At 38.6% G+C, this 144,179-nt stretch overlaps 9 protein-coding genes across 9 annotated transcripts in view; 6 read left to right on the plus strand and 3 right to left on the minus strand.

Annotated features, from left to right (window-relative positions):
* Nucleotides 1-898, plus strand: part of LOC128857103 (antigen 5 like allergen Cul n 1-like) — a 1,007-nt gene extending 109 nt beyond the window's left edge. The window contains exons 1-3 of the mRNA XM_054092680.1: nucleotides 1-107; nucleotides 188-576; nucleotides 638-898. The exon at nucleotides 1-107 is cut by the window's left edge and continues 109 nt beyond it. Of these exons, the coding sequence (XP_053948655.1) occupies nucleotides 1-107; nucleotides 188-576; nucleotides 638-893 (752 nt within the window). The 3' untranslated portion in view covers nucleotides 894-898. The remainder of the gene's footprint in view (nucleotides 108-187; nucleotides 577-637) is intronic.
* Nucleotides 899-11,282: 10,384 nt separating this feature from the next.
* LOC128857105 (antigen 5 like allergen Cul n 1-like) lies at nucleotides 11,283-12,306 on the plus strand. The gene is made up of 3 exons (XM_054092681.1): nucleotides 11,283-11,498; nucleotides 11,579-11,967; nucleotides 12,039-12,306. Exons 1-3 carry the CDS (start codon nucleotides 11,376-11,378, stop codon nucleotides 12,292-12,294), a joined length of 768 nt encoding a protein of 255 aa, XP_053948656.1. The 5' UTR covers nucleotides 11,283-11,375; the 3' UTR covers nucleotides 12,295-12,306.
* Nucleotides 12,307-27,781: 15,475 nt separating this feature from the next.
* Nucleotides 27,782-34,463, plus strand: LOC128857106 (antigen 5 like allergen Cul n 1-like). Its single transcript, XM_054092682.1, has 3 exons — nucleotides 27,782-27,993; nucleotides 33,661-34,049; nucleotides 34,121-34,463. The coding sequence occupies exons 1-3, from the start codon at nucleotides 27,871-27,873 to the stop codon at nucleotides 34,374-34,376; spliced, it is 768 nt and encodes a 255-aa protein (XP_053948657.1). The 5' UTR covers nucleotides 27,782-27,870; the 3' UTR covers nucleotides 34,377-34,463.
* A 13,107-nt stretch (nucleotides 34,464-47,570) lies between these two features.
* Nucleotides 47,571-49,904, plus strand: LOC128857107 (antigen 5 like allergen Cul n 1-like). Its single transcript, XM_054092683.1, has 3 exons — nucleotides 47,571-47,745; nucleotides 49,021-49,406; nucleotides 49,468-49,904. The coding sequence occupies exons 1-3, from the start codon at nucleotides 47,611-47,613 to the stop codon at nucleotides 49,712-49,714; spliced, it is 768 nt and encodes a 255-aa protein (XP_053948658.1). The 5' UTR covers nucleotides 47,571-47,610; the 3' UTR covers nucleotides 49,715-49,904.
* Nucleotides 49,905-64,742: 14,838 nt separating this feature from the next.
* On the plus strand, nucleotides 64,743-72,911 carry LOC128857108 (glycine-rich selenoprotein-like). The gene is made up of 3 exons (XM_054092685.1): nucleotides 64,743-64,924; nucleotides 72,387-72,471; nucleotides 72,540-72,911. The coding sequence occupies exons 1-3, from the start codon at nucleotides 64,906-64,908 to the stop codon at nucleotides 72,781-72,783; spliced, it is 348 nt and encodes a 115-aa protein (XP_053948660.1). The 5' UTR covers nucleotides 64,743-64,905; the 3' UTR covers nucleotides 72,784-72,911.
* Nucleotides 72,912-76,306: 3,395 nt separating this feature from the next.
* LOC128857109 (zinc finger FYVE domain-containing protein 26 homolog) lies at nucleotides 76,307-96,684 on the minus strand. The gene is made up of 8 exons (XM_054092686.1): nucleotides 96,196-96,684; nucleotides 95,315-96,117; nucleotides 93,308-94,373; nucleotides 86,152-89,244; nucleotides 85,830-86,088; nucleotides 79,931-81,096; nucleotides 77,264-77,394; nucleotides 76,307-77,194 (listed from the first exon to the last, which is right to left on the minus strand). The coding sequence occupies exons 1-8, from the start codon at nucleotides 96,286-96,288 to the stop codon at nucleotides 76,771-76,773; spliced, it is 7,035 nt and encodes a 2,344-aa protein (XP_053948661.1). The 5' UTR covers nucleotides 96,289-96,684; the 3' UTR covers nucleotides 76,307-76,770.
* A 5,584-nt stretch (nucleotides 96,685-102,268) lies between these two features.
* LOC128857110 (alpha-(1,3)-fucosyltransferase C-like) lies at nucleotides 102,269-113,132 on the minus strand. The gene is made up of 3 exons (XM_054092687.1): nucleotides 112,152-113,132; nucleotides 105,070-105,551; nucleotides 102,269-105,008 (listed from the first exon to the last, which is right to left on the minus strand). The coding sequence occupies exons 1-2, from the start codon at nucleotides 112,883-112,885 to the stop codon at nucleotides 105,095-105,097; spliced, it is 1,191 nt and encodes a 396-aa protein (XP_053948662.1). The 5' UTR covers nucleotides 112,886-113,132; the 3' UTR covers nucleotides 102,269-105,008; nucleotides 105,070-105,094.
* An 11,405-nt stretch (nucleotides 113,133-124,537) lies between these two features.
* Nucleotides 124,538-125,573, plus strand: LOC128856299 (glycine-rich selenoprotein-like). Its single transcript, XM_054091596.1, has 3 exons — nucleotides 124,538-124,707; nucleotides 124,783-124,867; nucleotides 124,939-125,573. The coding sequence occupies exons 1-3, from the start codon at nucleotides 124,689-124,691 to the stop codon at nucleotides 125,168-125,170; spliced, it is 336 nt and encodes a 111-aa protein (XP_053947571.1). The 5' UTR covers nucleotides 124,538-124,688; the 3' UTR covers nucleotides 125,171-125,573.
* A 3,210-nt stretch (nucleotides 125,574-128,783) lies between these two features.
* Nucleotides 128,784-134,818, minus strand: LOC128857112 (regucalcin-like). The gene is made up of 4 exons (XM_054092690.1): nucleotides 134,536-134,818; nucleotides 129,335-129,920; nucleotides 129,132-129,270; nucleotides 128,784-129,075 (listed from the first exon to the last, which is right to left on the minus strand). Exons 1-4 carry the CDS (start codon nucleotides 134,614-134,616, stop codon nucleotides 128,883-128,885), a joined length of 999 nt encoding a protein of 332 aa, XP_053948665.1. The 5' UTR covers nucleotides 134,617-134,818; the 3' UTR covers nucleotides 128,784-128,882.
* Between the last annotated feature and the right edge of the window lie 9,361 nt (nucleotides 134,819-144,179).

Here is a 144,179-nt window from a genome sequence, read left to right on the forward strand (position 1 = left end):
CGCTCCTCGCTTTTTTGTTGGCGACATTTGAAATCGTTTCCGCCACTAATTATTGCAACAGCTCCTTGTGCCCCTCGGGCACGCATATCGCCTGCGGAAATAATGGGGTAAGGATACGTCGAAATACTTAAAGCCCAAAGTGCGCATATTTAATTTAACTAAAAAATTTCAACTTAAAATTTAACAGGAGTTCGCATCCTCCTGCCAAGATCCCGCCTTGATTACTCTAACACAGGCAAATCGGAATGCGATTGTCAATGCGCACAATGTCAAGCGTAATTTAGTCGCTGGCGGCGAGACCAAATTGGAGCCGGCTTGCCGTATGGCCACTATGCAATGGGACGACGAATTGGCCGCTTTGGCGGAACTGAATGTCAAACAATGCCAACTGCAAATCGATGACTGCCACAATACCGATACTTTCCTATTTTCGGGTCAGAATTTAGCTTTGCTGTTTCCTCCCGTATCAGCGACTATTGAGCAAATCATACAAAGTTTCGTCGATTTGTGGTATGCTGAAATTAAGGACACCACAATGGCTGATATAAATGAATATCCAAATGATAATCAGGGCCGGTGAGTATTTGGGCATTTGAAATTACATTTCATTCATTCGTCTAACAAAAATTATTTTTAGTGCTATTGGAACCTTTACCGTTATGGTGGCGGATCGAAATATTCGGGTAGGATGCGCTGCAGCCACATACACAGTAGCGGATCAGCCAAATCCAGCGGTTCTTGTTGCTTGTAACTATGCCACAACGAATGTGATCGGTTTCCCTATTTACAAAGCATGCCCAACTCCTGGTTCGGATTGTAAGACTGGCAAAAGTACGATCTTCGAAAACCTTTGTTCTAGATCTGAAGTTTATGATGTAAATACATGGTGGTAATAAAGAAAAAATTGATTGAATTTGGCAGTTTCTATTGCTTTCACCTACGATTGCTCTTTATAAGCAAGTAATTTCCCTACTTTTTGTTTGTACTTATACATATATTCTCGGGATTGACGTCACAGTGAATTCATTGAATTTTTACAAAGACGTGATTTTTCCTCCTTTTTTGTTTTGTAATAGGACTATGAATAAGTTCGTGCGGTTTTTTTTCGAAATTTGAAACTTTATTGACGTAAAATGGTTACAAATTTAATATTCAAAATATTGTCCATCGCTTACTACTACTTTTTCCCATCTTTCTGGCAATTCACGGATTCCCTTTGTGAAAAATTCGGTCGGTTTTGCCGCAATCCACGAATCGATCCATTTTTTGACTTCATCGTAATTACGGAAGTGCTGGTCAGCCAGGCCATGTTGCATCGATCGGAAGAGATAGTAATCGGATGGCGCAAGGTCTGGACTATACGGCGGGTGGGGTAGGACATCCCATTTGAGCGTTTCTAAGTATGTTTTGACCACTTGTGCAACATGTGGCCGAGCATTGTCATGTTGCAAAATAACTTTGTCGTGTCTATCGGCGTATTGCGGCCGTTTTTCTCGCAGTGCTCGGCTCAAACGCATCAATTGTCGTCGGTAGACATCCCCCGTAATCGTTTCATTCGGTTTCAGTAGCTCATAATACACAACACCCAGCTGGTCCCACCAGATACACAGCATAACCTTCAGGCCATGAATATTCTGCGCCGACGTCGATGTTGAAGCATGGCCAGGGTATCCATACGTTGCCCGACGTTTTGGATTGTCGTAATGGACCCACTTTTCATCGCCAGTCACAATTCGATGCAAAAAACCCTTTCTTTTGTGCCGTTGAAGCAGTTGTTCGCATGCCATAAAACGGCGTTCAACGTCTCTTGGCTTCAATTCATACGGCACCCAATGGCCTACCTTTCGGATCATTCCCATGGCTTTTAAACGTTTGGAAATGGTTGATTGATCAACTCCCAAAGTTTTTGCAACCTCTTCTTGCGTTTGAGCCGGATCTTGATCGAGCAATTCCTCCAATTCGGTATCCATGAACTTTGGCGGCGCACCCTCGCGTTCTTCGTCTTCCAAGCCAAAATCACCACTTTTAAAGCGTGCAAACCACTTCTGGCACGTTCGCTCAGATAGAGCATGCTCACCATAAACTTCCACCAAGATACGATGACTTTCGGCTGCTTTTTTCTTCATATTAAAATAATGAAGAAGAATTCCCCGCAAAAACACATTATTTGGCACGAAATTCGACATTTTCAAGTGTGGTAAAAATATTGTTGTTTACGCTTCAAATAAAAAACTTATACTGACGTTTGTGCCTTACGACAGTAGCTCTCCAATGAATGTTTGGAAATGTGGATCGATGGAATAATAATCAAGTTACGCCATCTGTTGTAAAACCGCACGAACTTAAAAATAGTCCTATTATAAGTATTAATATGGTGCATGACGTAAGTCTTGGCAAAATCGCGAAAAATAAAGTAATAGCTTTCAGGCTCCCCTTAGGTATTCTATTCGGCTTACTTCCTGCCAACCTTTATGAATTCGCCTTGTTCACAGCTGACGTTGACGTTATTCAGATTGTAGCAATTTTAGTTTTCCTAGCAGTGTTTCCCTTTCTTTTGTTTCGAAAGCTTTTTGGAAGTCTAGCCATACAGCCTTCAATACTTTTCCATTCGTTGATTAGGTAGTCTACTGCAGTTTCGCATGAATATTTCTTTCTGAAACCAGATTGGACCAAGGACTTTATCTACCTAGGTTCCAAAGCCGTCTTTCGATACACAAAAAAATCCTTTCCCAATTACTCATCCCCCCGGTCTTACTAAATGGCGCTGAGTTCTGGACATTGACGAACACCGATGGACGGTTATTAGGAGCTTGCGAGAGAAAAATTCTTCGCAAGATCAATGGCCCGATCTGCGTGAATGACACATATCGAATACGATGGAACCAGGAGCTGTACGAGCTGTACGCCGCCATCGACGCAATAGAGCGCATTAAAATTCAGCAGGTGCGCTGGCTAGGTGGCTAGGTCACGTTGAACCAATGGTCAATAACATTCAAGGAAAGAAGGTGCTCTGTTCAAAATGCAGTGGTGGAATTCGCAAAGAAGGACGTCCTCATCTACTTTGGAAAGACCAAGTCAATGACGACCTGACGGCCCTTGGTCTTTCTAACTGGCGTCAACGCGCGCAATGTAGAGGTGATTGGCGCTACATTTTGGTAGCGGCCCAGATCGACCAGCGGTTGTAGTTGCCAACTAAGTAAGTAAGTCTATTCTTGATGTAGTTATTGTTTGCAATTTTTGTATCTATTCCGCTGTTCTTCAGCTTTTAAAGGTTTTCTTCTACGATACGCCTCCATTTTGGATTTTTTTAAAGGTACAGTTCTTTATTAAACCATGTATTTGGTTCGTTGCTTTCTTGTATAATTTCTTATGTACGCGGTTAGATATGACGATAAGTTGCTTCAGTTAACATCCCTCGTACTTTTGCATACAATCCACTACTCGAAAGCAATACTTGGGTACCTCGCGATCAGAAAAACTGCCACGAATTCTGTAAGAAACACTAAACTAACTGCTTCTAGATACAAAACACTAACGTCAGAAAGACCGTTTTTGGTGCATGCGACTCGACTTTGGAACTCTTTACCTCAAAATTTAGTATCTATAAGTATCATGAGCACATTTAGACGCGAACTTCAGAGATATACAAGCGAAGTCCAAAATAAACAAGACTAGCGTCATAAAAATGTTCTTGATGGCGCCATCTTTTTAATTGAAAGCTCGGTGAAGTTCGGTTCAGTGGAAGCGAAGTTATTGCGCCTAAAGTGTCAATGTGTGGTGTCATCGGTACAAAAATGAGTTTCGAACAAAGAGCTAATATCAAATTGTGTTTTAAAATCGGTAAAACCTTTACCGATACATTTGAATTGATGAAAAAAGTTTATGGCCCTGAGTGTCTATCTCCTGCCAGAGTTCATGAGTGGTTTACACGTTTCAGAGATTGTTGTGAAGACATAAAAGATAATGAACATACGGGCGGCCCAAAATCAGTAACCACCCAAAATACCTTCGAAACTGTTCGTAAATTTATCAAAAATGAAACGAAATCATCGTTGAAATTCATTGAATATCTTCGAAACATCGCTTTATAGCATTTTAATTGATCATTGGGGCTTACGAAAGGTCTGTGCACGTTTCATTCCGCACAAGTTAAGTGAGGACCAAAAATTGCTCAGAATTCAACATTCGAAAGACCTCATTAAAGAGGCGAGAAAAGACGAGAACTTCCTTTACAACATTCGAACTGGTGATGAAACATCGTGTTTCCAACATGAACCTGAAACTAAGCGTCAAACTGCCGAATGGAAGGCCCCAGACGAGGCACCACCCAAAAATTGTGTTTGGAGAAGTCAAAAATCAAATCGATGCTCATTTGGTTTTACGATTCCAAGAGAATTGTCCACAAGGAGCTCATGCGAACGGGCCAAACAGTCAATGTGATTTCCCATCTTGGCATTTGGAAGCGTTTTTTGCATCGCATTCGTCGAATTCGCCCTGAATACCGCGAAGGAGGAAGCTGACGCTTATTGCATGACAATGCACCATCTCATCAATTCACTCGTGTGACTGATTTTTGACTAGCAATCACATTTTAACCATCAATCACTCACCGTATTCGCCTGCTATGGCTCCCTGTGACTTCTACCTATTCGGAAAATTGCATTTCACCATGAAAGGAAAACGTTTTGCGTCCGTAGAGTTCATCAAAAAGGCTTGTACCGACATCCTGAAAGACATTCCGGTCAATTCCCTGAAACACTCTTTCAAAAAGCTTTTACATCGCGCAAAACAGGTTATCGAGGCCGGAGGGACTATTTTGAATAAATAAACTCGAAGTTATCAGAACAAAGCTCCTGTCGTTTCTAATTGAGCTCAGTCTTGTTTAGTTTGGACTTCACCTTGTATGTATTAGCACTAAGGCAAATTATGTTTGCTTGATTTCTGTTCTTTATAACTTAAAATATCTATGTAAATTTTATTAGGAAAATTGTAATCTGTTGTGACTAAAAATAATAATTATTAGGATTGCGTTTGCTGTGTTAGAGTTGAACCACTGAATAAATAAGTAATAAATTAGTAAATGAACAATAAAAAAGTAAACAAATAAATAAATAAAATAAAAGAGTAAGAAAATAATTCATTAAATAAATGAGTAGAGAAATAAACAAATAAATATGTGACGTTCGCCTCTCTTGACGCTAACGGTACAAGACCTACTTGCTCACGTGTGTACGCAAATGTTGAATTTCGTGGGCCGGTGTTGCTTCAAATTCTCATACAATACTTTGAAAATGAAACATATTTATTAGTTTTGAATATTTACTTAGGTGTACACACATTCGTAAATTTCTTTTTCATTTTCATTTTCATTTACTTGAAACCAACATTAGTACGAATATCAGTTTGTGGTGGGTTCTCAGCTAAAAGCCAATGGGGTTCTTATCACCACAAATATTCTAACAATTTTAATAACAACTAATGAGGCATTTGCAACTAATTACTGCAATCCCAACCTATTGCGTGTTTCAACAACGGGGTAAACACTAAATAATTCGGACAAAAATTGATCGCCTTTCGATATTCTCGTTAAGGACTTTGCACAAAACTATGAAAATATTGTCAATTTTGGGAACGCAAAAAAAAAATACATATACGAGTATTTACGTACAGAATTGACGTTGAAAAGCAAACACCTCTATCAACAAACGTTCAAATATGGCAGAATTAAAGAATGCTCACTTCGCTAATTTTAAAATTTGAAGAACATACAGCCATTGCTAGCTAATTGGAGATGATTCCCGGTAATATACACAAGAAGAATATTTTCTGGATTTTTCAAACGATGATGTAAAAATGCATAGGATATGAAGGAGTTTATGAGTTTTAATTCCTATAGAAATAAAAATATGGGCGTTGATTGACCCTGTGTTCGTTGAAGCGCATCATCATCATTGTTTCCTTGATTCCCTAACGGAACATAGGGCACCAGGTTGAAGCGGATACTTGCGCTAAAGGTGCTAGCACAAGACGAGTTCTAGCACTGTTTCGAACCATGAAAGATTCGCATGGTGCATTGTTTTAATAGGGGACTACCCGTGTTTGATGATGTATTTGCATTGATAGGAACGAAAGATATAAGGTGAAATTCCCGAAAGGGGGCTGGCCTTTAGGTTGACGCCCTAATGTCAGTTTAAAAAAAAAACCCGTCCCGACACATCAACAACAGCCTTGAATAAGGAACGAACTTAGATGCCGACCATTGCAAAGTGTGAAGGATTATGATTTGAAAATATGTACTTGGAATGTTTTGACTATGCTACAGCCAGGGAAGATGGCGGAAATTGCAGACGAACTAATGAAATATAGAGCAAATATATGTTCATTGCAAGAGATAAGATGGAAAGAAAGCGGAAAAATCGAAAAAAAACCTATTCAATATTCTACAGCGGCAAGGTTCACGAGGAATTGGTTTCTTTGTGGGCAGCAAAACTAGAAGAAACTTACTGAGTTTCCTCCCGATCAACGACCGATTGTGTTATCTAAAATTAAAGGGCAAATTCCAAAATATATCAATAATAAATGTATATGCACCCACTGAAGACCGTACGGATACTGTTAAAGATCAATTTTACTAAGATCTTGAAAGACTACTTAGAAGAACGCATAAATTTGATGTATTAACTGTGATGGGTGACTTCAATGTCCAAGTTGGAAAAGAAAGCAATATAAGCAATATTATACAAGATGTTGCAGGAAAATTTTCACTTCATGCCAATACGAACGATAATGGTAGCCGTTTATGTGACTTTGCGGCTTCACAAGGACTGTTTATAAGCAGCAAACACAAATGTATAGTAAACATCTACAAGACTTGGAAGATGCCTCGCCATATTAGGGCAAACCAGATCGATCACATTCTTGTTGATAAGAGACACGCCACGTCAATCATAGATGTGTGTGCGCTCATACAGGGGTGCATACCGCGACACCGATCACTACCTAGTGATTTCTAAATTATTAGGTGCGCAACTAAGTTCTCGCTGTTTGTCAATAGATGCCGCCAGCAGTGTGTGCTAGTCGATTCTAACATAACCTAAACGTCACAAACCAAGCTTAGACATATGGAAACAAACTGCTTTGACACATTAGTGACTTTGTTCTAGTATCACATACTTTTGGCTTTGTGAAAATGTCTGGTTTTGTGCCAAATAATCGTCATTTGCGGGAAGTGTTGATTTTACTCTTTCATTCGAAAAAACGGCGGCTGAAGCGTGTCGAGAGCTACAAAAAGTTTATGGAGATGCTACTTTAAGTGAAACAACGTGTTGAGATTGGTTCCGTCGCTTCAAAGTCGGTGATTTTAATGCTGACGACCGTCCGCATGAAGGAAGCAAAAACCTTCGAAGACGCTGACGCTGAATTGGAGGTATTGCTCAATGCGGATCCATGTCAAACGCAAGAAGAGCTTGCTTCAGTATTAAGAGTTACCCGCCAATCCATTTCCAAGCGATGGCATGCTTTGGGAATGATTCAGAAACAGCGGACTTAGGTTCCTTATGAGTTAAAACCAAGGGATGTTGAACGTCTGTGAACAACTGCTCCAGCGACAAAAAGGAAGGGTTTTCTTCATCGCATCGTGGCGGGTGATGAGAAATGGATTCATTACAGTAATCCAAAGAAAAGAAAGTCATGGGGACTGCCCGATCACCCGGTCATGCTTCTACGTCGTCGCTCCCGCCGAATATTCACGCTGCGAAGGTTATGCCATGTATTTGGTGGGGGCAAGTTGGTGTTATTTATTATGAACTGCTAAAACCAAGCGAAACCATTACTGGGGATCGGTATCGACTTCAATTGATGCGATTGAGCCGAGCACTGCGCGAGAAGCGGCCGCAATACGCGGAGTCGCATGAAAAAGTGATTTTACAGCATAACAACGCTCGGCCTTACGTTGCCAAACCCATTAAAACGTACCTGGAAACACTGAAATGGGAAATCCTACCCCACTCGCCATATTCTCCAGATTTTACGCCGTCCGCTTATCACCTGTTCCGATCGATGGCACATGGTCTAGCTGACCAGCAGTTCCATTCATATGAAGACATCAAAAAACGGCGTGATCCGTGGATAGACTCAAGAAATGAACACTTTTACCGCGACGGTGTACGGGATCTACCAGAAAGATGGAAAAAAGTAGTAGCCAGCGATGGGTAATACTCTCAATGATTCACTTGTAACCATTTTTTCAGAGTAAAGTTGTATTTTCATAAAAAAAAACAGCGAGAAATTAGTTGCGCACCTAATACGTCAGCGAATATCTAAAGTAAATGAGAGTAAAGATCATAGAAAGATAAAGTGGAATGCCCTGGAAATGCACAAGAACGAAATTACGAAAAAGTAATACAGAGAATCTTTGGAAACAAATATATGTTAAATACTATTGTTAACAAGCCAAATGAAAGAAGCGAAGTAAGTATCGACTAGAACGAACTAAAAACCCTTATTATTAACACTGTAAAAACACGAACGGTGAAAGGAGATCAGAAACAAATGAATGGTACAATGAGGATTGCCGCAAAGCAAATATTATGAAGCAACAAGCGAGAAAAGCGTACGTGGAAAGATGTTCGAGAGCAAACTTTCTTGAATACCAAAATAAGAGAAAATAAGCCAAAAAGATAATAAGGACAAGGAAAAACTATAAATGAAACAACAGATTGAACAAATTGAGAGAGACTTCGCCAACAAAAATATCATATCCATATACCAAAGTCTAAAAAGACAGACAAAAGCTTTCCAACCAAGAACCAACGTTTGTAAGGACAAAAATGAAAATGTTATGAGTGACAAGCAGCAAGTAATAGAAAGATGAAACAACATTTCACCGAGCTCCTCAACGAAAGTCATAGGAATGATAACGATATTAACAATAAAAGAGAGGAGATCCATACAGCTGAAATATTGATTGACGGACCTAGTAGAATTGAATTAACCACAGCAATAAATAAATTAAAAAATAACAAATCAGGTGGTGAAGACAGAGTCCCGGCAGAGCTCATAAAATATGGAGGGCCTTGCACAAGCAAATACAGAATCTTGTAAAAACCATTTTGGAAAATAATCAAATACCTAATGAATGGCTAACAAGTGTAATAGTGCCAATACATAAGAAGGGCAATAAGACTGAATGTCGAAATTATCGAGGAATATCGCTATTGAACGTTGGTTACAAAGTGTTCACAAATATTGTGTACCAGCGTATCAAAGTTTATGCTGAGGAAATAATAGATGAATACCAGTGTGGTTTTAGAAGCAGTCGATCGGCAATTGATCGATTTTCCTGGTAAGCCAAGTTTTTGAAAAATTTTTCGAGCATAACATTGATATATTTTGCCTATTTATTGGTTTTAAACAAGCGTTTGATAGTCTTGACAGAAAGCAAATCAAACACTGTTTCCAAAAACTTGGCGTTTCGTTGTAACTGATTGAACTGGTTCTTTGCACGTTAAAGAATACTGTAAGCAAGGTGCTAGTACAAGGCGAAATGTCTGAACCCTTCCAGGTCCTGTCTGGTGTTAAACAAGGAGACGCATTGTCGGCCCTGATTTTCAACCTTATGTTGGATACAGTTGTAAAAGAAATTAACTTGTCCGGAACAATATTTGAGAAAGATTTTCAAATATGTGCTTATGCTGAAGACGTTCTCATCATGGCAAAAAACAAAAACAAAATATGTAGTTCGCATATTCAAGCTGCTAGAAACAAAAGCAAAAATTATAGGACCTACTGTCAAGGCCGAAAAAACTAAGTTTATGCTTCGCTCAGCGCGTAATATGGATGCCAACAATCTAGCCATAGATGATTTTGTTTTTGAAAGTGTAAATGAATTCAAATACTTAGGATTCGTTCTATTAGCTAGTAAAGACACATCAATTGCAATAGATGAAAGAATTAAATCTGCGAATCACGAATGCAGAAACTCAAGATGCATAAAACTTTGCTACGTCCGGTTCTTTCTTATGGTGCTGAAATCTGGACACTGAAAGCTAATGATACAAACCAGCTATTGCGAATTGAAAGATCCATAATGTGAAAAACCTACGGTCCTATTCGGCTTGAAAACAGCACGTATCGCATCCGTTATAACAACGAAATTGAAAACCTGAAACTGGTGGTGAAAATGTAATACGTTTTAGTAAAGCGCAGCGAATTAAATGGATTGGCCACATCATAAGAATGCCCAACGAAAGAATCAAAAAAAGGGTGTTTATTTTGCATCCAATTGGAGGAAGACAGAGAGGCCGACCAAGAAAGAGATGGCTTGATGACGTAAAAGTAGACTTAAAAGCGATGGACGTTCGTAATTGGAGAAATCAAAATTAAGGCTGTAAGGTATCTCCTTTGATTTCATATATACGAGGGGGGTTCACTAAGTACCCGTGTTAGAAATCGCGACATCATTTTTTCGAAAAAAAATTGTATTCTTCAACATAGTCCTCTTTTAGAAAGATTCACTTCTCCCAACGCTTCGGCCGCTTTTTAACCGCTCCAAAAACTAAAATTTATCGAACTCTCCAAAATACGCCTCTGTCTCGCCGCTGACTTCTTCGTTTGAACTAAATATTTTTGCCGCGAGCCAATTCTTCATGTTAGGGTACAAGAAAAAGTTGCAGGGAGCCAGATCGAGTGAATAACGGGGGGTGCGGCAGCAATTCATAACGCAATTCATGCAATTTGGCGGCGACAACTCCGGATGAATGTGCGCGTGCGTTATCGTGGTAAAACAGCACCTTCTTTTCCGTCAAATGTGGTCGTGTCTCCTTCAATCAAATTTTGTGGACGAGGTCTAATAACTCACTGTAGTAGTGTCCAGCGATCGTTCTTACTTTTTCTAGAACATCCATGAGAATGACGCCGTACGCATCTCAAAACATCGTAACCATGACATTTCCGACCGATGGGACTGTCTTCGCCTTCTTTTGAGTAAATTCACCGGGAGAAATCAATTGTTTTTTAATTGTAGCTTAGTTTCTGGTGTGTAATGATGAAATACTGACGCACTGCTTTCAAGTTAACAGCCGCATCCGCATCCTCTTTTGATTCACAACATTCTTAATAATATGACCACATCTGTATGACATCCGCACATAGCAGATATATAGTTATACGCTTTTTATGTAAATATCTGCGACTCGCGCACAGTGAAATAATATTTACACTTTGCCTAAAGCCGCTATCTGTTCCAATTGAAAGTGCGAATGAAAACCCCCTTAAAAGCACCATTGCCGCAACATTTTTCACAGTCCCACTTTTGGTGCTCTACCAGTCATACGGAATCGCAAACACACAAAAAAATAATTAGTTAAGAGTTGAAAATGCAGTTGAAGTTCACCTTCCTCGCTTTTTTGTTGGCGACATTTGAAATCATTTCCGCCACGAATTATTGCGACAGCTCCTTGTGCAGCTCCAGCAAGCATATCGCATGCAACAACAATGGGGTAAGGATACTTCGAAATACTTAAAGCCCAAAGTGCGCATATTTAATTTAACTAAACATTTTAAACTCGAAATTTAACAGAACTTCGCGTCCTCCTGCAAAAGTCCCAGCTTGGTTACTCTAACACAGGCAAATCGGAATGCGATTGTCAATGCGCACAATGTCAAGCGTAATTTAGTGGCTGGCGGCGAGACGAATTTGAAGCCGGCTTGCCGTATGGCCACCATGCAATGGGATGACGAATTGGCCGCTTTGGCTGCGCTGAATGTCAAACAATGCCAAATGAAACACGATGCCTGCCACAATACCGATGCTTTCAAATATTCGGGCCAGAATCTAGCTTGGATCACTTTCTATGGTACACCCGACGTTGCGAAATTGGCGCAACACTCGATCGATATGTGGTATAATGAAATTAAGGACACCAAAATGGCTTACATAAATGCATATCCAAATAATTATCAGGGCCTGTGAGTATTTGAGCATTTGAAAATAATTTAAAAACAAATTTGTCTAACAAATATTTCTTAAATATTTTTAGTACTATTGGCCACTTTACCGTCATGGTGGCGGATCGAAATATTCGTGTGGGATGCGCTGCTTCCACCTACGCAGTATCGGGCAAGTCGTACAAGGCGTTCCTTATGGCTTGTAACTATGCAACTACGAATATGATCAATTTCCCAATATACAAAGCCTGTGCGACTGCAGCTTCGAATTGTGAGAAGGGCACCAATGCAGACTTTCAAAATCTTTGTTCTAAATCTGAAGTATTTGCTGTAAATAAATGGTTCTAAGAACAGAGAAAACCATGTATGTATGTATTAAGGGATATATGTGTGTATAAGATGGAGCTGCGCTCATGGCCTTAGACAGCCCTCCCAACCACTTCAAGGGCATTTGAATCCTGTAGATCTAGGCCGAACTATGTCGGTAGACATAACAGTGCGTTACAAAAACGAACTTTTTTCTGCCCTATGAACCAAATATATATTACTTTTTCGGATTTTTATGTATAAAATATAGAGCTCGTAGTTCGCCTGTGTGAAAAACTTTGGATCAATTTTTAATCCTTTTTCCGTTATCCAATCGCGCTGAATTTCTGCAGGCAGACTCGTGGAAATGTTTTTATTATGTAAAATTAAAAAAAAAAATTTTATCATTTCTCAGATTTTCTTGAACTATTTTTTTCCAAAAAAAAATTTTTTTTCTAAATTTCCGGCATAACTTGAAGGGACTCCAAATTTTTAAACAACTTATTAACCTTTAATTTATTGTTTCATACAACACACTCTGTGCCGTTTGTGTGTTTGTTACAGTTCCGGAAGTTCCGATCATCTGACAGTTGCACTACTAGGAGACGTATACTTTGACAATTGTTTTAAGTTCTGTTGCACGAAAACTTTTTTCTGTATATTTCATCTTACGAAAAATGCAGTGCCCGACTCGAAATAACTTTTGTTACGTTTGTGGCTTATTCGCACCAAGTAAAAATTTTAAAAATATTACAAAAACAGTGGTTAATTCGTTTCAGAAAATATTCAAGACTGCTTATGTTCCTTACTTGTGGTATACTCCGGAAGTCGTGTGCGACGATTGCTATAGAAATTTATGCAAGTTTACTGATGGAAGGTCAACAATAAAGTACTGTGTACCAACAATTTGGGTACCACGTACGGAGCACTGCAGTGAATTGTGCTCCTTTTGCGTAACTTTTACTCAAACTAAAGGGTACCAATACTTTCGCCGCAACAAAATTCGCTACGCTAATGTAGAATCGGTTATTCCAGCGGTTCTGTACTCACCAGAAGAACGTATAGCGGCTTCAATGGAGATTTTTGATGATGTTCGAATTAAGGGATGGAGAACCAACAGTAGCACCAACAATGCTATCAACATTTCTTGCATCAAATGCGAGATGCGGGGAACCAGAAGTATCATAATTTGTACCAACACCCAGTGAACTTGGGACTGCAGTGCTGCATTTAGTAACGCAAGCCGACTTCAATGACCTTGTACGAGAAGGAAATTTGTGAAAGAGAACAGCCGAACTCTTTGCATCACGCTTTAAGCAGTGGAATATAGTGGCTGCTGATTTTAAAATAACAGCCGCTCGTGATCGACGTAGCAGTATTCCATATGACGAATTTTTTAAATTGCATGAAGATCGGGAAAAAAACCTGGCTTATTGTTGTGATATTGATTCGATGTTTGAAAAAATTGGTTACCCTCATATTTCAGAGGAGGAGGAGTTTTATATCTCTGTTGTAATGCGGAGTGAAATACCTTTCTCTTGATACCCACATCGACATATCTCATGCAATTTTTTTTTTTAATTTCGAACAGGTGGAAACATTGTCAGTAGCAACACCTAAGTGAAAAGTCTAGAAATGTGATACACTATCTGTGTGCCCAATTTCATTCAAATCCGTTAAGCTAATCCTGAGATCGTGTGGCTATACAGATATGCATACAAGAATTGCTCGTTTAAAGTTATAAAATACAAAAAAAAAAAATTGTGACGTGTACATGAAAATCGCCGTTACTCGTGTATTTTTATTTTTTATCCCCTTTCGGAAAAAGTATATTTGGTTCATAAGACAGAATGTGTGTAACGCGGTGTAATAGGCTGATGCTAACATGGGTCCCAGTACATGTGCGTATCGCGGGTAACGAGACCGCTGACTCTTTAACTAGGATGGGCTCTAAGGGCTCTTCTGGGCACGGCTGTCGCCGATCCTCCGGTCATTAAGCAGAAGGGTCTGTAGGTAGCTGGTTGGACTGATGACGGGCCACTTTCTATGGGCACAAGGAAAATGTAGGCAACTCAGACGGGATAAGACTGCGGACGACTTTCTGCGCGTCTGCCCCGCCTTCGCTTGAATCAGGTTTGACGTCTTTGGTACTGATGAGTTAAAAAGCGACCACCTTGGGTCCTTAGCACCAGATGATCTACTTAGATTTCTTCGGAGGTCGAGTAGATTTATAGAAAACTAAAAAGGGAATCCGAGTGCAGTACAATGGTAGTGTACTTGCTGAGAAAAAAACAAAAAAGTAATAATGCTTGAAGGGATTGAATTTGCTACATCCAGATAATTTATAGAAGAGTAATCACTATAGTTAGTGGCCGAAGTAGCCGAAGTTATATTGGTGACAGAAACAGTAGCCGGTGGAACAGAAGATTTGCTGGATCTGAAATGCTTCTTCATGTTACTTTCGAAGTAGCGCCAATCGTTTAAAAGATCGCTGAAAAAAAGGATTCCACTTTGTTATTTAATTTTTTTAATAATATTTTTTTTTAATAAATGTTTTTTCAATAATTTTTTTGTAGCTAATTTGTTTTTTTGTTCATTTTTTAATAATTTTTTTTAATATATTTTTTTAATTAATTTTTTTATGAAGCAGTATTTCCGCGCAGAGAAAGAAAAACTCGTGTCGATGTAATTCACGTTTTTATTCTAACTGCCGTTTTTACATTTTTTGTCATCGCCTACTATCTAATGTTTAATAAGTACAAAGTTCTTTTGGCATCGCCTACTATCTAACGTATAATTGTACAAGTATAAAGTTCCATGTAAGTGAAGTACAATTGTTCGTATAAGAGACCAGGATTGGTTTGCAGAGTTGTATTTAGAATTCAACAAACGCCCCTTCAAACCAAGCCTGTGCACTTAAAAATTCAAGTTTACATTTCAATATTCATTAAGTTACAATTCTCAATATGCTTCTGCTTCCCCAATGCTTTGGTACGTATGTCGGCTGCATTCTCATTTGTCGGAACATACTCGACCTCAATTTGTCCGCATTCGTGTTTCTCTCGTATATAATGGTATCGAATGTCGATGTGTTTGCTTCGTTTCTGCACCATGGGATTTTTCACCATAAATTGCGCACTCTGGATGTCACACAAAATCAAAGTAGGGCCTCTTGTATATTCCAGGTAACCCAACTCATTCAACAGACCACGAAGAAAAACTATTTCTTTAGTACCTTGGCATAATGCTATGTACTCAGCTTCCATCGAACTTAACGCAACCACAGACTGCTTTCGCGACTCCCAAGCTATTGCTCCACCAGCCATTGTAACAAAATAACCTGTATAGGACTTCCTGTCCAAGCTGTCGCTACCCCAGTCAGCGTCTGTGAAACACACAAAATTCTCAAAATTAGCAGAAAAAGTTAATTTACCATAAGGTGTTTTCTTCAAATATCGAAGAACGTATTTTGCCGCCGGCATGTGCTCTGTATGCGGATGTGAGTTATATTGAGATAACTTTGACACCACATGTGCAATATCCGGACGAGATATGACAGCCAGATACATCAGCCCGCCAATAAGACTTTGGTAGTCCTTCGCCTTCAAGTCACTGCACTGCTTGTCACATTTATGAAGCACCGTTTCTGGAGCCCATGGAGTTGCCGCTGGTTTACAATCTTCTATGCCCCATTGTTGAAGAAGTTGCTCGACATATCGCTTCTGATGTATAGTGATGTCACCTCGATCACCATCCCGTTCAACTTCCATCCCCAAATAAAATGATATCTGCCCGCGATCGACCGCTTCAATGTATTGATTCAACGCTTCTATTATACTCCGCATCTCATGCTTGTTTGAGCATGCCAAGATCATATCGTCTACGTAGAGAGCAATAATGCTAACATTTGCATTACCACGACGAATATAAACCGATGGGTCCGACTTGCACCTTACGAATCCCATCTTCAGCAATATTTGCGTAACTTTCCGGTTCCATTCCCGACCAGCTTGCTTCAGGCCATATAAGGCCTTTTTAAGTCTGCATACCTTATTAGCATTTTTCGAATCTCCAAACATGGGTGGCTGACACATATAAACCGTCTCCTCCAAATCGCCGTTCAAGTATGCAGCAACAATGTCTATGTGGTTAACCAGCAACTTGTGTTTCGCGGCCAATGCCAAAATTAGACGAATTGTTGAATGACGTACCACCGGAGCAAATGTTTCGCAGTAATCCACGTTGTATTTTTGTGCGCACCCCATCGCAACTAGCCTCGCCTTAAACTTCTCAATTGAGCCATCCGGATTACGTTTTATTGCGAAAACCCATTTACAGCCGATAACATTTTTATGAGCTGGTCGATCCACCAAGTCCCATGTTGCGTTCCGCACCAACGATTCATACTCTACTCTCATTGCCTCTTTCCACCTGTCAGCATCTTTAGAGTTTAGCGCCTCACTGACCGTGTTCGGATTTTCAATAACAGAGTTCAGCATCTCCGGACCAGCCTCTGTACAATAGACTTTTCTCGGCCTTCCTACACCTCCTGTACGCACCATTTTTGGCCTTCCTCGCGTCCTCTTGTTATTGTTTACAGCAACAGCCTCCTCGTAATCAGACTCAGTCTCAGCTCTTTCATGTTCTTCACGCTCGCTATATTTCACATAAGGCTTACTATGGATTTTGCATACCGCGCATGTAAAGCATTCAATGTTTTTTGAAATTTTAAAGTTCAAACCATTTACCATATTCATTCTTGAAAGTTTATTTAAATCACTTGTATTTATGTGACCAAACCGCCTATGCCAATCACTCGCGTCATCACTAACCCCATTTACACAGTCCGCACTTTTGTTCACTAAAACGTTAGCAACATATATGCCATTTTCCAATGCACCAGTAAGAATTGTTTTTTTGTTTTTGTTTTGCATTATGGCATTATTTTCTGTAAATGTGATGACATTTCCACTCTCTGCAGCTTTAGCGATTGAAAACAAATTGGAATGTAGATCAGGTACATACCAAACGTCTCTCAAATTAACAGTTGTGTACTTTGTTTTCAGATTAACCGTGCCCTTTCCGCGTGCATAAACGCAAGCACCTGAAGCTAAAACTATTCTATGTTTTACACAAACAAGAGAACTAAACAATTTAGCATCTTTGCACATGTGAGACGTTGCGCCACTGTCGATTATCCAAGTCTCGCTCAAATTCTCCTCTTTCTCTACAAACGACCAAGCTTTATCATCTACGAGTGAATTATTTGATTGAAAACTGCACTGAGAACGTAGATGACCTCTCCGTCCACACTTAAAGCACTTTATGTTGTTGTTGTTGTACCTACTGAAAGTTTTGCTTTCGTTCGCTGTTCCATTTTCCTTTTGTCTTGTTCTGCTACTGCTACCGCCGCCAGCGCCTCTGCCACTACCGACACCAATCTCAGTCCTTACGCCTCTGTCGCCGCTGCTTTTAGTTCGAAAAAATCCAACGCGTTTTTTCGATTCGTTTGCCGAAAAAGCCGTTTCTGCGCTACTGCATTTGTCGTCGTGCCTTTGCTCCTCTTCCAGAATCTTCGCGACGAGATTATCCAATTTCGGCAATGCGTCCCTGCTCTCGATTGCCACCACAAAATTCTCCATTTCGTCTGGTAATGAGCAAAGCATCAAAATTGATAAAAAGTCGTCCTCCATGGATATGCCAACTTCTTTTAAGTCATCTACAATACAGCAGAACTCCTTCAATTGAGCTGAAAACTTCTCGCTGCGTCTGAATTGAAATCGGATCAGTTTTTTAAATAGGTTAACTTTTCTACACGCTGTATCTGCTTTGTAGAGCGCGTTCAACGTGTCCCATGCACTTTTTGCTGTGGTACAGTTTTTAATATGTATCAGCTCACTTGGCTTGACGCTCAATGTTATAGTAGCGAGAGCCTTTCTGTCGCATACTATCCAGATGGTCTTTCCAGGCTCCTCCTCCGGACACTTATCAACGACTGCACTCCACAAATCTAGAGTAATCAGTAAACTCTTTAACTGAATACACCAAGTGGTATAATTTTCCCCACTTAATTTTTCGATGTTGGCTAAAGCGTTAGCCATTTTACCGCGACTATTGCTTTTAACACCGGATAAGCAAATCAACCGAATTATTACAACTTCTATTTATGTATGTTGACCGTGAACTTAGAAACCCAAATCGATACCTGGGCCCATAACCATTTCTCGTAAGGTGTAACTGCACCTAAAACTTTCGTAGGACACCTGTTTCTAATATATACCGCCGTGCTTACCGCTTCAACCCACAATGATTGTGGCATTTTAGAAGAGCTTAATAAGCATCGCGCCATTTCTACCAAAGTTCTGTTGGCTCTTTCAGCCACACCGTTTTGTTGAGGGCTGTACGGCACAGTGGTTTGATGCCGAATGCCTTTTTCTCGTAACCAATTTTTAAACTGAGAGTTGACGAATTCTCTCCCATTGTCACTACGAATGGTTTTTATTTTACGGCCAGTCTGCTTCTCCGCGGTCGCAGCAAAAATTTTAAACATATCAAACGCTTCGGATTTTCTTTTTAGAAAATACACTGCATTATATCGCGAGTAATCATCTATAAATGATATAAAATACGATGCACCGCCAACCGAATTCACACCCATAGGCCCGCACAAGTCCGTATGTACAAGTTCTAATACACTTTTTGTATAAATGCCGTTTTTACATTTTTTGTCATCGCCTACTATCTAATGTTTAATAAGTACAAAGTTCTTTTGGCATCGCCTACTATCTAACGTATAATTGTACAAGTATAAAGTTCCATGTAAGTGAAGTACAATTGTTCGTATAAGAGACCAGGATTGGTTTGCAGAGTTGTATTTAGAATTCAACATTTTATAATAATTTTTGTTTTTAATTTATTTTTTATAAAATTTTTTTTGAAAATTTTTTTTATTTATATATTTTTTTTTAATTTTGTTTTCAATAATATTTTTAATAACTTTTTCTTTAATATTTTTTTTTTAATAATATTTTTTTTTTTGTGTTGTTGAATTACCTCTTATTAAATAATTAGTTTTTTATCATTTTTTATAAATGTTTTTTTTTATAAATTTTTTTTAATAATGTTTTTTTTATTAAATTTTTTATACTTTTTTTTTAATAATCTTTTTTTTTATTTAATTTTGTATGTTTTTTTTTTTAATAATTTTTTTTAATATGTTTTCTAATTCATTTTTTTTCTATTTCTTTTATAATAATTTTTCTTTGTAATTATTGTTTTTTTGATAATTTTTTTTTAATAAATTTTTTTAATAATTTTTTCAAATTAATTTTTTTAATAATATTTTTAATAACTTTTTGTTTTAAAAATTTTTTTAAATATTTTTTCAATAATTTTGTCTTGTTAAATTACCTTTTTTTAATTAATTCGTTTTTTATCATTTTTTACATATGTTTTTTTTCAATAAATGGTTTTCAGTAATTTTTTTTATTAAATTTTTTTTTAATAATCTTTTTTTTATTTAATTTTTTTATTTTTTTTTTTTAATTATTTTTTTTAATATGTTTTCTAATTCATTTTTTCTATTTCTTTTATAATAATTTTTCTTTGTAATTATTGTTTTTTTAGTAATTTTTTTTTTACTTAATTTTTTTAATAATTTTTAATAATATTTTTTTCAAAAATTTTGTTATGTTAAATTACCTTTTTTTTATCATTTTTTACATATGTTTTTGTTTTCTATAAATGATTTCAGTAAATTTTTTTTTCATTAAATTTTTTTATATTTTGTTTTAGTAATATTTTTTTATTAAATTTTTTTTTTAATAATTTTTTTTTTAATAAATTTTTTTTAATGTTTTTTTAATAAATTTTTTTTTAATAAATTCTTTTATAACAATTTTTGTTTTTAACTTTTTTTTTCTAATAAATTTTTTAAATAAATTTTTGTAATAAATTTGGTTTTCATTAATATTTATAACTTTTTTTTTATTATTTTTTTCAATACTTTTGTTTTGTTAAATTGTCTTTCTTTAATTAATTAGTTGTTTATCATTTTTTACATATAAATTTTTTTTTAATAAATTTGTTTTTGAATTAATTCTTTTTATTAATGTTTTTTTTTTTTTAATTTAGTTTTTTAGTTAATTTTTTTTAAGTTTCTTTGTTTAATAATTTTTTGTATTTATATTAATTTTTTTTTTCACAAGAAATCCGTGTTTATATGGAATGATATGAGTTTGGTTTAATATGGTATTTTTCAATAGTTTTCATGTCCATTCTTCATGCTATTTTATCACGAATAAAACCTTGGTATAATAAAAAGCAAGTTTTAAGCAAAAAATTGCGCTGATTTGAAAAAAGGATACCATTTTTTCAATTAATTTTTTTTAATACATTTTTTTTAAATAATTTTTTTTTTATTACTTTTTTTTAATTACTTAGTTTTTTTATATTGTTTTTTTTTACAAAATTTTTCTTTTAAGAATTTTTTTTTTAATATTTTTTTTTATATTATTTTTTCTGTTTTTTTTACATTTTTTTGTTTTAATTTATTTTTTTAAATTTATTTTATTTTTCCCCAAGAAATTCAGAGTATTTTGTTTAACTTTGTACGCTTAATGAAGAACAAAAGAAAAGAAAAGAAAACTAATTTTTTAACCTATTTTATATTCAAATATATTATATAATATTGTACCGTTACCCTAAGCCGGGCTAGTATGATACCTACGTGTCACGTACTCAGGTATCAGTCTTCAGAAAACATACCAGCACGTGCCCCCCACATAATGCATTAATATACTGTCTACAGCCATAGAAGTTATACTATTTTAGGGTAAATATTTGCAAGTTCGTGCGTATTCAATCAACATTTATACCTTGACACTTTAGAATCAACTATTTCAGCAGCATTTTGCACAGTCCAACTTTGGGTGCTCTACCAGACATACGGAAGCGCAAGCATACAAATAAATAATCAGTTAAATAAATAAGTAAAATAATTTAAAATGCAGTTCCAAATCACGTTCTTCGTTTTTTGGTTAACGACATTTGGAATCGTTTCTGCCACGATTTACTGTAACAAAACCTTGTGCAGCTCGGGCACGCATATGCAATTGAGCAAGTCATACAAAGTTTCGTCGATTTGTGGTATGCGGAAATTAAGGATACCACAATGGATGATATAAATAAGTATCCAAATGATAATCAGGGCTCGTGAGTATTTGGGCATTTGAAATTACAATTCATTCATTCGTCTAACGAAAATATTTCTACACTTTTTTTAGTGCTATTGGAATCTTTACCGTTATGGTGGCGGATCGAAATATTCGGGTAGGATGCGCTGCAGCCACATACACAGTAGCGAATCAGAGAAATCCAGCGTGTCTTGTCGCATGCAACTATGCTACAACGAATAGGGTCGGGTTCCCAATTTACAAATCATGCCCGACTCCTGGTTCGGATTGTAAGAATGGAGACCCACGAACTGTGCCAACTACCGTGTGATAAGCCTACGCAAACAAGGTCCTATCAACCGTACTTTGTAAAAAGCTGAAACCCCTCGTCAACAAACTGATTGGGTCTTATCAGTGTGGTTTCAGGAATGGTAAATCTACCACCGACCACATTTTCACAATACGCCAAATCCTGGAGAAGACCCAAGGGAGACGCAGATCGACACCTACCATCTTTTTCTAGATTACAAAGCTGGATGCAACAGCACGAAAAGGGATCACCTGTATGTCGCCATGTCTGAATTTGGCATTCCCACAAAGCTCATCCGGCTTTGCAGGATGAGCCTAACAAACACTACCAGCGCAATGAGAATTGGCAAAGATCTTTCGGCGCCATTTTAAACGAAACGGGGTTTCATGGAATTTTTTCAATTTGATGATTTAGAAAATTATTCGCGCCGATGCAGAAAATTATTTGACATCTCCGGCACTATTTCCTGTAAAAGTGTCTCGCTTACACGACATCGTTCGCATTGGTCAAAAGGCAGTCAATGCAACTTTCTCCAGTTTTGAAAAATAATCCCGTCGACTGGATCTTCCGGTAAACGAGGGCAAGACAAAGTACCTTGTGTCAACAACCAAAAAGTCTGCGCGTACTGGACAGCAGGTTGCGATTGACAATTACAAGTCAAGGACTTATCAATCTAGGTTCCAGCACTAGCACCAACAACAATGTCAGCCAAGAGATCCAGCGAAAAATAACTCAGGTGCTACTTTGTGCTGGGCAATGGATCAGCAAAGCCCTCTTTCGTTACACAAAAAAATAACTCTACCAATTACTCATCCTCCCGGTCTTACTAAATGGCGCTGAGTTCTGGATATTGACGAACACCGATGGACGATATTAGGAGCTGCGAGAGAAAAATTCTTCGGAAGATCAAAGGTCCGATTTGCGTGAATGATGCATATAAAATACGATGGAATCACGAGTTGTACGCCGACATCAACGTAATAAAGCGCATTAAAATTCAACGGCTGCGCTGGTTAGGTCATCCCTAACTGACTTCCAGTAAATTCTTGGTGACATTCGGTTCAATGGAAGCGATGTTATTGCGTCTAAAGTGTCAGTATATTTGTGTCATCGGTACAAAAATAAGTTTCGAACAAAGAGTTAGTATCAAATTTCGTGTTTAAAATCGGTAAAACCTTTGCCAAAACATTTGAGTTGATGAAAAAAGTTGATGGCGATGAGTGTCTATCTCGTGCCAGAGTTCATGAGGGGTTTACATGTTTCAGAGATGGTTGCGGGGATATAAATGACAATGAACAAACGGCCCGCCCAAAATCAGTAATCACCGCAAACTCTATCGAAATTTTTCGTAAATTTATCAAAATGAACCTAAATCACCGTTGAAATTCATGGAGTCGGAGTTGAATATCTTCAAAACATCGATTTATCGCATTTAACTGATCATTTGGGCTTACGAAAAATCTGTGCACGTTTTATTCCGCACAAGTTAACTGCGGACCAAAAATTGCTCAGAATTCAACATTCGAAAGACCTCATTAAAGAGGCGAGAAAAGACGAGCACTTCCTCTACAACATTCGAACTGGTGATGAAACCTGGTGTTTCCAACATGAACCTGGAACTAAGCGCCAAAGTGCCAAATGGAAGGCCCCAGACGAGGCACCACCCAAAAATTGTGTTTGGAGAAGTCAAAAATCAAATCGATGATCGTTTGGTTTTACCATTCCAAGAGAATTGTCCACAAGGGGCTCATGCGAACGGGCCAAACAGTCTTGGCATTTGGAAGCGTTTGTTGCATCGCGTTCGTCGAATTCGTCGAATTCGCCCTGAATACCGCGAAGGAGGAAGCTGGCGCTTATTGCATGACAATGCACCATCTCATCGATCCACTTTGGTGACTGATTTTTTGACTAGAAATCGCATTTTAACCATCAATCACTCACCGCATTCACCTGATATGGCTCCCTGTTGGAAAATTGCATTTGGCCTTGGAAGGAAAACGTTTTGCGCCCATAGAGGCCATGCAAAAGGCTTGTGCCCACATCCTGAAAGACATTCCGGTCATTGACCTGAAACACTCTTTCGAAAAGCTTTTAGATCGCACAAAACAGTGTATCGAGAGCAGAGACTAGTGAATAAATAAACTCGAAGTTATCAGAACGAATTATTGAAATTGAACCACTGAATAAATAAATAAGCAAATAAATAATTAAATAAATAAAATGAAAGAGTAAGAAAATAATTTATTAAATAAATGAGTAGATAAATAAACAAGTAAATATGTGACGTTTACTTTCTTTTGACGCTAACGGTACAATACCTGCTTGCTCACGTGTGTAGGCAAATGTTGAGTTTCGTGGGCCGGTGTTGCTTCAGAATTTCATCCAATACTTTGAAAATGAGACATATTTATTAGTTTTGAATATTTACTTAGGTGTACACACATTCGTAAATTTCTTTTTCATTTACTTGAAACCAACTTTAGTATGAATATCAGTTTGTGGTGGGTTCTAAGCTAAAAGCCAATGGGACTCTTATCACCACAAATATTCTGACAATTTTAATAACAACTAATGAGGCATTTACAGCTAATTACTGCAATCCTGACCTATTGCGTGTTTCAACCACGGAGTAAACACAAAATTCTTCGGGGAAAAAGCAATCCATTATTTTTGCGTAAAATTCAAAACTTTATTGTTTCAAATTGTCCGATTAAATCGGGTCAAATAAGCACCGGTTTCATTGTATATTATAAATTGTCGCAATTTTAAAGGTAGCTTCCTAATGCCTTTCTCTCACAGAAGTGTTGGTGCTTATCAGCGAAAAACTCTAGTAATCGATTTTCACAATCTCTTCTCGATATTAATTTTCTATCACTCAGGAAGATTTGCAAAGAGAGAAAAAGGTGGTAATCGTTTGGTGCAGGGTCCGGCCTATATGGTGGAAGCCTTAGAACTTCCCAACCAGGCTCCCGGAGGTTTTGGTGAGTCACTAAAGTCGTGTGTGACCTTGCGTTGGAACACAACACCTGTTCTGTTGGCCAGTTTTGGCAATTTCTGGTAAATCGCTAGCTTCAAACGGTCCGGTTGTTGGCAGTAGAGCAACTCATAACTAGTAGGTAGGTTTGGCAGCCGCATAGAATATAGGGAATGGGTCTGTTGTGGGCTGGGCTATACTTCCCCTTCCAAATTGAACCATCCTGAGCCTTGGACAAAGTGTAAAAGGTTGTTGATACCTGAAGTGTATAGATTATCTATATTCATTAAGAAATAGGATCTTAAATATCGGTTCCCGCTTCTGACTAGAGCCGGAGATGTGCAAAAAAGGTGTTAAATTGGTTCCAACTCCTTTTCATTCCTACAACTGCGACAGAAATCATGCCTTCACTCACTGCTCGATGTTATTTGGAAAGCATCCTGAGCTGGTAGCTTGGCACTCTGATAGAACGCAGATATCTTTTTATGATCTTCTGTTTTCTCTAACCATCTTAAGATTTCATGAAAAGCGTTTATTTCCGCTTGAAAAACACTAAAGGATTCACTGATAAAATGCTCTTCGCATTGTAACCCTGATCCTACACCGGTATCCATTTTAGATCCGTCCATGTAGATCTAAATAAAGTCCCACATAGTACAAAGTAGCACCTTCCTGGCCGTTAGTCCTGGTTTGGCCACCGTTTGAACTGCTTCATCACGCTTTGACCTCGATCGTTTTCGCACAATATTGTCGTATGTAACCCGTTTCTCATCCTCAGTTTACCACACGTTTAGGTAATGGGTCGATTTCACTTCGTTAGGCCAAAGATTTGCAAATAGAACGTTAACTTTAAATTGTTTAAGCTCGATCATTTCATCCATCTTCCAAGAAAATAATATTTTTTTCTCCAATGTAATTTGTACATAAATTGATCGCATTTCGTTATTCTCGTTAAGGTCTTTGCACCAAACTTTGAAAAAACTACCAATTTTGGGAACGGAAAAAAACCAAAAATTATCTACTTACGTACATAATTGACGTTGAAAAGCGAACAACTTTATCAACAAACGTTAAAATATGGCAGAATTAAAGAATACTCACGTGAGTCTGTTCGCTAAATTTAAAATTTGAAGAACATACAGCCGTTGCTAGCTAATTAGAGATGATTCCCGGTAAATTACACAAGTAGAAGATTTTCCGACTTTTTCAAACGATGATGTAAAAATTCATAGGATATGAAGGAGTTCATAAGTTCTAATTGCTATAGCAATAAAAACACAGGGTCAATGTGTTCGTTGAAGCGGATCATCATCATTGTTTTCTTGATTCCCTAGCGGAACATAGGGCACCAGGTTGAAGCGAATACTTGTGCTGAAGGTGCTAGCACAAGAAGAGTCCTAGCACTGTTTCGAACCATGAAAGATTCGCATAGTGCATTGTTTTTATAAAGTAGGATTGTATATGGAAGGAGGCGTAACAAATAAATACGAGGACAGTTCAATAAGTACCCGTGTTTGATGAAAGAGGGCTTTCTTGAGAGAAGCTGGTGCTGCCATCGTATGGAGCCATTTATCAAACGACAGCAGAACAAATTTGAGACTGACTGAGAGGTTAGTTCGGACTTGGCAGTTATTCGAGTAAAACGTGTTTCGTGATTTTCGCTAAGGTGGAAAAAGTGCAGAATCATTCGATAATTCGCTTTTTGTTTTTAGATGAGAATAAACGCGAGGAGATAAAAGCACAGTTGGATGCTGTCTATGGGGACACTTCGCCATCTATGACCACAGTTAAATATTGGTTCAACGAGTTTAAACGTGGGCGAACAACCGTTTTTGATGAGGAGCGACCAGGACACTCGGCAGACGTGATTACCCAGGAAATCATTCAAAAAGTCCACGACATGATTCTCGCTGATGGACGAACGAAAGTGTGCGAAGTAACAGAGGTCGGAACAGAGAACGATCGGAACGGTAATTAATATTTTACATGATAAGTTGGCGACAAAAAAATTGTCGGCCCAATGGGTGCCGCGATTGCTCACGGTGAACAACAAACGGATGCGACTGTTAACTTCGAAGCAGTGTGCGAAGCAATTTAAGCGAGATCCGATGGAATTTTTGCGTCGAGTTGTCACTGTTGGTGAAACTTGGACACACCACAAACTAAGCAACAATCAAAACAATGGATTTCTCTCGGTGAATCTGCTCCAAAGAAAGCGAAGACAGTTTCATTGTCCGGAAAGGTCATGGTGACGATTTTTTGGGATGCGAACGGCGTCATGCTCACGGATTTTTTAGAGAAAGGAAGAATGATCACTGAACAATACTACAGTGTGTTATTGGATCGTTTTCACAAAATTTGATTAAAAAAAATACGGCCGCATTTGACGAAAAAGAAGATGCTACTTCATCTCAATAATGCACCAGCACATTTAACCGGAGTTGTCACCGCCAAATTACATGAATTGTTGCCGCACCCCCCGTATTCACCTGATCTGGCTCCCTGAAGCTGTTTCTTGTTCCCTAACATGAAGAAATGTCTCGCGAGAAAAATATTTAGTTCAAACGAAGAAGTCAGCGGCGAGACAGATTGGAGAGTTCGACAAATCCAATTTTTTGGAGCGGTTAAAAAGTGGCCAAAGCGTTGAGAGAAGTGTATCTTTCTAAAAGGGGACTATGTTGAAAAATAAAAATAAAAGAATTTCGGAAAAAAGGTGTATCCATTTCTAACACGGATACTTATTGAACCCCCCTCGCATATATGAAATCTAAGAAGACACTTTACAGCTTTAGTTCTGATTTTTAAATAACCAAACTTCCTATTTAGTAAGCAATTTCTGTATTATTTGGAAACCATTTACAGAAAAAATAAAAATTCCTCTTTCGATTCACAACATTCTTAATAATATGACCACATCTGTATGACATCCGCACATAGCAGATATATAGTTATACGCTCTTTGTGTAAATATCTGCGACTCGCGCACAGTGAAATAATACTTACACTTTGCCTAAAGCCGCTATCTGTTCCAATTGAAAGTGCGAATGAAAACCCCCTTAAAAGCACCATTGCCGCAACATTTTTCACAGTCCCACTTTTGGTGCTCTACCAGTCATACGGAATCGCAAACACACAAAAAAATAATTAGTTAAGAGTTGAAAATGCAGTTGAAGTTCACCTTCCTCGCTTTTTTGTTGGGGACATTTGAAATCATTTCCGCCACGAACTATTGCGACAGCTCCTTGTGCAGCTCCAGCAAGCATATCGCATGCAACAACAATGGGGTAAGGATACTTCGAAATACTTAAAGCCCAAAGTGCGCATATTAATAATAATAATAATAATTTATCCTAGTAGGTGGTCCAATGACCGACACTGCGACCTAAAAGATCTTTTGTGTCAAGCTACCTAATTTAATATGGATGATCCTTCTGATCATCCGCGAAAGTTACCCGACCACTACATCAGGTTCTAGTTTGCCTAGTTGTTCTCTGCCTTTGGAAAGGAGTTGGTTGAAAGCCATGTTCTTCCAACAATTTTTCTGCTATACGTATAAACCTTAGTATATCTGTAATAGGAGCTTTCTTTATTTCTTCCGGATCCAGTTGATCACGGTGGAAAATTTGCATTCTGGTTCTAGCCAGTGCAACGCACTCGCACAATAAGTGCTCCGTTGTTTCATCATCCTCAAAACAGAGTCTACACTCAGTGTCCCTGAGAAGTTGAATTCTGTTAAGATGATAGTTTAGATAGTAGTGGCCCGTAAGAAAGCCTACTATTTTCCTGATATCTACTTTCCGTAAGTTAATCAGTTCCTTTTTGTAGGTAAAAGGTCTAACCAACCTCTTGGCTTGACGAAGTTTCAGATTATCTTCCCAGTAAGCTATTCTGAGAGTATGTTCCCACTGGTCTACCCTAGATTTAGCTTCCGCCCAGTTGATACCACAATATGGTTCTGGTCCTATAAGGTCTGATGTCGATCCAGCCCTTGCCAGTTCATCAGCAATTTCGTTACCCTCGATTCCAGAGTGACCTGGAACCCAGCAAAGTACAACCGTATTTTTTGTACTTAATTCTTGAAGATTGTTTACACATTCTTCCACTAGTCTCGACTCCAAAGAATGAGACATTAGTGCTTTCAGTGCCGCTTGGCTGTCCGAATATATAGTTATGTGGGCCCCTTTGATACCCCTTTTTAGATTTGTCAGTGCACAGATCGAAATCGCTTGGATTTCGGCCTGGAAGACACTGGGCCATTTGCCCATGGGTTCTGAAATTTTTGTGTTGGGTCCAAAGATCCCGGCACCAACTCCAGTATTTGTTTTTGAACCATCAGTGAACCATTTCAGACTTTTTGGGTTAACCCAAGGTCCTCCAATTTCCCATTCATCACGGTCTGAGATAATTATCTCATAATTTCTATTGAAGACCCGTTTCGGAATCATGTAGTCTGTTACTGAACAGCTAATATCCCAATCCGGTATTTTTCTTAGAATACTCATATGACCAAAGTCACTGTATTCCTTATTTGACAAGATTTGCATTTTTAGTGCATTTCTAGCTGCACATTTCCATATGAATATATGCAGTGGGGATAATCCTACTATCGCTTCAATTGCAGTTGTAGGACAACTTCGCATGGCACCTGTTATAGACAAACAGGCCTGCCTTTGAAGACTTGCCAGTAATTTCTTGGCTGTTTCTTGTGTGGTTTTGGGCCACCAAACAAGGGACGCATAGGTAATGATTGGTCGAACCATCATTGTATACATCCAATGAATCATTTTGGAGTCAATACCCCATGTTCTCCCCAGGAGACTGCGACATGCCCACATGGCTCTGGTGGCTTTATCTATCACCGATTTAAGGTGAGAGTTCCAATTTAATCTTTTATCCAGAACAACTCCTAAATATTTGACCTCATTGGAATAGTTTATATTTGTTCCTTCGACAGTAATTGAACCAAGGTCCAACTTGTATCTGTTTGTGAAAGGTACAATAATAGTCTTGCTGGGATTTATAGAAAGTCCTTCTGCACGACACCAGTTTAGAATGAAATTTAATGTTTGATTCATAATGCTGGATATTGTTCTGTCGAATTTGCCAGGAATAATCACTGCAATATCGTCAGCATAGCCAATTACCTCCAAGCCTAACTCACTTAGTTTGACTAGGAGGTCGTCAATAACCAAGGACCATAATAAAGGTGACAAAACACCACCTTGGGGGCATCCTTTTAATGCTTTGACTGAGACTGATACATCTCCTAGAGATGAGCTGATTTCTCTGCTTTCCAGCATTGCCTTTACCCACCCTATGGTCGGCTTGTCAATGTTTTTATTTTGTAATGCTCTATCAATCGAGCGATAATCTGTATTATCAAATGCACCCTCGATATCTAAAAATGCGCATAAGGCGATTTCCTTAGAATAATGAGCTTTCTCTATCTTTGATACGAGAAAGTGAAGAGCTCCTTCTGTAGATTTCCCTTTATTATATGCGTACTGCGATTTATGCAAGGGTGTGTTCTTTTCTAGGTTTTCTCTAATGTGAAGATCCACCAATCTTTCCATTGTTTTTAGGAGAAACGAAGTTAAACTAATAGGTCTATATGACTTTGGAAGTTCACTGGACCTCTTGCCCGTTTTTGGAATAAATATCACGTTGACCTTACGCCAAACGTTTGGTATGTATTCCATACTAAAGCTATTCCTAAAAATGGCAACAAGTGGTTTTATTAGTATTTCTATCCCTCGTAAGAGGAGGGCTGGAAAAATACCGTCTACCCCTGGTGCTTTAAATGATTGGAAGGACCCAACGGCCCACCGTACTTTGTTTGGGGTAAAGATACGTCCTGACAGACTCCAGGATTTTTTGTTAGCCACGACCCCTTGGTCTGGTGTTAACTGATCATCCCTCTCTGTCGATGACGTATCTATAGATCCCGGGAAGTGTACTTGAAGCATATATTCCAAAGTATCTTTCCGATTTTTTGTATAAGACCCATCTGGTCTTTTTAAAGTTGTAACACCGTTTGAGTGTTCCTTGCACAAAGCTTTATGGAGCCTGGCGCCCTCTGGCGCCTCGATAATACTTTCACAGTATCTTCTCCATGACTCGCGTTTAGACTTTCTCAATTCTTTGTTGTAATTTGTTAGAGCAACCCTGTAGTCGTCCCATACCTTTGTATGTTTACAACGATTGAAAAGTTGTCTTGTTTCTTTACGCATTTTGGCAAGCTTATCATTCCACCATGGGACCTTTCTAGTCACATTACGTGTTTTGAGTACGTTGCTTTCGTGGTATGCTGAAATTATTGTATCACTTAGTTGAAACGCTGCCTCATCTAGTTCACCAACAGAACTTATGTTGATAGGCAGTGAATCGACCTTTGATTCTAGTAATTCCTGATATCGTTTCCAATTTGTTCTTTTAGGATCGAAGACCTCATTTCTGAGATCACTTCTACCTGGTAGATCAAACCTTATGTGTAGATGGTCTGACAAAGAGGCTTCGTCAGACACATGCCAATTTCTCACAAAGTTAGCAATGTATGGGCTTGTTAGAGTAAGGTCTAGTACCTCCTCTCTAATAGCGTTAATAAACGTAGGTTTAGTACCTTTATTACTAATGTTTACGTTTTTGCTTAACAGATAATTTAAGAGAGACTCACCTCTATTGTTGACATCCGAGCTGCCCCAGATACAGTGATGCGCGTTTGCATCGCATCCGATCACGAACTGTATGTTCCGTGAGTGACAGTGCTCAATAAACGCCTGCACCTCTACAGGAGGTATATCGTTGGAATCGCCCGGGAAGTAGGCAGACGCACAAACAATTTCCTGTGTCCCCTTTTCCGTTGCGATTTCTATTTGGATAGCTGCCAGATCCTGGCTGGCAAACTCTGAAAGTGGAAAGTAGTTAGTGTTATTGTCTACCATTATCGCAGCCCTTGGACGCGGACAGTGATAATAAACCAACTTACATTCCCTGCTAGATAGTCCTTTAACTTGACCACCAAATACCCACGGCTCTTGCAGTAGAGCTATGGATATTTTTTCTTCGGCGAATCTCTTGCACATGGTGGCTGATGCTCCTGTGGCATGGTGCAAGTTCGCCTGTAGCACCTTCAATGTGCTCATTTTTGGCTATTTTCTGCCACAAGGTGCTGGAGCCTTGCGCCCCGAGGTCCCTTGTTTTTGTGGTCCTTATGACCCCCCACCGGCCGTGGTTTTGCTTGCTTTGGCACCTGTGTGTGCCGAACTGCAGCGGTAGCCTTTTTCACGACCCTTATCGCGTTTTGTCGCTCTAACGCCGCTTTGCTTGTTGAGGGTTTCTCCACCTCTTTGGGTGCCGTTTCATCAGTATGCCCAACAGCACTACTTATGGATGTTGCGGCAGGTACTTTGTTGTTTTTGAGGATAAGGCGCACATGGCCGAAGCGATATGCAATTTTGCCTTTCAGCTCTGTTAGCTTACTCAGCGATTCGTCGTCAACCGTCATGACAAGGTGAAGTGAGGCACCTTCGGTCGACCTTTGGATCACTTTCCAGTGTTTGGCTGCCAGATTGTTCTGGACCCCAATGGTCGCAAGAATTTTCTCGTTAGAGAGTTCAATACTCTGTGGGAAGAAACCCCTCACGATGAACGTTTTAGGAAAATCATTTTCCTCCACGAGCATCATTTCTAACCCACATTTCTTCTTAATAAGATCGAAATTGCTTCGCATCCATTTGGCCGTGTCATTATTGGAGCAAAGAAACAGCAACCAACCGTTCCTGTGTATTGCACCCTCAAATACTGGCTTGTTATTGTCGTCGACCTCGATCATTACGTCAATAACCGTTTCTTGAATAAGAACCAATTGTTCTTTGTTAAAAGGTGACTTAGCTAGATCAGAAGGGACAATACCCAGCCGAACAATGCTAGCCACTTGGCTAAAAGTTGGCCTTCCCACGTGCGAAGACGTTTTGGGTTTTTTGCCACCTGGCGTTTCTTTGGCTGACTCTTCCGAGCGCACTCTTTTCGCCGTGGAGGCATTTCTTGCTATTTCCAGAGCCTTCTCTCTAGAGTGACCACTTGCCATCGCTTGCTTGAAACGCCTTTTCTCAGCTGACTTCATTTTGACGAAGCCAGATGTTAGGTTCAGTTTACCAAGGTCTGAACCAATGACCGTGCATCCAGATTTTTCTGAGACAACACTATTGTTGTCTCCACACAGGGTGTCGGTATCAGAGGAGTCCATTGACTCATGACCGGATTCTAAATGTTCCGACGTTGGCCTAGGAGCCAGGAAAGGTCGGTCTTCATTAGACTGTGTGGATGTTGATGCGGGGATTTTCTTATCAGCAGCACCTGCCAAAGTAGATGCTGTTGAAGGTTGACTAGGCGCATGTCCAACAACGCTGCGCGCAGCCGAAAGAGGGTTATTCAGCCCGATGGCTGATTCGGTCGAGTTGACCGACGACGATTGCCCAGCAGCAGATTCGTCGTGTTTGGTTTTTGTTTTTTCTTGTTTTGTGTCCATGTGATTCCCACGAGTGTTAGGGAAGGGAGGTCACCCACGGCAGAGCCCTTGTACCGCGGGAAGGCATTTAATTAAAACCGGAAGTCACCAGGTATCCGGAGTTCGCATATTCACGACTAAGCATCCTCTTAGCCACGCATCCCTCGGCATATGCTGTTCCGCCTTGGATTAGGAGTCTGTCTATCTTAGCCTTCTGCGTATTTATCGATTAAAGTATTTGTTAACAAAATAACAAACTACGTCCACCAACAAATACACAGAAGTTTCCAGCCGTTACCGCGTGGAGGTGATAGCTCAGGCTTCCATCAGAGAGTCAATTACGGCACGCTCCAAAAAAAGCATGTTATTCCCCTTAACTCACTGATGGCTCAACGGCCTGCGCATATTTAATTTAACTAAACATTTTAAACTCGAAATTTAACAGAACTTCGCGTCCTCCTGCAAAAGTCCCAGCTTGGTTACTCTAACACAGGCAAATCGGAATGCGATTGTCAATGCGCACAATGTCAAGCGTAATTTAGTGGCTGGCGGCGGGACGAATTTGAAGCCGGCTTGCCGTATGGCCACCATGCAATGGGACGACGAACTGGCCGCTTTGGCTGCGTTGAATGTCAAACAATGCCAAATGAAGCACGATGCCTGCCACAATACCGATGCTTTCAAATATTCGGGCCAGAATCTAGCTTGGATCACTTTCTATGGTACACCCGACGTTGCGAAATTGGCGCAACACTCGATCGATATGTGGTATAATGAAATTAAGGACACCAAATTGGCTTACATAAATGCATATCCAAATAATTATCAGGGCCTGTGAGTATTTGAGCATTTGAAAATAATTTAAAAACAAATTTGTCTAACAAATATTTCTTAAATATTTTTAGTACTATTGGCCACTTTACCGTCATGGTGGCGGATCGAAATATTCGTGTGGGATGCGCTGCTTCCACCTACGCAGTATCGGGCAAGTCGTACAAGGCGTTCCTTATGGCTTGTAACTATGCAACTACGAATATGATCAACTTCCCAATATACAAAGCGTGTGCGACTGCAGCTTCGAATTGTAAGAAGGGCACCAATGCAGATTTTCCAAATCTTTGTTCTAAATCTGAAGTATTTGCTGTAAATAAATGGTTCTAAGTACAGAGAAAAACTATGTATGTACAGTACCTGGCCATTGAATTATGACCGATGATAAAAATTACAAAAGCAAAAGGTTTTAAAGCATTTAAAAAAGTTTACATATTATATTTGTTTTTATTAAAAGCTTCTTGACATTTTTGCATAAAAAAATATTTATTTTAAACTAATATTTCGTGGCTCCTCCCCTTGCGGTTAAGACAACCGCAATTCGCTGAGGCATCTGGCTACGCACTGTGTTATCTGCGTCTTAAGATTTTGGTCATTATACACCACATCTTCGATGTTTTCCTTAAGCTGTTGTATTGTGGTATTACTCCGCTGATATACTGCCGAATGGGTTGGTGCGTGACTACGATTCGGAATTCACAGAGAAAACGTTGGTTCGAATCTCGGTGAAACACCAAAATTAAGAAAAACATTTTTCTAATTGCGGTCGCCCCTCGGCAGGCAATGGCAAACCTCCGAGTGTATTTCTGCCATGAAAAAGTTCCTCATAAAAATAGCTGCCGTTCGGAGTCGGCTTGAAACTGTAGGTCCTTGATTTGGTTCGTGGTGGAGGAGTTCGGCCAAACGCCCAAAAAGAGTGTATGCGCCAATTATATATATACATATACTGCCGATTTGACGTATGCCCAACAATTTTCGATGGGGTTAAGGTCCGGTGAATTGTCAGGTCATTGCAAAACCATTATTTCCATTGAATTCAGATTGAATTCAATTCATGCTCATCCTGGATGTGTGACATGGAGCTCCATCTTGCATAAAAGTGTATTCGTCTCTCGGATACTTCAGGGTTTCTAAATATGCCAGCAAAATGTTTTGCAGCACGTCCACGTACTGGACAGAACTGGACAGACTCAACAAAATGTAGCGGACCTGGTCCCTCTGGGGACCTCTGGCGGACACTGGGGGCGTTTGACTCCAGGAAGCACACAATCTTCAGAATATCGTTTTCCGGCTCTTCTGCGAACAAAATTTGCGGTTTTTGTGACCGACATCAGAATTCAGAATACTTTTCAAAAAACCCCGCGAAAAGAAGTCCGGGGGGGCTTAAGTCAGGTGATCTGGGGGGCCAGTTGATGTCGCCTCTTTTTGGCACTAGACGTCTCGGGAATTTTCGTTGCAGAAATTCAATTGTTGCATTCGCAGTGTAGCATGGCGCACTGTCTTGTTGAAACCAGCAACCGTTTAAACGTTTCTCACGCATTTGCGGGTAGACATAATGAGCCAACATCCATCGATATCGGTTTCCATCGACCGATTCGTTTTCTCGGTAAAAAACGATGGCCGATGGTTTTGGCACAAATGCCGGCCCAAACAATTACTTTCCGGTCATGCAATGGTGTTTCATGAGTCTCGTGTGGATTCTCAGTTCCCCCAATACGGCAATTTTGTTTATTCACGTTGCCAGAGAGGCTAAAATGTGCCTCGTCAGTCATTAACATTTTTTCCAAAAATTGGGTTCAATGTCAACCATTCGGGCGACTGTTTGGCCGTATTCCAAGCGACGTGAATGGTCGTTGGCAATATTATTTGTGTCAATTGCGCTTTATACGGAAATAAATTTAAATCATCCTTTAAAATGCGCCGCATTGTGGTTTCACTGACGCCGAAATACTGAGCGCGACGACGATACGACACTGTTGACTCCTGGGCAACGCTCACCCTCACTGCCTCAACAAGGTAATTGGAACGTCTTGGTCGTTGATGAACGGCATGTTGACGATCTCCTACTGTCCCGTGCTCAAAAAAATTCGACACCAAACGACGAATAGTATTGTCAGATGGTGCCTGTTTGCCGCGATAGTTTTTGCGATATGCGCGTTATTTCAGCGCGTTGTTTCGGTGTAAAGCCACCGCTAAAAAGTGACAGATGTGTGTCTTTCAGTCCTATTTACCAACATAAGGAAAATATATGGGCCGGTTCCCACGTGCGTGCTTCGTTTAAATTAAACATTCCCGGTACTTTTTGATCATAGGGTATTTCACATTTAAAAAAAAGCATGAATTATTGCCTACTAACGTCCAAAGTATTTACACAGCATTAAAAAGTTATTTGTTTGTGAAAGCAAATGTTACTTCAAGACGTTGTATTAATATTTTTTAAGAATATTCATTAATATTTCATTTCATTACCTTTGGCACCGATTACTGTTTTTAGCCTGGAAGGAATGGAGCCAATCAAGTTGTGTAGAAACGGAATTTTCAACTTATCCCAAATTTTCTTGATTTCTTCGATTGTCTCATGAATTTTCCTTCATCCTTCCTATTCTGATTGACTGTGTGTTGTTGTTTTGTAAAACAACATTTTCAACAATATTTAAATCTGGACATTGAGGTAGCCAAGGTAGTACAGTTTGATTCACTCAAAAATTTTTTAGATAGCCTAACCTTGTGACAGAGTACGTTCTTCTTCTTCTTAATTGGCGCGAAGACAGAGTACGTTATCATGTTGTAAAAATCCAGTCGTTGGTTGGGAACAGTTTGTTGGCTGATGTGAATGCATGATTTTTTAAAAATAGTAATTGGCGCGTACACTTCTGTTAGGTGTTTGGCCGAACTCCTCCTGGGTCTTGATGTTTTTCCACAAAGGAAGGAACGTACAGTTTTAAGCCGGCTCCGAACGACAAATGGTGTTTTATGAGGAGCTTTTTCATGGCAGAATCACACTCGGAGGCCACTATTAGAAAAAAACCTTGGCTATCATTTTGATGTTTCATGCATGGAGATTTTGCTCTTTCATGCACGCATTCCCGAATGGTAGTCACACACCAACACATTCGGCTACGGCGGCGTTATAATAGGCTCACATTTTACATTTTTACTAAAGGCTGGTTAAGTTTCAAGGGCCGGTGTTGATTTTGAATAAAATACAATTTCTTTAAGAAATTATTATCATTTATCTTTATTATGATAATATTGGTATGGCTCAATTACGCATGGAACAAAATATTGGCCAAATAGCCGCCGCGGCATCGGTGACACACCTCCATCCGATGGTCCAAATTTTCGATGACGCTGATACATAATTGAGGTTCTATGCCGTTAATGTGTCGAATTATCTTATCCTTTAGCTCTTGAATTGTTGCTGGCTTATCGACGTACATCTTTTCTTTCAAATAACCCCAAAGAAATAAGTCCAACGGTGTCAAATCACATGATCTTGGCGGCCAATTGACATCGTCGCGACGTGAGATTATTCGGCCATCAAATTTTTCGCGCAAAAGAGCCATTGTTTCGTTAGCTGTGTGACAAGTGGCACCGTCCTGTTGAAACCACATATCGTCCACATCCATATCTTCCAATTTGGGTCATAAAATGTTCGTTATCATCTCACGATAGCGAACACTATTCACAGTACCTGCCAGACCGGCGTCATTTTGGAAAAAATCACTCTTGGATTATCATTCGCCCAAATACGGTGGAAATTTGCCTCATCACTGAAGTAGATTTTATATAAATATAAAATATTTGTAGAACACACAAACAATAGAGCGCCAACAATCGAGCCGAATGGGGAACACCTTTAGTTACGGGTAAATACAATAGTTAGACACATTGTCACCGGCACAAACAGCTTATGAGCGATGACTGAGGTATGATTTTATTAAATGTAATGATGTCGATGAGAAATCAAACAAGCTGCTAAGTTTCAAAGCTAGAAGCGCGTGATTGGCAGTGTCCAAAGCTTTAGAATGATCCAGAAGTGCTAATAAAGTTACGCGATCATTGACAATGTTTAGTCCGATGTCACCCGATACCCTAATTAACGTAGTTATACAGCTTCGGTTGGATCTAAAATCAGATTGGTACTGATTAACAAGCAGATAATTTATCTGAGCATGTCTTATGCGCTCAAGTACTTTGGACAAAAACGTAGTACTGCGATGGGTCTAAACTCCACATTCGATTTCCTAATTGGAATGATTTTAGCCGGAAAAACAGAGGTGGTTAAAATGCTGCACGCTGCATACTAAAACATAAGTGACATAAGGTCAAATTTTAGGCAATAAACATTTAAAAAATTTGGAATGAATGCCACCTAGACCAATCGCATTAGATTTCACACTGAGGACGGACTCGGCAACCACAAAATCATCAATATTAGAAAATGTAAAACCAGGCATTGCTCCATACGTACCCGATACATTTCACGACATATACTCAAATGCACAAATTTTCCGTTCAGCTCATTCACGTTTATAAAGGGTACTTTTTTAAGAGCTACAGGAAAGTTTTTCAAAAAAACACACGTAAAATTCAGAAAAATGCATGAAATTTATATTTAAATCGATAGTACAGTCCATATAATTTAATGGTTGAAGATTATTTCATGCAAATGTTGACCGCGACTACGCTTCAAAGGGTCCATCCGCTTAGTCCAATTTTGGCATACTCTTTCCAATGTTTCGGTCGGTATCTCACATATAAATGCTTTAATATTGTCTTTCAGTGCGTTAATTGAAGCAGGCTTGTCTGAATAGTCAATAACTTTAACATAGCCGCACAAAAAATAATCTAAAGGCAGGTCCTGAACGTGAAATAAAATGTTCACCAAACTCGCCTCTCAACAAATCCATTGTTACGCGTGCTGTGTGGCATGTGGCACCGTCTTGCTGAAACCACAAGCTTTTGCATTTTGGGCAAAAAAAAGTTGGATATCATTTCACAGTAGCGCTCACCATTCACAGTTACGTGACGATTCGCAGCAACTTTGAAGAAGTACGGTCCAATAATAATATACCTCCAGCCCATAAACCGCACCAAACTGTGACCTTTTCTGGATACACTGGTAGCTCTTGCAATTCTTCTGGCTGATCTTCACTCCAAAATCGACAATTCTGCTTATTTATTTACCTATTGATCCAAAAATGATTTTCGTCGCCAACTTTCCAAGAGCCCATTCACCAAAAGTTCTGCGTTGCGGTAGGTCGTTCGGCTTCAAAACTTGCACCAGCTGTATTTTGAAAGGCTTCACACCTAAATTCTTTCGCAAAATTTTCCACGTTATAGAGTAACAGAGGCCCAATTGCTGCGAACGGCGACGAATCGATAATTGATGGTGATCATTAACACTGGCCGATACAGCTGCGATATTTTCTTCAGTTCGCACTCTACGTAAGCGTGTTGGTGGTTTGATGTCCAATAATGTAAATTTGGTTCTAAATTTAGTCACAATAGCTCGAATAGCCGCTTCAGTGGGTCAATTAAACTGACCATAAAATGGAGGAAGCGCGCGATAAACTTTCTTAACAGAACAATAAATATAATAAAATTCAATGATTTGCAAGCGATGTTCGTTTGTAAGACGATTCATGGTTAAATTATGGACCAAACTGAAGATGTTTGACAGTGAAACAAAACACGAAACGTGCGTTAGCTGTTTAAACCAACTGTTTAAAAAGATAATAGCTAAAAAATCATCCGTTATTTTCGGAAACTTGCTCACTTCTGTTGCCAATCTCTATTTCACGAATGTAATTCGATTTTTTTTAGGTCCTATTGCTATGCTAAGCTGATTTTCGTAGAATTTCAGTTTATGCAGCCTTATGACTCTGGTGGCTTCTCTTCTGTGACCCTTGAAGGCATTATAGTTATCAAGTTGTATAATCCAGTCGTTGGTTGGAAAAAGGTTGTTGGTTGATGTGAATGCATAATTACTAAGACTGCCAATATATCCGGCTTCGTTTAGAGTGCCGTCAATGGACACGAGTTCTCTATACCCGTAGAAGGCCACGCACCACCAAAACATAACTGACTCCGAATATGTTAAGGGCTGCGCTGCCCTACTGCGTAGGATTTGTAAAAAATGCGTGAATGTTCTGCCAAATGTACCCTGAAACTGAAATTAGGACTCATCTATCCACAACACATTAGGCTAGAGCTCAATTGGCAAAGGCGAGGCGCTTAAATTTGGTCGCTGGACTTATAAGGTTATATACAGTTAGAAGCCCGAAAAAAAACGAATTTTCCAGGACTTTTTCTGAGAAAACTTTAAAATTTATTGATCTTAAAATTTGGACACATATTATGTTATCTTGTAACTGTATTTTAAGATTTAGTATTAGTAAAAATATTTATTTGGAAAGCAGCTACTGCTGAACTCCGGGAGCTCCTCTCAAAAAAGACGTTTTGCGGTGACCACTGGATCCTCTGAAATTAAAAAGCCAAACAGATTTCGTTAAAGTAATGCTAAATCTAATAATTAATAGAAGGAATAAGCAAAATAAATTTGACAAACTGGCGGTTTCTCAAAAACGAAAATCGAATTTTGACAAATATTTATCGGTGAGAAAAAATCTTCGATTGATTACAAAAAAATATATAATATATATGCGCAACTAAGTTATCGCTGTCTTTTGATGAAAATACAACTTTATTCTGAAAAAATTGTTCCAAGTGAATCATTAAAAGTATTGTCCATCGCTGGCTACTACTACTACTACTTTTTCCCATCTTTCTGGTAGATCTCGTATACCGTCGCGGTAAAACTGTTCATCTTTTGAGGCTATCCACGGATCAAGCAAGTTTTTGATGTCTTCATATGAATGAAACTGCTGGTCAGCTCGTCCATGTACCATCGATCGGAACAGGTGATAATCGGACGGCGCAATATCTGGAGAATATGGCGGGTGGGGTAGGATTTCTCATTTCAGTGTTTCCAGGTAGGTTTAAACGGGTTTGGCAACGTGAAACCGAGCGTTGTAATGCTGTAGAATCACTTTTTCATGCCTCTCCGCGAATTGCGGCCACTTCTCGCGCAGTGCTCGGCTCAATCGCATCAATTGAAGTCGATACCGATCCCCAGTGATTGTTTCGCTTGGTTTTAACAGTTCATAATAAATAACACCAACTTGGTCACACCAAATACATAGCACAGCCTTCGCAGCGTGAATATTAGGCCGAGGCGACGACGTAGCAGCATGACCGGGTAGTCCCAATACGGTCTTCTCTTGGGATTACTGTAATAAATCCATTTTTCATTACCCGTCACGATGCGATGAAGAAAACCCTTCCTTTTTGCTGCTGGAGCAGTTGTTCACAGGCGACAACGACGTTCAACATCCCTTGGTTTTAACTCATAAGGAACCTAAGTCCCCTGTTTCTGAATCATTCCCAAAGCAAGCAATCGCTTGGAAATGGATTGGCGGGTAACTCCTAATACTGAAGCGAGCTCTTCTTGCGTTTGACACGGATCCTCATTGAGCAATGTCGCCGATTCAGAGTCTTCGAAGGTTTTTGGACTTCCTTCACGCGGACGGTCGTCAACATTAAAATCACCGCCTTTGAAGCGACGGAACCAATCTCGGCACGTTGTTTCACTTAAAGCAGCATCTCCGTAAACTTTTTGTAGCTCTCGACACGCTTCAGCCGCCTTTTTTTCGAATGAAAGAGGAAAATCAACACTTCCCGCAAATGACGATTATTCGGCACAAAATCAGACATTTTCACAAAACCAAAGGTATATCCGAGATACCAAAACAAAATCACTAATGTGTCGAAGCAGTGAGTTCATCATAAGTCTAAGCTTGGTTTATGACGTTTAGGTTATGTTAGAATCGACTAGCACACACTGCCGGCGGCATCTATTGACAAACAGCGGGAACTCAGTTGCGCACCTAATATTTAAGAAGCTCGTGCTAAAATTTGAGACTAATCGGTTTAGCCGTTTTCGAGTAATGTTGGTCACTGGTTTTGAAAACACCATTTTGAGAAAAACGAGCTGCCGCTCTTCCCTTGTACTTTCGAGCACTCTGAAACGCCTCTTTCAAATTTGCGTATAACTTCACCGGAACTGTATTAAACTTTCTGTGTGTATTCTTAAATATTCTTATGATATGTACATTAAGACAAAAGGTCTATTTGTCCATCCCCTTTCGTGCACCATAAGTTTAGGTTTTTGTACCTACTTTGTAATCTGCGCCGCACTGTTGTTTCACAAGCCGTTTTTTCAATCAATGCTACGGAGTTTGCTGCGAGGGCAAGAGGACTTAACGAGGGATTCTATTTGTTAGCCTTCATTAGTATTCTCCTCTGCGTACAGTTGGCAATTAGTTTGCGCCCAATCCTTGCTTTATTTGCTAAATTTCCATAGGCTTCCTTCATTTGTATTAATTGGAAATGATATTTCGTGAAATTCGGTAAGATTTGTACTTTTGTAAGTGAATACATAATTAAATTTTAGGTTTTTTTTTTTGATTGCACGACTTTAATTCGATTCGAAACAACTCACCATGCCCATGTTCATGAGTTGTTGAACTAAATATTATCTTTCTTTATTGTTCTTCCTCTCCTATGTACTGCTATAATTGCAGCAGACTTACTTTTGTTCTCTCTCATTGAAAATCTTCACCTTTGTTATCCAGTGAATTGCTGTTATACGTTCAGTCGATTAAAAAGTCTCGCCCACCTGTTTGATTTCATAAATAAATTTTATTTTTATTTTTGTTGGATTGTTTTACGATACGTCTGCTTTTCGGTAATGTCGGAAATGGTAAACTTATGTGTAAATGTTTCTTTATTATTTTCTTTTACCCTATGATCAAGAAGTGCCGGGAATGTTTAATTTAAACGAACCGCGCACCTGAGAACCGGTTCATATTTTTTTCTTATGTTGATAGAACTGTAAGACACACATCTGTCACTTTTTAGCGCCATCATTAGTGTCTGCCTGGCGTTTGTTTACATCAGTCAACTTTTTTCAACTTGTCGCATTTTACAATGGAAAATTTTGTTAAACAAAAAGTTTGTCTGGAATTTTGTGTTGCGAACAAAATTTTGTGTTTCGATGCACTGAAAATGTTGCAAAAAGCATTTGGCGAATCTGCTCTATCAAGAACAAGAGCATACAAATGGTATAAAGACTTTAAAAGTGGTCGTAAAGTGGTGGAAGATTTGCCACGTTCTCATCGACGCCCATCAACGTCGAACACCGATGAAAACGTGAAGAAGGTGAACGAAATCGTGGTTGAAAATCGTCATACCAGCTTAAGAGAGATTTCTAGTGAACTTGGCATTTCATATGGAACGGCACAATACATTGTCGTTGATGTTTTGAGAATGAAATGCGTTACAGCCAGGCTGAATTTCGTGCAAAAACACCACTGAAAAACAGTTGCTGAGGAGATGATTTCTGAAGCCCAAAGTGATCCAATCTTCGTGAAACGGATAATTTCTAGAAATAGACTTGAAGGATAAGTCTGTCATCCTGTGAGTTTTAACTCAATCGGTTGGCTTAGATATACATAAATAAGACCGGGTCGGTCGCTATACAAAAACAAAAAACTTGCAAAAGTCCATCCATTACTGTTTATGTTGAGAGGATTTCTGCACCAGAAAAAAAATGTGTTAATGCTTTTACAATTCACCAAAATGGTTTTTTTTATTATTATGGTTTTTCTTTATCCGATTTAACAAAAAAAAAACAATATATGCCACTATTGAAGTATTGAGCAAGGGCAGCCATTTAACCTAACCTAACCTATAGTCTTGAGAAGTTCTATATTTCGTTCTTACGTTCGTTTGGGCTCCCAAATCATTTATGCCCCCCAAAAATACGTTTTGGGTTGCATCAATAAATTCATTAAAAGTTTGGTTTCACTGTTTTGCTAAATTCATACATATAAATGTTAGAAAATGCAAAAGTTTAAACTAAATGAAAATATTGTTAATATATGGAGGCGCTAAATTATTCACTCCATTGGAGGATTTTTACTTTCTGCAAACGGCATCACTTTCTATATTTGAGTAGTTGCAAAACAATCAAGAAAATCAAGAGCCAAACCTTGAAATGTGTTTGTAGCCATAATTTATTTTTTTTCATAGAACAGACTTTTTTCAAATAAATGTAAGTGAGTGTAAATAAATATTTTTTAACTACCAACATTTGTTTTCTCGAAATGAGTAAGCCGAATCATCGCATCCTCCGCCACTGTAGCTGGCGAAGGGCAGTGCCAATCGACACTTTTATGGCGCATCTACATGTTGGTTGAAGAGTATTGAAAGCGACGCCTAGTATAGGAACTAGTAGAAGAATCAAAATTTAAACATCCCTTTAATATTTCATCTTTCATTTGGATTCCAACAAAAGCCTTATTTCGAATTATTTATTAACTTCTTGCTTACCAGCCATTCGAAGTTGGCATATTTTTTACAACGGAAAGAACCGATTATCGTGGCGCTTTAAAATTCTTTTATTTGGAAATTTTATCAGCAACGGAAATTCATAAAAAAATGGTGAAAGTGTTAAAGAAATGTACTCCTTCATTTCCAGCAGCTCTTTTATTTCCCGTCTGTAGAGATGGGCTTTCGAGTTCAAATACCAGAAATCGTTGCTCAAGTGAGGTTCAAAGCTTGCCTAAGCGCGCAACTGCTGATACTCATAGCATAAGCTGGGGTGTAAGACAGATCGCCTCCGCATGGGGAACCCTGGGTAGTGCTAATTGATCTCTCTCTTTATTAGCTTCACAATCTGTGGTGAACCATAGCTTCATAAACAATCCTCCTCCAATTCAGCCTCTCTCTTGCCTTATTTCTCCAATTACGAACGTTCATCGCTTTTATGTCTGCTTCTACGTCATCAAGCCATCTCTTTCTCTCCATCTTCATCTCCATTTCTCTTTTCTAAATGATCTGCGACCTTTTTTTTGGCAACCTGAACGGTGACGACCCCTTGCTTTCGTCTTTATGGCTTCTGATTTCTTATCTCTAAGCTATTGGTTGCGGTATTCTGCCACCTGAGTATGTTGAGGTAAAACTCAGCAAAAAAGGCTGGTGGCCTTTGCCGTGGCTGCCCCCGTTCTATTAAAACTCTGGCAGACCTCGAAATACGTTCAAAGCCCGCCGTCATTGGTTTGACAGTGTTGGTGCAATTGAGATGCCTTCCGTCTTTGCGTCCGGTCTGGCTCTGAATGCATGTCTCATAACCCAAAATGCCTTTTCAACCAAAAATCAATAATAACCCTAAAACATAAAACTTAATCCAAAAACTATCGGGATGTAGCGGGAGTTCGTATCCACGACCCAATCGCACAATCTTGATCCGGAGGGCAGCCCCGAGGATGGAAGTCTTTAGCGACGGCAAATCGTCGGAATCGACGAGAAATGCAACGACTAAGGGGGATTCTCAGGGTAGATCGGAACCGACTTCCACCATGAATCTGGGCGGAGCAAGCGAGAATCTGCTTCTGATAGGTAGGGGACCGCAGGCGTAACCGAAGGGATCTTCTAAAGTTAACAAAATTTCAACTCTCGAATATCGTGGGCGCCCTTACAGGACACACTCCGCAAGGTATTCATTCTGTGAGACTCTGGATTAAAAAAATAAAATAAATAATTGACCCGTACACTTCTGTTAGGTGTTTTTCCGAGCTCCTCGTCCTATGTGTGGCATGCGAATTGATGTTTTTCCACTCAGGATTACTTCGAGCCTTTATTGCGTCGGCTGTATGGATGTTGAGATGAAATGATTTCAGCACTCTCCCCTTTTCTTTCGCAGGGCTAAGATTAAAGTATCTTGGCTCTCATCTCATTGCTTTGATGAATTTCATCATCGGTCATCGTTCAATTGTCATTAACAAATACACAACCAGCCCTCCTCTTGAATGTGCGGAATAGTATTATAGTATTGGAATTTGTAGTAGCAGTCAAGCTGTCTAAGTGCTCTTGCTAATCCATGCTGCTCTTCGAAATTAGTCGGTGAATGTAAGACAAAACTGAAAGTGTTGCAAAATACAATAAAGTTTCTCTTGTTTGGGTGCCTGGACATTTCGGTATTACAGGAAACGAGGTCTCTGATAAAGTGGCTAACGACAGCTCTGCAAGCATGCCACTAGGCTCTGAACCTTTTCTAGATGTCAGTTGTTCATCGATTCAACTATGGATTGACGACTTCATGAGGTCTATCCATAGAAGACGTTGGTCTGAAATGGGCTCCTGCAGAGTAGCCAAGTGTTTTGTGAAAGAACCAAACAGGAAATTAGCAACTTTTCTCTTAAAACTTAGTAGGAAAAACCTGAGAGTATTGGTGGGTGTAAACACAGGGCACAACAGCTGTGGTCACCGTATGGCTACCATAGGAGTCTTAGGCGACCAAATATACCTATCCTGTTCTGAGAATCTAGAATCATACTTAAGCTTTTGGGGTGCAATGTACTAAACAGTGGAAAAAGTTCATACTCTTCCTCTTCTTTAGGAAATAACCCAAAAGATTCGCGGAAGAGTGACCTCAAACCAATTTTTCACTCTTACCATCCATACTGTATTTATCCTGTCTCACTATACCTTCCACTGTAATCTATCCGGGTTTAGTACAATGATCTTCCTGACTAAGTAATTGGACCTTCCCAATCTCCCACAAATCTAATCCAATCTAAGCCCTCTTCCTTCATTCCTTGCTATTAGTTTGTTTTTCCTTCTTATTTCCTTTGCAATGTCGAATCTAAGTGTGCTCTCTCTGGGCAACTATTAATATCCTTCAAATCCAACGGAAAATTTTTCTTGCCAACAAGTGCTACTTTGGACTAAGTACGCCTATGAGTAGTAAAGTCCTCTCCCGACGAACAAAACTCACACTTTATAAGGCTCTCATCACTCCCGTCCTATTGCATTGCACAGAAGGTTGAACGATGACAACATCCGATAAGGCGTCCCTTGGAATGTTTGAGAGAAAGATTCTGCGGAAAATTTTTCGACCTTTGCACTTTAGCGGCGAGTATCGTAGTCGACGGAACAATGAGCTTTAAGAGCTTCATGACGACATAGACATAGTGCAGCGAATAAAGATTCCGCGGCTACGTTGGCTGGGTCATGTCGTCCGAATGTATACAAACGCTCCGGCTCTGAAAGTATTCGAAGGAAGAGGAAGACCTCCTCTACGTTGGGAAGATCAGGTGGAAAAGGACTTGGCTTCACTTGGATTATAATTGGATTATAATTGGAATACGTGTTTTAAAGTTGAGAAAGACTTAAACGAATAAAAAACTAATTTCGTTTAAAAATTCGCATTTCTTAATTATTGCTTTCTTACTTTTCAACCAACCTGTATAAATACAAAAAAAAATCTTTTTATACTCGGCGCAACTTGTGCATTGAAAAGTTTTTTTTCCAAATAATACAGATTTCGATTAAACAGTGTAATAACTTAAATTGAATTTTTCCCATATAAATAATAGCAGCGAAAGGCCACCTAAATTAAAAGTAAATTAACCAGACGTCAGTAACGACACTGAAAATGTTTGTTTCGCGTATTCATAGCAAAATTTTAGTCCTCGTAGCCACACTGGCTGTTTTTGTGGAAGGGACAGATTATTGTGATCCCTCGCTATGTCACGACGGACAGGCACATATTGGGTGCAATCCCGATGGTGTAAGTGAAAAACTCCTATAGTTACAAAAAAAATAACATTGGCGCTTGACTTTTCGACTCTGTGAAGCTACTGCTCCATCAAAATCGAATATCGTAAATGGAGTGGAGTGCATTTCGGGAAATAGAAAAATTAGCTGAAAAATATCTGCTGAAACACCCATTATAAATACGCTATAGCTAGTAGGTTTAAAAATGGACACCTCCAAGGGGATGAAAAAGTGAACATTTGTGGAAATCCAACTGCAGTCGCACGCATTCTCGATGTCCCAACTCTCATAAAAGTCTCCGGAAATAATGTCAGTGAGCGCATGCTGGAAGAGAGGTTGTGTGCTTTAACTCTGCTTCAAAGTTAGGAGCGGACCATTTGCTTGTCAAACTGAATTTCTTTGAAAATGCTGCTGGAAACGCACGTCGCACAACTTTGAGCGCTACAAAGACAAAATAAATACTTTTTTGCGGCCCCAAATTGAAGACATGGACTTCGACGATCTTTGGTTTCAGCAGAATGGCTAACCATGCCACACAGCTCATACTACAATCGATGTTTTGCGAACCCAATTGCGAACCCTCGGCGCAGAAAGTTGGTAGGTGAGCAGGTGAATTGGTTGAAGTACCAGTCTGGCACTTCCCAAGTAGCACTAAAGTGCCGATTTGATAGCGTTATGAGACCTCCAATAGACAGATGTCTACAGCCAATCAGAGCTGTTGAGGAATAGGGAGAAGATTGATGGGGTGGGATTAAGGTTGGCGCACTGCCCTAGATTGTTGAAGAAAGGAGCACCCAGTTGCCTTAATCGTCTAGCTGCCAGTCCAGGACATTTACAGAGAAAGTGCTCAACAGTCTCCTTCACTGAAATATCCCAACAGCTGCTGCAATGGTGGTTAAATGGTAAACCTAGCTTTTCCGCGTGAGCGCCGATCGTCCAATGACCGGTAAACACAGCTACGCGTTTGAAAATTGAATGGCGTGGAGTCGTTAGAACTTTCTGAGTCCTCCATTTACTGCATTTGAGGCCAAAGGGTTTTCAAAATAGCACATGAATAAATGGAGCTTCATCTCTTCTGCGCTTTCCTGAGAAGTAAGTTGTGCAATTGCCCTTAGACAACAGTCAAGGGGATGCCGATAGCTGCGTAGGAGATCTCTGAGACCAATGCAGTCTTATAAATTTAAACTAGTATTGCCCTTTCTCGAAATTAAGGTCGCAATCTACGTACTCAAACATTTGAATATCTAAGTAGGCTCTAATAACCTATCCTAAATATTTACCTTAACAGAATTTCGCATCGTCCTGTCAGAATCCAGCTATGATTACATTAACACAGGAAAATAAAAATTTCATTGTCAATGCTCATAATACCAAACGCGATTTAGTCGCTGGCGGGCATACACAGTTGGAGATGGCTTGCCGTATGGCCACCATGCAATGGGACGACGAACTGGCCTATTTGGCGGCACTGAATGTCAGACGTTGCGAAATAACACACGATGCCTGTCGTAATACCAAAGCCTTCAAGTATTCGGGACAGAATCTAGCTATGATAGCTTTGTCGGTGCCACCGAGCATCGAGCAATTGCTACAAAATTGTATCGATATGTGGTATGATGAAGTTCAGAACACTGAAATGAGTCATATAAATCGATTTCCGAGTAGTGGCTTTCGGTGAGTATTTGTGCATTCAAAATTGTGTGCATTTAAATCGAATGAATTGCTTTCTTTCTAGCGCCTTTGGTCACTTCACTGTCATGGTGATGGACCGGAACATTCGTGTAGGATGCGCTGCATCCTCCTACGACTGGGCGGGCATGAATGCTACTCTATTCGCTTGCAATTATGCGACTACGAATATGATAGATTACCCGATCTACCAGAGTTGTTCCACTCCAGCTTCGGAATGTGAGAGTGGCAGAAATTCGGAATTCCGTAATCTTTGTTCAACTTCAGAAAATTATGATGTTAACGAATGGTAATGAGGCACTTAGTGCAATCACATAGTGCGATTAGAGATACTCGTTACATTGAAGTCCTCGTGGAATGAAAACAATTCAATTAAATTAATCATAGCAAATTTTAAAAATGTAAAAAAAAATGTAGTGTAGACAAAGTTATTTGTATGTATGTCCAAATTTTACATCAACCAATTAAATTTGTTGATGTGAATATTCATTTTTTCCTGATATTTACTGTGGCTCTGTGAAATTTGTGCGAAAATACTTAGTTTTCGAGGAGTTGAGACCAAACAAATAACCTTCCCGCTGATTTGATCGCAATACACAAGGTGCCAAATTTGGTACGATGGAAAATTCCATATTTTCTTAGTCAAGTTGTTATGGAATGTCTCATCAAAATTGTATGCCTGACCTCTAGAAAACCCTCACTGATCTCTAGATGCCTAAGGATCTCTAAAATCTGTTCGACAGCGTCGAAATCACTGAGCCGGAGGGTGTGCGAAACCCGAGTCTCAGTTCCTACTTGTCAAATCGAATCCAAGCATACAAGCAAACGTCTCGAACGTGCAGGAAACATTTTTTTTATCTGAGCTCTAGGTCATAGTAACATAGAAACCTAGAGGGAAATGAGATTGCCGATGTGCTTGCTGGAAAGGGTCGACAAAAAGTTGATAACCAAGTTGACACAAATTCACAACAAGAAATTCGAAGTGGTCATTAGTAACCGCGCAGCGTGGAGCAACAATGAAATATTCCTAAAACAGAGCGCACAAGTGTGGTTTACTGATGGGTCCAAAATGGAAGACGGTAGTGCCGGGGCTGGAATTGTCGGACCACATTTCAAAAAAGCAGTTGCAATGGGAAAAACCACTTCCATTTTCCAGGCGGAGGTCAACGCCTTAGAGCTGTATGCCAGTGAATGTCTACGGAGAGGCACGCGCGGGGCCAATATTAACATTCTCTCTGATAGTCAAGCAATCTAGAATCGCTGGATAGCTTCTTATTCCAATCCAGGTTGGTCTGGGAATGTTTTAAATCCTCAACACCCTAGCATCAAGAAGCTTTGTTACCTGTTTGTGGGTTCCGGGACATGAGGGGCACGAAGGGAATGAAATTGCGGACACTTTAGCGAAAAAGGGGGCAAACACTCCTTCATAGGTCCTGAACTTTTTCGGCGGGTACACCATTTTTGGGTGTTTGGCCGAGCTTCTCCTCCTATTTGTGGTGTCCGTCTTGATGTTGTTTCACAAATGGAGAGACCAACAGTTTCAAACCGACTCTGCGGGGTAAATAACAGCTTCAAAAGTGTCTTTCTACGTGAGCAGGAGCAACGAGATTACTGGAGAGCCCAAACGGCTCATTGATCCCAAACGGATGAAGGCAAAAGCAATCCTTAACCTAAGCAGAAAGGACATAAAACTTTACACTTAATTACTAACAAGACACTGTGAACTTAATTATCACATGAAGCGATAGAAAGCGATTCTTGTAGGCTCTGCAAAGAGGCACAAGAAACAGCAGAACCCGTTCTATGCGACTGCCCAGCAGTGGCACGACGCAGACTAAATTACCTGGGAAATGGGGCTATAAATCCAAACCTCCTGGTAGAAATTAAGCCTACAGCAGTTTTAGGATTTATTAATAGCTTTTTTTGGTGTTTGGCCGAGCTCCTTCTCCTATTTGTGGTGTGCGTCTTGGTGCCGTTCCACAAATGGAGGGACCTACAGTTTCAAGCCGACTCCGAACGGCAGAAATTTTTTCTTAATTTTGGTCTTTCCCCGAGATTCGTACCTACGTTCTCTCTGAAATCCGAACGGTGGTCACGCACCAACCCAACTCGTACGGCTACGGCGGCCGCGATATAAGGTGTACAAAAATGTTGAGGGCTTTTCCGAGCGCGGCTTAAAGCGAGTAACGACAAAAAAGCGGGATAAAGTGATCGTCTAACTTATCAAGCGGAACCCTTCTTTGTGACTACGCCAAGCAGGACCAGTTCTTGCTAAAAAGGGAATAGATGTGAGGGTCAACACCATCGACTGAAGGAGGCGAACCTATCCTGCCGTCCCACATCATCAAAACCACTGTTCTCAGAAAAACACATTGAGAAACAACAAAACAAGAAAAAGGCATCACAGTATTGGACGGGTCGTCCCAGTCCCTAGATGCCAACCCCATTGAAAATGTGTGGAGAACTATGAAAACGCTTCTTGCCGGAAGGCCAGTCCATGGTTTAAAGCAGCTCGTGCGTCAAGTTTGCAAAAAACTGGTTCAAAGCATGAAGAAGATGCCAGGCTATACTCGGCAACGATGAAGACTACACGGCTTATTGAGTAATTGCGACTCGTTGTTTTGTAAAAAAAATTTAAATATATATCTTTTATACTTCATGAATAATCGCAGTTCCTTTTTTCTGACACAGACTGTATTTGTTAATAAAGTTTATTAGCTCGGCCGCAAAATGACCCTTTCTTCCACAGTACCTGGTAAGCTTTAAAAGAATGTGTAATTATTAACTAAAAACAGGCTCCATCGAGCAACCACTAGGCTTCCAAGCCGTCAATAATAACACTAGTCTACAAGGAAAAGTATCCGAAATAATTTAAACTAATATCTGCTTCTCTGTCCATGCAAAATTCGGATTGATAACTAAAATTAATTTATTAGTTTGAGTTTTCGAGATATCCTAACCTAAAAGTGCAAAAAACCCCATTTTTGCCCATATTTGAGGTTATGTAGCCTTGCAGATGTTTTCTTTCGCCAAAATTAAAGGATGGCATCTTTAAATACAATCCTTCTTTTTTCAAATGGCGTTTTGTTTGCTCAAATATCATTTCTTTTCGCAGAAATATCGCATTTTGAAATTTTCATGTTTCGAAATTTTCCTACACCTGAAAATCGATTAAGATAACATAGACATGATATAGTCGCTTACTAATTTTCTTGGGTTTGAGGGCCTGAAATATATGGATTAATAGTATGTAAATTTGGAGTTTGTGGGAAAGCCTGCTTGCGGTTATGTGGGTTAGCCTGCTCGTGGTGTGATAGGGGTGGTTTCTAGGGGTTAGGGCTGTGTGTGACTCGTACCCAAAGGTTAGATAGTGTAGGGATGTGGTGAGTCAGCACACTTATGGTGTGAGACAAAATTTTAAGAAAAATAAGACTCAATTCAAGAAAATTAGTAATCGAATATATCATGTCTATGTTATCTTAATCGATTTTCAGGTGTAGGAAAATTTCGAAACATGAAAATTTCAAAATGCGATATCTCTGCGAAAAAAAAAGATATTTGAGCAAACAAAACGCCATTTGAAAAAAGAAGGATTGTATTTAAAGATGCCATCCTTTAATTTTGGTGAAAGAAAACATCTGCAAGGCTACATAACCTCAAATATGGGCAAAAATGGGGTTTTTTGCACTTTTAGGTTAGGATATCTCGAAAACCAGAGCTGATAGAGCAATTCTGAGGCCAGATTTGGATTCAGCGCATCATAAACCTTCGGAAATTTATAGTCTGGTTTCTGGGTCTGAATGTTGGTTAAATTTTGTCGGCCTGTGTAATCAAATAAATGATACATTAGCAGCAGTCTGAACTTGCGTGCCATTCAATTCTAGAATACTCGCCGCCTCTTAAAGCAAAAAAAAAATATTTTCTGGAGCCTCAATATATAATCAGGAGCTCATTAGAATCACTTCATACACTCCACTTGATAAACCGAAATATTTACTTCCTTGCCTTACTTTACGACATACATACAAACACGTCTATCTACATAAAAATATACGTAAAAATTTGTATTTACTGTCTTGCTTTTGTATCGCGTGAATTGAATATATTTCTGCGTTGTTATATAATAAATAAATCAAAATAAACCAGCAGCTGCACTCTAAGTAATTTTCTAGAAACAGCTGAATAATTTCAACTACAAATACGACTTCTACGATACCCGATGGGAAAAACTTGCACTAGTAAACACATTTCTGATTCAAAGCCAGTGCGATTTCGCTAATTGTGAACCACTTCGTTTCTAATGACCTGGCAATAAAGTGGCATCGCTATTCACAGTGTGACCGTATAGAAGCTGTAAAGTAAATATGATAGTAGTGTAGTGATCGGATTGGAAATAGTTTTTTCAATAGGCGTTTTTTCACAAATCACGCGTGACTACTGTCAAACTAAACACATAAATTTTTTCAATGTTCATTGACATTTCGTCACGGAAAGACTTACGCCTCAACAACGTTTACAAATCGTAAAATTGTTAAACGAAAATCGATGCTCCGTGAAAAGTGTTCATCGCGCGCTCCGGCCAACTTATGGTGTACAGAACCGTCCGACCGAACGCACAATTCGGTAAACAATCGGCCAAATTGAGAATTACAAGGTGGAGTCCAAAATAAACCAGACTGGCGTCATAAAAATGTTTTTGATAGCGCCATCTTTTTAATGAGTTAGTGCTTTGGAAGTTACATCGCTAGCTGACTTCCAGTGAACATTTGGTGAAATTCGGGTCAGTGGAAGCGAAGTACAAAAATGAGCTTCGAACAAAGAGCTAATATTAAATTTTGTTTTAAATCGGTAAAACGATTACCGAAACATTTGAGTTCATGAAAAAAATGTATGGCGTTTATTGTCTATCTCGTGCTAGAGTTCAAGAGTGGTTTACACGTTTCAGGACATTTGGACGTGAGGACATAAATGACAATGAACATACGGGATGCCAAAATCAGTAATCACCGAAAACTCTATCGAAATTGTTCGTAAATTTATCAAAAATTAACCGAAATCATCGTTGGAATTCATGGAACCGCAGTTGATTATCTCCAAAACATCGATTTATCGCATTTTAACTCATCATTTGGGCTTATGAAACTCTGTGCATGTTTCATTCCTCAGAAGTTAACTGACGACCAAAAATTGCTCAGAGTTCAACATTCGAAAGGCCCCACTAAGGAGGCGAGAAAAGACGAGAACATCCTTTACAACATTCGAACTGGTGATGAGACATGGTGTTTCCAACATGAACCTGAAACAAATCGTCAATGTGCCAAATGGGAGGCCCCAGACGAGCCACCACCCAAAAAACTGAGTTTGGAGAAGTCAAAAATCAAGTGGATGCTCATTTGTTTTTACGATTCCAAGAAAATTGTCCACAAGGAGACAAACAGTCAATGCAGTTTTCTATCTTGGCGTTTTGAAGCGTTTGCTATATCGCATTCGTCGAATTTGTCGATTTCGCCCTGAATACCGCGAAGGAGGAAGCTGGTGCTTATTGCATGAAAATGCACCATCTCATCGATCCACACTTGTGACTGATTTTTGACTAGTAATCGCATTTTAACCATCAATCACTCACCGTATTCGCTTGATGTGGTTCCCTGTGACTTCTACCTATTTGGAAAATTACATTTGGCCATGAAAGGGAAACGTTTTGCGTTCGTAGAGGTCATCTAAAAGGCTTGTACCGACATCCCGAAGGATATTCCAGTCAATGACCTGAAGCACTCTTTCGAAAAGTTTTTAGAACGCGCAAAACAGTATATCGAGGCCAGAGAGGACTAATTTGATTAAATAAACTCGAAGTTATCAGAACAAAGCTGCTGTCGTTTCTATTTTAGCTCAGTCTTGTTTATTTTGGACTTCACTTTTTAGTTTACATTATTGAATGATGGTTAGGTTAGGTTAGGTTATGGTGGCAGTCGGTCTGTACGACCAACTCACTTAGACCTTACAGGTCTGTTGTGATACCACTGTACTGCACGGGAACCTCATTTACTTTCCTTTGTGGAACATTTTGTGGCTCTTATGAAACGCAGGATTGGTATCATCCCCACGCGCAGTAAGCTCTGTAAGATAATTGAAAAAGTATTTACCTAGACAACCTGATTTTAGTTGCTCAACTGTTTCTTCCTCTTGCTCATCTCTACAACTTCTGAAATATTCATGGGGGAAAACTCCTAGTCTCAAGGAATGCCTGCCAAACAGCCAATGACCGGTTATACAAGCCACAACTTTCGAGATATCACCTCTTGAGAGGCTAAGCAATTCCTTTGACTTTTTCGAGTTTATTTGCCGCCAAAGTAGACTAGCCAGCTGTTACGCATGTATCTTCATCTATCCATGACCTATTGGCCTCTTGGATAATATTGTTTTTGATTATTAGTTTACTAGCGGCCAAAGGTGTCCCAATGGTACTTTTATCACCGAGCAGTTGAAGAGCAGTACCTTTTCTGGCTAACTCATCGGTTTTACAATTTCCTTAAATATCTCTGTGGCCCGGAACCTAAAAAAGGCTGACCTTGAATACGACACTAATATAATTTAGGCATGCCTGTGCAACCTTTGATCTTAGTATAGCAGCATTCATTGATTTATTGGCCGCCTGGCTATCCGAGAATATATTTATGGTCGTTTTTGTTACGGCATGCATTGTTAGCTGTGTAGCCACCTCTGCCTGATAGACTCTCCAGGTGTCTGGCAGTCGAACGACCCTAATTCCTTCGAAAATATTCCAGAGCCAACCTTATCGTCTAGTTTGGAACCATCTGTATACAAATTTAATTCACCCCTTTCTCCACGGCCTTGGTGTCTGCCACTCCCTTCTTGACGGTATACTCGTCTTGAAGAGCCGGTTGAAGGTGAGTCTAGGAATAGAGTAGTTATTTGGACCTTACTCATGATTTTAGCGTAACTCGCTTCGGAAGCAGATGACCACTATACAAGTATTCCACATATTAAGATTGGCGTAACTACAGGGGTATAGAGCCCATGTGTAACAAGAGGTAGGTGTTAATCCCCATTTAATACCGACCGCTTTTTTGCAAGTATATAATTCAACGTTGGCCTTCTTTACACTTTCCTCAATATTAGGTTTCCACGCGAGTTTCCTATCTAATATGAGTCCTAAGTACTTGACATTCTATTTCAAAGGAATCTACACACCCTTTAAAATTAGCGAGGAGATTATAGGGAGCCTATATTTCTTTGTAAAGAGAATTATTTAAGTTTTTGCGGCGTTTTATACTGAGTCCCCTGCTCTCAATCCAAGTTCTAAGTGTGGCCATTTTAAAGCGCAAAATATTCATATGGGTGTTAGGATATTTGCCTTTAACGGCAATTGCTAGGTCATCTGCGTAAGCCGTGACGTGGCAATCCCCCTCTTTGCAGGGTCAGCAATAGGGAGTTTACCGCCAAATCCAAAGAAGAGGGAAGAGGACTCCGCTTTGCGGTTTGCCTCTGCCTGTGTGACCTGTCTGCTTATAATAGTGCTGCCTAATTTAGCCGTTACCTTTCTTCTGACGAGTATAGCTTCTATCAGGACAACAACGTGTGGCTCAACTCCAAAATCTTCTAAAGAATCTACTATAGCGTTTGTATTTATGTTGTTGAAGGTGCCTTCTATGTCTACGAAAGCAACCGATGCAAACTCTTTGTCCAATAAACTTTTTTCACCAACCCGACGAGTGAGTGTAAGACGGTTTCTGTGGATTTGTGCTTCGAATATCAGCCGCCGTAACCGAATGCGTTGGTGCCTGACTACCATTCGGAATTCACAGAGAGAACGTAGGTTCGAATCTCGGTGGAACACCAAAATGAAACAAAAGTTTTTTTCTAATAGCGGTCGCCCCTCGACAGGCAATGGCAAACCTCCGAGTGTATTTCTGCCATAAAAACGCTCCTCATAAAAAATATCTGGCGTTCGGAGTCGACTTGAAACTGTAGGTCCCTCCATTTGTGGAACATGCTGACAAGACGCACACCACAAATAGGAGGAGAAGCTCGGCTAAACACCCAGAAAGAGTGTATGCGCCCCAATTATATATACATATATGTATATATATATCGGCATGTTGCGCCGAGAAGAGCCTGTTTAAGGGCACAACGCCCCGTATATATTCATTGGATGATACTCGACCGATTCGACCATGTACAGCTAGAAGTGAAGAGAATATTGCAACTGTAAATGAGAGTTTTACCGAATACCCGAAGAATCGATTTAGCGCCTATCTCAACAACTTGGCCTATCTAATGGCACTACTTAGGCGATTTTACGTAAAGATCTTGGTTTGAAAGCATATAAAATACAGGTAGTCCAAGTTTTGGGGCAGGTCAATCTTTCAAAGCGTCATAATTTCAGTCGTTGGGCTCTCTGGGAAAAACTCGCCGAAGATGCGCATTTTGGGACTCGAATCTTGTTGCTGAAAATGCATTTCACTTAACGTTGAGCGCTACAAAGGCATGATAAACGATTTTTTATGGCCGGAATTTGTAGTCATCTTCGGTTTCGGCAGGTTCACACTCCATGCTATAAGTCAACGCCGTTAGACTTTTCTTTGTGAGGTGCCGTGAAAGACCGATGTTATGCGAATAATCCAGTAACGATTCAGGAGGTTCTTAAGGCAAATATCGAGTAAGTCATTTGTTAGCTGAAGCTAGAAACCGACACCAAGGTTTTGGGAAAACTGTGTCAACAGGGTATGCTACTGCGAAGTCAGCCGAGGCAGCCACAGTGAGAAATATAAAAAATAAATGAAAATCTAAAATAAATAACTGGAATGCTTGCTATTCTTCATAAACCGATAATAACGAACAAATTTTTTTTCGCTCAGGTTTTTAATGAAAAAACAAACTATTCCACCTTTTATATGGAAAAGAGAAAAAAGCGAATTAGTTCTGATTGTAAATTCACAAGAAGTGCACTTCTTCGATACCAAAACAAATATTCCGGCAGGGTAGCTACACGCAAATATTGTTTCCTTACTTAAAAAAATGTTTGTGCACCTTATCGGTAGCGACTTTTTACCTTTAAAAATGTTATTTATGTAAATATTTACAAAACTGGTTCAAAACGTGATTCATTCACGTTTTTAGAAATGATTCTCCATAAAAATTAAACAGATGCATTCCAGGGTAACCGGAACTTTTTAAAAATAAGAGCAACAAATAATTTTCCTTATTCCAAGTTTTCAAATCTGACGAATACGCTGAGTAACTGGCAAAAAAATCGACCGCAAGTGCAGGTCGGTAAGATGAGAATTTAATTTGTTATTATAAATCCTCCGATAAGGTGATTAATTTGCGCCACCCTGTACTTCCATACCTCTGCAAATGAATCCAAACGCGTATGTATGTTAACAGCTCTGTGCAGTGGCTGTTGGCAATTACCGTAAAATCACTCTTTCATAATTATTACTGATAAGAATATTTTTCACACGCGTAAGTAAACAACACCAAAACATTTGTTCAAGTAATGAGAAAATAATTAAGCAATTGTTACAATAAAAAAGTATTATGAATGAATTTCGTTTATCATGCAGTGTATCTTGTAGGGCGGTAGGTGAAATGGTGGAAGTATCAGTCCTAAGTAGTCCCAAAGCGCCGTTTTGTTACCATTCTGAGCCCTCCAACAGGCAGATATCGACAGCTAACCAGAGCTGTTGATGTAATTGAGAAGCGATTTGATGGGATTTAGTTTGTCGCACTGCCCCAGGCTAGCGAAGAAGGAAGCAACCAGCCCAGCGACCTTAATCGTTTAGCTAGCCAGGACATTTACAGGGAAAGTGCCCGATAGTCTCCTTCTCGGAAAGATACCCACAACTGCTGCAATGGGTGTTAAATGGTAAACCTAGCTTTTACGCGCGTGCGCCGATCGTCCAATGGCCGGTAAACACGGCTGCGAGTTTGGAAGTTGAATGGCGTGAAATTCCCAGAACTTTCAGCGCCCTGCGTCTATTGTATTGGGAGCAAAGAGTTTTCAAAATAGCACCCGAAGAAATGTTCTACGCTTTTCTGAGAAATAAGTTCAACTTTAATAACAGCTTTTAGAATACAATGTACTTCAAAAAATCTGTCCTATGATTAAGAAACTTGTTTTAGAGAAAAAAAAACTTACGAAAAAATGGCAACAAAGTCGGTATCCTCCAGATAAAACTAAATTAAGCAGATCAACTAAAAACCTAAAACAAAACTTAAAAACAAATCCGAAAATGACATCTAAACAGCAGCAGAAACTAACTACTCAATCTGAAAAGCAACCAAAAAGCTTCTAAACAAATCAATCTACCAACCGCCTATAAGGAAGGAAAACGGAGACTGGGCAAGAACGAATGAAGAAAAGGCAAGCTCTACAACACCCAATACCTATCCGTTTACATCAGAGCGAACTCATATTCAAGAGTATAAAATAAAAGACAGTCACACGAGAGATCCAAAAAAATAATAAAGTCTTATATAAAACCAAAAAAATCCCCTGGATTTAACCAAATCAAAGGACTTATATTAAAACAACTACCATCTGGCGCAATAATCTACATACGCAACATATTTAACGCTATGTTTAGGCTTAAATATTTTCCAGGCGGGACAGTAACAGAGAAGGTGTCTAACGGACTCTTCCTCCTCTTCATTGTTGTAGCTTCTGTAATAGTTCAAATGAGGTACGTTCAATCTTTGAGCGTGTCGGCCTAGCAAACAGTGGCCTTTGATCAAAGCAACTAACATAGAAATGTTTTTCCTTAACCGATTAAGTAGCGCCTTTGAACGAATTTTGGATCACTCTTAAAGCGCCAGGAAATTTCTTTTCGGGAACCGCAGCTTATGAACGCTTTTAATTATATATAGGAAAGAAAATATCATACTTTCATGAAAATTCAACATATTTTGTATTTTCCCACCAGGTCGTATGAGTAATGCAAAGTTTATTCGATTACGTGATATAAAAAAAAAAAGAGGTTGTCTGTAAAGTCGGTTTACTGACGATAGTTTAACGTGATAACGTCATAAGAAAATACTGATTGAATGGTTGCATTTTTCAAAAGAAAATTTTAATTTTATTTGTTTGATAGATATTTTGTATGGATATAGAGAATGAGTTAACATTAACATAACATGATATACTTTAACATAACATAACATAACATAACATAACATAACATAACATAACACAACATAGCATAACATAACATAACATAACATAACATAACATAACATAACATAACATAACATAACATAACATAACATAACATAATATAGCATAACATAACTTAACATAACATAACATAACATAACATAACATAACATAACATAACATAACATAACATAACATAACATAACATAACATAACATAACATAACATAACATAACATAACATAACATAACATAACATAACATAACATAACATAACATAACATAACATAACATAACATAACATAACATAACATAACATAACATAACATAACATAACATAACATAACATAACATAATATAACATAACATAACATAACATAACATAACATAACATAACATAACATAACATAACATAACATAAAATAACATAACATAACATAACATAACATAACATAACATAACATAACATAACATAACATAACATAACATAACATAACATAACATAACATAACATAACATAACATAACATAACATAACATAACATAACATAACATAACATAACATAACATAACATAACATAACATAACATAACATAACATAACATAACATAACATAACATAACATAACATAACATAACATAACATAACATAACATAACATAACATAACATAACATAACATAACATAACATAACATAACATAACATAACATAACATAACATAACATAACATAACATAACATAACACAACATAACATAAAATAACATAACATAACATAACAAATTACCCCGTATTAAAGCACTTATCAACAGCTTTCATTTGATACCCATATTGTACATACACAACCAAAGGTTACCCGGGTCCACGTTTTGACCTATATCTCGAGACCCCAGTCACGGAGCGGCATGAAAAATACTCTGTACTAAAGCATTCACCAACAGCTTTCATTTGATACCCATATTGTACATACACGTCCGAAGGTTACCCACGTCCACGTTTTGACCTATATCTTGAGACCCTATCTACCAATAGGTATTCAAACTATACGGAAATCATCTTCAATACCTACTTAACAATGTGTGTAAGTTTGGTTTAATTCGGTTCAAAGACACGGCGAGTCCACATTTTGGCATATATTTCCAGACCCTAGTCATCAATAGGTATGAAAATTACCCCGTATTAAATCACTTATCAACAGCTTTCATTTGATACCCATATTGTACATACACAGCCAAAGGTTACCCGGGTCCACGTTTTGACCTATATCTCGAGACCCCAGTCACGGAGCGGCATGAAAAATACTCTGTACTAAAGCATTCACCAACAGCTTCAATTTGATATCCATATTGTACAAACACATTCTAGGGTCCACGTTTTGGTCTCTATCTCGAGACCCTAGTCACGGAGCGGCATGAAAAATACTCTGGACTAAAGCATTCACCAACAGCTTCCATTTGATACCCATATTGTACATACACATCCGAAGGTTACCCGGGTCCACGTTTTGACCTATATCTCGAGCCCTATTTCCAAAATAAAATATAATCCATGTTACTCGTGGAGGATGTAGCTTTCGAATGGTGAAAGAATTTGCAGTTCATTCAATGCAATGAGCAAGGTAACTACATATGAGCAAGGTAACACTAATGAGCAAGGAACACTAATGAGCAAGGTAACACTAAAGAGCAAGGTAACACTAATGAGCAAGGTAACACTAAAGAGCAAGGTAACACTAAAGAGCAAGGTAACACTAATGAGCAAGGTAACTACATATGAGCAAGGTAACACTAAAGAGCAAGGTAACACTAATGAGCAAGGTAACTACATATGAGCAAGGTAACACTAAAGAGCAAGGTAACACTAATGAGCAAGGTAACTACATATGAGCAAGGTAACACTAAAGAGCAAGGTAACACTAATGAGCAAGGTAACTACATATGAGCAAGGTAACACTAAAGAGCAAGGTAACACTAATGAGCAAGGTAACGACACATTTTTTCGTGCGTGCAGCCTGTTAAATCGAATTATAAAACGTTATCACGTCAAAATGTATTTCACTTAAAGGGTTTTTTTTTTTTTCAAGTGTAGGAGTAGAAATATAAATAAAAAATGCTACTATTAGTATTTTCTTAACCAGTTGAAAGTTTCATGACATCAATTACTTATTTATTAAGCCAATGAATATAATAGATTCTTATACGCTAAGTGGAAAGTACAATTAAACTATTTATAATAAATATTAAAAAAATTTATTAAGGTTCTAGAAATAGGAGCATTCTGAGCATAAGTGGGTTTTGAAAGACCAACATAGAACCTACGCAGAGCTCTGGCCGGAATATTAAAGAAAATCCTTTCAGGAAGCACCGGACAGTCAGTCAACAGCACCACGGATTAAGTCAAAAATGAAAGATAAAGATAGGATTATTCTCCTGCTTTGCAACGATTTTAAGTTGATTAATAAGCATCGCGCTTCATATGTAGAGATAGGAACCACCTTCAGTGGACAATACTAGCTTGCCGAAGTCAATAGATTGTTGTATGTACATTTTCTTCACCGTCGGAGGCCGATCTAAATTGGACTTAAAGAACTCACCGAAGGGATTAGCGGCATCGGCTGGAGTATTAGCAGCTTTGCCACAGAAAAACAAAGCAGCGAACGAAGTATTGGAAACGGATTTCTTCAAATCTAAGAACGTAGTTCCTGTGTAAGAATTTATTCAAACAGACGAATTTCTTATCATACTCTTATACAGAGCAAAAAAACTGGAATTTTTACATTTTTTGAATTTACGAAGAAATTTATTTCTCTTATTTCGAAGTTTAATCAACGCAGCATTGTGCCAGGGTACTTAAGATTGTTTTTTTGTTTTTTGTTTTTGTTACCGGAGGAATAACCCTTTCCAAACGTCTACCATCGTAGTTCTAAAAATCTCGGAACACTTTGAAACGTCAAGATATTGAAACAAGGAATCCCAGTGAATGCTCAGCAATTCAGCATTATTCAATTTCAAAAAATCACATAACTTAAAATCAAACGAAAAATTTGAATTCAAATTTCTAGTTTTAACTTAATCATAAAATTCAAGTTTAAAAAGTAGTGGTGCATGATGCATATCTGATTTAATAATGGGTAGAGCACACTCAAGTATGAAAAATTTACACTTTTACTGTTGGGAAAACAATTAACTTGTATGATATCAATACTTAAAAAACTATCTACTAAGGATATTATTCCCCAGCACTACTAAAATCGCAGGCAATGGAGAGTTATTTCGAGCATCTGGGCACCACAAAACAAAAAATATGCAAAGGTGTTAAATTATATGATTTTGGAGGTGAGTGTACAGGTCCATTTCTGGATGTATGACATGTGACAATGTCCTGCTGAAACAACAGAGTTAAGCGCTCACAAATAACAGTTTTATGTTATTTCTGAATGAAATTTCAACTACTTTATGTACTTAAAATCCGCAGGAATATTTTTTAAATTCTAGTTTTACTGAAAAGAGTAAACCTTGCCATCAAAGTTGGAACTCTATTTCACTAAAATTACTTCCACAGCTGGTTTTTTTGAGTACATTTTGCCGCGTTTCAGCGCTTATCTCACCAATACAATGACGATTTCATGTTTCAACTCTGGAATCGTCTCTGAATGGTTGGCGTAACATTTATCCTGAACGGCGTTCTACAAAAAAATAATACAATGGAGTTAAAGCACAGTTTCTAGGTGTCCAATCGATTCAGCATTGCGATGGATTATTTGATTTTCGACGAAAAGCGAATGTTTTCAGTATTTTCCAATTTTGTACCAGCGAAAGGCGATCTATATTGCAAGTTTCTGAATAAAAAAATAATATCCGTGTAAAAGACGCAAAAATTTATAGTTTGAATCCAAAATGCTAGACGGATCATGCTGAATAAATGCGTATATTCTGTATCCATTTCTCAATATTTTTCCTACCCATTCATTGCTGAAGTTTTTATATTATCCATACATACATTTTCTGAATTTAAAATTGTATTCCATAGACTACAAAGTATTGATCTACCCAAGCGAAAGCAGCTTCTAAAAAGCTTAAAAAGCGCCACCTATATGTGAAGTTACAGCAAGCAGTCAATCCATCGTCATTCGAACTCTGCAACAAGTACACGTCAACTCATTTTACGTCAAGTCATTTGTAAACCAGTGAACTCGCAAGATTTTTCTTGTGTATTAAAACTTTGTTTTCACTCATTTTATGAAGTAAATGAAACGATTTCAACTTAAAACCATCGCGTAGAGCTATTGTGGAGTACCGAAAGTCATAGTAAAATGGTTTACATAGATCGAGGTACAAAACCGAAAGACTTGCACCAATAGAGGCTGTGTATAGTAGAGCGCCAGAGAAATGAATTGAAATTATATGAAACATATTTGCTTATATATTTTTAATAATTGAAATCAATTGTGATTAAGCACACGGCTCAGGTTCAATGCTATTTATTAGGCCACTTTATATATCGAGTGATTTGTGAGTGATATCAAAAGTTTTCAGGAGTTTGTGTTTGTGTACCGAAAAAAGTTGCAAAAACAAAAATTGAGAGAGCAAAGTGTCATTTAATTGCGAATTTGTGCTTGAAAAGTGTTTGCTAGCAAAAATATACAAACACAAGAAACAGCTGTTTGCAAATTTTGGCAAATTGCTTTTACAAATTGTAAAGCTAAGAATCATACACCAATAAGAGTACACACGAGTACATTTTTGCGTCAAAATACAGTTTGATCTCATAGGCGGTGGAATACCCTGGCGTTTTGTGGATTTTCAAGAAAAGTTAAAGTTAAATTAAAATTAAAAAAAAAAGAATAATACCCAAAATTCGCAAATTCGCAGACAATAAAAGTTTAGTGAGTTGTAGAAAAATGCAGACGAGGTTTTTTTTTAATTTTGATATATCGGGAAAACAAATTTGATTCAAGTAGATACCGAAATTCAAATTTTGACAAATTACGACTATAGGTCTATTCATGTAAAAATTATCTAGTAACTTGCCAGTAACTTAATTTCCGAGAGTTCTCTCTCAGAGAGAAAAATATCAAGAAAAAGTACATGAACGCAAAACCAGTAACAATTTGCAAGTTTTACGAACATCTGATTAAATTTTTCGCAGGAAAAATCACAAAAATTAACAATAAAGGGGTTACATGGGTTTCGTCGGGTAAAAAAAGGCCTATTTTCAATATTTCCTTTTTTTTTCTATGCAAAAAATTATTTATTTAATTCAAACTTTTGTCTGTCTTATAGATACATATTTAAAGAATAACTTCTGAAATTTTCAAAAAAAAAAAATAAAACTCTTCCATTGTGACGCCATTTCCGGTGACCCCTCGTAAAAAAGGTGCGTCCGCGTTGTCAGTATAACTCCTGACAGGATCATCTAAAATGAAAAACACAAAATAATTGTTTTAGTTAAGACCATAAACTCGTGCTTGAACGAAGGAAAGAAAAGAAAGTGAAAATTGGAATTTTGGCAGACATTTTTCCAAAAAAATGAAAATTTCGGTCAAATTTGCTTGACATTTTTTTTTTTTTTTAAATAGTTGTAATTGAAAAAAAAATCCTTCATCCAGGCACGAGTAAATTGTATCTCAAACACCTGTGTAAAATTTCATCAAGATCGGTTGAGCAGTTTTCGAGAACATTTGACAACCGACTTTGAAAACACGGTTCCGAGAAAAACGCGTTTAAAGCTTTGAGTAACAATAAAAGTGGCTTGGAGCGCACACCTTCCAAAGGCTGTATCTCCGAAACTATTAATCGGATCGACTTGAAAATTTAGGATAATATTCCTGAGATGTTGTAAAAATTAATAAGCCAAAAAAAATCGAATTTTTTTAACCCACGAAACCCATGTAACCCCTTAAATTAAAAAAAATAAAGCAAATAAAATGCAAAATAACGAGCTTAGCATCACATGATTTCGTTTTGTCCACAATAATTTTTGCATTTCATCATCGCTGTCAGGTGTAGAACATTTCATTAGTAATTGCAATTTGCAAATTTTAATTCGTGTTTTTTTTTTACTTTGCGATCAGCTGCCAACTTGAAAATTCCTACAAGTAAAAATGTATCCAGTAAAAACTTGCAACTTCCCCTCAAAATGAAATGTCATTTTGCTCTCTCACTTTTCCCTACGTACTGCTTAAGTCAGGATATCATAGAGCATATTTTTGGGACAATGCGAGTGAAAGATAGACATTTTGACAATCTGAGTCCGATGCCAATATCAAATATAGGTTGCGGAAGTACTTACCAGGTTGCTCTAAAAATGCTTGACATGACCTGTCGCAGGGCGGCTGTTATAACAAACAACATTTTCTATAATTTCGTGTTTCGTGACCCGGACTTCGAACTCGTACACTTTCGAATGATATTCGCGCATTAACCCATTCGGCTACGGCGACCGCCGTCAATGTAATAATAATTAATTTAAATAAGTAAAGGTAGCTTGTCAAGTAGTTTCAAATGTAAGAATAATCGGGGCTTGGGGATCAAAACTGCAAACTTACGTAGGCAAAACATAGTAAAGTAAGGTGTGAGTCATATGGGTTCCAGGACACTCCGGTGTTCAAGGGAACGAAATTGCCGATGAAATGGCCACCCGTGGATCAGCGGTTCCCCCACAAGGGTCTGAGCCAATAATCGGAATCAGTTCCTCAGGAATCATGAATTGGATCAGCGATTATGTAGGCAATCTACATAAAAAGCTATGGTCCGGTCTAGAACGCTGCAGAACTGCAAAGTGATTTGTGACAAGTCCGAACAGAAAACTGTCAAACCTTTTACTAAAACTTGGAAGGAAAGACGGTCGGTATTATTACAAACCACAATCCATGGGGTCAGCATATGACCACCATTGGAGTCATTGAGCACCCAATGTGCCTGCCGTGCTTGGAGGAGGCGGATAGCACTGAGACTTTTCTTTGTGTCTGTGTCCTGCCTTTGCTATAGAGCTAGGCTACGAGTTTTGGGGTCCTATATCGTGAGAATGAGTAATATTCGTTCCCTAAAACTGGAGGATACTTACAGATTTGCCAAAAAATCTGGAAAATTCTCACAGGACTAACTACCTCTTGTTCTGATACTTTTCTTCTTCCCTCCTTGATTATCAACCCCTTTGCAGAGTTTTAAATACAATGGGCTTTTTAGCCTGAGTGTTTTAGGAGCCACCAAATCTCCTGGTGCTCCTTGGATCGACCTTCTCAAATTTCAATTTTTTCAAGGCGTGAGTCTGTTTAAAGTTGGTTTTTAGTCAACTAAACTTATGATGAATCTGTTTCTTCTATGAGCGAATTCATCAGGGTAATAATGCTTAGTAACATAATAGCGTCATATAGGCGCAACTTCGCGGAAGTTTTGAATTTAAAAATTAATTCACAAAATATAATTCTGGCAATTCCGTTTATTCCATTCGTAATTTTTTCAAGCCGTTCCAAAGTTATTAACAAAAAACCATTTCGTAAAAGTAGCAGTTTGTAGCACTAAATACTCGTTCACTGACGCACCGAATCACATCAATTCAACACTAATTACACTATATCTATATATATAAAAAGAAGTTACATTTCCTTGGTAATCTTATAACTCAAGAACGGGCTCACCTATCCAAACCAAATTTTTGGGCTTTGTTTGGACTATTCAGTAGATGGTTTGTGTTTTAAAATTTTAAGAATCGGATACCAGGGTCTCGAGAAATAGGCCAAAACGTGAACCCGGGTAACCCTAGGATGTGTTTGTACAATATGGGTAGCAAATGGGAGCTGTTGATGATTTCTATAGTATAGAGTATTTTTCATACCGTTCCGTGACTAGGGTCTCGAGATATAATCCAAAACGTGGACCCGGGTAACCCTAGGATGTGTTTGTACAATATGGGTAGCAAATGGAAGCTGCTGATGATTCTATAGTATAGAGTATTTTTGATGCCGCTCCGTGACTAGGGTCTAGAGATATCGCCCAAAATGTGGACCCGGGTAACCCTAGGATGTGTTTGTACAATATGGGTAGCAAATGGAAGCTGCTGATGATTCTATAGTATAGAGTATTTTTAATGGCCCTCCGTAACTAGGGTCTCGAGATATCGCCCAAAATGTGGACCCCGATAACTTAAGGATGTGTTCGTACAATATGGGTAGCAAATGGGAGCTGTTGATGATTTCTATAGTATAGAGTATTTTTCATACCGTTCCGTGACTAGGGTCTCGAGATATAATCCAAAACGTGGACCCGGGTAACCCTAGGATGTGTTTGTACAATATGGGTAGCAAATGGAAGCTGCTGATGGCTCTATAGTATAGAGTATTTTTGATGCCGCTCCGTGGCTAGGGTCTCGAGATATCGCCCAAAATGAGGACCCCGATAACTTAAGGATGTGTTCGTACAATATGGGTAGCAAATGGAAGCTGTTGATGATTTCTATAGTATAGAGTATTTTTCATACCGTTCCGTGACTAGGGTCTCGAGATAGAGACCAAAACGTGGACCCTAGAATGTGTTTGTACAATATGGGTAGCAAATGGAAGCTGCTGATGATTCTATAGTATAGAGTATTTTTAATGCCCCTCCGTAACTAGGGTCTCGAGATATAGACCAAAACGTGGACCTGGATAACCCTAGGATGTGTTTGAACCACATGAGTATCCATTTCAGCAAAAATGTAAAGCACTTATGGATTTAATTGTGAAATTATATGTATTTGTGGAGGTGCGTTGCCATATGTACTCCATCGAATGGCAGAAAAGGGGATTGCCGCACGCACATATACTAATTTGGCTGGTACATAAAATAACTCCGAATCAAATCGATAGCCTTATATCAGCTGAAATTCCTAACCACACTGCTGATCCTGGGTTATTTCAAGTTGTCGTTATATATTACATTTCCTTGGTAATCTTATAACTCAAGAACCGCCAAACCGATTGACACAAAAATTTTAGAGTTCTTTTCTATCTTTGAGGAGGTGGTTTGTGTGAAGTTTGATTGAAATCGGTGCAGCCGTTCCTGAGTTATGATATTTTATGTGAGTAATGGTTTCCTCTCATACGAAATGCCTGTATAGGAAAAACAATAACAAATACACAGCCGCTTATGAGCGTTTCTTTTGGGCGAAAATATAATAAAAACTGGAGCATTCAAGGAACTGGAAAAACTTTTTTAACTTTATTTATTTTAGCATAATTTATTTAGCGTAAAAAATTGAAATGGAAATTAAAGAATCAAAGTTTAATTACAAGTTTTTATCGGCTCTTTCACCTTACCTGTATTTAGGTGACCACCACAATCAAATTTTAAAAAAGTACAGAAAAGGCTATTGTGACATCTTTAGAAAGTATGTTGAATGAAAAAAATTAACTAATTCAACTGTTTAAACATTTTACGAGTTCTATAAAGAAAACTTAATATGAAAAATTTCTTGCGATATAAAAAAAACATTTTATGTATGGTGGTGCGAAGCCCACTGGGTGATGCTAGTTCTTTATATTTTCACCAAAAAATTTTGCTAAATACTATTAATTATTTCACTGTTATTTCAAAATTTATCAAAAATGGTCAATATACGAAAATAAATAGCGCCTGGGCAATTTTAGGCAAATGCTTTATTTAATGAAACTTGTTGGAGATGTTAGGGAGTGATTCCTGAACAACCTGTTGGCCTTTGAAGTGCCCTTCGGCAACTTTACTATAGTTTGGCACATTATATGTAATATATTTTCTTCATTTTCTTGTAAACTTCACTTCGATTCATAAAATATACCCGTCACACGCCTGTTGTTACTTGTTCTGCATGCAAGGCGAATTTATTACAGGTGACAGCAAACACATATAAGTAAAACCCTACATGTATTTGTTGTTGCGTTTGGTGCAAGCATCATGTCAAAATCAGCAAGCAAATGTAAACATACGAATGTAAACATACCAATACATACAAACAAAGCATATCATTTTGACGTAAGCCGTACCTACGGTGAAAAATTCAGCTGGGTGAATGCTGTCACCTTAATAAATCCACCTTGTCTGCATGTGAAGCCACAGCGCACGACATCAACCACCTATTCGCATGCCCTATCAAACCTACTCACCTAACACCTCTCTCTCTCTCTGGGTCCAACCAGTCGTAACAACACGTTTTCTGGGTCTACCCTTAGATGAGTTAGACGAAGACAGCCGGTAACTACATCGCACTGACAGGGTTTGGTAAACTGCTGCACCAAAAACAACAATATGAGAGATGCACAGCCAAAAATCTGAAGCCTAGTGCTGATCGCGTGACTTCTTTTAAAACTCTCTCAAATCAAGGCATGAAAACTATTTTTATTGGACAGTAACTTTAAGGAAAACTTATTTGACAAGCGCTACTATAGCATCTACGATGATGCAGATACACATTTTTGACTAGAAATACATCTCATAGGTCGACAACCTTAAAGATACTGATGACCTTAAGGATATAAGTTTCAGCCTGATCAATGAGTTTGCACTTAAAACAAATGGTTTAGCAAGGAGTAGCAGATAAAGTGCTGCTACGGTATCACAATGGATCGGCAACGGCCCAAGTGAGTTGGTATAGAGACCGGCTGTTACTTCTACCAAACTACCTACCTACCTACGAGAGGTTTGGTATTTTTTTAATAATAGAATATGTGACATTCTGTAATATTTTCTTCTTCTTCTTCCTTGCTTTTAGCCCATTTCCCTTGGGGTCAGCCCTCCTGGTACGCAGTCTACAGATTCTTCGAGCCTGGTTCGTCTCTGTGTTTAAGTCCGCATGCTTCATGTAACTTTCTATTTGCTTCGGCCATGTATGGTGTGGTCGAGCTGGCTTCCTCGGCGCCGTGGCGATATTTATCACGTTCTTTGTCATATCTGAGTCAGGCTCCCATGCCCATACCAGCGAATACGACTTTCACGTTTTTCTTTTAAGACTTCCACTTCCATGAATGAATCGATTAGGCACTTTGTCCAGTATTGCGACCGAGGCTGACCATCTCAAGATTTTCATTTCTGCTGGTTGAAGTTTTCTGTCGTGTAACTTTTTTTTAGCCTAGCATTCGGCTCCGTCCCGCACGGCGCTTTTATATATTTTGTCTTTTAGGTGAAGTGACATTCTTTTGTCACATAGCCCCCCGGTTAGAGTTTTTCATTTTCGCAATGCCGAGTTAACCCTTTGCTGCACAACTTCATTAACTTCTGCAGTATTTGTTGTACCGACTGCCGCCATAGCCGAATGGGTTGGTGCGTCACTACCTTCATGCAGAGAACATCAAATGCTAGAAGAATAAAAAACAGTTTTCTCGAATAGCAGTCGCCGCTAGGCAGGCAATGACAAACCTCCGAGTGCCATGAAAAAGCTCCTTATAAAAAAATATCTGTCGTTCGGAGTCGGCCTAAAACTGTAGGTCCACAGATTCCTTCACTCAACGCTGAAAAAATAATCGTATCGGCAAACGTCCGAAGGCTTACGAAAATAAGAAATTCGTCAGTTGACTCCTTCAAATAAGCTCTGAAAAAATACAAAATGCTGTGTTTCTTACATTTTAAGGGGAAATTCTGCGCATGACGAATTTAGAAGAATAAATAGAAAAATACAATCCGTGGGAAAGTACTCCTAAGGGGTATTTATAATTCTGCTGAAAATTTTTCCAAAAAGTTGTTCCGAAAATAGCACAAAGCCGTTTGACTTTTGATTTAAAATTTATAAGCGAAGCTTCGTTTCGACACTATTCAATTAATATACATTTTACATCTCTTTTCGCAGATGGACGCGTTTTGGAGCGCCGACCTTGGACCGTGTCTCGTGTTTTAGAAATTTTCACAGGCCTGTGGTTTGTGATGATCACCTTGTAAGCAATTTAAATTTATTCCTTTGCTTTAGTCTACTTAGGCAGTATTACTAATTCTTTCAAAATAGTTTCAGAGGACTTGTAGCGCCATTCGTAAAGGACGAGAGAAGTAGCAGCGGAAGTAATAATCGTAGAGGCGGTTGGGGCGGCGGCTTCGGCGGCGGTGGCGGTGGTGGAGGAGGTGGTGGTGGTGGTGGAGGTAGTGGTGGCGGCGGGGGAAACGGTGGTGGTGGCGGATTCGGTCCAAACCGTCGTATTGGACGTATCAATAACCGATCAATAGATGCGCCTTGTGGCAGTTGCTGCGGATAAATATTTTTGTTACGTCATTTTAGACACTGCCAACCCACAACTAGTACGTCACAGTACGTCAAATTATGTAATCTAGATGAGATTGTGTTGTGGTATTTTTTAATAACTGTATCCAATAATTAATAACTTGAGCCGTAAGCCCTGGCAGCTAGTGCTCCTTTTTTATTGTAAAATAATAATTTATTATTATTTTCCATATATTAAATAAATAAATAAATTAATAACTAAAAAATTGTAAGACTTCTTTTTTTATAATAATGAGCAATTAAATGTGAGATTTTTCAACCAATTTCTGATGCATTTTTTTTTTTCTAATATAATTATAAACGTATCCGTGTTTGATGACAGAGATCGTTCTTGAGGCACGACTGCAAAACAAGTTTCACACTGATTGATGTTGTTGTTGTTGTTGTAGCAGCATAAACATTCCCCATACTTACATACGGGGAATGCTGCTGGAGTGACAGTCCTTGGCCGGATATAAATCCGGGTCGTTTCGGTAACGTAGAACCGACTGTCGTGGAAACGACACTGATTGATAGGTTAGTTTGGATTTGGCAGCTATTCGAGTAAGACATGTTTCGTGATAAGTAAGCAACTAGCAGTAAAGTCCTCTCTCGAGGAATAAGACTAACACTCTGCAAGGCTCTCATCATGCCCATCCTGACGTATGGCGCAGAAGCGTGGACGAAAACAACATCCGATGACGAGTCCCTTCGAGTGGTTGAGAGAAAGATTCTGCGGAAGATTTGTGGACCTTAGCATGTTGGCGACGGTGAATATCGCAGGCGATGGAACGATGAGCTGTATGAGCTTTACGACGGCATAGACATAGCACAGCGAATAAAGAGCCATCGGCTAAGTTGGCTAGATCATATCGTCCGAATGGATACAAGCACTCCGGCTCTGAAAGTATTCGATGCGGTACCCGCTGGTGGTAGCGGAAGAAGAGGAAGACCTCCTCGGCGTTGGAAAGATCAGGTCGAGAAGTACTTGGTTTCACTTGGTGTTTCCAACTGGCGCTGGTTAGCACGAGAAACAAAACTACTGGCGCGCTTTGTTAATCTCGGCAAAAATCGCGTAAGCGGTTATAGCGCCAATTAAGAAGAAGAATGCAGTAGTCGTTAAGCTACAAGAGTTCAGATTTTTTTATGAAATCATTACATAATTGAGCAACTGGAAACTCCTCTTTTAATTTCACTTCTCTTTCACGAATTATCTCTTGACATAGGCTCTTAATCCATTTTTCTAACACTCCTCTTCCTCTAATCCAAACGCGTCGATATATCAAATTTCTGGGGTCTGCCTTAGTTGATCAATACAACACTTCACAGTTCCTCTAACTTATGGCAAATTATACCATCCTTGTCTTTAACTGCTTGCTGTTATAAAAGCAACAATATTTTAAGTTATCAAATAAGAGGAGAAACTAGGCCTATTCATGTTTCCTGTTGTGTCAGCAACTGGGTATTTGAACCGAACTTAAGGGGTTTCGAGCTATTCAACAATTAACAAAGGGCGCTCCGGAGCTGCATAGCAAAACTTTAAACGCGTTTTTTTCAAAACTATGTTTATGAACTGGTCATCACTGTTACTTCTCACCGAGGCTTTGAACATCTTTTCATTGGGGGGGTATTCTTTAGTGGCGGGTCCCAAACCCAGCGCACAACCAGCTATGCAACCTGGGATGCTTCGCCTTCTCACGTTGTATCACTCCGAACGGGTGTTCGGAAGCTACCCAGAGGATACTTGGGCTAATTCCGGAAGTTGTGAGCTGCCTGAACCATATGTAAAAGAATCGTCTTGGCCAACCCCAAGTGGATGGCGATCAGTAACTTTCCCCAGTTGCGTTGACTTCTTCTACATATGGAACCATCCTCCTACTCGGCCAAAATCGCGTAAGCGGTTATCGCGTCAATTAAGAAGAGAAGAGATAACTGTAACTTAAAAACCGCTTGGTAGATTTCAATAAAATTTATACTGCTTTTGAAAAATTATAAAAGACTCGTGCCTGATAGAAGGATTTTTTTTCAAAAATTTCGTTTTCTTTAACAATTAATTATCAGTTTTTTCTCGAAAATCTTAAAAATATTTCCTGAGACCGACATTTTGTTAATTTAAAAAAAAAAAGCTTCGATCAGGCACAAGATTATCTATTAAAAAAACTAATTTCTCTTGTCCGACTGATTTTATATGAATCTGCAAGGACTTGTGATGATCACCGCAAGGGACTTCTAGAGAAACGGGCTCCACACAAACAGCGATAACTTTTAGAATTATTTTTATTTTTTTTTTTTTAAATTTTGCTAAAGTCAAGTCGAAATATGATGTATTAGTGCTATGTCTTTATTTTTGTAAAACAAAACAATTGACTATCAAAAAAAAATTATTGAAATTCACAATTTTTTCGGGCCTCTGTCTACCCCTAACGCCTTAAGTTATGGGTGAATCATTGTTGCCATTACAATTCGCCTCCACATCACTCGGTCATCAGCCTTTCGTTTGATATCAGCTATGTCCATAGCTCCAAAGTCGCCTTCAAAGTCATACCTCCATCGTTTTCTCGGCTGGACTGTACTTCTGTCACTTTGTGGATTTGTTTCGAAGATCTTTTTTATAACTACAAAATGGCACCATCTTTTTAATGAGTTAGTGCGTTGGAAGTTACATTCCTAGCTGACTTCCAGTGAAAGCTCGCTGAAATTCGGTTCAGTGGAAGTGAGGTTAATGCATCTAAAGCGTCCGTAAATTTGTGTCATCGGTACAAAAATGAGTTTCGAACAAAGAGCTAATATCAAATTTTGTTTTAAAATCGGTAAAACGTTTACCGAAACATTTGAATTGATGGAAAAAGTTTATGGCGCAGATTGTCTATCTTGTGCCAGAGTTTATGAGTGGTTTACACGTTTCAGAGATGGTTGCGGGGACATAAATGACAATGATCACACGGGCCGCCCAAAATCAGTAATCACCGGAAACTCCATAGAAATTGTTCGTAAATTTATCAGAATTGAACCGAAATCATTGTTGAAATTCAAGAAGTTGGAGTTGAATATCTCCAAAACATCGATTTATCTCATTTTAACTGATCATTTGGGCTTACGAAAGGTCGGTGCACGTTTCATTCGGCACAAGTTAACTGAGGAGCAAAAATTGCTCAGAATTCAACATTTGAAAGACCTCATTAAATAGGCAAGAAACGACGAGAACCTCCTTTACAACAGTGTAACTCTTGTGGCGCATTTTAACCATCAATCACTCACCGCATTCGCCTGATATGGCTCCCTGTGACTTCTACCTATTCGGAAAATTGCATTCGGTCATGTAAGAAAAACGTTTTACGTCCGTCATCTAAAAGGCTTGTGCCGACATCCTGAAAGACATTCCGGTCAATGACCTGAAACACTCTTTCGAAAAGCTTTTAGATCACACAAAACAGTGTATCGAGAGCAGAGGAGAGGAGTTATCGTTGTATATCGTTGTTCATTTGTAGAATGTGACCGTACCATCGAATCCTTTGCGCTTTGATGTACCTGATTACATTTGCACCCCTGTTAAGTGTGTCTTCAAGCCGTACAGGAGTCCATATATTTTTCTTAGAATCTTTCTTTCAAAACAATTTACACGTAACTGATTGGTTTCATTCGATTCCAGCAACCAGACTTCGCACCCGTATGTGAGTGTAGGCCTCATGGCAGCCAGCCAGTATTAGATCATGGAATTCATCAACTAGCATATCAGGCACGATGATTAAGGATACATAAAATGGTTTATACTTTATTTTGTGTATGGTTATATGTGTGTATGCACGTATGTATATGTATAAGAGTTTGTATAAATTTGGTAAAAGCTTATTAGGTAAAATCACAACAATACATGTAAATATCTAACGATTCGATTAACAGAAATACATACAAATGTACGTATGCATGCACATACAAACATGTAAAAAGGTATATTTGTTCTATTTTTCAGTCGTGTTGGAATTTATTCACGTGCGGCTGCATTAAAATTCAATTTTCTTTCGCACAATTTCTTTATATGCACCTGATTTGTGAGTTCGGCTTGCCGGAGTATGCGACGAATATCACCGATGCGTTCATATTTATTCGCCAAAAGGTATGCCGATTTCAATTGGCCAATAAAGATGTGACAAGATATGCGCAATTCAACGCTATGGATCTTCTTGGCGAGATTATCGAGCGCAGCTTTCACCTCTGGCGCGTTGCTATTACACGCCGAATTGATAGCGACCGAAAGGATTTCGTCAATGTCACGCGTTTGGATGCCATTGTTGCTCGTTATGCAGCTAATCAACTTCTCGACTTCGCCAATACGCTGATTGCAGGCAAGAAACTTGGCAGCTGCTGCAAATACTTTCATCCCAGGCAATTTGTAATGATTAATGATCCTGCGGAATTGAAATCATATATTGTAATTAAAATCTGCATGATCATGCATCCGTGAGAATATCGCTCACCTGTAGGTCAAACCAAAACCCTCGTCGATATTTTTGCCGCATAGCAGAATTAAAATGCTAATTTCTATGCGCTCTTGGAGACCATCGAATAGTGTGGGCAGCTTTAACTTGAGGCTGTGGTCAAGGCGTATCTGAAATGAGTGAAAATAATGGGTTGGGGAATAAGTTCAGTTATATTTTCTTTCTTTCTTCGATTTGATTGCTCTAAAAAACTATTGTATGTTAATTGAATTTTTGAATTATTTAATTTTTTCTTCGTTTTGAGGCTTAGAAATAGAATACTCAGGAGGCAAAAATCAACATTTTCGACACTTGTTGTTGGTATGTCGGGGTCAATTCTGGATAAGTAGGAGCTTAACCTGCTACAATATCCAGAACGTAATTGTGCCAAGATTACGCGGGTCTCACGGGGAAGTTGAAGCTTTTCATCGCCTGTAGAAGGTTGTTGGACTCCGATTACGGCATTCGGTGGTCGGGAGCTTAGGAAGGTGGTGACGGTCTCCCGATGAATGTCATTTATTGTCTGTCTAAACACTGTCTGGTCCAGTAAATGTCTGTTAGTTTTGTCCTGGATCTACGCCGACGAAAATGAAGAGGTGTCTCCTGACGTGCCTGGGAGGCAGCTCTGGCTCAAGCAGGTGTCTGCAAGGGTGAAAGCTGCGGTAGCACCGCAGCAGGAACTGCTTGCTGAGCAGTTTATTGTGCTAGATTACAGGGAGCATCTGTGCAGCGTCGTGACGGTGTTAAAGAGGTGATATCAGGAGGTAAACCGTCGCTGTCCGAATAGCAGTGTTTTGGCAAGTCTGGAGCTTTATCCACTGCGTGTCACTAGTTCCAGGCGACCAGAGAGGCGCAGCATAGTTTAGAACCGGACGGCCAATTGCCTTAAATGTCGATAGCAACAATTCTTAGTCTTTGTCCCAAGGTTACACCCAAAATTTTGGGATTGTCAACTGGCCTCGGTAGTCTAGCTAAGTGCACTAGCCGGCGCTCCCAGAGGTTGTGGGTTCGAGCCCCACGTAAAGCACGCTCCTCGCACTTTTTGAAACCTATTTTCCTAGTTTCTATATATAAAAAAAATAATAATCATTTCATTCCTCAACCCCAACAACCTTATCCTTCCAATCCTTATAATATATACATATATATAATTGGCGCGTACACCCTTTTTGGGTGTTTGGCCGAGCTCCTCCTCCTATTTGTGATGTGCGTCTTGATATTGGCAGAAATACACTCGGAGGTTTGCCATTGCCTGCAGAGGGGCGAGCGCTATTAGAAAAATGCTTTTCTTCATTTTGGTGTTTCACCGAGATTCGAACCAACGTTCTCTTTGTGAATTCCGAATGGTAGTCACGCACCAACCCATTCGGCTACGGCGGCTGCCCTTCCAATCCTTACTCCCACGCAAATGTCAGCGCATTACTTGCATTGTAGCTGCTAAAAAAAGCAAAAAACAAAGAAAAAAGACACAGTTACACATTGCATCAGTAGTGCCAGAAAGAGGAAGCGGGCAATCGCGGTAATAGCGCAGACACACAAAACTTAGCGAAGTCCTGAACCATCTGTGTGATCCTTCTGCCAGAAAAATGTGACACACAGATGACGCTTCAAGCAGTAAGAAGGCGTTGTTCCTAAGCAACGACAGGTGGGCATTCCCACTACTTAGGACTGGTAGCGGCAGGCTAATCACCTACCCTGTCAGAAAGCAAAATAGATTAACGAAACCAACGCAAGACTGAGTCGTGTCGAGGCCCTATGCTCCCGAGTGGAGTGAACAAGGAAAAAAAAACAGTCGGAATTTGTGTGTCATCGACTTTTACCTTGAGTTGCAGTTTGGCCTCCTTTGTCCAGTTGGTAAAGAGGGTCGCCGTGGAAAGTTGTGGGGGAAAGTTAGAGATTTTTCGCAGTGAAAAAGCGAGAAAGGTCGGCGAGGTAGACGTTGACTTAGGCGCACAGGCCATCAATGTCATTGCCCGACGCCATTATCGTGCAGTCGTCAGAGTATGAGACCAGGGAGACTCCCTCTGGTAGTTGGGGGAGTTTTGATAGATAAAAGTTGAACATCAAGGGTGAAGGGTGATCTTCCTCTGTTTGGATGTTTGGTCTCGAAAAATCACTAACGAGTGACGACCGCTCTGATAGTTGGCGGACCACCTCTTCAACCATGGCGAGAATGTCGACTGAAAAATATCATTTAGTAGTGTGGAATGACTGACAGTATCGAAAGCCTTCTGCAAGTCCAATGCTACTAGGACAGTCCTCTCGCACGGGCGGTTTTGGTTTCAGTAGCGGGATCAATCTCCCTGCTTTCCACTTGTCAGGGATAATGAGAGTGGCCAAGGACAGATTGAAAACTTTTCTGAGAAATCCTACTCCCAATGGACCCAGGTACTTCAGCTTTAGTACATTCTCAAGGCAGCCGGTTCTACGTTACCGGAATGACTCGAGTTTTTCCCGACCAAGAGCTGCCGCCCCAGTAAACTAGACCTGTCTAGCGAACCGTTTATCACAGCAACACGCGGACATAAACAGCGCTTTTTGTGCCGAATCGTCAATATGAAGCAAAGAAAGGAGTGGGTGGCCAAAACCGAGAGTCAAGCCGAATCTTCAACCAAAGAAGTTTCAAGTTTTTTATCACATTTAGCAAAATTAGTTTGATATGCTTACCTGCTTCAGTGTTTTCAAAGTGATGGGCTCCTCCGCTGGGTTGGACTCCTTCTCACAATGCGCGAGAAATTTCGCCACCTCCAATTGCATTAAGATCGTATTGATGTGACTGTTCAGTGCACGCGCATCCATTTCCATCAAAAAGCTCGAGTGCAGAGCGGGTGTATGCGCACCAGACCCCCTACTCGAGCGTCGACTGCCAACTGAGCTGTTTCTTTTGCGCAGCATAGGCTCCAAATCCACTTTATCCCACTGCGTCACCTCGAGTTGCGACTGCAAATGCTTGTGCGCATTGTGCAAATGCATTGCGTTGGCATGCAATTTCTGGAAGCTATCACAATTTTTCGAGTAGAATCTGACACAAGTCATGCTGGCGCGCACAGGATCCTGCAACAGTAGCTGCAGCTGATAGAGTGAGTTGAGTAGATTCTGTGTCTCCAGGTAGTGGCATGTCTGCAGTAGTGTCACCCGCCATATCGACAAACTGGCGTCCAGCTTTTGCATGTGTTCGATCAAAGTGGGCACAGCGCCATTACGCAGCGATATGAGAAATATATTTTGTATGAACAATTCGGTTTCGAGATTTTGTTCAATGTAATATTTTAAAGTAGCGATAAGCTCGTGATGGCGCATGAGGAATTGCAGCACATCCGTGTGCGATCCATAGGTGAGCACATAGTGTAGACACTCTTCGAAGCCACGCGTGTGTTGCAAGTACTGACGTGATTTGTTGTCCAAATTCGTATGCAGACCACTGAAATTGCTGTGTACCTCAGTATATTGACCTTTTGTGATCTTTTTCAGATTAGCCAATGTGTTGAGTATGCCCAGTGCGGGCTCATGCAGGCGTATGGGGCAGGGGTCTTTGCGGCGCGATAGCAGTGATGCCAGTGAAGTGTTCGAGCTGCGTATGAGCGATGCGCGCTTCAGCGTTTCTGGTTGCGGCTTGAGACATGGCGTGTTCTCGATAGTTTTCACTATTTCCTGCAATAGTGGCGGACCGCGTTGTGGTCTTTTGATTGCTTGAATGTCAACATCGTTGTACCACTCGAAGGGACTCTCATTGTTGTCGGCATCAGTGGATGTGGACATGATGTATTTGCAGATTTTTGCGTTTATATATTCGCTACTCAATTTCGTCATGCAATGGGAGAATTTCTCGCGTGCTGAAATATGGTATGAATTATGACAAAATTAGTTTTCATACACATGGGTCGAAAAATCCTGGACTTAAGCATTACTTTCATTGCATTCACCTCTTTTTCAGTTCGTACTAACCTTAAAACGAGAGCTATCAAAATTTCATGATATTCTATACATTACTTCGTGAGTTATTGAGCTAAGAGTGACGCTACTTTTGTTATCTTCAAAACAAAGACACAAAAAGAAATCCTTGATAGGAACAGAGAAAAAATACGCTTGAAGCAAAACAATCGGTTGAAAAGTGTTATGGGGACTTCACTCTATCATAAACAATAATAAAACGATGGTTTGCTGAGGTCAAAAGTGGTCGTAGGGACACCGATGATGCAATGAGGCCCTACGCGGTGGTCGTCCTAATGGGCCGGTAACACCAGAAAACATCAAAAAAATCCAGAAATTGGAATGATGAAAAAGTGAAATTGCGTGAGTCAGCTTGTATCGTAAAGATATCAAAAGTGTGGGTTGGATTTACATTGCAAGAGCATTTGACTATAGGGAAGCTCTGTTCAAAGTTCACTTACTGATGACTAAATCAAGAACGTGTTGATGATTCTGAGCAATGTTCGGCCGTGTTTAAACGTAATAAACCGGAAATTTTGCATCGATATGTGACAATGGATCCATCACTTCACTGCAGAATCAAAACGATCATCATCTGAGTGGACAACAACTGGTGAATCTCGTCCTAAGCGCCCGAAAGCACAACTATCGGCGGGAAAGGTTATGACCTTGGTATTTTGTGATGTGCATGGTGTAATATTCATTGACTATCTTGAGAAGGGAAATACCATCAACAGTAAATATTATATAGCCTCACCGCAGCATTTGAATATCGAAATTGCAAAGAAACGTCGGCATCAGCCAAATAAAAAAAATTTTGTTCCATTAAGACAACGCATCGTGTCGCAAGTCAATCAAAACAATGGAACTTCGATTCGTATTCGCCAGTTTTGACTCCCAACCACTACTGGCAGTTCGCAGACCTAAAAAAAACATCTCGCCGGGCAGTGGAAGAAAAAAAGATTTGTGTTGCAGTCACATGTCAAAGAAGTGGTGGCATTATTGCGAAAAAAACTTGCCTTTCACTTCGAGATGCGGCAACACAGGCCGTTATGTCGAAAGGTTACATCCCATAAGTGAAGGTTTACGTAAAAAATGTTTGTTTTGCCAAGCCAACTGCCAGCGTGGTATGAAAAGCAAAACATTCATTACCTCGGGCACTAAAAATCAACGGGGGTAAATAGTGTTCAAACAGACCATAACTCACTAAACTGTCGACATTTGCGACCTATTGGAAAATATTGAGGAATTGAGAAAATTGCTAAAACTGAAAAAACCAGATTTAAAATGAGCAGCAAATCAAAATGAATTGGTGGAGAGCGGCAGATACCGCAACAAAAACGGAGGTTCATCGCCTAATGAACGAAGTCAAATCTAAGATGCGCCATTTTATATAAAACCAAGAGAAGTGATATGAGTTTTTTGTTTAATTAATTTAATTTTTCATATTTTCGTGTCCATACGTTTGCTATTTTATCACGAACTTTGGTATAATAAAGAGCAAGTTTTAAGCGAAAGAATCGCGCTGATTAAAAAAAATAAAATTCGATTTTTTTTTCAATTAATTTTTTTTAATAATTTTTTTTTTTAATTTATTTTTTTTAATAATTTTTTTTCAATAAATTTTTTTTTAATAAAGTTTCATTTAATTAATTTCTTTTAATTAACTTTTTTTAATAAATTTCCTTTTAATAATTTGTTTATCATTTTTTTTACAAACGTTCTTTTAATAAATTTTTTTTGATAAATTTTTTTAATAATTTTTTTTATTTATGTTTTTTTAAGTTAGTTTTTTAATACGTTTTTTTTTAATTTATTCACAAGTTTAAAGCGAAAGAATCGCGCTGATTTGAAAAAAAGGATTCGATTTTTTTTTGTTTTCAATAATACTGTTGTTAACCATTTGAATTTTGTAGGGAAATAAGTCTAAATCTTTGTGCATTATTGTTTGCAAAGACTGTCGGCTGACACCAAGTTGAGCAGATAAGCTTCTTGTTGAAACCCTTGGATTGCTTTGTATAGCTGCAGCTACAGCAGCGATCGTTTCCTCCCTCCGAACTGGTGGGTTTCGATGATAAGGCCTTCTTGCGACTCTTCCTTGCTCAGCAAAATTATTCACCAGTCTCATTATGGTCCATCTGCTCGGGGGATCGCCGCCAAACATCCGCCTGTAATCTCTCTGTACCAAAACTACGGACTCCAGAGCGTGATAGCGGCGGACTATTCAAATTCTTGTTTGCGTGTCCCAGTTATCCATTTTAATAAATTTTAAAGATCAATCTGCAAATTAAAACAAAAATGGAACAGATAACTTAAAAAGAAAAAAATGTATTCAATTTTTTTTTGGTAGCGGCTTTCATCAGCCACCCTGTATTTATAATAACTTTTTGTTTTAATAATTTTTTTTTAATATTTGTTTCAATAATTTTGTTTTGTTAAATTATCTTTTTTTAATTAATTAGTTTTTTATCATTTTTTACATATAATATACTTTTTTTTAATAAATTTGTTTTTGAATTAATTCCTTTTTATAATTTTTTTATTAACTTTTTTTTTCGCAAGAAATCCGTGTTTATATGGAATAATATGAGTTTTTAGTTTAATACTATATTTTTTAATAATTTTCGTGTCCATTCTTCATGCTATTTTATCACCAACAGAACTTTGGTATTGTAAAATAACGAGCAAGTTTTAAGCGGAAGAATCACGCTGATAAAAAAAGAAAATCGATGACGTTGCTGGTGATTTTCTTAAATACAATTTTTTGTTTTCATTTTTTTTATTTTTTTTTATTAATTTTTTTTTAGTTAATTTTTTTAACACATTTTTTTATAATTTTTTTTTTTTAATTAATTTTGTTTAAAGTAATTTTTTTAATTAATTTTAGTGACTTATTTTTTTTTACTAGGTTTTCTTTAATTCTTTTTTTAATAATTTTTTCAATAAAGTTAATTATTTACTTTCTTTTTTAAATTAATTTTCTTTAATTTTATTTTTTTAATTAATTTTTTTTTATTTTGTTTTTTCTTTTCATTTATTTTTTGTTTTTAATTAATTTATTTTAACTGATTTTTTTTTACTCTTTTTATTTCATATGTTTGGCTTAATTTTTTCTATTTTTTAATTTTTTTTAATTTATTTTTTGTTTTTAATTTCATTTCATTTTAATTTAATTTAATTTAATTTTTTTCCACAAGAAATCCATTTTTATATAGAATAAAGTGTGGAAAACGTAAAAAAAAACAAAGTATTAAGAAATCAAAGCTTTAAAAATCGGCGTATACATCCTTTGCTGGTTGTTTAGCCGGGTTCCTCCTTCTATTTATGTTGTGCGTCTTTTTATGAGTAGCATTTTCATGGTAGAAATTTCCTTGGAGGCTTGCCAATGCCTGCCGAAGGGCGACCGTTATTAGAAAACAATTTTTCTTCATTTTGGTCTTTCACCGAGATTCGAACCTATGTCCTCTCTGAATTCAGATGTTAATAATTAATTAACTTGAAAAATGTTAATAAAAATTTCACAATAAAATATACTTGATTCATGAAACATGTTGCATGTTGCTATTTCCAAAAATCTAATTTTAATACGAAAGGCTAAGCCAGGTAAGCATTTTATAGACTTATACTTAACGTGGTCTGTCGCAAAGTTAAGGTAAAGCTCAGTTCATCTAAGACCAACGAAAATGTAATAGAGTTCATAAGAGAAAATCAGTAGCGCCGGAGTGATTCTTAGATTTTGCGAATTCCGCTCAACAATAATAATAGTAAAGAGTGGCCGTCTAGGACAATCGTATTGTTGCCATTTGAAACTGCCTCGCAATGTATGTTGCTCATTCGCTTTAGACATAGGTACAACGCAGCTCCGCCAACTTTGGAGATGCATCTCTCTAATTTACTGAGGAGCCTCCTTGCGTGACAGAGTAGTTTTATACTGCCTCATGGGATGTATTTGTGAATGCTTTATTTTGTGACAAAAAATAAAAACATTTTTATTTTCTCCTTCATCGGCAGCACTTCGGAAGCTTCATTGTGAAGATGTTATTCTGACTGTATAAATTTATGAGAAATTCTGTAGGAGCGGTCTTACGCAGATATCAATTTCGGTCGTTTTGGTAGCGTAGAGAACCAAAAGTTGTTTTGAAACACTTTCGTCATGATTTTGATTACACTCTTTAACACAGAGTTAATCCTAGCAAGAACCAACTTTAACCTAAAATAACCCCAACCTTAAATCTCTCTATGGGCAGCCTCGACCTCCCACAGGATTGCCAAAATATTGCTACGAACTTGCAACACGACTCCAACAACAACACTGGTAACACTACGGACGCTTGTGATCTATGTGAGATGTATTCAGATCAGCCAGATATACCTAACCTAACCTAACCTCAAATCTCTAAACTCTTTACAAACACTCTAGTTTTGTATAAAATACCTTTTTTATATAAACTTTTTTGGTAAAAATAGAAACCACCAAAACTTGAACAAGAAATATCTAGAAAATTAAAAAAAAAAAATCAAAATCTTCAACTTATCCAATCTACAACATTCCTCCAGTTTTTTTTTCTGCTTGTGAAAAAAATGTTTAGTTTTGCTAAAATCTTAGTCATTTTCATTTCTAAATTTAATTGATTACCTGTATCAAAACAACCTGCCCGCAGACAAGATAACCCGTGCGCGGCCATAACTCCGGCTGTGGGAAATCCACACTTGAGGTGCACCTCAAATGCCAGATCCCATTTTTCTGCTTGCACCAGCGAGTCACCCAGTTTGCGAAGACTGTGATTGTTCAGAGGACCCGCTGGTATTAGCGCCTCGCAGCCATTTTGCACCACTGACATAATAATCGCCGCATGCTCGCGTATAGTTTCAATTTCAGGTGGGCCACCACGCACCTATGAAATACAAAAACATTGCTTATGTAAATTCAGATACAAAATTCTGCACGCAAATTTTACCTTAGCAGCCAATGCAAGACAGCTCATCATCTTCGCCACCAATTCGTAGTCGACTTCCGGATTTGGCACGAATAGTTTTTCCAATTTGTGGCAGTGATACAACAGCAAGTCGACACATTTCTGTTGACCCTGATGAAAAGCGAGTATGGAGAGACATAGCGCCACGCTGGGCGCATGCTCGTAGCAGAACTCCTCACGCAACAGCTTGTCGTGCGTAATGTTGCCGCACAGCTGCCACTTATAAGCGTCGATTTCACGCACACGCGCACCATTACCAACGGCAGTCGTAGCACCATCGCGTTTTACCTCAGCTTCCGCACGCTTACGTTGCGCCTCTTCTGTTTTGCTGAAGCAGTCGTTGCAAACACGCACCTCCACATCATCGTACAGAGCGGGTATGCGCATGCGATGCGTTGAGCAGGCAAAGCAAACCACCCGTCCGCAACGACGACAATGATGGCGACGCATCAGCATGGTGAACGCGGCACGATGGCAGCACATGCAGTGCGTGGCATCATCGTCGCGCACCCAATCGTCACGCGTCGGTGCCGTCGGCGGCATTTGGAATGCGCCACACAACGAGTCCAACGACTGTTGCATGTCTGTGGTCTGTGAGATGCGTTCCGACGAAGAGGCGATGTCTGAGACGTGATAGTCCAGCGCCTTGGTGCCGTAGATACGGAGCAGCAAATCGATGCACTCATGCGTGATGACATGATTCTTCTGATACAAATTGAAATTGAGCAAAATAAATGCAGAGTTTGTGGTATGGCCAGTGTCAGTGCCCAGTTGGAACTTCACTTTCAGCGGCGAATTCGGACTGCGCGTGTGTATGTCGTAAATGTGGCCGCGTTTGTCAAAACAGAAGGAACACACCTGCGCGTCAACGGCGTCCACGTGCGACAGCGCACTACGCACAGCCGCTAGCACTTTGGTCAGCGTCTCAAATTTTGTATTCATCACCAACTGCTCAATTATCAGCAAAGGGTATTTGAAAAGTTTCCAGAACGGAGCAAGTTCGTTGGGCGTTAGCTGTTCAAAAATGACGAGAGAAATTTTATAATTTCGATAGCTTTGACATTCGTGCGGATTGTGGCGTGACAGATAGTCGACGGCGTAACTCATTAGATATACCGAACGAAACTTGTCTTTGTGTTTGTCCAGAAACTCGACCACATCTGCAACGGGGAATGTTTCGAGGATCTGCAGTAAGTATTTGTTCACTTCGCTCTCACCATCGCCAACGCCGACAGCGGAAGTGCTGCTGTCGCCTATATCGTCATGGAACTCGAGCAGCGCGTACAGCAGCACATCCAAAAAACGTTGCTTTTGCGCAGCAAAGTGCGCGGTCAACTTCACCACGCGACACCAATTGTAGCACAATTTGTACAAATGCAGCTGCAACAATTTCTCAAATATCGCCGTTGGCGTTTTCAAGCCAAAGTCGTAAGCGCGCGGCCACGTCTCGAACTGCAGCACCTCGGAGACTTTCGCGTAAATAGTAATGTCAGCTAAGGTTTCCTCGAGCTGGTGGCGCAACGCCACTGATATGCTTGTTGCCGCATGCTTATGTTGCAGCGTATTTTCAATTAACTCCTTGGCCAGGCGTGTTGTGGCAATTTTCGTAAAATTGTCGCGTATTAACTTGGCGCGCACACCCACGTCATGTATGCGCCCAGCCAAACAAATGTTGCGCGCATCCTCTTCGATTACTTGTACTAACAGCTGATCCGTGCGCGCTTGTTGCAACGCTTTTGGTTGATAGCCCAATTCCAATGTTAGCAGCTCCAACTGTGTCAGTTTCGATGTGACATTAGCTACCAGATCTCTGGGATCGTAGTCGGAGCGCAAGGCTGCCACAAATTTATTGCCATCAAATAACTGCGCTAAGCACTCAATCTCCTCCAGCTCCAGCAAACTCTCCAAGTACTGCGTACTTAAGTTATTTGCCGACAACGACACGTCAGCTGCGTTGATGACGCCCTGCAGCAGACGTGCCAGTAACGAATTTTGATTTGCCACATAGTTAAGTATGTTCTCGGCTTTTTGGTCGGAGATCTTGCGCCACACACCCTTCCAGCCGCCAACCCCACCGCATTTGCCGGCGATTTCGGGACAGACATTCAGCGCTATGACATGCACCAAATTCAAATTCAGAGCCGATACATTCGCCTCGATCTCCAGCGGCGTCATATCGCATTCGAATATCAATTCGCCAATGACGTCACAGATGTTGATCTTCAGCAGTGCGCTCGTATGATACTCTATATTGCGATCGCGCAAGTGGACTAGGTACGCAAGTTGCTGCACATAGGCGATGAAACGTTGATAGTAATTGCATTTCGCTTGGAGATCATGAAAGAGTGACCCATGCGTGCGCAAATCATCGATGTGCCCAATTTCGCTAGCTGCTTTGAGAAAGACGCTGTGAAAGGCGCGCTCGCGCTGCAACTCTACTGCCAATTTGTGTGGTTTTAGCGAGTAGTGATTGTCGTAAAGCAACTGCGATAGCCGCTGCTGCTTCAAGGATGCCAAACATTCACTGAGATTTTCGAGCAACGTCAAGGCGCCCATATCGCCATATAACTGTGAATTGGTGTTGGAGGTATTGCCGGCTGTGGCAGTGGCAGTGGCCTCCGTTCTAAAGGAACGCGACATGCTTCCACTGGGCACTTGCTGTTGACGCCGTATGACCGTCAACACATTCGAAATGATTTCGCGATTGAAAGGCAAATTGAGCACCAAATCTGTGATGATGATTGCATTTAAGTTGTGAGTCTCGAAATTGCGCAAAAATGAGTACTGTGGATTGTTCATGTGGCGCTGGCAAATTTGTTGTTGTTCCGGTGTGGCTTGTATGCTTTGCGTGAGCGCAAATTTGTCAATGACACTGATAATTCGCGATATACTGAAACCTTTGTCTGCCACGTTGCGTATCTGCTCCACGGTGGCTTTTGGCGGATCCGCAACGCCGCTGCACTGCTCTTTCTGCTCATATTTCTCGTAAATAGTTGCGAGTTTATGCTTGATTTGCTGTTGTTGTTCGACGAACAGCAGCTCCCGGTTGAGTGCGGTATTTTGTAGGTGAAAAGTCTGAAAAGCAGGAATGTGTGCGAAAAATTTACTTTTTCATACAAAATTATATTTAAAAAAAGTTGTGTAAAGGTTATGTATATTATTTTTTCTCGCAGGTTTACATGATTATTGTGTGGCTTTTGACACTCCTCAAGGAGGCAGCTGTCGTCTATGGTTTCTGGCAAAAACCAATCGAATTCAAGTACCATTTTAAGGAAACCTTCTCTATAACGGACAATGGTAGCCCGAGTTAGGTAGATGAGGGGATCCCTAACGACCTTATCAAAAACATAACCGATCTTCACATGCTTAGTATCATATTTAATATAACTGTTACTTATTATTATTCTTTTTTTATACTTATAAAGCTTTTGTTAATTTTATAAAACAGTAAACAAAACAATACCTGAAATACTTAGTCTTGCCATAAATTCTGTGACAAATTTTATAATGTACTGCTTTTGTTCGTATGCATTGTCTACTCCAAGGCGAATCTATTAAAGATGGTGTTGGTAAATCAGCTGATTTGCTTTTTTTCTTCGCCGTGTCCATGTAGCTGTCAGCTCAGAATGAAACAAGGCAAATTCATTCTTTGTTTTCTACTTTGCCAATACTTTTCTTTGGCAATCAAATCTGCAAAACATTGTTGTTGGTCTAGTACTACCACCTTTAATGAATGCGCCTTGGTCTGCTCATAAATTATACTCAGTCTCACTTATCCCTGTCAGTGTTATGTAGATCACAACAGCAGGCTAACAGGTTGGGTCCATAGAGACAGGGGTGTTAGATGAATGGGTTTGATGGGGTATGAGAAAAGGTGGTTGGTGCCGTGCGGGATGCCTTCACATGCTTCTCATATATTGGGTATGCCGGGTTCGATTCTGGATAGGAAGACTGGTAGAACCTGATACAGTAACCAGAACGTAATTGTGCCAAGGTTACGCGAGTTTCTCGGGGTAGCTGGAGCTCTTCACCTGCTATGGATGGTGGTTGGACTCCGATAACGCCATTTGGGGGTCGGGAGCTTAAGAAAGTGGTAAGTGTCTCCCGATAAATGTCGTTTATAGCCTGTTTTAACACTGTCCGGTCCAGTAATTGTCGATTTGTTTGATCCTAGAACACGTTGAGCTGAATAGTTGTCTCCTGACGTGCCTGGGAGGCGGTTCAGGTTTAAGCAGGTGTCTACATGAATGGGACCTGCGATAGCATCCTAGCACAAACTGCTTGCTGAGCAGTTTGTTGTGCTCCTTCACAGGAAGCATCTGTGCCGCCTCGTTATGTAAGTATTGTAGTGAGGATATCAAGAGGCATCCTGTCGCTGTCCGAATGGCAGTGTTTTAGGCGACCAGGCGCAGCGTAATTCAGAACCGGCCGGTCAATTGCTTTAAATGTCGCCAACAACATTTATTTTTCTTTGCCCCAAGTACTGCCGGCTTGTGATTTGAGGACCTTGTTGTGGTTTTGGACTTCAGATAGCAAACTGTCAAAGGAACTCCTAAAATTTTGGAGTTGTTAACAGTAGGTATTGATGTGTCGTCGACTTTGAGCTTGAGTTGCAGTTTGACCTTCTTTGTCCAGGTGGTAAAGAGGTTCACCGTGCACTTAGTCAAGGAAAGTTGTAGATTCCTCGCAGTGAAGAAGCGAGAAAGGTAGGTGAGGTAGTCGTTTAATTTTGCGCACAGGCCATCATTGCCTGACGCTATTATCGAACAGTCGTCGGCATATGAGACCAGAGAAACTTTCTCTGGTGGCTGCGGGAGCTTCGATATGTAGAAGCTGAAAAGCAAGGGTGAAAGGACACCACTCTGCGGAGCACCTTGCTTTATCCTCCTCTGTTTAGAGATTTGATCTCGAAATAATGCCGACGAGTGTCGACTACTCAGACAGTTCGCGGAGCATCTCTTCCGCCTTGGCGCGAGTGTAGACTGTAAAATGTCATCTAGTACCGTGGAGTGGCTGACAGTGTCGAAGGCCTGCTTCAGGTCCGGCGCTACTATCACAGTCCTCTCGCAGAGGCGGTTTTGATTAAGCCCGCGATCGAGCTGAGTGTTTATGGCGGTGAGTGCTGTAGTGGTTCTGTGCACTCTTCGGAAGCCATGCTGATATATAGAGTAGGAGTAGGCGAGCTTCAAGAGTTTTTACTCAGTTTTGTGGCAATTTCCGTGGCAAAAGTCTGTACTCAGTTTCGTGGAAAATCGCATTTTAGTGATTGCATTACAAAAGTTTGGTAAGCAAGTGGTGCAAGCAAAGGAGATTTCGAATTGCACAGAAATTCCCTTAGAAAGCAAAAAAATGTCCAGGGAAGTGAATGTGTCGACCAGAAAAATGTCAAGACTAATTATAGATGATCTCCACATGAACGGCTTCCATCGCTCACCTTTTCATCTTTTGACAACGCGCTTGAAGAAAATTACACTCGACAGATGCAAGCAGCTTCTTTGATGGCACGCGGTCAACGGCCATGAAAATATTCCTTTTACAGATGAGAAAATGTTCACTGTTGAAGAAGTTTTTAATAAGCAAAAAGACAAAATCCATGCTAAAACTTCTAAGTACGCAAAAAATGTTGTTCCAAGGGTTCAGCTTGGCCACCATACAGCCTCCTTAATGGTTTGGTTGGGAGTGTCTTGTAAAGACTTTACATCTCTTAAAATCTGCGCGAAAAAGGGGTTAAGACGGGGGGAAAAGTTTACCAGAAGGATGCCTTAAAAGGTGTATAGAAGCAGTTGAGCAGTACTCCCTTCAATGGAGAGCCTTGAATCCTCCAGCAAGATTCCGCTCCAGCCCATAAAGCAAATTCCTCACAGCAGTGACTAAAAAACAATATTCCTGGGTTCATAGCCGCAGAAGATTGGACGTCTGGAAGTCCGGATCTGAATCCATTGGACTACAGTCAGAATTGATGACCTCACAGAAATTTGCAAAGTCTCAAACAATCTTTGGTTCGAGCAGCGACGTCAATAATCATGAAATCCGTGCGTGCTGTAATAGGTGAATGGCCTAATCGTTTGAAGGCTTATGTAAAAGCTAATAGTCACCATTTCGAATTAAAATCGAAAATTTGTTTACAATATTTACATCATTATTATAGTTACACCATTCAAAATGTGTTATATTTTCATATCTATAACGGACCTAACTTGTAACAGAACTTAGTATATTGCTCACAATCTTTTTTTAGTCGTTTCTGCTTGAGCCTATTTCCTAATGGTCCTTGAAATCGAACTGGCAATCTTTACATCGAATTCTATTTTATAAAACTTAAAATGCAAAAAACTTCGAACGAGAGCAACTTAAAATTACACCAAACTGATGGTTGGTGCGAATGCAGCTTTCCTACAAACAAAAAAACCGATTATATGATGAAGAGCTTACTTATCTTATTGCTCGTTGTATAACGTAATGAAATACATACCTACATATATATGTATATATAAAGCTGCATATGTATTTTGAAAAAATTTTCAACCAGATATGACGCATAGGAAAAATTTTATTTTTTTTTTCACTTGAGCTACCCCGTATTAAATTAAAAACATAAAGCAAATAAAATGCAAAATAACGAGCTTCGGTTGCGATCAGTTGCTCACTTGCAAATTCTTATAAGTAAAAATTTATCCAGTAAAAACTTGCAACTTCCCCTCAAAATGAGATGTCATTTTGCTCTCTCACCAAAACGAAATAATTTTTAACAACTATTACAAAGTATTTGCTTCATAAACAGACCTATTTTTTCATTGCAAATACTCAAATCTTATTGCTTAGAACCTGGAGTCGTGGAAATTAAGGTCCCCTTGATATGCAACATGGCAGATATTTTTCTATGAGGAGCTTTTTCATGGCAGAAATACACTCGGAGGTTTGCCATTGCCTGCCGAGAGGCGACCGCTATAAGAAAACACTTTTTCTTAATTTTTGATCTTTCACCGAGATTCGAACCGACGTTCACTCTCTAAATTCCGAATGGTAGTCACGCACCACCCCATTCGGCCACGGCGGCCGAATAAGGGATCATTTACGATAATATTCATTAATTGCCCTAACTAAATACAAGCAACCAACACGAATATGGCCAACTTACCTCAATAATGAATTTGACGTCGTTGAAATTGTTCAAAGACAATGCTACTATTGCCAAATCCTCTGGCGAACCCAACATCTGTGGTATAATACTCCGTTCGGTGAAACTATCAAACTCGCGCCGTGACTTTAATTCATGCACAGGATTTTGCGCTCCATCTTCGGCAGCGGTGACGCTGCGTGCCATTAAATTTCCGCTGCCTTGATTTAGTTCGCTCTCTTGCAACATTGGGCGCACTACTCCTGCTGCACCACTTATTGTGGCACGTCGTTTCTTTCGCGCTGCTTTGCGACGCGACAAACTAGCGTGATTACTGCGATCACGACTGTCATCATCACTGGAAGATTTGTCTACAGCATCGGCATGCACACGCACCAATTGTAGCAGATCTTCGGGTGCTAAGCCATACTTTTGCTGTATGTTTGCCAATATAGGGGAATTATCGAACTTTTCTAAAACGGAATACTTCCACAATGCCTCAGATATTACATCAATGATGCGCTGAAAGCGAAGCTGCACACGCTCTGATGCATGTTTGTAATCTTCTGAATGTATTTTTTTAGTTATGAAATTTTTCAAAAATCCAAAAATTGCTTGAAGTGAACGACCGTTACAAATGAAACCATGACGTCCGCTGCTAGCTGAAGTGGGCGTTGAACGCATCGACGTTGTATGAGTCTCATCGGTAGCTGCAGCTGTGCTATTAGCGGCGCTTGAGTGTCCAGAGTGACTACGATTCGGCCGAATTGCAGAAAAAAATATATTCGAAGACATGCGCAAATGCTCCCAGCGCAGAAAAATCAACTGGAAAATGTCTTCGATAAGTGCGCATAACATGTCCACGTTGAGTATTTTCCGCAGCATTGCGTTCAATTGCTGAATCTTGCCGTCGTAATATGTATCCGAATTACAGTTAATTGTGATGGGCAGCATTATGTCGCACACAGTGGACAAGGCTGTGTAATAATTTAATGTTTCCATTTCAAGTTCATAAAGACATTTCGTTTTTGATAAATGTATTTGCCACTTGCGTGTGGCTTCCAATAAGCGACGGGTATCTTCGAAACTGAAAACGATAGCAAAATAATAGTAAACTAAAGAATTTATTAGTATCTACAGGGTGGGCCATATAGCGTTTGCTTTTTGAACCACCTATTTTTTTGAGAATGGTAACACAAATGACATGTCAAATGTGTTCATAATTTACTTAAAGGTTTGACATTTACGAAATAGGACGCTATACGCTTGAACAAAATCGGGAAATATTGAAAACCTATTTCCAAAGTGGTGAGTCTTCTTCTTCCCCTCTGATTTTCACATCGGTGGCTACGTCAATAAGGGAAATTGTCGGATTTGGGGTTCAGAAAATCCACACGTTACTGTAGAGAAGCAAATGCATCCACAACGAGTCACTGTTTGGTGCGGTTTTTGGTCTGACGGCATCATCGGGCCATTTTTTTTCGAAAATGAGTTACAGTAAATGGCGAGCGTTACCGTGATATGCTCAACGAGTTGTTCCCAAAAATTGAAGAGGGTTACATGGACGACACTTGGTTTCAACAGGACGGTGCAACTTGTCACTCTGCCAAAGTTACACTCGAACTTTTGGCTACCGTTTTTTAAAACCGAATAATCAGCCGAAATTCCGATATAAATTGGCCGCCTCGGAACTGTGATTTAAGTCCGTTGGACTATTTTTTGTGGAGAGCCGTTAAGGACAAATGCTATGCGAACCATCCAGATACGATTGATGCTTTAAAACATGAAATCGAAGTTGCAATTCATGAAATTGGAGCCCAAACAATGGAAAATGTGCTTAAAAATTGGGTTGATCGAATGACCTTCTGTAAAACCAGTCGTGGCAGTCATTTGAACGCTATTATTTTTCATTCATGAATGACAATGTTCAATCTTCAAAATAAAAAAAAAATATTGATGTGTTTTTTTTATAGCCGATTCAAAAAGCAAATTTTACATGGCCCACCCTATATATGACAGCAAGTTTACCTGACATCGATGTCGTAGTCATACAGCAGATTTAGAGCGTAACGCGTATTTAGTATTGTATCTAATGGAATGCATTTATATGCTTCCGAGAACCTTTTCAAGAAATCTATAATAATTGCAATGCGCTGAAAATCGGCATAGAAAAATTTATGCATTTCCTTCAAATGCGCCGGAGTATCGTCAACAGAATATTCTGTCAACCATTTGTTTATGTTGCCCACTTCGGCCAATGTTTGTGTGGTATTGGATAGCTCATTGGCAATTTTCAATATCAGCAAATTATTACGCAGCCCCTTATCGGCCACACTATGCGCATTCTTCAAGTGTATCGCTACCAACGGTGCAAAATGCTGCTTATAGCGCAAAGCCTGATGCAATACGAATTCTTTATTGGGTACGCCTGTTGTGCAATTCTGCCACTGCTCCTGTGACTGTTCAAGTACTTCCACTAATAGGTTGGACTCCTGTCGTGCCAGCAAAGCTAAGTAAGCATCATCAGTCTGCGCCATCTCCGAAATTAATTGTTTTATTAACCTTAAGCGTAATGACGTCACATCCAGTATATTTAGCGGAAAGTTCACAATGAAATTAATGAACTGTGCCCTACATTTGCTATCATTTTGCGTCAATAATAGCTGCAACACTTCAGCGATTACACGCCGAATATGAAGTTTGGATTTCTCGCGGTTCAAATTCAATATCTGTAATGTTGGGTATGTGCGGCGCTTCAGCTGTTGCGTTATGCTTTCGAAATTTGCTGGTCCGCTAGAGTCGATGTCGGGGCCTAAGGCCTGCAGCCAACTCTGCAAAAGAGATCAAAGTACATATGCATACATATGTAAATACTCAATGTACCCAAGTGCCACCGTGCAATTACAAACCTTTAGCAAGCTACATTCCGACGGGGGCAGTAGCTCCAAGTATTCCTGCATATTTGACTCTCGGGAATGTATGTGCTCCATTATCTCCGACATCTTCACCAAATTAATCGTAAATAATCACTTATTTTGTTGCATTGAATACCAACTGCATTACTTCAGTTAATGGCAATAACAGATCGTTTCAATCAATAGATTTCATTACTATGCACATTTTCCTTTTTCTTATATTTTATTTTTCACAAACATTTGCTCAGTAGTTACGAAACTAATTGTTATTTCAGTGAAATTTTTAATCTTTTCAAAATATATATGTATGTATGTAATTTTCTTTGTTTAATTTCCATATGTGATATCAGCTGCTTTTGTTTTGATGCCAGGAATGATAGAAGATGCATTCTCTATGTCGTGTTTTGATGCCAGACAAAACAGCAGCATGGAGTTGCCAGACAGTGGACTTTATAAGCCACATTCATTTGCTGAATTCCGCGATATTTGTGCGCAGATACGACAGTGCAACAAGTCGCAAAGAGAATTGCCAATCACTCAAACTCATAAGATCCCCTGCAAGACACGACTGGGGGTATTTTACAAGTTAACTGTATTTGACATACTCGCCATTGAAAGGTGACCAAATTTGTTGTCAAGGCGAGTCTACTTGTCATGACAAAAAAGTAGTTACCATTGGGTATTTTAATTGTAATTGTTGTAAAAAACTTAGCATATTCTTAAATTTCAAGATGTTTAGAATAATTTGAGACGAGGCCGGAATAAAACAAACAAAAAACATATAAATAAAAATATAAAAAAATTGTTACAAGCTCATGCGTCCCTGCGTGCACTGGCAGAAACAGTGTTCACATACCGAATAAGCAATTGCTTATATCAGCGATTTTTTGGTATTTGGTGACCAGTTATTATCAAATGAGTACAAAGTATACCAAAAAAAGTGCGTGTAGCGTAGTACACATAACAGAAGTGAAACTTTCAAGGCAGAAAAAGAAAGAGGGAGAGACCCGAGAGAGAATGAGAGAGAGAGAAAGAATATATATCTAAATAAATTCACAACATTTTCAGAGAATACAAATAGACAAAACTTACAAAAAACGCAGAAGGGTCGACCGGTGTAGGTAAACGCCGGACACAACCCGTGGCAACAACGCGCAACAGCGTTTATCACCCTCACAAACGCATCGCTTCAAGGACCGCAGAAACGGCACAATTTACCGCAAGGCAATACCAATAAATCCGATACCGGAATGGATAGCACTTTATAGTACGCACAAGCACTAGCCAGGAAACGGTTATAAGTGCCAAAAAGTAGGCACCAAAAAAACAAAACAACGACAAAAAAGTTGGGACCAAAAAACGCCCCAAACAGTAGGCACCGAGGAAATATAACACCAAATAGTAACCACCAAAAATGTATTTCCTACAAATTTGCACCAACAAACAAGAGCCAAAAAGTAGGCAGTGTTATTTTTCAGTACAAATTAGCAACCACAAAAAAAAAAATTCAGGAAAATTAGCCTAAAGTATATCTAAGATATATATAAGGTAATATATAGCTCTCTCTCTCCTTTTGCTCTATGTTATATCATTTTTCTCTCTCGCGGAACGAAAATGTCCAAAACGTTGCATTGCCTTGAAATTTTACTCTCCATTCTTGCTCGTCCATCGACGCCTAAGAAGTTTCACTTCAAATATTATATATCAGTGAACATCTCACTTGTCAGTGGTTTTTATCAAGTGAGTGCAGTGCAATGTTAGAATTTCTAGTGCTTTAATATTTGTAAATTACTATTTGTTCAGTTTTAATTTTTTATCCTCAAAATAAGCAACTCCGACAGAAGAAAAGACGTTTACAAGCATTACGTCATCTGAAAACATTTCTCATGAAGAGAGCCATCCTTAAATTCTAAGGTATTCCTGTTTAACAGACTCTGAGAATAACAACGATAGTGAGATGAAAGATCTGGGTGCAAACGCTCCGTGGAATATTAGAGGAGGAAATAGAAGCCGTTTAAATTTTCTGCGAAGCCTGGAGGAATTTTGTCAATAAATGCTAGTTTTCATATTGAACAAGATTTAGATGATGAGCTTATTAGTGTTATAGCAGAGCGAACGAAATTATATGCTAATCAATTTTTACAAAGCCACCCGAATCTACAGTCGCGCTCAGGGTTGAATAAGAACAATATCCGACGAATAACAACGAGATTAGAAGTTTTATCGCGCTCTGGATCTTGCCGAGCTGAAACTGTTCCTCATGGAGGTGAAATTCTTGAGGTATTTAGCAACCTCCTCGACATAATAATTTTCTCACGATATCTTTTTTTGCCTCCGTTATTAAAATTTACGGCGGCCGCCATAGCCGAATGGGTTGGTGCATGAGTACCATTCGGATTTCAGAGAGAGAACGTAGGTTCGAATCTAGGTGAAACATCAAAATAAAGAAAACGTTTTTTTCCAATAGCGGTCGCCCCTCGACAGGCAATGGCAAACCTCCGAGTGTATTTCTGCCATGAAAAAGCTCCTCATAAAAAATATTTGCCGTTCAGAGTCGGCTTGAAATTGTAGGTCCCTCCATTTGTGGAACAACATCAAGACGCACACCACAAATAGGAGGAGAAGGATATATTATATATTAAAATTTAAATTTACATTCTACATTTTATTTTTGATTTGGTTTGACAGCTTATTTCTACAAGTTTTCGTTCAAAGTTAGAGATCACAACGATTTATTCTTTATTCGCAAGCCAGGCGCATTTATAAAAGGTGGTGGCACTAGACCAACAACAATGTTTTGTACATTTGACTGTTACGGTAAAGTATTGGAAAAGTAATATAGAAAACAAAAAATTAATTCGCCTTGTTTTATTCTACGCTGACAGCTAAATGGACACAGCGAAGGAAAAAATAAATCAGCTGTTTTACCACCTTGTTCGCAAGGTAATAGAGACTGAATTATTTACAAATGAGCTAATTTATTATCAACATTTTGTAAGGCGAATTTTTTTTATTATATATATCAATAGAACCAAGGCGAATCTATAGTTTTCGTCAAGCGAGCAGAGCCCAAACCAAGGCGGATCTATACCAAGAATGATAGAGAAGAAGATTGCGCCTTCCGAATTCGCCGTGTCGTAAAAGTCCATCAATAAACAATCAAAAGGAAGGGGAATTACTTGTTTGTGAAGAAGATTAAAGTAACTGTTGTTTAATGACGCCACCTTCAGTACTCAATTCGTCTTAGATCCATACCAGATGGTGGCATTCGAGCCACAAAAACATTTTTTAAATTAGAAATGTCAATGGAAAGTTAATAGAAGAAAGGAAAAAATGGCAAACAGATAAAATTAGTTTGACGCGCATTCACAACACAACAACAACTTTCTGGCATCGTATTTTATTGGCATTTCTAAATTAAATGTGAATTGAAGAAGAAGAAATCTACTACCTTAATCACACCACTTTCTATAGATACGCCTGGACTTATATCTTGGTCAAAACCTTTGTTTAAGCCAACACGTGTCTATTAGAGTTGTCTTGGCTAAAAAAAAGGGAGCGCAGAAGCGTCGGATCGAAGGTTTAGACCTAAACACAGCTGCTCAACAGTCATGTTGAAAGTAATTGACGACAAAAGGACACAATTTGACATTGATAATCTAACACTTCTCTGCCTTCTGGATTTTTAAAGCGCCTGGCTTGGTGAATCATAACCTTCTTTGTAAAAAGCTTAGATATTTTTTAAGAATTTCGGATAGCTCTGCTAAGGAAGATGTTAAGGGGACAGATACCTATAAACGTCCATATTTTCCCTGATTTTCATTAAAATTATTTAAAATGAGAAGTCAATATATTTTTTTCAAAATTGGCATACAGTTTATTTATACATTAAAATAAAATTAATTTTTAATTCTTCCAGGAAGGTCGCAACGGGGCTTCTCAATCGGCGGGCATTGTAGCATCGGCGTCAGTGACTTGAATACAAAAAACCAAACATTTTTTTCTTTTCATAATTTCTATATGAATGAAACAAAAATGGAAAAAAGTAGAATCAAATGCTTAAAAAAAAACTTAATTTTGGGGCGAATATTCCGACTATTTTTGCTTCGAAAACAGTAATTTTTCGAAAAATTTTCAAAAACTTGTAAATTCTCATAGAAAGTAATATCATAAAAAATATGTGTGCAAAATTTCAGGCAGATCGGTTAGTAACTTTTCGTTATCGTGTACGCCAATTCGAAAAATATAGTTTTGAGAAAAACGCGTCTAAAGTCGGCAGCATAACTATAGTATACCGCTCCCAGCGATCGAACGCAAAGAATAGAGTCGTCGCGGTTGACGATCTATAATATACGAAATACTTAAATGTACGATTTTAAATTTTTTTTGACATATTCTTAAAGGATTATATTAACATTTTATGAAATAAAATTTTTTTTTCGAAATTTTACAGGTATATGTCCCTTTAAAAAGTATGTTACATCCGGTGTGCCACAAGATTCTGTCCTTAACCTGTTTTTTACTCCTTTTGCCAATGATGTATTCTCTGTGTGCCAGTTTGTCATGCTTATGCTGATAACGGCCAGTTGCACTTGTCCAATTGTGTTGGTCTTGTTGGGGATTTCTTCTTCTTCTTCTTGACTGGCGCCATTGGCTTACGCGATTTTGGCCGGAAAGATATTTGTATTTTGAATTTGCTGAATTTAAATTTATTTTGGGAACTTTTTGTTCAAGGTGGTATTGCAACCGTGATTCTGTTTGAGGCACAAAATTTATGTTGCATTCAACTATTACACATTACATTGCGTATAGGGCCTTAAAATATATATTTGTGGAATATTAAACTTCTTGGATGCAGTCTTTGTGATTCTCTTGCAGCAAGAAATTGTAACTTAAACTTATGGGATATCAAAAAAAAAAACTTTTAGAAAAAAAAAATTATATGAGAAATTAAAATGAACAAGATATAGCAGGCATTAAATTCAGATTATTCCTTAATATGTTTACCTGTCCTCACCGAGGCTTTTCTTCTTCTTTATTCTTCAAAGCTACTATGAATAGAGGTAACAACAAAAAGGTAATTGGCAATTATTTTAATTCTGCAAATTAAATGCGAATGCGATTTAACTGTCTTGTTTTCTCGATCTATTTATTTATTTTTTCACTACTTTGTATTCATCTTTATGAACCTTACTTCTCTTAACACCTCTCTTCATGGCTTAAATGTAATAATAAAAGCTGAAAACACTTGATACAAAAATGCACACCCAACCTGGTTCGTTGACAAATCCAGTCCATAGATAACTAGATGTGAAACTTATTCATTTTGAGAGAGAGCGCGCCCATGAGGACGTTTCAAAACTTGGCAGCACTCACATATTATGGGATTTTGAACAGCTGATAGGCGAAATGGCAGACTGCCAGAAGAAACGCGCCAAAAATAACAGACGAAAACAGTTCGTTTTTGCTTAATGGAGAAATGACGTGTTGAAATGTTTATAATTATTTGTCTTAAAATTAATTCAATTGAAATGTAATAATTTGAATTGAAGTGAGTTTGTAGAATCCAAAGCTCGTTATATCCTTTTCGACTTCTACGTTTAATTAGTCTTATGCAACATAATGTAATTTTATTGAAAACTGTGTGTTGGTTTCTGTAAATTTGTATATACGTAAATATTTTATGGTTGAAAAGAGTAGGTGGGGGAATTGAATTTTAGTTTGAGATATTTTACAAAAATTAAACGTAATCTGCTTTAACTTATTCTGTTCGTTGTTTGAGATTTTTTTTTTTGTTACCCACTTTCTGTGTTATATAAAAAAATTGCAATATGTCATGTTTTTAATTATAACTTAAGTTTTTCGCGTTCATTACTTTATTATTATTAAATTACTTTTGTGTTTCAGTTTTAAATAATTTCATTTGCACATAAATTTTTAAATTTTTTGTTTATTCATGTACATATTTCATACGGATTGTGCTTATTTTTAACATATGTAGGTGTTTACGAGTAATATACCATTGGGCAACCGCACACTAAATACTAACCTCAATGGTGGTGTGGAAACTAAAAATTTCAAATTTTTATTTAACAAAATACCCAATTCATGTTTCTACCGGTGTGGCAATATTGGAAAATGTTATAAAAAATGCACATTTTTCAGCGCTCTCACGAGAAAAAGAGTTTCACATCTAGTCATCTATGTCCAGTCTGTGCTTTTATTCGTTTTTAAAATGGCTGTTAGCCACGAACTTAAACCAAACGAACAATACTTAAAGTGTAAACACTTAACTTAAAGCGTGAACATATTTTTAAGTTAACTAAGAACTATTGCTTAGGGACTAATTACACATATCAATAAATGTGAATGTATGATTATGCTCACAAAGCTATATTTAGACTTTAGTTTTTAGTTTTAAGTTTACATTCTTTGCTTATACTAGACTTAAGATTTAAATTTGGCAACTTTCATTCTGTAGATGAATTTCAAAAGACTAGAAGTCGTATACATGCACTAACATATCTTAGATAAAGAACAAAATATTTTGTGTTGTGTTATTTTATTATAATTTTTGTTATTTTAGAACTTTAAAAGGATTCTATACAAAAGCCCCCTCGAAAAAAAAATCCTGGTTGGGCGCTTAGGTAGGATTAGGTTAGTTTTTTATGGCAGTCGGTTTAGAATAGCCAACTCGCTTAGGCCACGTAAGTCCGTTATGGTACCACTGAGTAAACCTCAGTATTTATTCATCATATAACTATTTAGACGTTCTTATGAAGTGTTGAAAAGGTTTCATCCCAACCTCATCCCGGATATTTCCGTGAGAGAGTCAAAAGAGTACATATTTTCCTAACAATCTTGCTCTACTCCTAGCTAAGGCTGGAGAGATTCTGAGGAAGTGTTCTACTGTTCCTCACCTCTACAATTTCTGCAGTATTCGTGAGAATATTCCCTCTTGAGCGGTTGAGCAGTTCTCCTGAGATTTTCTTATTTATATGCGGCCAAGTTAGATTGGTTTTAACACAAGTTTTTTCTTAACCTATTGGACTCCCGGAGAATATTATTTTTTATTCTTAATTTGCTCGTTGCCATAAGAATTCCAATGTTTCCGATCTTTTCAAGGAGTGAAAGGTTAGTACCCTTTCTGCTAGCTCATCGGCCTTGTAGTTTCCTTCAATATCTATATGCTCCTATGCTCAATACTTGCAGCGCCGTCAGAATTGGGAAGGTCCTCTTCGAGCCATTTGATACCAAACGAAGTTTCAGACAGAGCGACTCGCTGTCGTGTGACCTCCTCAACCTGATGTTAGAAAAGATTGTGCGAGCCGCAGAACTTAATCGCTTAGGCACAATTTTTTATAAGAGCATACAATTGATGGCGTATACCGATGATATTGATAACATCGGCCTTAACAATCACGGAGTTAGTACTGTCTTCTTCCAAACTGGATAAAGAAGAAAAGCGAATGGGGGAGGGGGTGACCGAAGACACGACGAAGTACTTCCTGTGATCAAACAAGCAGTCGGTGCACTCGCGTATCGGCACCCATGTCACTGTAGTTATGATTTTGAGGTTGTAAAAGTCTTCGTTTATTTAGGAACCAGCACTAAAACCGATAACAATGCCAACCTGGAAATCCAACGTAGAGTCTCGCTTGCCAACAAGTGCTACTTTGGACTAAGTAGGCACTTGAGTAGTAAAGTCCTCTCTCGACGAACAAAACTAACACTCTTCAAGGGTCTCATCATGCCCGTCCTAACGTATGGCGCAAAAGCTTGGACGATGACAACTTCCGATGAAGCGTCCCTTGAAATGTTTGAGAGAAAGATTCTGCGGAAGATTTTTGATCTTTCCACGTTGGCGACGCCGAGTATCGCAGGCGATGGAAAGATGAGCTGCATGAGCTTTACGACGACATAGACGCACTATGTGAATAAAGATCCAACGGCTACGTTGGCTGAGTCATTTCGTCAGAATGGGTACAAACCCTCCGGATCTAAAAGTATTCGTTGCGGTACTAGCTGATGGAAGCACAGGAAGGGGAATACCTCCCATGTGTTGGTAAGATCAGGTGGAGAAAGGCTTGGCTTCACTTGGTGTGCCCAACTGGCGCCGGTTGACACGAGAAAGAAACGACTGGCGCGCTTAGTTCAACTCGGCCAAAATCGAGTAAGCGGTTATCGCACCAATCAAGAAAAAAGTATGTGTTCAGGTACACAGTTACCTCCTTTATGGCTAAGACACTACACCTGGTAGACACTACAGTAGTCCGGAAGTCAGACAGATGATTATAGTTCTAATTCTTTTCAAAAACTAGCTGATTTTATTTTCTAGCTTGGATCCATTCGCGTGAAAATTTATTGGAGTCAATGGTCTTTGAGCTTGTCACTCTCTTCTTGACGAGGTGTTAGGCTTGAAGAGGCGGTCGAAGGTGAACTTGATTATAACTACTCGTAGAATGTAGTATAGAATCGTTGCCTAACCGCCGGGTCTTCCATAGCGTCTTACAATTAAGTCTAAGCGCTGAAGCGGCGACCACATGTCTTCCTACCAGATTTAGAGCCAGAAAGTTGACTAGCACCTCGAGTACTTTATTTGGGGTAGATCTTGAAGCGCTGGGGATGCATAAAAACTTGCCTTTTGAGTTGGTGCCCACCATACAAGTATTCCATATAGGAAAATAGGCCGAACTACCGAAGTGTAAAGTGAATGTGTAATGCGAGGTTTTAATCGATCTTTGACTCCGACTGCTTTTTTGCATTTGTGCTAGGCAATGTGGGCCTTCTCTCGCCTGGTTATATACCTAAAATTTGATGTAAAAATTACAATAATAAATATTATAATATTTAAAATGAAATATTTACAATAATAAATAGAAATTTTATGAGACTAAAATTGTATTCGAGGCACCACATCGCACATGTCCTGAGTCCAAAATGCATTTATATCTTCATAGACTTGTGTCTGTCTAATAGCCGGATGTGAGATAATGCGCTGGCATAAATCGCAGTAAGGCAACGTTTGCAGGCCATCATCGTAGGGAATGATCGTGTAATGGCGGCGCCACCAAAAATACATCGCATACTCCAGCGGATTATTATCCAAATGTACGAGGTACGCCGCAAGTGCTGAAACATTTTTAAAATCCTGAACATCTATGTAGGAATGCGGAGGTGCAAATCTGGCGTAATTTGCTCCACCGTACACAACTGGAACGATATGTCGCTGCAGCGCATTGTAGAACTTCTCCGTAACGTAGTCGACGCATAGCGAATTCTCAAAACTAAAGTAGAATTTGTAGTCAGTGTCGAGCATTTCATAACAGCTGCTATCGGAGCGTTCACACCTGAAAGGGGAAGCAAATGAAGTGTGAATGATTGATTCACTGATATAGGTACACACACATCCATATAAATATAGTTATCAGTATAGATAAATAACTGCAAGCACAAATTTAATTTATTAATAACGTTTTTACTAGAAAAAAAGGCATGGAAATGTACAAATTTCCTAAGCTAGAGAATGTGTTAGAGTTCATAGAGCTGACATTCGATTTGGAAGATAACATTCAGAGCGCCTATCGTCGCACAGTGGGTACAGTAGGTATAAGAATGCGACTATTTTAGCGAAAAATGCGCAACTCAAATCAAGAATATGGATTCGTCATCGATTTCAACAAGAGTGAACTCCCAATTTCTATACCATAAGGGATCATCCGTAAAATATCTATGTAATATGATCAAAAGGATGATCAATTTATAGGTATCGGATTTTAAATTGAAATAAATGAACGAAAATTCAAATTGTGTAGTAGTGTAGAATCATTCATGAAATTTATTTTCTAAAGATAAATCCATTCAAATGTTGGCCGCAACTGCTTCGTAGTTCTACCAGCCCTAAGCACCAATTTTGAATGACTCGCTGGAAGGCTTTGGTCCGTAACTCGTGAATAACTTTAGCAATACTGGCTTCCAATGCCTCAATCGAAGCTGGTTTATCCACAAAGCATTTAGACTTTACACACCCCCACACAGATAAAAGTCCAATGGTGAGATATCACACGATCTTGGTGGTCTATCCACAGGTCCGAGATGAGAGATAAAATGCTCAACGAAACGGCGACGCAGTTAATTCATTGATTCACGAGCTGTATGGCAAGTAGCGCCGTCTTGTTGGTACCCAAAAGTTGTGGAGATCATGTGTTTCAATTTCCGTTTATCCGGCATGAAAAAGTCGTTTATCAAGACGCGATAGCATTCGCCATTCACTGTTACATTGGCGCCAGCCCTGTCTTTGAAGAAATATGGGCCGATGATTCCTCCAGCTCATAGGTCCCGCCAAACGGTTGCTTTCAATGGATGTAATGGCTGCTCTTGTATGGCTTTGGGTCGCTCTTCAGCGCAAATACGGCAATTTTGCTTATTGACGTGGCCATTAAGTCAAAAATCGGTCTCATTGCTAAACAAGATTCAAGTCCCAAAATGCGGACCTTCGGCGAGTTTTTCCCCAGAGAGCTCAAAGACTGAAATTATGATGCTTTCGAAGATCGGTCGGCTTCAAATCTTGGACTAGCTGTATTTTATACGCTTTCAAATCAAGATCTTTGCATAAAATCGCTCAAGTAGTGCCAACGAGATCGGCGTTGAATCAGATCTTCTGGGTATTCGGTAAAACTCTCATTTACAGCCACAATATTCTCTTCACTTCGAGCAGTACGTAGTCTAAGCGGTTGATTTTCATCCACTAATGGGTAAGACTCCGTCAGAAAATATGAGATTTGCAAGTGGTCTTTCGATTTCTTTGAAACTTTGGGAAATATTAGTTCTAGGTAAGATACATTCGAGCCTAAAAGGATTTTGAAAAATTTTCAAAATTGAGTCTTCTACGCCATGTTGAAAATCGGGACCGTGTTTTTTTCAAAAATCAATATTTCTTGAACCGTTGGATGGATTTCAATGCAATTTACAGACAATATAGAAACAAATAAGTAGTTTAAATTAGTATTATGTAAAAAAAAAATTTCGAAATTGTGACCAAAAAAAAGTCAAAAAAATTTTTTGAATCAATTTTTAGTTGATTTGACCAGTTTTTTAGATTTTCTATTATACACGTAACCATTCCTTATGATTTAACCTTTATTTTGAAAAAAAAAAATTGTATGGTGTCTATAATAGTTCTCGAGATATTGCGATTTTAGTGGAAGCGCGCACGCACGGTTTAGGTAACAGGTGTGCAATGCGCGCTGCGTTATGTGTTCCTGTATGAAGTGACTGGAGCAGACTGCTGCAGGTCTGTGCGCGTTTTTCTACTCCCGCGCTGCGTAACCGCGAACTTCACGGTGCGCGCTTCCACTAAAATCGCAATATCTCGAGAACTATTATAGACACCATAAAATTTTTTTTTTTCAAAATAAAGGTTAAATCATAAGGAATCGTTACATGTATAACAGAAAATTTAAAAAACTGGCCAAATCAACTAAAAATTGATTCAAAAAATTTTTTTGACTTTTTTTTTTGGTCAAAATTTCGAAATTTTTTTTTTAACATAATACTAATTTAAACTACTTATTTGTTTCTATATTGTCTGTAAATTGCATTGAAATCCATCCAACGGTTCAAGAAATATTGATTTTTGAAAAAAACACGGTCCCGATTTTCAACATGGCGTAGATGACTCAATTTTGAAAATTTTTCAAAATCCTTTTAGGCTCGAATGTATCTTACCTAGAACTAATATTTCCCAAAGTTTCAAAGAAATCGAAAGACCACTTGCAAATCTCATATTTTCTGACGGAGTCTTACCCTAATGTAAAATAATTTTCAATTTTAAGCTGATGGCCTAGTCGCTAATGCTTTTTAATTTCATTGTGATTGTAATTCATTACTTTTCCAATTGTCAATTAAAAAAAAAAAAAAAAAATTTCAATATTGTCGATGGTTTGCCGAGTAGTGCCTTAGGTAGGGTCATAAGTTACCTGATCGCGCGATGAACACTTTTCACAGAGTATCGATTTTCGTAATAGAAATTTTACGATTTGTAAACGTTGTTGAGGCGTAAATCTTTCCATGATAAAATGTTAATGAATACTGTAAAAAATGATTTATTTAGTTTGGCCGTACCCACGAGTGGTCTGTCAAAAAACCCCCTTTGGCAAAAGTACCTCCAATCTGATCACTCTTTATTATCGCGGTCCATTTTCATCTCGTCAAACGATAGCTGCACTTATTTTTCGATATGCCTGCATGCCCACAGATACAGGTAATGTGGTGCAGATTTTGATTTTTTGAACTGCTTTATTCTGAAGAACTCAGGACACACCCTCTATTACTTATTTTATGTAAGCATTTAGTTACATGACTGGCACTTACAAAGTTTGTTAGATGTTTGACAGAACCTATCCTCGAATTTGTGGATATTGTGTGGAATTTGTTTGTGTCTTAAGGCTCTTAAGAAAAGGATGACGCGACAATTTTATGACACCTCCGAATGCCAAATGGTTTCTAAGAAAAAGTTTTTTCAGGGCAAAATTACAGTCGAGGGTTTGCCATTACCTGCTGAGAAGCGACAACTATGGGGCAAAAGTTCTTCGATTATTGGATGTTTTAAATCCACATTAAGTGCCGAATCCGGGTCTAACCAAATGTTAATTGGGCATCTTTTTTTGCTTAATTTACTTAATTGAAAATTATTTTATTTAATTAATTTTTTATAATATTTTATTTTGTTAAAGTTTATTGCATTTAATTCATTTCATCACATTTTATTTTATCTGTTTAATGTAATCTAGTTTTGTTATATTCGATTTTCTTTTGTAACTATTCTTCTTTATTTTACTTAATTTAATTTATTCTAGTCTTTTTATTTTAATTTAATTAGTTTAATTTAAATACATTTTTTTAGTTCAGTACGTTCTTTTATTTTATAACAACTTATTTTGTTTCCTTAATTGCAATTTAATTTATTTATTCTTTTTGTTTATTTTATTATGTTACCTAATTTTGCTATTTCATTCCATTTAGCTTAATTTTATTTTATTTTGTTATATTCTATCTTCTTTATTTTATTTTAATCTATTTTTTTATTAATTTTTTACCGTTTATATTAATTTATTTAGTTAAAATTTATTTTAATTTGTTTGCATTTATTTTAATTTTATTTTATTATGTATATTCGATTTCTATTTTTATAATCTATTAATAATTTTTTTTTAAGTTTATTTTATTGCATTTTATTACTTTTTATATTAATTTCTTATATCATTATATTTTCTTTTCTTTTAATCTTTATAAATATAAGATACATTTTTCATTTTATTCTACTTTACTTAATTTAATTGAGTTTGATCTATTAATTTTTTAGTTTAATTTAATAGTTACATTTGAAAAAAAAATTTTATTATTTATTTTTCCAACTAGTTTTATTTTATAAGAGCTTATTTTATTTTCCTTAATTTAATTCATTTAATTTTTAGGATATTTAATTTTGTTCTTTTTTCCCCTTTAGCTTAATTTCATTTTATTTTGTTAAATTCGATTTTTCTTTTATTCTAATCTATTGAATTGTTTTAAATTTAATTTAATTTTATTTTATTGTCTTCAATATTAATTTATTATTATTATTTATTTTGTTAAAATTTATTTTACGCTAATTTATTCCATTGCATTTTATTTAATATTTTTATATTTTATCTATTTAAATTTATTTCACTCGATTTTTTTTGTTTATTTTAATCTTTCTAATTATTAAACATTGTTTTTATTTTATTCTAATTTATTTGACTCAATTTAATATAATTTTTTATTTCAATTTAATTAGTTAAACTTTTTTAAATATTTTAGTTAAGTTTTTCGCCTTGTTTTATTTTATAATATAACAACTTATTTTATTTCCTTTTATTTAATTTTAATTTATTTTATTTTATTCTATTTTTGCTGATATTTTTTATTTTCTTCCAATTCCATATTCTGTTAATTTAATTTTTTGACGTGATGACGTCTTATAATTCGATGTAGCCGGCTGCACGCACCAAAAATGCGTCGTTATCTTGCTCATACGGCATGACCTTGCCTGAACTGCATGTTATGTTATATTATGTTATGCTATGTTATGTTATGTTATATTATGTTATGTTATGTTGAGTTATGTTATATTATATGTTACGTTATGTTATGTTATGTTATGTTATGTTATGTTATGTTATGTTATGTTATGTTATGTTATGTTATGTTATGTTATGTTATGTTATGTTATGTTATGTTATGTTATGTTATGTTATGTTATGTTATGTTATGTTATGTTATGTTATGTTATGTTATGTTATGTTATGTTATGTTATGTTATGTTATGTTATGTTATGTTATGTTATGTTATGTTATGTTATGTTATATTATGTTATGTTATGTTATGTTATATTATGTTATGTTATGTTATGTTATGTTATGTTATGTTATGTTATGTTATGTTATGTAATGTTGTGTTGTGTTTCGTTATATTTTGGTTTGTGTGAGTGTGTGTGTTATTATGTTTATATACATATACATATATATTATTGTTGTTATGTATATGTATATAAAAATAAATATAATAATGATGTTTATATATGTTATTATTATGTTTATGTACAAATAAATATAACAATAATATTTGTATAATGGGTTATTTGTATATATAAATATACTTTGGTGCAATTTTTATAGTCTAATATACACCTATGCCAATACATATAAACATGCATATACATATACAATTTCGCGCAATTTTCAAACAAAAAGAACAAATCTATATGTAAAGATGCATACACATCCTATGGTCATATCAAATGTACGAATCTATTCTGTACGCAAGCAAATGTAAACTAATGTACCTTGCTTGAACTGCAAGTGAGAGCGCGGAACGAACGACAAAGAGGCACAATCGGCCCTGGCGTTCGGCAACGTTCGACTTCTTGCTCTCTCCTACTTGAGTGAGCATAAATATGTATGTATATGCGCATATGTATATAAATTAACATATTTTTATTTGCATATGCCTTCTTCCTGTGTGCATGGTAATGAACCATTTCTCTGTTGAGAATAGGACGATGATAGAAAAAGTAGGAAACGAAAGGGAGTGTTTCGAGTGTAAAGTGTCTTGAAAAAGTCAAATCGATGATGGTGCCTCTTAGTGTTGTTGACTTATTAACGTCTGATCGGATCGCAATCGAAATTGAACATATCTTTCATGAATTTGATACATGTTTCGTCATTTTTCACGTTTGTGTAAATGTAACTTGACCTATTCCATTGCGATTCCATTTACCTCCTTCTCTATATCCATACAAAATATCTATCAAACAAATAAAATTAAAATTTTGTTTTGAAAATTGCAACCATTATGTCGTTGTCACGTTAAACTATCTTCAGTAAACCGACTTTACAGACAACCTTTTTCTTATTTTTACTTGTACTGGATTGTTTTATTTATTTTAATTTTTCTAATTCTAAACCAAGTTTTGTATTTATTTATTTTAACTTAATTTCATTTATTCTAGTCGCTATTAGTTTATATTAATTTGATTTAATTTATTCATTTTATTTTTCTCTTTTTTATTTTATTTGGTTTTATTCTATGTTATTTAATTTTAATATTTAGTTTAATTTTATTTTATTTTATCCGATTTTCTTTTATTGTAAAATATTTATTTTTTTGTTTTGAGCTTATTTATTTTTTTAATTTACTTCACTTCACTTTATTTGAATTTATTTTATTTTATTTCCTTTGAAATATTTTATTTGACAGTTTACTTAATTTTCCTTTATTTGATTAAATTTTAATTTAATATATTTCATTTCATTCTTTCATGTTTATTCTATCCTTTTCTATTTTAGTCTATTTCATTTCATTTTATTTTCGTTCACTAATAATCATATCTTACACGCATCTCAACATCACTTCATCAAACTCTTACCTCAGCGGACCACACTTCCCATACACATCGACCTTCAAATGAGCCTGCAATTCTCGCACCAAGCGTTCTCGCTGCGACGGCACCTTACAGTTAGACACAAACCAAGCGGCCAGCTTTTTCTTTCGTTCAATTAACGCCAACAAATCTGAATCGCTTTGGGTCCAGCCTACATCAACTGTGCGCCAGTTAGGATTGCGTACGGGAGCGACTATCCTATTGGTTGTCCTCTCTCGCACGCTGTTATAACTCCATACAATGTCCGAGTCCAGGCGATAGCTCATTGTGAGATTATAGAAATCTCTTTCGCCATGCAAATCGTGCCATGTGTGCTCGGGTGACTCTAATTGCGAGAAAACGTACCATTGATTGGTCGTGCGTTGACGCGGTCGACCGTTAAGAAACGAAAATGGACGCGCGGTGTGAAAAACGATTGCAGTGTAATCAACGATCGCTGGCAGATACTCGTGTTGGTTTGTGAGAGTACAGTTGGCAAGTGGGCATTGTACATGAAGAGTATCCACGGGTAGTGTCCAACGGCTATCATCGAAAAATCCATTCCAAAAGAGAATAACAGTGTCATTTTTGGATGACAGCGATGGCAGTAAAGCGCGCCGCAGAGGGATGGTTTTGTTATAGTCCCATGAATATAATGCGAATGAGATTAGAAGTAAGGTCGCAATAAGGCCTATGACGGCTTTGACAGCCAACTTGCGAGGGCGGTTTTTGGAGAACATTTTCGCGGGTGGGATTGTGGGAACTTGTACAAGCTTAGATTTAAGAACAACAGCATTGGATTTCTGTTATTTTGCTGTTTGTGTGTTTAAACCGAAACGTTTCTCAATTAACATATCCGGTTTCGCTATTTACATGCAAATGTAATTATTTTCACACGAGTATTTTCACGTATTAAACTTGCTTTTCGTATTATTTTAATTATTGTGCTATTAGTTTTTGCATTCGCTTAGGTTTAAGATATGCGATTTGCTATTAAAAATATTTTATGCTTATTCTATTTTTAACTTTTTATAGTGAAAACTTTACACTCCATTTCACTGGTCGACGACAAAGTAAACTAAATAAATATATTTGTTAGAAGCGTTTTGGAAGCCCCTATCAGCCGAAAGGCTTATTAATTATTGATTTACAGTAGGAACTCGCTAATGGCAGCAAATAGAAATAGAGGTAATTTCGTTTACTTAGGTTATTCCGCATGAAGAGGAGGCAATTGTTTGATTTTTTTTTGCGGATGAGGGGCTTAAAATGCCTAATGCATCATCAAAGCGGACGTCGCAGCAGTGGTATGTCCGGGGACTAAACAACTGCTCTCATTTTCCTCGCTACTTAGAATCTTGTTGATTACATTTTCAGAGGTTATGTGATCGACTGCATTCTCCAGCGTTCGACATATTCCTTATTTTGAACAGGTATTTCTGGAAATACCGGTGCCCCGAAAGCATTTGCGTTGTATAAGAATTGACTTCGCCGAAGTTCCTGCTGTTCCCATGTCGCGATGTCTTGATTAGCCTAGCCGTCCATCTGCCACGTGTTTCGTTCATCCAGCGGCCTTGCACCTTAGCGTTTCATCCCTAATTTCGCGCGTTGCAAGTTTGCTCACTCTTTCTTCCTTTCCCTCTTTCTTGAATGCCCATAACTTTTCCCTTTCAAAAGCTAGTAAATCTCTCAGTATTGAACCGCTTATTACTTGAACAGCAGGCTCTGATACTCTGCGATAGGCGGACACAACTCTCAGGGCCGCCATTCGTTGTGAGGAGACAATTGTTAAGAATAATTATAAAGTTATTCGAGTACATAATCGTATATTTGATTGCGTTAGGTAAGGTTGTGTGGCTGTCGTCCAACAGGCTTAGGTCTGAATGATCCCATTGTGTTACCACTGGAGCTCATGCTTTACCCTCCTGAGTCTTCTCTGAGCCAACCTGTGGACTTAATAAATTTTGTAAATTTCGGCAACCCTATTTGTGAGACCTCTTCAATGCTGTCAAGAAAGGTGAACCCGAGTGTGGAAAGCCTTTTTCTGTATAGAGCAATGCATGCACACAGGAAGTGTTGCGCGGTTTCCTCTTCTTCAACATCTTGACAGCTTCGACAAAAGTCATTATAAGGCAGCCCCAGTCTATTTGCTTACCTTCCAATTAGACAATGCCCTGTTAGTACCTCTATCGCGTCACTCATATCCTGTCTCCTGAGATTCAGTAGTGATTTTATGCGGCCTTGGTTCCATTTTTATCCGAGACAGTTGTTCATATAAATTCGATGTGGTCAAGGACTTTATTTATCTTGGTTCCACTATTACCAGCAAGTGCGATGTCAACCTTGAAATCAAGCGAAGGATAACTCTTACCAACAGGTTCATGCCTTTGGCCTGAGTGCGCCCTCTCTTGACGAACGAAAACAACTCTCCACAAGACGTTCATCATCCCAGTGCTTCTCTATGGCGCCGAAGCCTGGACTGTCAAACAAATCAGATGCAGCTGCTCTTGGAGTTTTCAAGAGAAAAGTACTTCGCACGGTTTTTGGCTCTGCTCGCGTAGATGATGGCTATCGTATTCGAAGGGATGCTTTACTGAGGTATTTGCGAGCTTAACGGAGATATTGACATAGCCAAACGAGTCACCCTGCTGCGACTAAGGTGTCTGGGTCATGTCGTCCGTATGGATGGACCGCTCCGGCGAAGAAGGTGTTTGAAACTATAATTGGCGATCGACGACGAAGAGGCCGTCCTCGTGTGCGGTGGAAGGACCAAATTCAAGATGATGACCTGGCTTCTCTTGGCTTAAGAAACTGAAAAAGGTGTGCGGAAGACAGTGAAACCTAGCAAGACATTGTTCGGCGGGCTATAACTCGGTAAGGGGTGAGGTACGATACACTAGACATGGCTAATTTACTGGGTCGGAAGTCCTTGGTTGGGAAAAACCCGAGTCATTCCGGTAACGTAGAATGTCGGTAATGGTTTGTAACTGTCAATTAAATAAGGTTCCATTCCGGCTAAGTTTTTCTACGTGTTTTGACACAAAGGTGTTTGCCTCCAACGGGCATTGGCAGATTTGATAGAGTGTCTGTCTATTCATAGTTTGCACGTAGCTAAGGGAATCGGTATCTGGATGAATGTCTAGTATGGTGCCTCTCCTTGCAAACTCATTTGCTCTGCAATTACCTTCAATATTTCTTTGGCCTGGCTCGCAGATCGGGTTGAATTGAAAATATTGCGATACCTCGCATAATAATTTGTGGCCTTCAATTGCCGCTTATGACGAGTGTTTTACTGACTCGAACGATTTCAGAGCTGCCTGACTCTCCGAGTAGATATGCTCGTATACTTACCTCGGCCTCGGTAGTCTAGCGTAAGTGCACTAGCCTTCTATCCCAAAGGGAAGTCTACAACCATCGGTGTGATCCTTCTGCCAGAAAAATGTGAAACACAGATGGCGCTCCAAGTAGTAAGAAGGTGTGGTTCCTAAGCAACGACAGGTGGGCATTTCCACCACCTAGGACTGGTAGCGATAAGCTAATCACCTACCCTGTCAGAAATCAAATAGATTAACGAAACCAATGCAAGACATGTCTTGTCGAGGCTCTATGCTTCCGAGAGGAGGGCTGTTATGGCGATAACTTCCGCCTGAAAGACACTACAGCGACTAGGCCAGCAAAAGGATGTACTGATGCTAAGATTTTCAGAATAAACTCCTCCACCAAAGAGTTCATCAAGATTACATAGATCCGCCGTTAAATAGACTGACTCTCTTTACATGATCTACTACTGAACGCTTTCTTCATCATCTACCGTACCACTGTCCCGCTCCAACAATTGAGGAATTGAGTGCACCGATCAATGGTTGAGATTGCGGAGTTCGTACTGTATTTAACAATCTTCTAATATGTAGACACTCATAACCCATATCGAATAAAGATACGACGTACAGAAGATAAGCTTTCCTGATGGCTCATATCAGTGTGCACGATTTTTATTGGTTTCCTGTCTGATACATGGGAACACAAATGGGGGCATAAATGGCGTTACGTTTAAATTTATTGCAGTAAAAGATAAATGAAGATTCCTGTTAACTTTGTAAATAATCATGGGCACCCTTTTTAACCCCCTAATAAACAACATTCAATTGTGAATGCTTAAGTTTATTTTGTGAAATTTTGGCACGGAAAACTCGACCGATTTTCACCGGTGCGTCACAGAAGCGAACTATTGGGTTGGGGAATAAATTCCGAGCGTTTTTATATTTTCTTTTATTTTACAAAGATTTATTTGCTGTTTGGCGAAGGGTGAGTATTCATTCGATAGAACTTTTCCTGATCTACAAAACCATATTAATTGTATTTTTGAGTTATTTAATTTTTTATTAGTTTTGAGGTTTAGAAATGGAATACCCAGTAGACAAAAATCAACATTTGGTTTGCAAAGTTCAAAAATGGCGAATGGCGGCTTAGACGGCGATGACACGTCCCGCAGCGGAAGACCTTCTGAATTCAATGAAGAACGTCTCAAATCACTTTCGAAGGCGAACGGTCCCCAAACCAGTCGTGAATTGGCGGAAAAAATGAGCTGCGATCATAAAATGAGTCTCAATCACCTGCATTCAATGGGATTTACTGAAAAATTAGGAGCCTAGGCCACGGGATCAACGAAAAAAAAAAACAAAGAAAGTCGCCTTCAAATTGCTTCTCAGCATCTCGCCCGCCATCAAGCAACATGCCGTCATAAACAGCGCTTTTGGAACCGAATCGTCACGGGAGATTAGAAATGGTGCCTATACATCCATATGAAGCAAAAAAAGAAGTGAGTGGCTCCACGAGGTACGCCAAAGCCGAGAGTTAAGCCCGGTCTTCATCCAAAGAAGATCACGAAATGTATTTGGTGCGACTGGAAGGGCATGGCGCACAGGGAAATGCTCGAAAAGAATGCCACGGTCAGCAAGAAGCTCTACATTGTGCGTGAATGTGGCTATTCGACTGAAAAGACCTGATCGACATGGTCAAACTATTCTCCTTCACGACAACGCCAGGCTCCATGTTGCACAAGCCGCCCAAGCCGCACTCCTAGAGCTCGAATAGGAGGTCCTTCAGCACCCGCCGTATTCTCCGGACCTTACGCCGATCGATTGCCATCTTTTCCGCTCCCTGTCAAACCATATGAAGGACGTTACATTCGATAACAAGGAGATCCTTAAAGACTGACTCACCAACTTCTCTGACATCAGAGACCCCACCAATATATAATTGATTAGCTTATTGATATAATTATTGTTTTTTGTTAAAATAAAAGTCTTCGGTAAAAACGCTACGAACTTATTCTCAATATCTTGGCATCAACCTTGACAAAACGCTCATTTGGGACCCTCATCTTGAGAAAGTTGCTGCAAAAGCCACAAGAGCATTCTTTGCCTGCTCAAGGCTTTTCGGAAAAACATGGAGACTGAGCCCCAGAATGACTCACTGGACATTCTCTACAGTAGGTAAACCCATAGTCACTTACGCTTCCCTAGCATGGTTACCACGTTCGGGAACTTCAACACAGTATTATTAGGTTGGGTTTCTGAACGTGAGGCATATGAAAAAGCGGACCATCGCGCTAAAAACAGGCAAACATTCCTCTAAGTGGTTCTAAGCCTTTCTGTAGACTTACAAAGGAACACATTAACGAATTTATTAGTAGGTGAAACGGCTTATCAGTTTGTTAGAGAAGAAATCCCACAGTATCGCCTTGGTCTCTCTGGCCATGTGCGTCGTGGCGCCATCTTGCTGAAACCGTGTGTTTATACTGAAGGAAGTATGTTCTCTCATTATGACCAGAAACTAATCGTACAGCATGCGACGATAAGAGACACCATATACACTAATTGTTTGCTCTCGACGACTTAAAAAAAATATATTAAATATATATATGGACTTGTTCCACTTCCAGCGGAACCTACGCAGCCACGAAAGAATAAAATCTTTACGAGGGGCATCACGTAAACGTCAACTACGGCATCGTGACTAAATAACTCGCACGAATAACAAAGCTAACGCGGTCCCTCCCCATTCATACGCTCAGCGATTAGGAGGAAACTTTAAATTTAAAATCTAATTCGGCCACCGGGCACACTGTACTTTCAGTTCGAAAAAGCGCCGTACTGTAGGGTATATTGGTATTAGAATGGGGGCAATAGAAGTTCGAAGCCTAATCATAATCGGTACACTCGATAAAGATAAGAAGTTGACGGGCTTACTCGTGTGTACATACATACATAACTATGCGCGATATCTGTGTGCTCGTCAGGTATTATCTTGCAACAACTAATCAACGACACATATATATACAACTTCGTATCTAAATTAGGGTGTCACATTCTTCTTCTTCTTCTTGATTGGCGTGATAACCGCTTACGCGATTTGAACTGAGTTTAACAAAACGCGCCAGTCATTTATTTCTCCTGCTAACCGATGCCACACCCAATTGGGTACACCCAATATAAACCCAAATGTATCTATGCCTTACAATGTTTCCAATCTATTAAAATGCATTAAAATATATTTAAAAAAAGTATATTTATTTATTGTAATTATATATACATTTTAATATCCGGACTGTCTAAACCTCGTCAAATTCTTACAGATTTTGTCCTATTGGAGAACTTTTTTGCATAAATCAAAAGCTATTTTAGTGCAGTCCAATTTCTTAAGAGGGTTACTAAAGCTGACTGTATCGCAAGCCATCGTGGCAGTTGTGGCTAGTGAAATATTTTTATCCGTAGACGAATTCTAAGATTCCCTCAAATTAGAATAGCTATTTGGACTTTTTGAAATAAAAAAAATACATCCCTGAAAAGTATTTCGCAGTAATCAGGTAAGAATTAAAAGAATAGTTCAAAAAAACTGTTTACTCTAATTTACATACGTATATACATATATATTAGGGCGGGTCGATTTAAAAGTCGCTCATTGCTCTGTGAAAATCGTATTCTAGGGATCAAAATAAGAAACTTTGCCGAAGGAACCATACCTCTAAAACGAATTCTGATATCCCCCAATTTGGGTCGAACGAAAAATCCCACTTTGACCCAATTAGAGTGCTCCAATCGAGTCCAAATGTATGACCGACCCCCACAAACTTTGGACGGCCGATCCACCCACGCCAGTGGCACACCCCCTGGAACTTCCCTGGGGGGTTCCCCTTACAATCATTTCAAAATATCACCATTTTTGGCCTTTACATGAGAAAAGAAACTAAAAAGTTCGACCCAAATTGGGGGACATCAGAATTCGTTTTAGAGGTATAGTTCCTTCGGCAAAGGTTCTTATTTTTATCCCTAGAATATGATTTTCACAGAGCAATGGGCGATTTTTTTGCCTCCACACAAATCGGACCGGCCTAATATATATGGTTGGTTGGTTGGTTAAAGTGCTGATTCTTCCAGAATCCAACTAGCGCTTCCGCGCCATTTTGTTACCACATCCTCGTTACCAACTTGTTTAACGGTTATTTCCAGCATGACTTTATCCAGTATGCGCGGTTTAAGAACCTTACACAGTCCTGACGCCATTAACACCACATCATCAGCATACGCGACCACTTTTACCCCACCTCTATTAAGTTTTGTTAAGACTTTGCTAATAACGCATAACCAGAGAAGTGGAGACGATCCTCCCCCCTGTGGAGTGCCCCTTCTTGGTTATGCTGATATTACCCATATTAGCTTTGATGATTCTGGTTTCCAGCATAGAGATGATCCAATTACTGTTGTTCTCTAGAGAGCCCTGTATTGTTCGGATTACCTCGTGAAGCGCTGTCTCTGTAGATTTACCTTTAAGGTACGCATGTTGTGCAGTTTATATACCAGAGCTCTCCAAAGCGCTTCTGAGATATATATCCAAAAGTCTTTCAAAGGTTTTTAACAGGAAACACGAAAGACTGATAGGCTATAAGCCAACTCCTTCGCTGATTTATGTTCCCTCCTGCCTATTTTTGGAATGAAGACGACCTTGACTAGTTTCCAACTATTTGGAATATGACCTAGGTTTAAACACGATTTAAACATTTCCTCTAGCTAGGGTAGGATACAGTCCAAGGTTCCTGTAACATCTTTGGATTGATCTCATCTGGCCCCGGAGATTTAAAAGATTTAATTGCCCATGCAACTTTCTCCTTTGTAATTATTTCTTTTGCAAGATACTGTGGATTATATTGGCTCCGCCTGATATTTCCCCTCCCACTTTCGTGGACTCGCACTCCGGGAAATGCGTGCTTAGTAGAAGTTCTAACGATTCTTCTGTCGTAGCAGTCCAAGTACCATCAGGCTTCTTGACCCAAGAAGCCATTTAATGATCTTTGGATAGAACACGGCTAAGCCTAGCAGAATCCCTGGTGGATTCGATAGACGAACAAAATTTCCTCCAGCTCTCTTTCTTGGTGGCCCTAATTGCCTTCTTGTACTGTCTCCGACTCTCTCTGTACAATTCCCAATTTCCTGTCGAGTAGCTGGGGTTAAACGTTGATCTAGATGTTTCCCTTAGTTTTAAGAGCTCACTGCTCCACCAAGGAGGGGGAGATTTTTTGCTAAATTTTATGGGGCAGGACGTTTGGTAGGCCCGTATATATATATATATACAGGAAATACAAAATGAACAAAGGAAATAAAAAGGAAACGATAGGAGCTTTGTTCTGATAACTTCGAGTTTATTTATTCAAAATAGTCCCTCCGGCCTCGATAACCTGTTTTGCGCGATGTAAAAGCTTTTTGAAAGAGTGTTTCAGGTCATTGACCGGAATGCCTTTCAGGATGTCGGTACAAGCCTTTTTGATGGGCTCTACGGACGCAAAACGTTTTCCTTTCATGGTGAAATGCAATTTTCCGAATAGGTAGAAGTCACAGGGAGCCATATCAGGCGAATACGGTGAGTGATTGATGGTTAAAATGGGATTTCTAGTCAAAAAATCAGTCACAAAAATGGATCGTTGAGATGGTGCATTATCATGCAATAAGCGCCAGCTTCCTTCTTCGCGGTTTTCAGGGCGAAATCGACAAATTCGACGAATGCGATGCAACAAACGCTTCAAAACACCAAGATAGAAAACCACATTAACGGTTTGTCCCGTTGGCATGAACTCTTTGTGGACAATTCCCTTCGAATCGTAAAAACAAATGAGCATCGACCTGATTTTTGACTTCTCCAAACGCGATTTTTTTGGTAGTGGCTCGCCTGGTGCCTTCTATTCGGCGCTTTGACGCTTAGTTTTATGTAGGATCATGTTGGAAACACCAGGTTTCATCACCAGTTCGAATGTTGTAAAGGAAGTGCTCGCCTGTTCTCGACTCTTTAATGAGATCTTGTGAATGCTGAATTCTGAGCAATTTTTGATCCTCAGTTAACTTGTGCGGAATGAAACGTGCACAGACCTTTCGTAAGCCCAAAATGAGCAGTTAAAATGTGATAAATCGATGTTTTGGAGATATTCAACTCCGTTTCCATGAATTTAAACCATGATTTCGGTTCATTTTTGATGAATTTACGAACAATTTCGATGGAGTTTTCGGTGATTACTGATTTTGGGACTTTTGGGCCCGTATGTTCATAGCCATTTATGTCCAACTCAATCTCTGAAAGGTGTAAACTACTCATGAACTTTGGCATGAGATAGACACCTATCGCCATAAACTTTTTTCATCAATTCAAATGTTTCGGTAAAGGTTTTACCGATTTTAAAACGAAATTTGATATTAGGTCTTTGTTCGAAACTCATTTTTGTACCGATAACACAAATATACGGACACTTTAGACGCAATAACATCGCTTTCACTGAACCGAATGTTACTCAGCTTTTCTGGAAGTCAGCTAGGGATGTAACTTCCAAGGCACCAACTCTTAAAAAGATGGCGCCATCAAAAATATTTTTATTACGCCAGTCTTGTTAATTTTGGACTTCACCTTGTATATAAAGGGTGGTTAAGTTTCAAGGGCCGGTGTTCATTTTGAGTAATTTTTGTCATTTCTCTTTATTATGATAATATTGGTATGGCTCAATTACGTACGGAAGAGCCTCGGCTGCACACCTCCATCCGATGGTCCAAATTTTCGATGACGCTGAGGCATAATTGATGTTAATGTGCCGAATTATCTTATCCTTTAGCTCTTGAATTATTGCTGGCTTATCGACGTACACCTTTTCTTTCAAATAACCCCAAAGAAAGAAGTTCAACGGTGTCGTTCACGTTTAGGTGTGGCCTAAAATTTAAATTTCGGCCCTTGAAATTTAAATTATAATTTATATTTATAATTTGTTGGGTGTAACCTCCTCCTATTTGTGGTGTTGCTCTTAATACTTTCCACAAGTAGAGGGAGCTATAATTGTATGTCTCTTTCGAAAGGCAAACACATTTTCATGAGGAGCTGTTTTATGGCAGAAATACACGCGGAGGTTTGCCATTGCCTGCCGAGGGGCAACTGCTTTTAGAAAAAACTTTTTCTATCACTTGATGTTTCTTGCCCGGGTTTCGATCCTGAACATTATCGAATGGTAGCCTATGGTCGGCTACGGCGGCCCACAAATTCTGCATTTGAAATCAATAAGGCGACGACTTCAAGTCCATCAGCATGCATACATACATTCATTGTTCAGATTCATAAGTAAAAACACTCTCAGCTGGTTTTCAAAAAAATCGCACAGCTGAAATCATCCAATTCCAAAACGCCCTTTTATGTAAAATGATTACACTACAAAATTACTAAATTTCGTAGAAAATTGCATAAAAAAGTCCAAAAAATGAAGTAAAAATTCAGATATTTCTCAATAAATAGCTTATTATATCTAAACAAGGCGCATTCATTAAAGGTGGTAGCGCTAGACTAACAACAACATTTTGTACTTTTGGCAAAGTGTTTTCCAGCAAACAAAGAATGAATTCGCCTTGTTTAATTTTGAGCTGACAGTCACATAGACATGGCAAAAGAAAAAACAAAAAAAAAAAACAAATTAGCTGCTTTACCGATACCATCTTTAATAGATTCGCCTTGGTAATATATATATTTGGGCAAAGTGAAAGTTTTTTAAACAATTTCAGCTGATATCTTTCCTTCTACTGTTTTTTGTAAGATATGGCAGATTTAGCAAAGGCGGATTTGTTGCAGGTTATATGACATCCACCAAGCTGATTTTGTTTTTTGTTTTTTGCTCTTAAGGAGAGAATTTTTGTTTAAGCATCCTATTTGGCTGGTGAATTATTTATATATATATAATGGCCAAACCTGGTAAATTTATCATCCTTGGCTGCATAATAGATTTTTCATTCTTATCTTTTTTTTTGCTTCTATTATTAAAATTTAACTTTTTTCTCTATTTTACATTTTATTTTCTTTTTCGTGCACTCCTTCGTTTTGGTTTGACAACTTTTTTCATAGGCGAAACAGTTCAGAGATTTGGACAAGTCTAATGACAGCTCCCTTCGAAATACAAAACAAGAAAAAGTAGGAAAAATTACGTGTTTGTGAAAATTCAGTGAATGGCTTGGTAGTATTGTGATTTTTGAGATTTAAACTAATGAAAACGAAGTGTCGTGAAAGCACTAATTAATATAAAACCTCCAAATGCAGTTTGTTTGCGTTTTTAAGCGGAAGACGCCGTGGCTAGAAAATATCTGTGTGTGCGTATAATTTCTTTAGTTTGGTTGCTTCCATTGCTATTGACTACTCTTTTGCTTCAGAAACAACTATTTCCCCTTCCTTTTGTTTGTTTATTGATGGACTCTTACGATACGGCTAATTCGGAAGCCGCAATCTCTTACTCTATCGTTCTTGGCTTATTTCTATAAATTTCCGATTAAAATTAGAGGCGACAACGATTTATTCTTTATTCGCAAGGTATTGATACTGAATTACTTACTAATGAGGTAATTTATTCTAAACATTTTTTAAGGCGAATTATCTAATTCGAAGGCTAACAAGGCAAATCTATTTAAAGTGACAGCAATAGTACCAAGGCGAATTTATTACAGGTGACAGCAAACATATATAAGTAAAACCCTACATGTATTTGTTGTTGCGTTTGGTACAAGCATCATGTCAAAATCAGCAAGCAAATGTAAACATACGAATGTAAACATACCAATACATACAAACAAAGCATATCATTTTGACGTAAGCCATACCTACGGCGAAAAATTCAGCTGGGTGAATGCTGTCACCTTATTAAATCCACCTTGAATAGTACCGTACCAAGGCGAAACTATGGTTATCAATAGTTAAGTCTTGCTTGTCTTATTCGAAATGATGGAATAAAATGAATGATAGCCTATGGGAACGTTGTGTAAAAAATCGACAGTGCGACATCTAGACGCGAAGTCATTAGTGAGACACATCAATGGGCTGAAAATACACGTCAGTCTCAATGACAACTCAATTTCCAGCTGAACTTTGTGTTGGTGGATTAATTTCTAGAATTTCCACTTGTTTTTGTTTACGCTTTCTAAATAATACGAAAATTATTAATATTGCCAGAGGAAGTGGTGATTATTGTGACGCTGTCACAGGATGGTATACATAGATCGAGGTAAAAATAACAAATTAACTTAGTTTGAATGAATAAAATTAGTTTTTTAATACAATCCTCATATTCATTAAACAGATGGTCGTGTTTTGGAGCGGCGGCCATGGAGCATAGCACGCGTTTTGGAGATTTTCACAGGCGTTTGGTTTGTGGTGGTCACTTTGTAAGCGAATTTTGTTATTGTAAAATGTAATATATATATTATATATGTAATTCATTAATAAAAAATTTCAGCTTCAGAACGCTAATGGCCCCCTTCATGAACAACGACAATAACAGCGGCAGTAGCGGCAATCGGCGTGGCGGTTGGGGCTCTGGCGGTGGAGGTGGTGGTGGTCCAGGTGGGGGCGGTGGAGGTCGCGGTGGCGGCGGAGGAGGAGGATTCAACGAAGGTCTACGTCCAAACCGTCGCATTGGTCGCGTGGTGAATACATCAATGGATTGTAATATACCCGGTGGCGGATGAGCACGGTAACGTGTCCAAGCAATTCGTAATGTTGCGGAAAGTATTTTAGATGAAAAAATACTTTCCGTGCGCTTGGACACAGCAGACCCATTCATCAAACCATGCACTGACCAACCTCATCAATAATATCTGCAGTGCAGTATGCTAAAACGGTTTTGGCATTTATTGCCCTTATGACGAACAACTTTGCAACCCTAAATTGGGAGAAGTTGATTTGAATTTTACAAACTGTTGAAGCATATAAAAGATATTATTAACCAAATTGTGCAACCTAATGGAACAAGTGGCTATAATAGAACAATATTTAATAGACTAATGGAAATAAAGTATATTTTTCTGTTTTCAGTTATCGAATATAATTGCAATCAAAAATCTTATATGAGTGCAATCGCTTCGCTTAATATGCATAATTATTGTGACTATAGAATTCGCGCTGATTAGCTCTATGATAACTAAGCAGAAAACTGTTGACAAGAAACGCTCTAAGGAGTAGGCGCAGTAATAATGGGGCCTAGAGCACACAAATCCCTAAAACTAAGTACAGATACCACGATTTACCATGCGAAGCTTTTCACCTTAATGGAAAATTATATCCAAAAGAGGGTGCGCGAAAGTAAAAATTAAAATACTTTCGGACAGCTAATCGGTTCTCAAAGCCTTGAATAGCTTCAAATTCAAGTCAAAAGTCCTAATGGAGTGTAACAATGCACTCAACCAACTGGATATGCATAATCAGGTCTCACTGATTTGGGTACTAGGACAGAAGGGACACGAAGGAAACGAGAAAACAGACTTTTATGTCAAAAAAGGAGCAAGAGGGCTATTTGTTGGACCAACTGCATTTTTCGGTTTTAACAAAAATAGTATAAAACAGGAAACCAAAAAAATGGATCCAAACTAAAATCAGTGAACACAGGAACGGCACAAGCGGCCTTAGTCCCTCCAAAAAGTATTTGAGTATCAATGCCAACGGAGCAAAATCTGGTCTAACCCTAGATAAAAAGGGCCTCAGATTACTCTGTGAAGCGCTTAGAGGTCACGTTGCCTGTAATAAACACTCTAAAACAATAGGATTATCTACATAGCACAAGATAATGCAGGTTCTACTGTGATGAATAGGAGTCTATAGAACGCTTAATCACCAACTGTGAGGCATTAAGCCACAGGAGTCACAGAATCCTAGGCTCGTACCTACTAGAGAAGAAATACCTACAATTGCTCCCTCCTAAGGAGCTGGTTCGATTCCTCGGTATACTAAATAATTATAATTAAGTAATTAGGGGTGCACAATAGATCAATCTGGTCGCAGTGCAGAAAGGCCTTATCCTAACCCGTACAATCATTACCATTTGAGCAAGTGGCCGTTGTATACTTGGTTAGGCTTTCGAACATTTCTCTAGGAAAAAATTATAAAAGCTCTTCGAAACAATGAAAATATACCTTACTGTACTTTATTAGCTTAATGATTGTTTAGGTACATAATTACAAAAGAAATCACTGAACCAAACTTGCTTGACACCTGTTGACGTGAGTCTCCACATATTCTGGTATCATTGAATTAGAATTTTTGACTCAAGTTTTGGCTAAGACGACGACAATAATTGCTTAATAAACTTTTTTAACAAATTAGTAACTTTTAAGCAATAAAGAAATGATAAATTTATACTCACACGAAATATTCTTTTCTTCAAACATTTCTACCATTAAATTCAAGGCACATTCAAGAAGGTAGAAGCAGAGGAGGATTAAGATAGAGAAGATCCAGTAACGAATACTTGGAATACTTGCCCTAACCACTATTAATTCGTACTTCTACGATTTATTCTCAAAACACAACCCGTTACAAAATGGTAAACCAATTTTTTCACAACTTTATTATGACAAAAAGCAAGTTTCAAGTGACTACATTCAAATTCACATGGTCGGATTTTTTTAAATGAAAAAAAAACAAAAACGCCTAGCACCGTCAGCAAAAAAAAAACAAAAACAAAAACCAATAAAAAAAGAAAAGTTCTGAAAATACGTATTAAGAAATGGAAAGTTTTGATGAAATCTTTGATGTAAAGGGTTTTCCAATAACAGATGTTACAGGTGAATGTATTGAGCTATCGAGAGATGATTAACGATTTTTTTTATAGCCGGAATTGGATGGTATTGATCTGGACAACGTTTATTTTCAACAAGACGGCGCTACGTGCCACATAAGCAACGAAACCATTGAGCTTTTACGGGAAAAGTCTCCGGATCGTGTTATCTCTCGGAGAGGTGATCACAATTAGCCACCGAGATCTTGTGATTTAACACCTTGGGACTTTTTTCTTTGGGGCCACGAGAAAGAAAATGTCTACGCCAACAGCCCACGGTCGATTCAATACCTCAAAGATGGAATTTGTGAGACTATCGAGGACATAGGGCAGCCACTTTGCAATTCGGTTATGGAAAATTTCATGAAAAGGATATTGTCCAGTGTGATATTGTCGTGGTCGTGGGGGTCATTTGCCTGATGTTATTTTCCACTATTAACGGCATACCTTCCACTTTATAAAGAAATAAACATCCGATCATTTATATTAAAAAATGGCATTTTTCTTTGAATAGCAAAATAACACCTCTTGTTAAAAACCCCTTTATATTTCATAAAACTATTTCCTTTCAAAACTATTTTCTTTATTAAATAAAAAATAATTAATAAAAAACCGTATTATTAGTCATTCGAAACATAGTAAACAAGAAAAACTAATTTTGTATAAGCACGAGTTTCGGAATTGTCTTCCGCCAACAACAATTTCCACACGGCTTAGTACTAATTAAGCCATTTTTTTAACTCTTTTAAGCTTAATTCATCAGATTAGGCTTAAACATTTGCAAAATACCAGATTCGCGTGATGGCTGAAAAATGATAAAGTCGACGTTTACAACTTCCTCAACTTGTCTTGACTCCTATTCGACAGATAAATTTGACTTGAGGTTTGCACAGTCCCTCATCCAAACCCAGTTCCCTTAAAAAACTTAAGATAGAGCTGGGTTGGGCTGAGCGTATGTGTCTTTCCTCTGGCTGCAATTGACCCAGATACCTCAACCTTCTCCGCCGCTGCACTCAGGGAGAGGGTGCATTGGAGTCTCCGAATATTAGTTGCATAAACGACAAGAGTCAGTGGAACATATCCCAACGCTTTGCAGATGGCTGCGCAAAAACGCATGAACATTCTCAGTTTATTATCTTTAGGGAGGGTTAAGAGTTTTCTAAACCTCCTTTGGTCAACAACCTTCTAGTAAGGATTTCGTCGGTGCTGTGCAGTAACGGTGCTAGTTAAACTTCCTTAGCCTTAGCCCTTCACTCTTGAGCTTTTCTCTGTCTTTTCACAGTCTCATAGCAAAGAAGGGCTAAGGTCCTATTAATAACGTGGCCGCAGCCTCTCATGTAAATGCGTCCATTACTTCGTTCCGAGCTATATCCATGTGCTCTGGGACCCGAATTAGCCATGACTAACCCAAACTAGTACATACGTATATGTATATATATATATATACATATACATATATGTATATCTCGCTAAGAACAGGCATTTCAGAAGCATCCCCAAAAAGTTAAAATTTGATGATTTTAAGAGAACAGAAACAACTTACATTTACTAAACCTCAGTTATATCTTTTACAAATATGTTATTAATTGCTTCAAATCTATTATTTTACCAGGGAATAACAACTACAATTAAAGTTGAACCTTTGACATTGGTAAACCCTTCGCGCCTAAGCCGGTAACTTTGTAAGTGGTGCCAGCCGGTGCGGGTAGGTTAGGTGAAGCCGATGTGGTCACATACAAAATATCGAGATTGGGACCACCCCAGGCGGCTGAAGTAATTTGCTTGGTGGGGAACTTGATTTCCAGAAGAACTATGCCGGTGCTGCAGATACAAAAATTTAAATAATCATTCATTTCATTACATTTGAATAAACTTGCCTTGGGTTGACCTTGTAAATGGCATGTCCATTGTTTATGGCAACATAGAGATTTCCTTTGCTGTCAATGGTTAAACCGTCGGGCCACAGATTGTCCTGCGGGTTCGAGTTACACAAATTTAAAACAACTTTTGGGTTACCTACAAATACAGAAATTAATGCAACCAGATAAGTAATTCTTATTCACACATCAATCTTTCTTACTTGGTACACCGGCATCAAAGTCATAATCGTACTCTTTCACGTTACAGTCGGACGTGTCAATATAGTACATTTTCTTCGTCTGCTCGTTCCAAGCCAAACCATTGGAAATGCTCACATCCGTCTTCACCACCGTTACTTTGCTACCCTTTTCATATTTGTACAATTCGTTCGAACGATCATTAAGCACATCGCCCTCATAACGCATAGTGCCGGCAAAGAGGCGACCGCGTGGATCGGCTTTGCCATCGTTAAAGCGATAAACAACATATTTTTCACCGGGTAGCACTGAAAAGAGTACGCGATCTACTTTGCTTGTCTCGGAAACACCATCCCATGAAACAACTATTACACTGCGTCCGGATCCAACGACAAACTTGCCACTCTGACCCTCAATGGGCACGATGAAGGAGGCTAGAGCTATACCCTCGATTTTGCTATGGTACACCTTGTTCTGCTGGTAGTCATAGCGTAATATTTTGCCAGCATCAATATCGACATAGTAGAGACTCTGCGTCTCGATATCCCAGTGAGGACCTTCACCGAAGTGGGCGTAAGAGTTTGGTAATGGCTCGATTTTGTACAAGATCTAGGTAAATAAAGAGAATGATGATTAGAGGCTGTGATTTAAATCTAAATGACATTCGTAGGAATTGTAGGTAATTTTTTTATTTAATGGGTGTTTGTATTCATGTCCTATGTAGAAGGCATTGTCACATTGGCTTGAACTGATAAACGAATGAGGGGAATGAAGGAAGATGTGAAATCCCAATGAAAGCTGGTGATAAGTTCTATGCAGCAGACGTTCAGACGTCAAAAGAACATAAGAAATGAAGTCAAAGTTGGCTGAACTGCTGGCTGTAATGCTCTGACCTATAGACGTTCGTGGGTGACAGAAGAAGACGAAAGGGCGCTCTCGAATCTCCGTAAGGACACTGCCACCCAGTCACCTTCCACCTCTGCGATGACAAATCCGAGGTGAACGGCAACTAGTCCGGCTGCCCGTGCGAGCTGTAACGAAGCCAGGGCAAATGAACTCAGCGGGGATAAAAAAGGACCCTCGGAGAAAAAGGTTGAGAAATGGCAGACAGTTACTAAAAGGGGCAACCAAAAGAAGCCGGGGCATAAGCTAGCCGAGCCAAGCAAAAGGAGCAGCCCACGAACAAAACACGTAAAGCCAGAAGCGGTTGTGATAAAAACCGCAGAAGGCCATAGTTGGAGATGTGCTGAACGGCTTGCGCTGATGGCCTGCTGCGGCAATCAAGGTTTGAGAAGTTCTGGAAGAATATACTGGAAGTGACCACCTGTATATCACTTTCCGGATCACTCAACATTAAAAACAAGCAGGGCACTCGCAAATGGAACATGGCCAAGCTGAACACTGAAACATTCTTAGCTCACTTTGAAGCTAATTTCATGCCTCACATTAGCGGGAACGCTGGATCCCTTGCAAGCGCTATGATGCAGCGTATTGCCAAAAGCCGTGGCGGATCGGCGTCCCGTGTGGGGCTACGCTCAAGAAGCCAACTTGTGTACTCGTGGAAATCGCAGAGTTCAGACAAACCTGCTTCCGTTATGGAAGAAGGTACGCCAGAGCCAGGTGAAAAAGAGAAGTAGCGCCTGAAGCTGATGATTTCAGGTGAAAGACGCTTAAACAAGCAATCATGGGAAGTAAAAAGGCAAAATGGGAGGAACTTCAAAGGGGTCTAAATAGCAACTCTTGGAGACAGGGCTATAAAATGGTAAGGGGGAAGCTAAACGCCAACTCCACAGCTCCCCATCTAGACAGTGATGCTATCAGCAAAATGGGGATAGACAATTTCTCACATACTCTATGATAACCAATACTCTTTGCTTGCGGGAGAGCGCCTGGAATATGTTTGAGAAACTCTTACAGCGCAGGCTCGCAGAGTCTGTTGACTCTTGAGGAAGTGAATTACTTCTTAAATCAGTTTTTCTCGGGCCACAGATCCTTCGGGAGATATCTATACCGCTTGGGCAAAGTAAGCGATCCCAAGTGCATATACGAATTGCGAAGCGTCGAGCGATGATACTGAACACACGTTTCTTAGTTGTGACAGATGGCTCGCGGTAAGAGATGCTCTGAGGAAGCAGATTGGTGACATGGCGCCAAGCAACATAATCAGCAAAATGCTGGAACGCGGTAAAGATATACATCGAGGACGTACTACGAAAAAAAGATAGTCATCGACACAGTGCAACAAAGCGAAGCCGCTCAGATAAAGACACAAGAAGACGAGCCTATATCATGAAAGCTGGCTAAAAATACGGTGGACCCAGATATGATTGAATAGAATTGGTCCGTTCTGAGCCCTTCTGAAGTAATGCAGAAAGTAGTCCCGAGAAGGTTGTTTCCCTAGAAGGAGAGGAGGGATTGTTTTAGTGGCCACACTACTCAACGCAGTAGACGACGGTCGATGGAGGGAGTTTTGAACCCTACCTCGCACACCAAAAAAAGCCACTTATTGTGCATATTTCAATAAGTTTGCGGGATACCTTTATGAAATAAACTTTATGAGGTGACTGGCTTGTATTTTTCCTTCATACAAAAAAAAAACATGTCAGTGTTATTGTCTTACAGCTGCAATGTAATAAATATTTTGTAAGGTTTACAACAAATTTACGAAGATTTTAGCGTTTTAACAAAAGTTTAAGTAAAGGAAGCAGCTGGTTTAAAAGCAAGATCAGTATTGTTTTCTCGAAGAAGAAAGTTTAAGTTGCGTTTACAATTGATTTCAGGCAAATGAAAGCGGCCATGTGTGTATTAGTTAACCCTCGAGAAGGCGCGCCTTAATAAGTTACACGAATTGGCGCACGTGAGCATTTTGCTCACACCACTTTCAAATAAACATATTATGCTCCTAGGTTAGGTAGATTAGTAAGATTAAGTGTTTTTTTATAGGTTAATGGTTTATTTTTATTAAGATATATGCATTTTTGAGTTTTAAACTCTTAGAAACTATTTTTGATAACATAAAAAAGATAAAACGAAAATTCAATACATTTTTTTTCACTAGCAACAAAAAAAAAATTTGAATTAGTAGCAATACATATTAATAAAAATTCAATATTGAGCCAGATCTTTGTTAAAGGAGCAATCGAAACAAGTTGGACATATAGTTCTTGCGTGCTCGGTGCAGAGTAATTTGTTGCACAAAAAGCATCCTTTTTGGTGCGTCTATTTTTTCGCCTGGGACACAACGCGCAAAATCCATTATTTTCAGAGGCTTCTAAATGTTCATTGTTTGGCACTATATGAGATATAATTTCATTTAATGAGCTTGGAAGTGTTTTGATAGTCTGACGACGTACAATATTTGGCTTTATAAGCTCCAAAGCAATTTCTTTCAAAAATAACCTTCTCTGTGTCATGATTTGGGTATTGCATTTCAATTGTAAAAAATAGTCACATGGGCCATCTGCGAGTAGTTCTGGATACCGAATAAGTTTCCTTCATCTGGTCCACAGTTTCTACTCCACCCTTTGTGTGGTTATAAAATGTTATAATTTCGGGTTTGATTTTGTCACCCGTTTCATCATCTATTCCGTCGTCGGTATGAAAAGAAGATAACAAAAGTACAATTTTCTTATTTTTCTTTTTTGGAATATGCGAGACAATAGTTTTGTTTTCACCAAAACCAAATAGGTTATGAGGTACTGGTCTTCCTCTTGTCGAAATGAATTGACGAGGAATTTCCTTCTTATTTTTTCTTAGTGTACCAGCAGCAGTCGTCCTGTAGTTTTTGTAAAGATCATCAACCAGGGGTATGGACATAAAGTAATTGTCCATTGTTAAATTTCTGTCTGTATTTAATATTGGAGCAGCAATTCTTTTGACGATACTAGCAGGTGAATTATCTAACTGATAAGGTCCAGGTGGCTGTTTTCCGCAGTATATCTCCATTTTACCATATAAGTGTAAAACGTCCTTGAATCAACCAATGCGTTAATTTTTAATCCGTACTTAGCGGGCTTATTAGGCATATAAATTCGGAACTTGCACCTTCCTCGAAAAGATTCCAGTATTTCGTCAATGGTGCAGTATTCTCCAGGAATAAAATGTTCGGAACAATAGCTTGATCGACATTGTTGCTTTGAAAATATCTGGAGCAGTTCCAACATCTAGCCAAAGCTCCTTTAAATTTGAATGGTTCAATTTTTTTAATCCAGCCATATACAAAATTCCAATAAATGCTTTCATCTCCGCCAAATCTGTTTCCTTGCAATCCCTGTATCTTTGGTACAAATCAGTCACTTTTTGAATGTACATATTTGTGTATGTTACAAATTTTTCAAGTAAAGTATCTTTCAAAAATAGTGCGAGGCATTGTGAAGGGGTTATAGCGTCTTTCGCTGTGCCCTTAACTCCTGAAAGATGTGTAACTATGTTACAGCGTCTAGTACGTAAATCAAAACCAAAATTTCGTCCAACCAAGATGCAATTTGTGAGGTGTCATTTGCCAGACGACGACGTTTGCTATTAGTTTCCATTATTTTGTTAAAAAATTGACCTAAATAATTATAAAGAGAAACTACACGCGTTTATTGCAAAAAAAAATGTATTAAAATACTACGTAGTTAGGCGCGCAATGAGCAAAATGCCGCACATATAAAGTAAACCAATATCTTCGATCTCTATTCGCACACTACACACTTCGAATGCTTCTTATTGCAAAGACAAATCATTTACTTAGAGGTACTGAACGCCGTTATTCTAGGACTAACGGTAAACATTGAAAATTTGGCAATTTTAAAATTGCGTGAGCAAATTGCACATAGCGCGCCTTCTGAAGGGTTAATATTTGTAGGCTTTTTCTGAAATTTATAAGGAATGCCAGCACTTAAGCTACATTGGCCCAATGCTGTAGGTAGGTAGATAGGTACATAGGTGAAATGGTTGAATTGCCAGTCTGGCACTCCTCAAATTGCACTAAGGCGCCGGTTTGCGTCCAGTGCTGTACCTTTTCATAATATTATAGAGTTGGCTTTGAAAACTTCCTGCCCAGTTGAGGTCTTTGTGCTTCAGAAAATACAGTTTGCGCAATAAAAAACGCATTTCAAAGTATGACAAAATCGAATCATAAAAAAATCACTTATTTCCGTTTCACAAGCTTATGAATATTTGTGGTTTATTCCACAAACACCACTAAATAGTTTCCTCTTAATTCCCGCAGCTTATTTACCGTTGCTTCCTCGTCAATTTCCGCCTCATTGGCGCTTGAGCACAAAATAAGTGAAATTATTATTAAACTTAACAGATCCATTGCTTTAATTTATAAGAAAAATGTATTCAAGTACTAAATTCTGCCGTCGCAAAAAACAAACCGAATGAGGTACAACACAGCGCGGCGTTAAGAGACACTACTGAAGCCTTGAATGTGACTGCAGCGGCGCTTTATAAGTTTACATTTTAAGTTACTGCCGATCACCGAAGTCAGAGACACTACAAAACTAAATCGAAAGGTGCAAACAAAGAGTTGAATGAGTAAAAAGTGATTAGTTATTTTAATGTTTTTGCACGACCTGTTGTCTGGCTTGAAAGCAAAGACTACCGCCGAAGTAGTGTAAAATTTATGTAGAGTAGCGCAGATGCTTGAAGTAGAGTTTTGCGCTAGACTACACCAGTGGTGTTCTTCGTAATTTTGATAAATCTTAACTCTTTTTGCTATTTTTCCTTTAAGCAGCAGGTGTTGGACATTACTAAAGGGTGTTAACAGGTGTTATTTTGGACTATTCATTGGGCTATTTCGCTAGATGTCACTTTTGAAGTTGTCATTTTTTGATATTTGACAAGTAGAAACTACGCCATTAATAAAAATGGAACGATAGACGCTTAAACAACGCATTGAAATTATTAAAATTCGATATAAAAATGGTGAAAATTTGGCAGAGACGGTTCATAAAACTCGAACATTTTTGGGTCAACGTTAAGCACCTTGTCGGACCGCAATACGGAAATTGGTGAAAAAATTCGAAATTCGAGCTGCTGCGACAAGTTAGTGATGTGAAAAATAAAACCTGTGCACGTCGCTCAAGGACAGCCGAAAATATTGTTGTTGTAGCCGAAAGTGTTAAAGAAACCCCAGGTTTGGCCATTCCCCATCGTTCTTTGGAGTTGGGCATTCCACAAACCTCATTACACCGCATTTTGTATAAAGATTTGGGTATTAAGGCCTATAAAGTCCAGTTAACACAAGAACTCAAGCCGGCCGATCATCAACAACGTCGTGTCTTTGCTGATTGGGTCGTTGCAATGCATGAAAATGATCCGGAATTCCATCGAAAAATCATCTTGAGTGATGAGGCCCATTTCCACCGCGGTGGTTTCGTCGGATCTGGGGCTCAGAATCCAACAAGTCCAAGAGTTATTGTTGAAAAGTCTCTCCATCCTCAACATGTGACTGTTTGGTGCGGTTTATGGTCCGGCGGAGTCATTGGACCTTACTTTTTCGAAAATGAAGCTGGAGCAACAGTTACGGTGAATGGATTGCGCTATCGAGAAATGATTAACGGTTTTTTATGGCCGGAATTGGATGGTATTGGTCTGGACAACGCTTATTTTCAACAAGACGGCGGCGCTACGTGCTACACAAGCAACGAAACCATAGATCTTTTACGGGAATAACACCTCTTATTGGAAAACCCTTTATTATAAGAAACTTAGTGAATTCCATGCCTCGACGACTTCTAAAAATTATAATCAAAGAGGATTTCAACAAAAATTACTAAACTCCTAATATAAACCAACCCCTAGTATACTATTTTTTATTTTAAATAATACTTTACAGAAATAAGTACATGTGCATTGGTCTTTCTTTGCTCTCTTTTTCAACGTTTCCACAACTTTCAAATTTTAATAATTAATAAGTTTTCCATTTTTCCATTTGCGCTTTCATTTATACGTTTAGGCATAGAGTCTGTCAAGTTTTGAAGAGTGAAATCACCTATCTTATCCCATTCTTCCACTAAAGCACCTTTCAGGTCTTTGATTGTCTCAAACTACCGACCATTTTTATAAATACGGGCCGACAATATTCCCCAGAGGTCCTCAATTAGATTTAAATCGAGACTTGGTGCTGGCCAATCCAGAACTGAAATTTTTCTTGACGATAGGAAGGCCCTAGTTAAACGAGCCGTATGGATTGGGGCGTTGTCTTACTGGGAAACCCAGTCGTCTCCGTATGTGTTTCCCGCAAACTCAATAAAAAAAACATCCTCTAATATTTTAATATAGAATTCTGCGTTGGTCCTTTCGGAATAAAACAATTTGGAGACTTTCCACCATGTCCGAAAGCGGCCCAAATCATCAAAGACCCGTCTCTGTGGTTCCGCTTATGGCTCGTTTGCTAAGATCCCGCCAATATTTCTGGTAACCATCTGAACCATCTAAGTTGAGCTTTTTTTTGTCCGAAAATACAACGTTTCGGAATTCGTTAGCCCAAAATTTATATTTTCCGGCAAATGCTAAACGAGCCTTAAAGTGGCGTGCTAATAGTCTTGGCACCGGGTCCCGCGCAAACAATATTTAAGTGTTCCGTCCTCGATCAAAATTTGATGTATTCTTCTATCCTTAACCTTAAGATTTAAATGGTATTTGATTTCCTTGCAAGACATTTAGTTTTGAGCAGCCAGACGACAAATTTCTCATTTGCATCTGCTGTCGATTTTAGTTGTCCTGCCGCTTCGTTTGAGTTGACCATATGTTTCTGGATTTTTAAGAAAGTTGCTGATGGTATTCCTATGCCGATTTACTCCAGCAGTAATTTCATGAATACTTTTGCCACTTTCAATTATTCTTTGTTCAAAAGAAGTAATCTGTTTTACTTACATTTTTCTTTATGATACCAATGCAAATAGCTCAAAATTTTTTCATGACTTGCTCTCTATGCTTGCCAAATTTTTTTTTTTTTTTTTTTTGAATGTATACTTTTATTTGCAAACTATCTTGACGACAATAAGCAAATGTTATAATTTTTGTAATCTTAACCTAGGTACTTAACAGAAATGGTTTAGTCTCCACTGAGACTAACCATTATATGCCATTTTATGTTGGGATATTTTATATTATATTATTTATTTGATAAATCTAGTATATGGAATCGTTTTAATCGTCTATACTAATACTTTGACTATCATCTAACAGATTTATAGCTAGGGTATTACAATGATTGTCGAGTCGATTAATATACTTTTTGCTATATTTTTTTATCTCTTCTTTAACATAAGGAATATTGAGGTCTTTATGTATTTCCTCATTTTTCACAAACCAAGGAGCCCCTGTTATTAGTCTCAGAGTTTTTGACTGGTAACGTTGGACTATTCCCACATTGGAGTGACTTGCTGTTCCCCAGAGTTGTAAAGCGTAAGTCCAAATCGGTTTTAAGATTGCATTATAGATTCTTACTTTATTTTCCAGGCTTAGCTGCGATTTTTTACTAAAAAGCCAATACATCTTTTTTGTTTTTTGGTTAAGTTGCTTCACTTTAGAGTTTATATGTGATCTCCAGGTCAACCTTCTGTCAAGATGTACAAAAAGATACTTCACAGTCGTATTTTGTGGTATTTGAGTACCACAAAGATTAACAGGGCAGTCTCCTTTTCTAAGAGTGAAAGTTACCTGCGTAGATTTTCGGGGGTTGACTCTAATCCTCCATTTGTGCATCCATTTCTCTACTTCATAAAGCTCTTTCTGTACATTCAGCGACACTCCTTCTGAGGTCAGAGATGTTGCAATTATAGCTGTATCATCAGCATACGTTGCAATGCTTACATCTGCCAACACTGGCAAATCGGCAGTGAATATTGTATACAAAACCGGACCTAGCACACTGCCTTGCGGCACACCAGCATTTATGGAGTATATATTGTATTAGATGTTACGCCTTGATTTACAACATAATACTTTCGGTTAGTTAAATATGATTTCAGTAATAAGTAGTATGGAGCGGGAAGTATTTTCTTAATTTTATATAAAATTCCCTGGTGCCAAACTCGATCAAATGCCTGTTGTATGTCAAGAAAAACTGTTGTACAATATTTTTTACTTTCCAGTGCCTCTGTAATATGATTGATGACTCGGTGGCATTGCTCTACTGTTCCATGACCTCTTCTAAACCCAAACTGGTGTTCCGGTATTATATTATGCTTGTCCAGTACTGGCAGCATTCTTCTTAGAAGTATTCTTTCAAATACTTTGGAGAATTTTACCAGCAAACTTATCGGTCTGTATGAAGACATAATGTTTTCAGGTTTATTGGGCTTATTTATCATGCTAACTTCCGCACATTTCCACTGCGTTGGGTAATGGTCAAGTCTCAGCATAGCGTTGTACATATATACTCGTTAATAGTTGAAGACACTTCTGGGGCAGATTTTTTAAAGTTTTTCCATCTATTTTGTCGTATCCTGGTGATTTTTTGTTATTGATGTTTTTAATCCCTATCTCTACTTCTGTTGTGCTTATTGGAAAACTCATTTGGCATGGCACATCTAAGAAATTAAAAATTTCTTCGTCTTGTACTCCATCACCATCGCGATTAGGTTGGAACACTGTAGAAAGGTGTTGCGCAAATGCCTCCACTTTTTCTTCATTTGACCTGCACCAAACTCCATTGCTGTCTTTAATAGCGACATTTCTTCTAGTAGGACGCTTTAGATATCGCGTAGCTCTCCATAGGGTGTATTCATAATCATTTGTAAAGGGATCAAGATTTTTTAGAAAATCAGCTGTTGATTCATTTCTTAATTCAGCCATTCATTTCTTAAGATCGTTTCTTGCCTTATTGAACATTGTTTTGTCCAAAGGATTTTGGCTTGTTTGCCATTTTTTCCTCAGAGCTCGCTTATGTTTGATTAGTCGTCTGATTTCTAAAGATATAAATTCGCTACTTCTTGCCCTTTCTTTTGGAGGGGGCGCAAACAAAAATCCAGCTTCGTGTATGTTGTTGGTCAACATTTCGACAGCTAAGTCTATTTCTGTGCCAGTTTTTAGGGGCATATTTATATCAATTTTATTTTCAAGCCAGTTTTTGAACGCAGTAATATCTGTCTTCGACGTAATAACCTTGTAAGGAAAATTCCATTTTACTGACACGGAGCTGTATGTTACAATGAGTGGCGAGTGATCCGAACACAGGTCAAAGCTTTCAGCTATACTTATTTGGTGTTGGGGTATACCTGAGTATACAATGAAGTCTTGTAGGTCAGGAATCTTCCTAGGATCGGAAGGCCAGTAAGTTGGTTTACCTGTAGACAGCGTGGAGAGATTATTTCAGTAATGCACTTATAAAGTTGCCTGCCTTTTGGGTTAATTAGGATGTTTGGCATTGTAATCACCACCAGCAATAAATCTTGTCCCAAGTTTCTGGAAAAAGTCCCAGTATTCCCTGGGATTTATAGAAAATCTTGGTGGAAAATACACGGCTGATAAACTTTATGCTTGCCAAATTAACTTACTTAATTACTTATTTCATATGAAAACCAAATCTCGCAACACAAATTTGTAATAACGGTACTAAGAATAATGACTAAAGAAGAGTTTCGTAAGCGAATAGTTAAGTTGGACTGCAAATACAGACTTTGGCATACCAAACAAAAATGTACTGTTACTATCAAGAAAGATATCGATATAAAAAACTTTGCACATATACTTTTTTCTATGAGGTATGTAATAACATTTGTCTTATACTTTTTTCGTTCTAGAGATTTTACTTTCCTAATACTGAATTTAAGTTTCGTGAAATGTGTGCTAATTTCTGGATATTTTTGAAACATTTAACTTTAAAAGTTTAAATATTAAAAACATAAATTGTTAGTCCTAAAATGATAATAAAAATATAAGAAATTTAGTTGGTCTTATCAGTTTAAAGTTTGGTTTTGTCTGAACTTCGAGACTTCTGTAATTCTTTTAAATCTAGAGTCAAATATTCTGCTTATAAATTTAATGAGCTTCTCATTTATATACATGTTTTAATGGCTTTAATGACATTTTAATTAATTTCGAAGATTTATGACAACTGCATGTGGATTTTATAAAATTATTTATATATTCTTATTAGTTAAATATGAACTGATATGGAAGCAAATACCATAAACGACATCTGTGTGCTCATGTCCTGTACATACATACATACATGCATACATACGTCTTCATTTAATTTTAAGTTCGTGAATATTTTTTGTTTTGGTTTTGAAATGTATTCTGTGGAAAAAGTACCAAAAATTGGCGAAAAAACCACAAAATATTGTTTTTTCATTCAAATTTATTGCACTGCCTTTAAGGCCGTGTAAGCCTTGAAGACGATCCAAGTAGAGGACGTCCAAAAATCAGCAACAACACCAGGAATCGCAGAAAAAATACAGGATTTCGTATTGGAAAATCGTCGAGTGACTGAAAGAGATTTAGTAGAAGCCCTAGGCAAGTATTGGGTTTTAGGCAATGGCAAACCTCCAAGTGTATTTCTGCCATGAAAAAGCTCCTCATAAAAAAAAACTGCTGTTCGGACCTACTCCATTTGTGGAACAACATCAAGACGCACACGACGAATTGGAGGAGGGGCTCGGCCCAACACCCAAAAAGGGTGTACGCGCCAATTATAGATATATATTGGGTTTCAGAAGGCAGTTGCGTGCGAAAGGGATGCCGCTTTCGCTAAAAATGAAACAAAAACTCTTTTGAATCCGACTTTCTCAGCAACTTTTAGAGCGCTTTCGAAAGGATAAAATGGATTTAGTGCATTGATTCACCACTATGGATGGGGGTATATCGTCATGATCCTTCATTAAAACAAGAGTCTAAAGTGTGGTGTAAATCTTGGCCTTCGGCTCCGAAACGAGTTTGTGTCCAGAAATCGGTCAAGAAGGCATTACGAAGTTAGTATCAGTTTTTTGGGATGTGAAAGGAATTCTGTGTGTGGATTACTTGCAAACTGGTAAAACAAGAAATTCTAAATATTATTGTAATATTTTAAGACCAGTTGAAGGAAACAATTCGTGAAAGAAGACCCAGTTTGCAAAAGATAAAAATTGGTTTTCATCAGGCAATGCACCGAGTCACAAGAGCATTTTGACAGTAGCTAAAATCCATGAATTAAAGTTCGAATTGTTGGAGCATCCACCGCGTTCACCAGATTTGGCGAATAGTGGCTTTTATCTGTTTCCAGACCTATAAAAATGCATGCGTGGAAAGCGTTTTTCATCAAATGATGAGGTCATAGTAGCTGTGGAAGCGTACAAGTATTTTGCAGCCCTTCCAGAATCTCACTTCAGGGATGGAATTCCTAAATTGGAACCTCGTTGGAATAAGTGAGAGGATGTTCAGGAGGACCAGACTGAATAATGAAGCGTATTTCAAACCAGACAAATCTATCAGTAGAGCATTTCACCACAATCACCCTCAACAAGTCGCACGCAAAATTCTGTCCCAAGACGAAGCAAAATTTCAAACAGTTTTCTTAGGAATCTTTATAATTCTAATGCAAATGAGTTTGTAGAATTTTACAAATGTACGGGGGAATAGTACTCACAAGAATTTATATAACTTTGAATTCACATGAATTAGTAAATGCATTTTATGTATAAAGAATCATCACGGCAGATGGTGGAGCAGTTGCAGATGTCAACTGTATGGGGGAGTTCGCAAATCTCCAGGCGCACTAAACTACGAATATTCGGTTCATGCGTGAAAGCAATATTGTTGTACGGAAGCGAAACATGGCTGGTCTCTAACACCATCACACAGAGGCTACAATCCGTCATCAACGAATGCCTCCGCATCATCTGCAGAATATTCGGGCCAGACACCATCAGTAACGACGCACTGTGGAGATTAACGAACGAGGAACCCATCCTTAGACAAAGCAAACGCAGAAAGTGGCAAAAATCACCAGGTAGCATCACGAGAATGGCACTGGACTGGAACCCGCAAGGAAGCAGAGGTCGCAGTGGATCAAAAAACACTTGGAGAAGTCGATGCTGCGCAAACTAGCAGATGCCGACATATAATGAGACGGTGCAAAACCAGCAGCACAGAACAGTGTACGATGGAAGAGTCTTGTCGAGGCCCTATGCTCTCGAGAGGAGTGAACAAGAAAAAGAGGGTGGTCCAAGGTCCACAACTTACATCTCTTTGTTCCAGGTTCTGGATTGCTGTCTTTATCGCTCCACTTCTACAAAAATGTTACTGGGAGCGGAATTTCGGCTACGGAGGTTTAATTACAGGTTTATTGTTTGCTAAAATTGGTGCTCTCAACTTGCATGAACTTCGATTTCGACAGAAAGGGGTCCCATGTCAGACAGCCCATCAAACACTGTATATTTTGCATACAGTTTGGTAATCCTGTTATCGGCCATCCTGGTGATACCAATGCGTAGCCTCTTACCTGGGATTAGACTTAATTTAAGCTCGTTTATTTGTAAGTTATCTTGAAAGATCAATCTTGTGCGAGCATCTAGCATCGGTTCACTTCTCAAGGCTAATACGGAATGACCAAGTTATTTTTGAAAATTTGCTTGAAAAGACGGGCTACTGCAGGGCGAACTGAGTGCAGTTATTTCTTGTACTCTATTTAATAAAGCAAAAATCATTGGAAAATACTGAAATGTGGTTGTAGTTTTAGTTTTTATTTTTATAGCTCGCCCTTTAATATAACACCCACTAGTAAATAAACATAGGGCTCCATGAACATGGAGAACATGTGGCGTTCCACTGCAAACGTTTCAGGGAAGAGCCAGCAGATATGTGCTCGACCAGCGATAAATGGGACACCGTAAAAACGTTTGTGGCTACACTCGTGATGAGGCTCAATCACATTGACTGGGAGAGGAAAGCCCAGAAACGACAGCAGTAGTTCCCACTACGGTAGCAGCATTAGAAGTAGAAAGATGGGTTAAGGCACGGCCAGCCAAATTATTATTATTTTTTTTTTATTGACATATTTCGCCTGATATGTCACTTCTTAATAAGCTAAGTCATAATTCTACAGTTTTGCAAAAAAAAAACAAACCTTTCTTTTGCTTTTTAAAAATTTTGTAAGCCCTTTTGTTCGCAGCTTAGCAGTGGAGATGAACTGTTTTAGACAAACCGACGACGGATATAGACGGTTAAGTCCAACACTCACTACAGCATCAAAGAGAAGATAAGACAATAGTTTGTGAGTATCGGACTATTCTCCGATGTTTCATTACGCCACTACAGCTTTTGACGCAGTGGGAGGAGTGGATGCTATCGTTGGCGTAGAGTCTCTATACGACCACAGGAGCGGAACCTGGACGCAGAAACTATTTGTGTCAATAGACACAAGCCCAGCTCTACCTTGAAGAAATGCTAACGCGATTCCAGGGTGGAAATCAGTCGACGAGTAAGAATGTTATAGTGTTAGTGGGAGCATGCCGCACATACCATTGGTGTGACGGCACCTTTAGTAATGTTTGTGACATCTTGATTTCAACTTCCTTACCAAAAAGAAAACAAAAACAAAATAAAACAAAAAAAGCCCCATAAATATTAAAGTAAATTAGTACAAAAAAGAATTTATCGGTAAAAGCGGATATTCTGATGCAAAAAAATTTGAAAAAAATGTATGCATTATTTCTTATAAGAAAACTGCATATGGATGTATGTACATTTGCGCTATACTTACACTTATCTTGCATGCCTCCTTCTTGCACAACAAAAAATGAGCAGATAAGTACTGCAGCGGCGGCACAAGGCCAGATTACAAGCATAAATATGTGCGACTGCGTGTATGTATGTATGTGTGTAGGTGGGTAGGTGAACTGGTTGAAGTACCAGACTGGCAGTCTACAATTAGCATTACAGCGCAGCTTT

The sequence above is a fragment of the Anastrepha ludens genome, chromosome 3 (genome assembly GCF_028408465.1).
Source record: "Anastrepha ludens isolate Willacy chromosome 3, idAnaLude1.1, whole genome shotgun sequence".
In the NCBI taxonomy this organism is placed as follows: Eukaryota; Metazoa; Arthropoda; class Insecta; order Diptera; family Tephritidae; genus Anastrepha; species Anastrepha ludens.

What these genes read in the sequence shown, in the direction of transcription:
- LOC128857105 (XM_054092681.1), top strand. Translation starts at nt 11,376, where the DNA reads ATGCAGTTGAAGTTCACCTTCCTCGCTTTTTTGTTGGCGACATTTGAA. An exon ending in TCGCATGCAACAACAATGGG is followed by an intron (nt 11,499 to 11,578) that starts GTAAGGATACTT and finishes GAAATTTAACAG; the next exon opens with AACTTCGCGTCCTCCTGCAA. An exon ending in CCAAATAATTATCAGGGCCT is followed by an intron (nt 11,968 to 12,038) that starts GTGAGTATTTGA and finishes AAATATTTTTAG; the next exon opens with TACTATTGGCCACTTTACCG.
- LOC128857106 (XM_054092682.1), top strand. Translation starts at nt 27,871, where the DNA reads ATGCAGTTGAAGTTCACCTTCCTCGCTTTTTTGTTGGGGACATTTGAA. An exon ending in TCGCATGCAACAACAATGGG is followed by an intron (nt 27,994 to 33,660) that starts GTAAGGATACTT and finishes GAAATTTAACAG; the next exon opens with AACTTCGCGTCCTCCTGCAA. An exon ending in CCAAATAATTATCAGGGCCT is followed by an intron (nt 34,050 to 34,120) that starts GTGAGTATTTGA and finishes AAATATTTTTAG; the next exon opens with TACTATTGGCCACTTTACCG.
- LOC128857107 (XM_054092683.1), top strand. Translation starts at nt 47,611, where the DNA reads ATGTTTGTTTCGCGTATTCATAGCAAAATTTTAGTCCTCGTAGCCACA. An exon ending in TTGGGTGCAATCCCGATGGT is followed by an intron (nt 47,746 to 49,020) that starts GTAAGTGAAAAA and finishes TTACCTTAACAG; the next exon opens with AATTTCGCATCGTCCTGTCA. An exon ending in TTTCCGAGTAGTGGCTTTCG is followed by an intron (nt 49,407 to 49,467) that starts GTGAGTATTTGT and finishes CTTTCTTTCTAG; the next exon opens with CGCCTTTGGTCACTTCACTG.
- LOC128857108 (XM_054092685.1), top strand. An exon ending in TGGTTTGTGATGATCACCTT is followed by an intron (nt 72,472 to 72,539) that starts GTAAGCAATTTA and finishes CTTTCAAAATAG; the next exon opens with TTTCAGAGGACTTGTAGCGC.
- LOC128857109 (XM_054092686.1), bottom strand. Translation starts at nt 96,288, where the DNA reads ATGTCGGAGATAATGGAGCACATACATTCCCGAGAGTCAAATATGCAG. An exon ending in CGGAATGTAGCTTGCTAAAG is followed by an intron (nt 96,118 to 96,195) that starts GTTTGTAATTGC and finishes TCTCTTTTGCAG; the next exon opens with AGTTGGCTGCAGGCCTTAGG. An exon ending in CTTTGAAAACACTGAAGCAG is followed by an intron (nt 77,395 to 79,930) that starts GTAAGCATATCA and finishes CACTCATTTCAG; the next exon opens with ATACGCCTTGACCACAGCCT.
- LOC128857110 (XM_054092687.1), bottom strand. Translation starts at nt 112,885, where the DNA reads ATGTTCTCCAAAAACCGCCCTCGCAAGTTGGCTGTCAAAGCCGTCATA. An exon ending in GGGAAGTGTGGTCCGCTGAG is followed by an intron (nt 105,552 to 112,151) that starts GTAAGAGTTTGA and finishes TTCCCCTTTCAG; the next exon opens with GTGTGAACGCTCCGATAGCA.
- LOC128856299 (XM_054091596.1), top strand. An exon ending in TGGTTTGTGGTGGTCACTTT is followed by an intron (nt 124,868 to 124,938) that starts GTAAGCGAATTT and finishes AAAAAATTTCAG; the next exon opens with CTTCAGAACGCTAATGGCCC.
- LOC128857112 (XM_054092690.1), bottom strand. Translation starts at nt 134,616, where the DNA reads ATGGATCTGTTAAGTTTAATAATAATTTCACTTATTTTGTGCTCAAGC. An exon ending in CTTTGATGCCGGTGTACCAA is followed by an intron (nt 129,271 to 129,334) that starts GTAAGAAAGATT and finishes CTGTATTTGTAG; the next exon opens with GTAACCCAAAAGTTGTTTTA. An exon ending in ATTTACAAGGTCAACCCAAG is followed by an intron (nt 129,076 to 129,131) that starts GCAAGTTTATTC and finishes TTGTATCTGCAG; the next exon opens with CACCGGCATAGTTCTTCTGG.